This window comes from Pseudophryne corroboree, chromosome 6 (assembly GCF_028390025.1).
Source record: "Pseudophryne corroboree isolate aPseCor3 chromosome 6, aPseCor3.hap2, whole genome shotgun sequence".
Taxonomy (NCBI): domain Eukaryota; kingdom Metazoa; phylum Chordata; class Amphibia; order Anura; family Myobatrachidae; genus Pseudophryne; species Pseudophryne corroboree.
Window position 1 is genome coordinate 819,843,377 of NC_086449.1, and position 144,179 is coordinate 819,987,555.

At 50.1% G+C, this 144,179-nt stretch overlaps 2 protein-coding genes across 2 annotated transcripts; both read left to right on the forward strand.

Moving 5' to 3' along the window:
• Positions 1-21,995: 21,995 nt before the first annotated feature.
• On the forward strand, positions 21,996-84,166 carry LOC134933743 (tubby-related protein 3-like). The gene is made up of 11 exons (XM_063929163.1): positions 21,996-22,081; positions 28,193-28,244; positions 30,322-30,490; positions 31,822-32,202; positions 74,406-74,503; positions 74,581-74,778; positions 74,855-74,967; positions 75,125-75,239; positions 75,329-75,427; positions 83,226-83,397; positions 83,542-84,166. The coding sequence occupies exons 1-11, from the start codon at positions 22,062-22,064 to the stop codon at positions 83,673-83,675; spliced, it is 1,551 nt and encodes a 516-aa protein (XP_063785233.1). The 5' UTR covers positions 21,996-22,061; the 3' UTR covers positions 83,676-84,166.
• Positions 84,167-117,792: 33,626 nt separating this feature from the next.
• Positions 117,793-123,703, forward strand: CDKN1B (cyclin dependent kinase inhibitor 1B). The gene is made up of 3 exons (XM_063929164.1): positions 117,793-118,236; positions 120,505-120,631; positions 121,187-123,703. Exons 1-2 carry the CDS (start codon positions 117,879-117,881, stop codon positions 120,621-120,623), a joined length of 477 nt encoding a protein of 158 aa, XP_063785234.1. The 5' UTR covers positions 117,793-117,878; the 3' UTR covers positions 120,624-120,631; positions 121,187-123,703.
• Positions 123,704-144,179: the final 20,476 nt, after the last annotated feature.

A 144,179-nucleotide genomic window follows, 5' to 3' on the forward strand; every position in this document is an offset into this window, starting at 1 on the left:
TACACAACGTGCCCACAGGTAGCAAAGAAGTTTATACACACAATGACCACAGGTAGCAGTAGTGCTTATACACACAATGGCCCCCGGTAGCAGTGCCACTTCTACACATAATTCCCATAGGTAACAGAGGCGCTTATACACACAGTGGTCACAGGTAGCTGAGCCGCTTATACACACAATGGCCACAGGTAGCAGTGGTGCTTATACACACAATGGCCCCCGGTAGCAGTGCCACTTCTACACACAATTCCCATAGGTAACAGAGGCGCTTATACACATAGTGGCCACAGGTAGCTGAGCCGCTTATAGACACAATGGCCACAGGTAGCAGCACCACTTATACACACAGTGGCCACTTTTAGCAGCACCGCTTATACACACAATGGCCACTGGTAGCAGTGTCACTTATACACACAATGGCCACAGGTAGCAGCACCACTTATACACACAATGGCCACAGGTAGCAGTGTCACTTATACACACAATGGCCACTGGTACCAGAGCCGCGTATACACACAGTGCCCACAGGTAGCAGTGCCACTTATACATAATGGCCACAGGTAGCAGTGTCGCTTAGACACATAATGGCCACAGTATTACTTTTTTTTATTAATCCAATGGTGGGTGCTGCGGGTGGGGGAGGGGCAGGGGGTGCTGTGCTGTGGGTGGGGGGCGGATGTGGTGGATGCTGTGGGTGCCGCAGGTGGGGGTGCGGGGCTGTAGGGGGGGAGAGGTGGGTATGGGGTGCGGGGGTGCCGCGGGTGGAGGAGGGGTGGTGGGTGCAACGGGTGGGAGAGGGGCATGTGCCGCAGGTGGGGGGAGGATGTGGTGGATGTGCCGCGGGTGGGGGGCGGATGTGGTGGAGTGCCACGGGTGGGGGCGGGTGGGGTGGAGGGTGCGGGGGTGTAGTGGGGGGGGGGGAAGAGGTGGGTATGGGGGAGGTCTGGGGGTGCTGCGGGTGGGGGAGGGGGTGCTACAGGTTGGGGAGGGAGTGCAGCGGGTGGGGGAGGGGCGTGTGCTGCGAGTGGGGGGCAGATGTGGTGGATGCTGTGGGTGCCGCGGGTGGGGGAGGTGCGGGTGAGGTGGAGGGTGCGGGGGGGGGGGGGGGGGGGGGGGGAGAGGTGGGTATGTGGGTGGGGGAGGTGCAGGGGTGCCGCGGGTGGGGGAGGGTGCAGGGGTTTAGCGGGGGGAGAGGTGGGTATGGGGGTGGGGTGGGGGAGGTCAGGGGGTGCTGCGGGTGGGGGAGGGGTGGGGGTTTTGCGGGTTGTGGGTGATACGGGTGGGGGAGGGGGTGGGAGTGCGGCGGGTGGGGGAGGAGCGTGTGCCGGGGTGGGGGACAGATGTGGTGGATGCGGCGGGTGGGGGAGGGACAGGAGGTGCTTTTGGTGGGGGCGGGAGTGCTGCGGGTGGGGGAGGGGCGGGGGGTGCTGCGGGTGTGGGTGCTATGGGTGGGGGCGGATGTGGTGGATACTGTGGGTGGCGCGGGTGGGGCAGGGGCGGGTGGGGGGGGAGGGTTCGGGGGTGTAGGGGGGAGAGGTGGGTATGGGGGAGGGGCGGGGGTGCCACGGGTGGGGGAGGGGGGGCGCTGCAGTTTGTGGGTGCTACGGGTGGGGAAGGGGGCGGGAGGGAGTGCCTCGGGTGGGGGAGGGGGCGGAGGGTGCTGCAGGTGTGGGTGCTACGGGTGGGGGAGGTGCGGGAGTGCCGTGGGTGGGGGAGGTGCGGGAGTGCCGTGGGTGGGGGAGGTGCGGGAGTGCCGCGGGTGGGGGAGGGGCGGGGGGTGCTGCAGGTGTGTGTGCAACGGGTGGGGGCGGGAATGTCATGGGTGGGGGAGGGGTGGGAGTGCCGCGGGTGGGGGAGGGGTGGGGGGTGCTGCTGATGTGGGTGCTATGGTTGGGGGAGGGGGCAGGAGTGGCGCAGGTGGGGGAGGGGCGGGAGTGCCACGGGTGGGGGAAGGGCGGGGGGTGCTGCAGGTGTGGGTGCCGGGAGGAGTGGGGCGCGTGCCACGGGTGGGGGGCGGATGATGTGAAGGCTGTGGGTGCCGCGGGTGGGAGGGTGGCGGGTGCGGCAGTCAGAGTTAATCCACGTCATTCTCCTCCGGACTGTGCGGCAGCCGCAAGACTCACCGGCTGCAGTGTCACCAGGGTGCAGGGAGTGTACAGGGAGGAGGGAAAGAGGGGACTGGGCGGAGATGGGGAGGGGACTGGGTGGGGATGGGCGGACCGAGGGAGGGGACTGTTCCTGGCCTGCATCCAGCCACCCAGATCTGTGACTCCGCCCAGCGTTAGAACGCCAGGCACAGAGTCACAAGGCTATTATATAGGAGATGTAAAGTGGTACTACTGTGTGATGCAACGTGAAGAAGGGACACTATTGCATGATATAATGTGAATAAAGTTGCACTACTGTTTGGCGTGATTTGAATTGGGGTTACTATTGTGAGGCCATGCCCCTTCCCATCAAGAACACACCCTTGTTTGGGCTGTGCACCGAATGTGCACACTATTCCTATTTAAAATATAGGGGGTAAGAGCACCAAAATGAGGACTGCTATGTGTGAGGGGTGATGGTGCTGGGAAAGGGGTGCAGGGTCAGAGTTGGAACAAGTGGCGGTGCTAGGGGGCACCAGACAAAATCTTGCCTAGGGCATCATATTGGTTAGGGCCGGCTCTGACCTGATCCAGCGAGCAATAGACTGCTTTGAAGCAGGACACCCAATTTTCTTGGGATCACAGGGAACAAACAGCAAGTCAGATTTTCTGTGACGGGCTGTCTGCTTCACATAGATCTTCAAACCCCTCACAACATCCAGGGACTTTGAGGTCGCAGAACTGTCAGTAAGCACCGGAACCACAATAGGTTGGTTGATATGAAACACAGACACCACCTTAGGAAGAAATTGCTGACGCGTTCCGAGTTCAGCTCTATCTTCATGAAAAATCAAATAGGGGCTTTTGTGAGACAAAGCCCCCAGTTCCGACACACACCTTGCTGAAGCTAAGGCCAACAGTGTAATTGTCTTCCATGTAAGAAACTTTACGTCAACCTCCTGTAAAGGCTCAAATCATTCCGATTGTAGAAACTGCAACAACACGTTGAGATCTCAAGGTGCCGTGGGAGGCACAAAGGGTGGTTGGATGTGCAGAACACCCTTCAAGAACGTCTGAACCTCAGGGAGGGAAGCCAATTGTTTCTGGAAGAGAATGGATAAGGCTGAAATCTGTACTTTCAAGGAGCCCAAACGTAGGCCCACATCCACACCTGACTAGAAAAAGGAGAAAACCTTCCAATTGAAATTCCACTATAGGAAATTTCCTGTTTTCAAATCATGAGACATAGTTTTTCAAAATACGGTGGTAATGTTTAGACGTTACCCCTTTCCTGGCTTGCATCAGGGTTGGAATAACCTTGTCCGGCATCCCCTTCCTGGCTAGAATTTGATGCTCAACCTCCATGCCATCAAACATAGCCGTGTTAAGTCTTGATAGACGAATGGGCCCTGTTGTAAAAGATCCTTGCTAAGAGGCAGAGGCCATGGGTCCTCTAAAAGCATTTCCAGTAGATTCGCATACCAGGGCCTTCTTGGCCAGTCTGGAGAAATGAGAATTGCTTGAACCTTTTCCCATTTTATTCTTTTGAGAACTCTTGGGATCAATGGAAGAGGTGGAAACACGTAAACCATCTGGAAGACCCATGGAGTCACCAGAGCGTCCACAGCCACTGCTTGCGGGTCCCTAGACCTGGAACAATACCACTTGAGCTTCTTGTTGAGACGAGAGGCCATCAAGTCTATTTGTGGATTCCCCCACTGTCGTGTCATGGACTCGAACACCTGCAGCTGAAGGCCACTCACTCCTGGGTGGAGGTCGTGTCTGCTGAGGAAGTTCACGTCCCAGTTGTCTACCCCCGGAATGAAGATTGCCAACAGTGCCACCGCGTGCCTTCTGCCCAGAGGAGAATTCTCGTCACCTCTGACATTGCTGCTCTGTCGGCTTATGTACGTTACTGCTGTCACATTGTCTGACTGAGCTTGAATGGCATGATCTTGAAGAAGATGTGATGCCTGTGGAAGGGCGTTGTATATGGCCCTTAGCTCCAGAACGTTGATCGGAAGAATGGTTTCCTGACTTGACCATTTTCCTTGGAACTGTTCCCCCTGGGTGACTGCTCCCCAACCTCTGAGGCTTGCGTCTGTGGTTAGCAGAATCCAATTTTGAATCCCGAACCTTCAACCCTTGGTCAGGTGAGAAGTCTGAAGCCACCACAGAAGAGAAATCCTGGCTTTTGGCGACAGATGTATCCTCTACTGCATGTGTAGATGCAATCCGGACCATTTGTCCAACAGATCCAGCTGGAAGGGCCTTGCGTGAAACCTTGTGTACTGCAGAGCCTCGTAAGAGGCTACCACCTTTCCCAAAAGGCGAATGCATAGATGCACTGATATCCGGGCTGGTTTTAGAACATCCTGCACCCAGGGCCGGTGCAAGGTTTTTCGGCACCCTAGGCAAACATATGCCTGCTGCCCCCCCCCCCCCCCCCAAAAAAAAAACCCACACACAGCCTTTAAAAATTATATTTTAAAAAGCCACTATGTGTGACACTTTGCGGGGACCCCCAGACAGGCTACAATGTGTCTGGACACCGTAGGATAGATTACTCCTGAGTGCAGCCGAACTGACAAGGAGTCCCAGTAAAGCAAAGAATTCTGCCCATAAAAATGTATAATAGGGACCAATCCGAGGCGACTACATTGCAGGCTGCAGAAAACAGGGAACAGCAGCAGGGGAGCCGCCCGCAGTCTGCTCCGCAGTGTAGCACCAGTCCCTCACTTAGTACAACATAATCATTCCTGCAGCACGCCCCGTATGCAGTGTGTGTTCTTGTGGTGCGGGAATATGTCGGCGCGGAGCAGAAGAACTGTACAGCGCTCACACTGACAGCGCTGCAGGGATGCCGCGGCCGCCCAACTGTTATCAGCCGCCTGCCAGCGCTGTCAGTGTGAGTGTAACCCATCGGCAGCGGCTCTAATACTCTATGCACATAGAGTAAGCAGCGTGCTGCCGGCTATTGTTACATTTCTTCTGCTCCTCTCCGCGCCGACATATTCCCACCCAAGAACACACTCTGCATACATGGCGTGCTGCCAGCTAGTGGTACGTACAGTTCTTCTGCTCCTCTCCGCGTCTCCGGTAACGCTCGAAATATTCCTCCTCTTAAAGAAAAGGAGGAGCTGAGCAAGAGTAAGCGTGACCTGCCGCCCTCCAGTGGCCGCCGCCCATAGGCAGCTGCCTAAAGCTGCCTAGTGGTGGCGCCGGCTCTGCCCGCACCATTGACTGGATTATCAATAAATATGTCAAAAGAAAAGAAGGGTGCGCTATCAATAGCGACTGGTATGGGGATGGTAGGTCCCCTGGGAAAATTTTGGACAACAAGATGAAGAAAAGTTACCAGCGCTGGCTGATCATGCATATAAAATATATAAATAACAATCTGTATTCCAAAAGGCTTAATGAATAAAATACCACATTTATTTCACATGTATAGACACATAAAAGGATTAATAGGTAATAATAAGATTTTACTTACCGATAAATCTATTTCTCGTAGTCCGTAGTGGATGCTGGGACTCCGTCAGGACCATGGGGAATAGCGGCTCCGCAGGAGACAGGGCACAAAATGTAAAAGTTTGACCACTAGGTGGTGTGTACTGGCTCCTCCCCCTATGACCCTCCTCCAAGCCTCAGTTAGGATACTGTGCCCGGACGAGCGTACACAATAAGGAAGGATTTTGAATCCCGGGTAAGACTCATACCAGCCACACCAATCACACCGTACAACTTGTGATCTGAACCCAGTTAACAGTATGACAAACGTAGGAGCCTCTGAACAGACGGCTCACAACAATAACAACCCGATTTTTTTGTAACAATAACTATGTACAAGTATTGCAGACAATCCGCACTTGGGATGGGCGCCCAGCATCCACTACGGACTACGAGAAATAGATTTATCGGTAAGTAAAATCTTATTTTCTCTGACGTCCTAGTGGATGCTGGGACTCCGTCAGGACCATGGGGATTATACCAAAGCTCCCAAACGGGCGGGAGAGTGCGGATGACTCTGCAGCACCGAATGAGAGAACTCCAGGTCCTCCTTAGCCAGGGTATCAAATTTGTAGAATTTTACAAACGTGTTCTCCCCTGACCACGTAGCTGCTCGGCAGAGTTGTAATGCCGAGACCCCTCGGGCAGCCGCCCAAGATGAGCCCACCTTCCTTGTGGAATGGGCCTTGACAGATTTAGGCTGTGGCAGGCCTGCCACAGAATGTGCAAGTTGAATTGTGCTACAAATCCAACGAGCAATCGTCTGCTTAGAAGCAGGAGCACCCAGCTTGTTGGGTGCATACAGTATAAACAGCGAGTCAGATTTTCTGACTCCAGCCGTCCTTGAAATATATATTTTCAATGCTCTGACAACGTCCAGCAACTTGGAATCCTCCAAATCGCTAGTAGCCGCAGGCACCACAATAGGCTGGTTCAGGTGAAACGCTGAAACCACCTTAGGCAGAAAGTGAGGACGCGTCCGCAGTTCTGCCCTGTCCGAATGGAAAATCAGATATGGGCTTTTATACGATAAAGCCGCCAATTCTGACACTCTCCTGGCTGAAGCCAGGGCCAGTAGCATGGTTACTTTCCATGTAAGATATTTCAAATCCACCGATTTGAGTGGCTCAAACCAATGGGATTTGAGAAAATCCAAAACTACATTAAGATCCCACGGTGCCACTGGGGGCACAACCGGGGGCTGTATATGTAGTACTCCTTTTACAAAAGTCTGGACTTCAGGAACTGAAGCCAATTCTTTCTGGAAGAAAATCGACAGGGCCGAAATTTGAACCTTAATGGACCCTAATTTGAGGCCCATAGACAATCCTGTTTGCAGGAAATGTAGGAATCGACCCAGTTGAAATTCCTCCGTCGGGGCCTTCCTGGCCTCACACCACGCAACATATTTTCTCCAAATGCGGCGATAATGTTGTGCAGTCACCTCCTTCCTGGCTTTTACCAGGGTAGGGATGACCTCTTCCGGAATGCCTTTTTCCCTTAGGATTCGGCGTTCAACCGCCATGCCGTCAAACGCAGCCGCGGTAAGTCTTGGAATAGACACGGTCCCTGCTGAAGCAGGTCCCGTCTTAGAGGTAGAGGCCACGGATCTTCCGTGAGCATCTCCTGAAGTTCCGGGTACCAAGTTCTTCTTGGCCAATCCGGAGCCACGAGTATCGTTCTTACTCCCCTTTGCCGTATAATTCTCAGTACTTTTGGTATGAGAGGCAGAGGAGGAAACACATACACTGACTGGTACACCCATGGTGTTACCAGAGCGTCTACAGCTATTGCCTGAGGGTCTCTTGACCTGGCGCAATACCTGTCCAGTTTTTTGTTGAGGCGGGACGCCATCATGTCCACCATTGGTCTTTCCCAATGGACCACAATCATGTGGAAGACTTCTGGATGAAGTCCCCACTCTCCCGGGTGCAGATCGTGTCTGCTGAGGAAGTCTGCTTCCCAGTTGTCCACTCCCGGGATGAACACAGCTGACAGTGCTAACACATGATTTTCTGCCCAGCGGAGAATCCTTGCAGCTTCTGCCATTGCCCTCCTGCTTCTTGTGCCGCCCTGTCTGTTTACGTGGGCGACTGCCGTGATGTTGTCCGACTGAATCAACACCGGCTGACCCTGAAGCAGAGGTTTTGCCAGGCTTAGAGCATTGTAGATTGCTCTTAGCTCCAGTATATTTATGTGAAGAGACGTCTCCAGGCTTGACCACACGCCCTGGAAGTTTCTTCCCTGTGTGACCGCTCCCCAGCCTCTCAGGCTGGCATCCGTGGTCACTAGGACCCAGTTCTGTATGCCGAATCTGCGGCCCTCTAACAGATGAGCACTCTGCAACCACCATAGCAGAGACACTCTTGTCCTTGTGGACAATTTTATCCGCTGATGCATCTGCAGATGCGATCCGGACCATTTGTCAAATAGATCCCACTGAAAAGTTCGTGCATGGAATCTGCCGAATGGAATCGCTTCGTAAGAAGCTACCATTTTTCCCAGGACTCTTGTGCATTGATGCACAGATACTTTTCCTGGTTTTAGGAGGTTCCTGACTAGATCGGATAACTCCCTGGCTTTCTCCTCCGGAAGAAATACCTTTTTCTGAACAGTGTCCAGAATCATCCCTAGGAACAACAGACGTGTCGTCGGGATCAGTTGGGATTTTGGAAAATTCAGAATCCACCCGTGTTGTTGGAGCACTACTTGGGTTAGTGCTACTCCGACCTCCAGCTGTTCTCTGGATCTTGCCCTTATCAGGAGATCGTCCAAGTAAGGGATAATTAAGACGCCTTCTCTTTGAAGAAGGATCATCATTTCGGCCATTACCTTGGTAAAGACCCGGGGTGCCGTGGACAATCCAAACGGCAGCGTCTGAAACTGATAATGACAGTTTTGGACCACGAACCTGAGGTACCCTTGGTGTGAAGGACAAATTGGAACATGAAGGTAAGCATCCTTGATGTCCAAGGACACCATAAAATCCCCTTCTTCCAGATTCGCTATCACTGCTCTGAGTGACTCCATCTTGAACTTGAATTTTTGTATGTACAGGTTCAGAGATTTTAGATTTAGAATCGGTCTTACCGAGCCGTCCGGCTTCGGTACCACAAATAGCGTGGAGTAATACCCCTGTCCCTGTTGTAGGAGGGGTACCTTGACTATCACCTGCTGAGAATACAGCTTGTGAATGGCCTCCAATACCGTCGCCCTGTCGGAGGGAGACGTTGGCAAAGCAGACTTTAGGAAACGGCGAGGAGGGGACTTCTCGAATTCCAACCTGTAACCCTGAGATACTACCTGCAGGATCCAGGGGTCCACCTGCGAGTGAGCCCACTGTGCGCTGAAATGTTTGAGGCGACCCCCCACCGCCCCTGAGTCTGCTTGTAAGGTCCCAGCGTCATGCTGACGCCTTTGTAGAAGCCGGGAAGGGCTTCTGCTCCTGGGAAGGAGCTGCTTGTTGCAGTCTCTTACCCTTTCCTTTGCCTCGGGGCAAATAGGAATGTCCTTTTGTTCGTTTGTTCTTATAGGAACGAAAGGACTGCGGCTGAAAAGCCTGCGGCTTTTTCTGCTGGGAGGTGACCTGGGGTAAAAAGGTGGATTTTCCGGCCGTTGCCGTGGCCACCAGATCCGATAGACCGACCCCAAATAATTCCTCCCCCTTATACGGCAATACTTCCATATGTCGTTTGGAATCCGCATCACCTGACCACTGGCGCGTCCATAAACTTCTTCTGGCAGATATGGACATCGCACTTACTCTTGATGCCAGAGTGCAAATATCTCTCTGTGCATCTCGCATATAAAGAAATGCATCCTTTAACTGCTCTATAGTCAGTAAAATACTGTCCCTATCCAGGGTATCAATATTTTCAGACAGTGACTCCGACCAAGCCACGCCAGCACTGCACATCCAGGCTGAGGCGATTGCTGGTCTCAGTATAACACCCGTATGTGTGTATATACTTTTTAATGTATTCTCCAGCCTCCTATCAGCTGGATCCTTGAGGGCGGCCGTATCAGGAGACGGTAACGCCACTTGCTTTGATAAGCGTGTGAGCGCCTTATCCACCCTAGGAGGTGTTTCCCAGCGCGCCCTAACCTCTGGCGGGAAAGGGTATAATGCCAATAACTTCTTTGAAATTAGCAGTTTTCTATCTGGGGTAACCCACGCTTCATCACACACTTCATTCAGTTCCTCTGATTCAGGAAAAACTATCGGTAGTTTTTTCACACCCCACATAATACCCCTTTTTGTGGTACTTGCAGTATCAGAGATATGCAAAGCCTCCTTCATTGCCGTGATCATATAACGTGTGGCCCTACTGGAGAATACGTTTGTTTCTTCACCGTCGACACTGGATTCAGTGTCAGTGTCTGGGTCTGTGTCGACCGACTGAGGTAAAGGGCGTTTTACAGCCCCTGACGGTGTCTGAGACGCCTGGACAGGTACTAACTGGTTTGCCGGCTGTCTCATGTCGTCAACCGACTTTTGTAGCGTGCTGACACTATCCCGTAATTCCATAAACAAAGCCATCCATTCTGGTGTCGACTCCCTAGGGGGTGACATCACCATTACAGGCAATTGCTCCGCCTCCACGCCAACATCGTCCTCATACATGTCGACACACACGTACCGACACACAGCAGACACACAGGGAATGCTCTGATAGAAGACAGGACCCCACTAGCCCTTTGGGGAGACAGAGGGAGAGTTTGCCAGCACACACCCATGCGCTATAAATATATATAGGGACAACCTTAATAAGTGTGTTCCCTTTATAGCAGCTCAAATATTATAAATATCGCCAATAAGTGCCCCCCCTCTCTGTTTTTACCCTGTTTCTGTAGTGCAGTGCAGGGGAGAGTCCTGGGAGCCTTCCTCGCAGCGGAGCTGGGCAGAAAAATGGCGGTGTGCTGAGGAGAATAGGCCCCGCCCCCTTTTTGGCGGGCTTCTTCGCCCGTTTTTTTTGGAACCTGGCAGGGGTTAAATACATCCATATAGCCCCAGGGGCTATATGTGATATATTTTAGCCAGAATAGGTATATTACATTGCTGCCCAGGGCGCCCCCCCCCAGCGCCCTGCACCCTCAGTGACCGCTGGTGTGAAGTGTGCGGAGAGCAATGGCGCACAGCTGCAGTGCTGTGCGCTACCTCATGAAGTCTGAGACGTCTTCTGCCGCCGGTTTCTGGACCTCTTCTCTATTCGGCATCTGCAAGGGGGTCGGCGGCGCGGCTCCGGTGACCCATCCAGGCTGTACCTGTGATCGTCCCTCTGGAGCTAGTGTCCAGTAGCCTAAGAAGCAAATCCATCCTGCACGCAGGTGAGTTCACTTCTTCTCCCCTAAGTCCCTCGTTGCAGTGAGCCTGTTGCCAGCAGGACTCACTGAAAATAAAAAACCTAACAAACTTTTTCTAAGCAGCTCTTTAGGAGAGCCACCTAGATTGCACCCTGCTCGGACGGGCACAAAAACCTAACTGAGGCTTGGAGGAGGGTCATAGGGGGAGGAGCCAGTACACACCACCTAGTGGTCAAACTTTTAAATTTTGTGCCCTGTCTCCTGCGGAGCCACTATTCCCCATGGTCCTGACGGAGTCCCAGCATCCACTAGGACGTCAGAGAAAAATGAATAAAATATTCGGTATTATATGCCACAGAGTGTCTGAATTATTTGTATATCCACATTTGGCTGTTAGTAACACTCAAGGGGACTAAGGTCACTGGAGATGTCCATCACTAATCGGTTATTTTTGCATAAAGCCGATAATTTTGCAGATATGAGGTATTTACCAGTGATCCTGAAAGCAGATAATGTCCACCTGTTGTATAGCTGGGTCGGTTATCCTCTTTGGCATGGAGGATTGGATCCGGAAGGGTGGATGCTGCTAAGTAAATGTCCCAAATGGTGTACACCAGAGTGTCAGAAAAGCCAGTGGCAATGATGAATGTCAGGATAAACTCCTAGGAGCTCCCCTAGCTGTGACCGGCTCCTCCGGGCACATTTTCTAAACTGAGTCTGGTAGGAGAGGCATAGAGGGAGGAGCCAGTGCACACTATTGATTTGTTAAAGTGCCCAAGGCTCCTAGTGGACCCATCTATACCCCATGGTACTAATGTGGACCCCAGTATCCTCTAGGACGTAAGAGAAAAGAGTGCGCAACCCCCTTTTTAATGTATAATGCCAGTGTGGGTACACAGCGGGCACCGCAGCCCGTAGCTGGGTGATCGCTATCCCTTCATGCCGCCATTTGCACCGGGGACCCGCTAACCGGGACCCCGGCGTATTACTCACCACACCATGTCTGGTTTGGCGTCTATTAGGGGTGGCGGCATGCTGCTGGTGTGGTCACACCCTGGGGGCATGAGAAACAGCACCTCAGGAGCTCAGTATAATGTCAGCGGGGATATGAACCATTAACTCTGAGGAAGTTGGTTCGGTCCCCCCCTAAGTCCATACACCTCTTCCAACCAGTCCATCTTAGAGTAGCTGTCATTTACCGCCCCCCTGGCACTGCTTCCAAATTCATTGACAACTTTGCTTCCTGGCTTCCTCTCTTCTGACATTCCCACCATTATCCTAGGCGATTTCAACATCCCTATTGACATCCCCACACAATCCCCTGCCTCTAAACTCCTTAACCTCACCTCTTCGCTTGGTCTCTCCCAGTGGACCTCCTCACCCTCCCATGTGAATGGGAGCTCACTGGATCTGGTCTTCACTCACCGCTGTGATATTTCTGATTTTTCCAACTCCTCATTTCCCCTCTCTGACCACCACCTGCTCTCCTTTAACCTATCTCTCTCGACTTCCCCATCTCTACCTCCTAAGGCTACCATCACTAAGCGTAACATTGAAGCTATTGACACCACATTCCTTTCCTCCCTGTTTGACTCGCTTCTCTCTCCTATTCTCTCTCTCTCATGCCCTGAACAAGCCACTTCCACATACAATGCTTCCCTTACTTCTGCTCTTGACTCTGTTGTTCCACCAACCACTATTCACCCTCGCAAATTAACACCTCAACCCTGGCACACCAAATGCACCAGATATCTGCAAAAATGCTCACGTACTGCTGAGCGACACTGGAGGAAATCACGCTCTAAGGCAGACTTCCTCCATTTCAAACTTATGCTCTCATCCTTCAGTGCTGCCCTTTCTCTTGCTAAACAGTCATACTTCAAGAACCTCATCTCCTCCCAGTCTTCCAACCCCCGGTGCCTCTTTGCCACTCTCAACTCACTCCTCTGCCCACCTCCACCTCGTCTCCCTTCCTCACTCTCTGCTCTTGACTTTGCCACTTACTTCACATCCAAAATTGACTCCATACGTCAGGACATCACATCACACCAGACCATCAGTAACCAGCCTTCTCCCATCCCTTACCAACCCTCCCCATCCCTCGCACCAACTCTGTCATCTTTCTCCCATGCATCTGGAGAGGAAGTCATGGCCCTCATTCGTTCCTGTCCCCTCACCACCTCCCCACTTGACCCTATCCCCTCCCGCCTCCTCTGCTACCTCTCTTCTTCTGCTTGTTCCCATCTTTCCCACCTTCTCAATCTCTCCCTCTCATCAGGCACTGCCCTCTGCCTTCAAGCACGCACTCATCTCTCCTATTCTTAAAAAAACCTACCGTTGATCCAAACACTCTCTCCAACTACCGACCCATCTCTCTCCTCCCTTTTGCCTCCAAACTCCTTGAGCGTATTGTCTACAACCGCCTTACTTCCTTTCTTTCCTCACACTCACTGCTTGACCCATTCCAGTCTGGCTTCCGTCCTCTCCACTCCACTGAAACTGCCCTTACAAAAGTATGCAATGACCTCCATGCTGCTAAATCTAAGGGACACTACTCTCTACTTATTCTACTTGATCTCTCTGCTGCTTTTGACACTGTGGACCATCCTCTCCTACTGCAAATCCTTCACTCCATTGGTCTGCGTGACACTGCCCTCTCTTGGTTGTCGTCCTACCTTTCTGACCGTTCATTCTCTGTCTCCTCTCATGACTCCAGCTCCCCCTCACTTCCACTAACTGTAGGGGTACCCCAAGGTTCTGTCCTTGGTCCTCTTCTCTTCTCTCTCTATACGTCCTCACTAGGTAAGCTCATTAGTTCTTTTGGTTTCCAATATCATCTCTATGCTGATGACACTCAAATCTATCTTTCCTCTTCAGACCTCTCCCCTGCTCTCCTCACTCGTATCTCCAACTGTCTCTCTGCTATCTCTTCCTGGATGTCCCAGCGCTTTCTTAAACTTAACACGTCTAAGACCGAGCTGATCATCTTCCCTCCCTCCCGCATAACCTCACCTCCTACAATCTCATTATCTATTGATGGCACTACTATCTCCTCTACCTCCCAAGTGCGCTGTCTTGGAGTAATCCTTGACTTCTCCCTGTCCTTCAAACCACACATGCAGCACCTCTCACAAACCTGCCGTTTTCATCTAAAAAATATTTCCAGGATCAGACCCTTTCTGACCCAGGATGCTACTAAGACTCTTATCCACTCACTGGTCATCTCCAGACTGGACTACTGTAATCTCCTCCTGACTGGCATTCCTGACAAATACCTCTCTCCACTCCAATCTATCCTCAATGCTGCTGCCCGGCTCATTTTCCTCACCAAACGCACTACGTCCACCTCTCCTCTCTTACTAGACCTTCACTGGCTCCCCTTCCCTTTCAGAATCCATTTCAAGCTTCTCACACTTGCTTACAAAGCCTTTACCCACTCCTCTCCCATCTACATCTCTGATCTTATCTCGCTTTACACTCCCACCCGTCCTCTTCGCTCTGCTAATGCTCGCCGACTCTCCTGCCTACGGATTACTTCCTCCCACTCCTACCTCCAAGATTTTTCACGTGCTGCACCACTTCTCTGGAATTCCCTACCTCTCCCCCTCAGACTCTCCACCTCTCTACAAAACTTCAAACGGGCTCTCAAGACCCACTTCTTCACCAAACCCAGCCAAATCTCATCCTAAACCTCTGTTCCACGCTCTTTATGTACCCCATCTGTCTCACCCCTGTCTGTCTACCCCTCCCCTTTAGAATGTAAGCTCTCACGAGCAGGGCCCTCTTCCCTCATGTGCTTACCCTTTTCTTACTTTAATAATCTTCAGCTGCACCAAATCCAGCAGTCTTCTGCCACCTGATACTTATTCCAGTGTCATCTGCTGATGTAGCTATGTTTATTAACCCTGTACTTGTCCTATATTGTCGTCAACTGTAAGTTGCTGTTTTCCTGTTTGATTATTTGTTTATGTACTCTGTAATTGGGCGCTGCGGAACCCTTGTGGCGCCATATAAATAAAGGATAATAATAATAATAATAATAATAATAATAATAATAAACTGGTTGCCAACCAGTGTGCCTGAAAATAATAAACTAAAATACATTTCCGAAGAAAACTCTCTGGAGAGCAACAGAATGCACCCGACTCCTTGGGCACATTCTCTAAACTGAGTCTGGTAGGAGGGGCATAGAGGGGGAGAGCCAGCACACACTATTAATTTCTTAAAGTGCCAGGCTCCAATAGACCTGATCTATACCCCATGGTAATCCTCAATTCCCAGTATCCACTAGGGCGTTAGAGAAATAGTGGGTCCATGAGGTGGTCTTTGTCTTTCAGAAACTGGTCAAATGGCAAAACCGCATAATCCAAAAATGTCACACAGGGCCTAATTCAGACCCGATCGCTGCAACGGCAGCGATCGCAATCTGAAGCCCTTTGCCTAGTGCGCACGCACAGCGGGCGTACTGCGAGTGCGCACCCAGTGATATGCGGAAACATCTCACTGGTGCGATCAACTCTGTCTGATTGACAGGCAGAGGTGGTAGCGGGCGGGAGGGGGCGTGCCAGCGGCGTTAGAATGCCATTGGTCGGGCACGGCCAGGACAACGCAGGTGTGTCCTGACTGTTGCGGAGGCGGGCCACAGCGGCTGCATGAAGTCACGCACAGCCTATGCGACCTAGAACAGATGAACACACATGATGCACAGACACCTGGAGTAACACGCATGATGCACAGCATACACACACACCCAGAGTAACACGCATGATGCAGACACCTGGTGTAACATGCGTGATGTACAGACACCCGGAGTAACACACAATGAAGCACAGACACCCGAAGTAACACGCATGGTGTACAGACACCCGGAGTAACATGCCTGAGGTACAGACACCCGGAGTAACACGCATGTTGCCCAAACATGTGGAGTAACCCACAATAAATGCACAGATACCCGGAGTAACACGCATTATGCACAGATACCCGGAGTAACACACATGTTGCACAGACACCCGGAGTAACACGCATGATGCACAGACACCCAGAGTAACACGCATGTTGCACAGACACCCGGAGTAACACCCAATGTACAGCACACACACACTTCCGGAGTAAAACGTATGGTGCACAGACACCCGGAGTAACACGCATGATGCACAGACACTCGGAGTAACACGCATGTTGCACAGACACCCGGAGTAACACACATGATGCACAGACACCCAGAGTAACACGCATGATGCACAGACATCTAGAGTAACACGCATGATGCACGGGCCCCCTGAGTAACACTCATGTATTGATGCACGGACACCTGGAGTAACACACATGATGCACAGACACCCGGAGTAACATGCATGATGTATAGACACCCGGAGTAACATACAATGAATGTACAGACACGCAGAGTAACATGCATGATGTACAGACACCTGGAGTAACACACAATGAATGCAAAGACTCCCGAAGTAACACGCATGGTGTACAGACACCAGGAGTAACACACATGATGTACAGACACCCGGAGTAACACACATTATGAACAGACACCCGGAGTAACACACAATGTACAGCATGCACACACTTCTGGAGTAACACGCATGATGCACAGACACCTGGAGTAACACGCATGATGCACAGACACCCGGACTAACACGCGTGATGCACAGACACCCGGAGTAACACGCATCATGTACAGATATCCAGAGTAACACACAATGACTGCACAGACACCCAAAGTAACACGCATTATGCACAGACATCTGGAGTAACACACAATGTACAGCACGCACACACTTCCGAAGTAACACGCATGATGCACAGACACCCGGAGTAACACGCATGTTGCACAGACACCCGGAGTAATATGCATGTTGCACAAACACCAGGAGTAACACACAATGAATGCACAGACACCCGGAGTAACACGTATGATGCACACACACCGTGAGTAACACACAATGTACAGCATGCACACACTTAAGGATTAACACACAATTAATTCACAGCACACACATCCGGAGTAACACGCATGTTGCACAGACACCCGGCGTAACATGCATGTTTCACAGACACCCGGACTAACACGCATGATGCACAGACACCCGGAGTAACACGCATGTTGCACAGACACCCGGACTAACACGCATGTTGCACAGACACCCGGACTAACACGCATGTTGCACAGACACCCGGACTAACACGCATGATGCACAGACACCCGGACTAACACGCATTATGCACAGACACCCAGAGTAACACTCATGATGCACGGACACCCGGAGTAACACACATGATGCACAGACACACAGAGTAACATGCATAATGTATAGACACCCGGAGTAACATACAATGAATGCACAGACACGCAGAGTAACATGCATGATGCACAGACACCCGCAGTAACACGCATGATGTACAGACACCTTGAGTAACACACAATGAATGAAAAGACTCCTGAAGTAACACGCATGGTGTACAGACACCGGGAGTAACATGCATGAGGTACAGACACCCCGGGTAACACGCATGATGCACAGACACCTGGAGTAACCCACAATAAACGCACAGACACCCGAAGTAACTCGCATTATACACAGACACCCAGAGTAACACACAATGTACAGCATGCACGCACACACACACACACCTGGAGTAACACACATGATGTACAGACACCCAGAGTAACACGCATCATGTACAGATATCCAGAGTAACACACAATGTACAGCGCGCGCACACACCCAGAGTAACACAAATTGTGCACAGACACCCGGAGAAACACAAATTATGCACAGACACCCGGAGTAACACACAATGGCCCTCATTCCGAGTTGTTCGCTCGGTAAAAATCTTCGCATCGCAGCGATTTTCCGCTTAATGCGCATGCGCAATGTCCGCACTGCGACAAGTAAATTTGCTATGCACTTAGTAATTTTACTCACGGCTTTTTCATCGGTCTGGCGATCGTAATGTGATTGACAGGAAATGGGTGTTACTGGGCGGAAACAGGCCGTTTTATGGGCGTGTGGGAAAAAACGCTACCGTTTCCGGAAAAAACGCAGGAGTGGCCGGAGAAACGGAGGAGTGTCTGGGCGAACGCTGGGTGTGTTTGTGACGTCAAACCAGGAACGACAAGCACTGAACTGATCGCAGATGCCGAGTAAGTCTGAAGCTACTCAGAAACTGCTACGAGGTGTGTAATCGCAATATTGCGATTACTTCGTTCGCAATTTTAAGATGCTAAGATTCACTCCCAGTAGGCGGCGGCTTAGCGTGAGCAACTCTGCTAAAATCGCCTTGCGAGCGAACAACTCGGAATGACCTCCAATGTACAGCACGCACACACACCCAGAGTAACACAAATTATGCACAGACACCCGGAGAAACACAAATTATGCACAGACACCCGGAGTAACACTCATTATGCACAGACACCCGGAGTAACACACAATGTACAGCACGCACACACTTCCGAAGTAACACGCATGATGCACAGACACCCGGAGTAACACGCATGTTGCACAGACACCCGGAGTAACACGCAAGTTGCACAGACACCCGGAGTAACACGCATGTTGCACAGACACCCGGAGTAACATGCAAGTTGCACAGACACCCGGAGTAACACGCATGTTGCACAGACACCCGGAGTAACATGCATGTTGCACAGACACCCGGAGTAACACGCATGTTGCACAGACACCCGGAGTAACACACAATGAATGCACAGACACCCGGAGTAACACGTATGTTGCACACACACCGTGAGTAACACACAATGTACAGCATGCACACACTTAAGGATTAACACACAATGAATTCACAGCACACACATCCAGAGTAACACGTATGATGCACAGACACCTGGAGTAACACGCATGTTGCACAGACACCCGGCGTAACACGCATGTTGCACAGACACCCGGACTAACACGCATGATGCACAGACACCCGTACTAACACGCATTATGCACAGACACCCAGAGTAACACTCATGATGCACGGACACCCGGAGTAACACACATGATGCACAGACACACAGAGTAACATGCATGATGTATAGACACCTGGAGTAACATACAATGAATGCACAGACACGCAGAGTAACATGCATGATGCACAGATACCCGCAGTAACACGCATGATGTACAGACACCTTGAGTAACACACAATGAATGAAAAGACTCCTGAAGTAACACGCATGGTGTACAGACACCGGGAGTAACATGCATGAGGTACAGACACCCCGAGTAACACGCATGATGCACAGACACCTGGAGTAACCCACAATAAACGCACAGATACCCGGAGTAACACGCATTATACACAGACACCCAGAGTAACACACAATGTACAGCACGCACACACACACCTGGAGTAACACACATGATGTACAGACACCCGGAGTAACACGCATTATGAACAGACACCCGGAGTAACACACAATGTACAGCATGCACACACTTCCGGAGTAACACGCATGATGCACAGACACCTGGAGTAACGCGCATGATGCACCCAAAGTAACGCGCATGATGCACAGACACCCAAAGTAACGCGCATGATGCACAGACACCTGGAGTAGCGCGCATGATGTACAGACACCCAGAGTAACGCGCATGATGCACAGACACCCGGAATAACACGCATGATGTACAGACGCCCAGAGTAACACACAATGAGTGCACTGAAACCCAAGTTACACGCATTATGCACAGACACCTGGAGTAACACACAATGTACAGCACGCACACACACCCGGAGTAATACGCATGTTGCACAGACACCCGGAGTAACACACAATGAATGCACAGACACCCGGAGTAACACAAATTATGTATAGACACCCGGAGTCACACGCATTATGCACAGACAACCGGAGTAACACACAATGTACAGCACGCACACACTTCTGGAGTAACACGCATGATGCACAAACACGGGAGTAACACGCATGTTGCACAGACACCAGTAGTAACACGCATGTTGCACAGACACCAGGAGTAACACACAATGAATGCACAGACACCCGGAGTAACACGCATGATGCACAGACACCCGGAGTAACACGCATGTTGCACAGACACCCGGAGTAACACACAATGAATGCACACACACCATGAGTAACACACAATGTACAGCATGCACACACTTAAGGATTAACACACAATGAATTCACAGCACACACATCCGGAGTAACACGCATGATGCACAGACACCCGGAGTAACACACATGTTGCACAGACACCCGGGAGTAACACGCATGATGCACAGACACCCAGGAGTAACACGCATGATGCACAGACACCCGGAGTAACACGCATGATGTACAGACACCCAGAGTAACACACAATGAATGCACTGACACCCAAAGTAACACGCATTATGCACAGACACCTGGAGTAACACACAATGTACAGCACGCACACACACCCGGAGTAATACGCATGTTGCACAGACACCCGGAGTAACACACAATGAATGCACAGACACCCGGAGTAACACACATTATGCACAGACAACCGGAGTAACACACAATGTACAGCACGCACACACTTCCGGAGTAACATGTGTGATGCACAAACACGGGAGTAACACGCATGTTGCACAGACACCAGGAGTAACACGCATGTTGCACAGACACCAGGAGTAACACACAATGTACAGCTCGCACACACTTCTGGAGTTACACGCATGATGCACAGACACGGGAGTAACATGCATGTTGCACAGACACCAGGAGTAACACGCATGTTGCACAGACACCAGGAGTAACACACAATGAATGCACAGACACCCGGAGTAACACGCATGATGCACAGACACCCGGAGTAACACGCATGATGCACAGACACCCGGAGTAACACGCATGTTGCACAGACACCCGGAGTAACACACATGTTGCACAGACACCCGGAGTAACACGCATGTTGCACAGACACCCGGAGTAACACGCATGTTGCACAGACACCCGGAGTAACACACAATGAATGCACACACACCATGAGTAACACACAATGTACAGCATGCACACACCTAAGGATTAACACACAATGAATTCACAGCACACACATCCGGAGTAACACGCATGTTGCACAGACACCAGGAGTAACACACAATGAATGCACAGACACCCGGAGTAACACGCATGATGTACAGACACCCGGAGTAACACACATGTTGCACAGACACCCGGGAGTAACACACATGTTGCACAGACACCCGGGAGTAACACACATGTTGCACAGACACCCGGGAGTAACACGCATGATGCACAGACACCCGGAGTAACACGCATGATGCACAGACACCCGGAGTAACACACATGTTGTACAGACACCCGGAATAACACGCATGATGCACAGACACCCGGAGTAACACGCATGTTGCACAGACACCCGGAGTAACACACAATGAATGCACACACACCATGAGTAACACACAATGTACAGCATGCACACACCTAAGGATTAACACACAATGAATTCACAGCACACACATCCGGAGTAACACGCATGTTGCACAGACACCCGGAGTAACACACATGATGTACAGACACCCGGAGTAACACACATGTTGCACAGACACCCGGGAGTAACACACATGTTGCACAGACACCCGGGAGTAACACACATGTTGCACAGACACCCGGGAGTAACACGCATGATGCACAGACACCCGGAGTAACACGCATGATGCACAGACACCCGGAGTAACACACATGTTGTACAGACACCCGGAATAACACGCATGATGCACAGACACCCGGCGTAACACGCATGTTGTACAGACACCCGGAATAACACGCATAATGCACAGACACCCTTAGTAACACACGATGTACAGCATGCACACACTTAAGGATTAACGCACAATGAATTCACAGCACACACATACACACCCGGAGACGAGGCTGTCGGAGTAACACACAATATATGGAGCACGTACAGACACGAAAGATAAACATGTCCCCCTGTATGACTGTACTGACCCCGCCCCAGAACGCTCAGGGTCTCTGCAGCCAATCATCTGAGACATCTCCCAAGCACTGACCAATTGGAAGGCGGGACACTGCTGAGTGCGGTTGCCAGGAGCCGGCTGGTTGCTAAGGGACGGGGTTCTGTGTTTCTAACGGGGACTGAGGGACTGTGAGAGATGGAATCCGGCGGTGCCAGGTATCACCCGGGGCCCCACACCCTATATTACACCGGGGGCCCTCCACTCGCACTATACAGCGGCTCCACACCCTGTGTGACCCGGGGCCCTTCATCTTCCATTATATGGGGGTCCCACACCCTATCTTACACGTGGGCCTCTCACCTCATTATGCAGGGTCTCCACACCGTAAATTAGATGGAGACTCTCACTACACATAATACAGGGCCCTCACACCCTATATTATACGGGGAACCTCAACTCACATTTTATATATATATATATATGTGATACACATACGCCCCATCTCCCCCACTTTACTCTAATACAGGTACCCCATCTCCCTCACCCTGCTCTTATACACAGACACCCATCTCCCCCACTTTGCTCTAATACACACACCCCATCTCCCCCACTTTGCTCTAATACACACACCCCATCTCCCCCACTTTGCTCTAATACACACACCCCATCTCCCCCATTTTGCTCTAATACACAGACGCCCCGTCTCCCTCACCCTGCTCTAATACACAGAGGCCCCATCTCCCTCACCCTGCTCTAATACACAGGCGGCCCCATCTCCCTCACCCTGCTCTAATACACAGAGGCCCCATCTCCCTCACCCTGCTCTAATACACAGGCGGCCCCATCTCCCTCACCCTGCTCTAATACACAGAGGCCCCATCTCCCTCACCCTGCTCTAATACACAGAGGCCCCATCTCCCTCACCCTGCTCTAATACACAGACGCCCCATCTCCCTCACCCTGCTCTAATACACAGAGGCCCCATCTCCCTCACCCTGCTCTAATACACAGAGGCCCCATCTCCCTCACCCTGCTCTAATACACAGAGGCCCCATCTCCCTCACCCTGCTCTAATACACAGAGGCCCCATCTCCCTCACCCTGCTCCAATACACAGAGGCCCCATCTACCTCACCCTGCTCCAATACACAGAGGCCCCATCTACCTCACCCTGCTCCAATACACAGAGGCCCCATCTCCCTTACCCTGCTCTAATACACAGAGGCCCCATCTCCCTCACCCTGCTCTAATACACAGAGGCCCCATCTCCCTCACCCTGCTCCAATACACAGAGGCCCCATCTCCCTCACCTTGCTCTAATACACAGAGGCCCCATCTCCCTCACCCTGCTCTAATACACAGACGCCCCATCTCCCTCACCCTGCTCTAATACACAGAGGCCCCATCTCCGTCACCCTGCTCTAATACACAGAGGCCCCATCTACCTCACCCTGCTCCAATACACAGAGGCCCCATCTCCCTCACCCTGCTCCAATACACAGAGGCCCCATCTCCCTCACCCTGCTCTAATACACAGAGGCCCCATCTACCTCACCCTGCTCCAATACACAGAGGCCCCATCTCCCTCACCCTGCTCTAATACACAGAGGCCCCATCTCCCTCACCCTGCTCTAATACACAGACGCCCCATCTCCGTCACCCTGCTCTAATACACAGAGGCCCCATCTCCGTCACCCTGCTCTAATACACAGAGGCCCCATCTCCGTCACCCTGCTCTAATACACAGAGGCCCCATCTCCGTCACCCTGCTCTAATACACAGAGGCCCCATCTCCCTCACCCTGCTCTAATACACAGAGGCCCCATCTCCGTCACCCTGCTCTAATACACATAGGCCCCATCTCCCTCACCCTGCTCTAATACAGACACCCCATCTCCCTCACCCTGCTCTTATACACAGAGGCCCCATCTCCCTCACCCTGCTCTTATACACAGATGCCCCATCTCCCTCACCCTGCTCTAATACACAGAGGCCCCATCTCCCTCACCCTGCTCTAATACACAGAGGCCCCATCTCCCTCACCCTGCTCTAATACAGGTACCCCATCTCCCTCACCCTGCTCTTATACACAGAGGCCCCATCTCCCTCACCCTGCTCTTATACACAGATGCCCCATCTCCCTCACCCTGCTCTAATACACAGAGGCCCCATCTCCCTCACCCTGCTCTAATACACAGAGGCCCCATCTCCCTCACCCTGCTCTAATACAGGTACCCCATCTCCCTCACCCTGCTCTTATACACAGAGGCCCCATCTCCCTCACCCTGCTCTAATACACAGAGGCCCCATCTCCCTCACCCTGCTCTAATACACAGAGGCCCCATCTCCCTCACCCTGCTCTTATACACAGAGGCCCCATCTCCCTCACCCTGCTCTTATACACAGAGGCCCCATCTCCCCCACCCTGCTCTTATACACAGAGGCCCCATCTCCCCCACCCTGCTCTAATACACAGATGCCCCATCTCCCTCACCCTGCTCTAATACACAGATGCCCCATCTCCCTCACCCTGCTCTTATACACAGAGGCCCCATCTCCCTCACCCTGCTCTTATACACAGATGCCCCATCTCCCTCACCCTGCTCTAATACAGGTACCCCATCTCCCTCACCCTGCTCTTATACACAGACGCCCCATCTCCGTCACCCTGCTCTAATACACAGAGGCCCCATCTCCCTCACCCTGCTCTAATACACAGAGGCCCCATCTCCCTCACCCTGCTCTAATACACAGAGGCCCCATCTCCCTCACCCTGCTCTAATACACAGAGGCCCTATCTCCCTCACCCTGCTCTAATACACAGAGGCCCCATCTCCCTCACCCTGCTCTAATACACAGAGGCCCCATCTCCCTCACCCTGCTCTAATACACAGACGCCCCATCTCCCTCACCCTGCTCTAATACACAGAGGCCCCATCTCCCTCACCCTGCTCTAATACACAGAGGCCCCATCTCCCTCACCCTGCTCTAATACACAGAGGCCCCATCTCCCTCACCCTGCTCTTATACACAGAGGCCCCATCTCCCCCACCCTGCTCTTATACACAGAGGCCCCATCTCCCCCACCCTGCTCTAATACACAGATGCCCCATCTCCCTCACCCTGCTCTAATACACAGATGCCCCATCTCCCTCACCCTGCTCTTATACACAGAGGCCCCATCTCCCTCACCCTGCTCTTATACACAGAGGCCCCATCTCCCTCACCCTGCTCTTATACACAGATGCCCCATCTCCCTCACCCTGCTCTAATACAGGTACCCCATCTCCCTCACCCTGCTCTTATACACAGACGCCCCATCTCCGTCACCCTGCTCTAACACACAGAGGCCCCATCTCCGTCACCCTGCTCTAATACACAGAGGCCCCATCTCTCTCACCCTGCTCTAATACACAGAGGCCCCATCTCCCTCACCCTGCTCTAATACACAGAGGCCCCATCTCCCTCACCCTGCTCTAATACACAGACACCCATCTCCCTCACCCTGCTCTAATACACAGAGGCCCCATCTCCCTCACCCTGCTCTAATACACAGAGGCCCCATCTCCGTCACCCTGCTCTAATACACAGATGCCCCATCTCCCTCACCCTGCTCTAATACACAGATGCCCCATCTCCCTCACCCTGCTCTAATACACTGACGCCCCATCTCCCTCACCCTGCTCTAATACACTGACGCCCCATCTCCCTCACCCTGCTCTAATACACTGACGCCCCATCTCCCTCACCCTGCTCTAATACACTGACGCCCCATCTCCCTCACCCTGCTCTAATACACAGAGGCCCCATCTCCCTCACCCTGCTCTAATACAGGTACCCCATCTCCCTCACCCTGCTCTTATACACAGACACCCATCTCCCACACTTTGCTCTAATACACTGACGCCCCATCTCCCTCACCCTGCTCTAATACACTGACACCCCATCTCCCTCACCCTGCTCTAATACACAGGTAGCCCTAGCTCCATCACCCGGCTCTAATACACAGGTACCCCTAGCTCCCGCACCCTACTCTAATACACAGGTACCCCTAGCTCCCGTACCGTGCTCTAATACACAGGTACCCCTAGCTCCATCACCCGGCTCTAATACACAGGTACCCCTAGCTCCATCACCCGGATCTAATACACAGGTACCCCTAGCTCCCTCACCCTGCTCTAATACACAGGTACCCCTAGCTCCCTCACCCTGCTCTAATACACAGGTACCCCTAGCTCCCTCACCCTGCTCTAATACACGGGTACCACTAGCTCCCTCACCTTGCTCTAATACACAGGTACCCCTAGCTCCCCGCCCTGCTCTAGTACACAGATACCCCTAGCTCCCTCACCCTGCTCTAATACACAGGTACCCCTAGCTCCCTCACCCTGCTCTAATACACAGGTACCCCTAGCTCCCTCACCCTGCTCTAATACACAGGTACCCCTAGCTCCCGCACCCTGCTCTAATACACAGGTACCCCTAGCTCCCTCACCCTGCTCTAATACACAGGTACCACTAGCTCCCTCACCCTGCTCTAATACACAGGTACCACTAGCTCCCTCACCTTGCTCTAATACACAGGTACCACTAGCTCCCTCGCCTTGTTCTAATACACAGGTACCCCTAGCTCCCCGCCCTGCTCTAGTACACAGATACCCCTAGCTCCCTCACCCTGCTCTAATACAAAGGTACCCCTAGCTCCCGCACCCTGCTCTAACACACAGGAACCCATTGCTCCCTCACCTTGCTCTAATACACAGGTACCCCTAGCTCCCTCACCCTGCTCTAATACACAGGTACCCCTAGCTCCCTCACGCTGCTCTAACACACAGGAACCCATTGCTCCCTCACCTTGCTCTAATACACAGGTACCCCTAGCTCCCTCACCCTGCTCTAATACACAGGTACCCCTAGCTCCCTCACGCTGCTCTAATACACAGGTACCCCTAGCTCCCTCACGCTGCTCTAATACACAGGTACCCCTAGCTCCCTTACCCTGCTCTAATACACAGGTACCCCAGCTCCCTCACTCTGCTCACGGGCTCTGCGTTATACAGAAAATTGAATTTCACAGTTTCTCATTTTCAAGAGGTTTCCCAAAACTCAGATCCTCAGTTTGAGCTGACGTGTTCCTGACACACAGACACTGAGCTAATAGGATGACACACAGGCACTGAGCTAATAGGATGACACACAGGCACTGAGCTAATAGGATGAAACACAGGCACTGAGCTAATAGGATGACACACAGGCACTGAGCTAATAGGATGACACACAGGCACTGAGCTAATAGGATGACACAGGCACTGAGCTAATAGGATGAAACACAGGCACTGAGCTAATAGGATGACACACAGGCACTGAGCTAATAGGATGACCCACAGGCACTGAGCTAATAGGATGACCCACAGGCACTGAGCTAATAGGATGACACACAGGCACTGAGCTAATAGGATGACACACAGGCACTGAGCTAATAGGATGACCCAGGCACTGAGCTAATAGGATGACCCACAGGCACTGAGCTAATAGGATGACCCACAGGCACTGAGCTAGTAGGATGACACACAGGCACTGAGCTTATAGGATGACACACAGGCACTGAGCTAATAGGATGACACAAAGGCACTGAGCTAATAGGATGACACACAGGCACTGAGCTAATAGGATGACACACAGGCACTGAACTAATAGGATGACACACAGGCACTGAGCTAATAGGATGACACACAGGCACTGAGCTAATAGGATGACACACAGGCACTGAGCTAATAGGATGACACACAGGCACTGAGCTAATAGGATGACACACAGACACTGAGCTAATAGGATGACACACAGGCACTGAGCTAATAGGATGACACACAGGCACTGAGCTAATAGGATGACACACAGGCACTGAGCTAATAGGATGACACACAGGCACTGAGCTAATAGGATGACACACAGGCACTGAGCTAATAGGATGACACACAGGCACTGAGCTAATAGGATGACACACAGGCACTGAGCTAATAGGATGACACACAGGCACTGAGCTAATAGGATGACACACAGGCACTGAGCTAATAGGATGACACACAGACACTGAGCTAATAGGATGACACACAGACACTGAGCTAATAGGATGACACACAGGCACTGAGCTAATAGGATGACACACAGACACTGAGCTAATAGGATGACACACAGACACTGAGCTAATAGGATGACACACAGACACTGAGCTAATAGGATGACACACAGACCTATTGGAGGAGTTGTAGAATTCTGTGCCCATTCACTAGTATGTACGTTTGATCCTAGTGTCTGTTTTTGTTACAGTATCCTAGATGATGAAAATGCCAAACTGCGCCAGCTCAAGCTGTACAATCAGGTATGACTAGGGGGATGGACACGGGCCCTTTACACAGTGCGACACCTGTGTAGCTCTCTCCTGTCTCGCAGGATAGATCCGTACTCCTACAGCACAATAATACAATGTGGTCATATAATGTGTCATCACTGATACACAGAAGTTGTAATATAATGTGTATGTCTTAACTTCTTCCAGGAGGAAATCGTTATATGTTTTGTGTAGCTAAATCTTGTGGGAAAAAATAAAATAAAATCAGTTTTTGGGCTAGATGTGCGTTATGTGGATGCTGTTGAATCTGTGATTTCTCTCCCTTGTTGCATTGCTTATGACTCTGCATTGCAGTATTATAGCTCATTAGCTAATTCTGCTGTTTATAGCTTAGATAATCTGCAGTTTCCAAGCTGTTATTACCACGTGAGGATGACTGGTCTGCAAGACTCTTCGAGAGACCCAATGATCTTTAAAAACTAGAGAAAAGATCTTAATCTTAATAATACAAATCTAAAAAGGGGGAGAGTAGTCTATGGAAAGAATCCCAAGACAAAAGTGGGCGCTGATTAGTAAGAAAAAGATTTTTTAAATTATTAGAAAAAAATTAAAATAGTATAATTACTAATCTGTATGGTATTTTGATATACACGAAAAAACAGATCACCCTGTTAGCTGCCCACAATGGTGGACCTGGGTATCCACCGCACTAACAGAAACAAGAAGAAATTAATGTGGGCGCTCAAGGGAAATCGTAGTACAACGGCTGCTGGTTTTGTAAATAATCAATATCATTTATTGGTAAAACGATATATTAATATGAGCAAATAGACATTTAAATGACTGAAGTGCCATAGGTAATTCCTATACACAATTGAATAAAAAATTTAAAAATATAAACAACAAGTTACAACAATAATAATGATAGTAACTGTGTCCTGGGTCCCAGGACTTATATATGTTTAAGCTCTATCCCTAATAGTAGTTGTTAGTTCTTTTGCATGCGTAAGCCAGCTGTTAATGGCAATGAGGGTTTAGTGCTTATACAGGCTTAATGCACTTTGCGGGAAAGAAAGGCTAGAGATGAATAAAGCCTGTTGATACTTCACCAGAAAGAACTGATGGACGCAATGTTCAAATGGTGTGGCCAGCCACTTTCTCTGTGAGTGGATCCAACAAGCCACACGGAGGGAGACAGCTGCGGAAACGGCATACTCCAAATCCAGCCACACCATTTGAACATTGTGTCCATCAGTTCTTTCTGGTGAAGTATCAACAGGCTTTATTCATCTCTAGCCTTTCTTTCCCGCAAAGTGCATTAAGCCTGTATAAGCACTAAACCAGAGGTTCCCAAACTGTGTGCCGTGGCTCCCTGGGGTGCTGTGAGACACATGCAGGGGTGCCCTGGGTTGGTGGTCCAGGACCAATTCAAATTATTTGATGGTCAATGTAATAGGCGAAACCAGTGCTGGTGGCTGCCAGTCATAAAATATGTGGCCAAACAGAAGCAAATCTTGTCCCTCACCACACAACTGACCCTAAGGATGACATATAAACGCCATCTACTTAATGTAATATTTCTTTCTAAATTTCTCAATAAGAAATTTTTGGCCTAGGGGTGCCGTGAAAAAAATTCTGATGTTCTAGGGCGCCGTGATTCAAAAAAGCTTGGAAACCACTGCACTAAACCCTCATTGCCATTAACAGCTGGCTTACGCATGCAAAAGAACTAACAACTACTATTAGGGATAGTGCTTAAACATATATAAGTCCTGGGACCCAGGACACAGTTACTATCATTATTATTATTATTGTTGTAACTTGTTGTTTTATATTTTTTAATTTTTTATTCAATTGTGTATAGGAATTACCTATGGCACTTCAGTCATTTAAATGTCTATTTGCTCATATTAATATGTCTTTTTACCAATAAATGATATTGATTATTTACAAAACCAGCAGCCGTTGTACTACGATTTCCCTTGAGCGCCCACATTAATGTCTTCTTAATACAAATCTATACTGAATGCATTGCTTTACCTGATTGGCTTACTCCATTAATAACATATATGTCTATTTTTTTTCTTGCATTCCTCTTCCATGCTAGCGGGCACTCCTGGAGCAGAAGCAGAGACGGAAGAGACAGGAGCCCCAGATGGTGCAGCCAAACCATGATAACAGGCACCGGCGTGCTAAACCCAAGAAGAGTGAGGAGCAGGCTCCTCTGATGCAGTGTCCTACCCCCAGATCTGTGTGTTCAGACGTCATCCTGGACGGTTAGTGAAACACCAAGAGTGAGAACCTCATAATGAACATTGGGGCAGATGTATTAACCTGGAGAAGGCATAAGGAAGTGATAAACCAGTGATATGTGCAAGGTGATAAAGGCAGCAGCCAATCAGATCCTAACTGTTAATTTACATATTGGAGCTGATTGGCTGCTGCCTTTATCACTTTGCACATATCACTGGTTTATCACTTCCTTATGCCTTCTCCAGGTTAATACATCTGCCCCAGGGTTTCTTCACTTAGTCTGTTGTAGGAAACTGCTGGGAAGGTCACATGAAGCAAATAGGCCATTGATTGATTAGTAATACCTCGCCAGGTGTTGGTGGTAAGCATGTAAACCCCGCCTACCGAATTGACCGGTGGAGGTAGCGCCAGTCAATTCATAGAACATCTGATGAGTCAAGGTTTTGTGGCTTCTGGTCCTTATCTTACCTGACCTTAGTGTCCAATACCCACTTTTCCTCACATGCTCTCCCTTTTGTCACCCAGCCTGCACCTGACCCGTAAGTGCTTATTAAACTTGTTTTTCAACCATCGTGCAGCTTTCATTCACTGCCCTCCTGCAACCTTTACTACATATATTACTTTATATTCCTGTGTGTGAAAGGCAGGAAAAGCGAATGCTCCTCTCGCTTATAGCGCCCTGTTTCTGTCCTACATAGGCGATGGCCACTGTCCTATATTTGAGACAGCAGATTGCCTTTCAGTCTGTAACCCAAGCCGCAGGTTCTCTTAGTGCAGCTCCAAATACATTTAAAAAGGTCTTAAAGTGAACCTTTTGCCTATATTAAATGGAAGTAACCATTTTTCAAGTGGTACCAGCAGTAATGAGAACGTGAATAGGAAATGTGATGATTCAGGATACAAGCAAACTTCTGTTATGCCCACATAATTACTACCTCCAGTCTGAGTCGCCGACTGCTGCAGAGTATAGCATGTGAGCGCCTTATGCTTTAAGGAAGGGGTTAACGACTTTTGTCTCTGAGTCTTAGCAGATGTATTCTATAACTCCGGCCACACATGTGCAGACATCACCTGCAGTATCCACCAAGTAGACCGATAGTGAGTCGCCATAATTAGCATAACACCTGCGAACGGTCCAATAGAAATCCAGTTATGTTGTTACTAGGCATGTTTGGCTATCCAGGTGACTGCCGTCTCTAGGTACATAGCTAATTGGCAGCTATGTGCCTGTCCTGGATAGTGTGTTGCTGCCTCCGTCTTTTGTCTCCCATGCTGAAGTGTATTCTTTGACTCATATACAGTGTCTCTCCACTGTCCATGTTAATCTCTTGTCCCCTTCTGCTCACTACTGCAGGAATAGATGGGCCAGCCGCATTTCTGAACTCAGAGAGTCAGGACCAGGAATTCAAAGTTCACATTCTTACAGTGGGGGAAACCTGCCCTGATGACATCGAGTCAGAAGACTCCAGGCCCAACTCGACCGAAGCAAATGACAGGTCCAGATCTCATGAGGACAAGACTCACTCTGGTTCAAGGGAAGGGAAAGGCAAGTCCCCGTTACCTGAGACAAGAGCCTCGTCTGCTTCCAACGAGGTAAAAGCCCGCCGGGCATTAAAAGAGGTGAAAGCCCGTTCTGCTGTCAGTGAAACCACAGCCATTCCGGACTCTGAGGAGGAGACTCAGGCCAAACCAGATGTGTCCAAACGTGATCTCCAAGAAATGCTGCAGGAACGGGGTGAGTCACCTACCTTTCCGTGGTTGGGAGGGAATAAGAGCCACTGACACGGAAATCTGCTTTCTATACTGTTCACTCCCAGGGACTGTGGCAGCCGCTAGGGGGCAAGTAGGGAGATTGTACAAATTCTTCAGATCTTATATGTTGCATGTTTCTTCTAGAGTTAAGGGGGGTACATGTTTAGCGATAAAGTAAATGACATCGCTCATTTTGACCTGAACGACGTTGTTTACTTTATCGCTAAGTGTGTATGCCGCTGCCGACGAGCGATGTGCCGCCCTGCGGGACGTTAACGATCCTCTGTGTCGGCCGTGCATACGAAGCGGTCTTTATGAACATCTGTAGCGAACACTTGTAGCTCAGAATCGAATGTCACCCATATGGACTATCATAGTCGGTGCTGGTTGGACAGCAATGTTCTTTTCTCTTTCATCCCCTAGGGGACACTGGAGCATACTTATACATTAGGGGTGTGAAGCTTGCAACCGGAGGTGTGGCACAATCTAAAATGAGCTTTGTCTGCACAGCCGGCTCCTTCTCCTTCACATCCCTCCTCCCTCAGTTTGGAAAATTGTGCTAGGAGGGAGAAGCACAAGAAGGGAGCTCCTGCTCCATAAAGACTTTTATTTATTTATTTAAATATATTTTTCCATTAGAATGGTCCAATCCCTCCTAACTAAAGGGAGGGTGCAGGCTGTATAGGGAGAGAGAGAAGTGCCCAATCCCTCCCAAATGAAAGGAGGGTGCAGGCTTTACCAGACAAACATGCTACGTCCGCCTAGTGAAAGGGGGACAAGAGTTTTCAGAGTAGAGAGAAGAATACCTGCTAAGGGAATCTGTCTCTCTTTGAAGGGAAATCCGAAGCATCAGACTATGAGTGATAGCGCCGCATCCCCCGCCGCCCCCCCCCCCCTCTTCTCCGGCTCTGTGTCTGTTGTGTGGGCTGCGGCTGGCAGCCGCAGCGGACACAGCTCTCCCTTCCCGCTCCATGTGTTGTGTGTGTGTGTGTGTGTGTGTGAGGTCACAGCTCTCCCCTCCGCTCCTCCGGCTCCATTTGTGTGTGTGTGTGGGCTGTGGCTGGAGGCCGCAGCGGACACAGGTCTCCCCTCCGTTCCTCCGGCTCCGTGTGTGGGCTGCGGCTGGAAGCCGCAGCGTACAGCTCCCCTCTTGCCGCTCTTACTGGCCGGCCTCAGATACGTGGCGGGTCGGGAGAGACGCGGCACGGGGACCCAGCGCTAGGCAACAGGCTGCATCTATGAGGAACGGGGAGACTGAGTACTGGCGGCAGCGTAGGACCGCCTCAGTGGCGGGAGGTTGGCAATGCGGACAGGGACCCGGGTACGATCCCCACAACATTGGCATGTTTAATATTTACATAAGAAAGGGGAAGAGGGGAGGCAGTCCGGTTCCCCATTGGGGCGCTGGGAGCTGTGATACAGTGATCTCTATAAAAAAAAAAAAAAAAAAAAATTCAGTGGCGGCCATCTTTTAGATAAAAGGCGCTAAAATGCTGAGCAGGGGAAGCTATATGCCCCTTTATAGTGGAACCAGGTTCTTAACCAATTAGAACAGGGGGAGGGGTTTTAGTTGAGAATATACTCCCTCTGCTGGTTACATGTAAGTAGATCTCTGGTGCAGAGGATTTCCATGTGATTTTTAAAATCAAGCATAAGCATGCTTTATATTTTCACAGGACTTCTAATACAAAGATCTGGTGAAAATAAAGAGAACGACTAAACCCTGACCTCGGCACTGAATCACAGTGGGCGTGCGAGGGTTGCAATGAGACTATTATAAAGAATAGACGTGTATTTTGTGGGGGTACATTTTCAACAGCAAATGCACAAACCACGAACAGTCCTTCTACTTATATAATTAAATACGCATAATGCCTCCAACAGACACTGATGACAGGTCTGGCGGAGGAGGGAGGATCGGATAGTGTTACCTACTTCACCTATCTGTATCAACAGGGGATGGTCTTGTGGGTGATAGTGGAATGAGTATTTCTATTAATTATTTATTTATTTCTTGTTAGAAAGAAGATTTCCAGCTGTTTTGAGAATATTCTTCAGAGCTTCCAATAATTCTACAGCCTTCCTCCTCCTTTTCTAAATAGGTGAAAGTCCGGCTGAGTTGGTATGTGTATGTTTCTCTAAGGTAAATGGGACCGCAAGGTCTACTTTGGTTGCTCCAAGAAATGGGCACTACGGTTAACAGCCCTGGGGTGTGCCACAGTTGAGAATGAGCACACAACCAGAGGACAGAAATCCGTCAAGGTTAGGAAAACATAACCTGACATATATTTCAACGTTGAGTATGGGCTGCGAGCCCATCCGTAACTGGGGGGGAATTCATAGTTAAAATTACTCCATCCGCATGAGTATAACAAAATAGCCGAACACGGTAAAGAGACTCCTTTCTACCCATTGTTGGAGTGGTGAAAGGGGTGCGGGCTCGCGTAACGGAGGGAAAACCATTACGGGCGTAAATAATTAAAGCGGCCAGTGAATGCTTCCAAATTCCCAGATAATATTTCTCTGACGTCCTAGTGGATGCTGGGAACTCCGTAAGGACCATGGGGAATAGACGAGCTCCGCAGGAGACTGGGCACTCTAAAAGAAAGATTAGGTACTATCTGGTGTGCACTGGCTCCTCCCTCTATGCCCCTCCTCCAGACTTCAGTTAGATTTCTGTGCCCGGCCGAGCTGGATGCACACTAGGGGCTCTCCTGAGCTCCTAGAAAGAAAGTATATTTTAGGTTTTTTATTTTACAGTGAGACCTGCTGGCAACAGGCTCACTGCAGCGAGGGACTAAGGGGAGAAGAAGCGAACCTACCTAACTGGTGGTAGTTTGGGCTTCTTAGGCTACTGGACACCATTAGCTCCAGAGGGATCGACCGCAGGACCCGACCTTGGTGTTCGTTCCCAGAGCCGCGCCGCCGGCCCCCTTACAGAGCCAGAAGCAAGAAGTGTTCCGGAAAATCGGCGGCAGAAGACTTCAACAAGGTAGCGCACAGCACTGCAGCTGTGCGCCATTGCTCCTCATGCACACCTCACACTCCGGTCACTGATGGGTGCAGGGCGCTGGGGGGGGGGGGCGCCCTGAGGGCAATATAAACACCTTGGCTGGCAAAATAATCACAATATATAGCCCCAGAGGCTATATATGTGATAAATACCCCTGCCAGAATCCATAAAAAAGCGGGAGAAAAGTCAGCGAAAAAGGGGCGGAGCTATCTCCCTCAGCACACTGGCGCCATTTTATCTTCACAGTGCAGCTGGAAGACAGCTCCCCAGGCTCTCCCCTGTAGTTTTCAGGCTCAAAGGGTTAAAAAGAGAGGGGGGGCACTAAATTTAGGCGCAATATTGTATATACAAGCAGCTATTGGGGAAAATTCACTCAGTTATAGTGTTAATCCCCACATTATATAGCGCTCTGGTGTGTGCTGGCATACTCTCTCTCTGTCTCCCCAAAGGGCTTTGTGGGGTCCTGTCCTCAGTCAGAGCATTCCCTGTGTGTGTGTGCGGTGTGTCGGTACGGCTGTGTCGACATGTTTTGATGAGGAGGCTTATGTGGTGACGGAGCAGATGCCGATAAATGTGATGTCGCCCCCTGTGGGGCCGACACCAGAGTGGATGGATAGGTGGAAGGTATTAACCGACAGTGTCAACTCCTTACATAAAAGGCTGGATGACGTAACCGCTATGGGACAGCCGGCTTTTCAGCCCGCGCCTGCCCAGGCGTCTCAAAGGCCATCGGGGGCTCAAAAACGCCCGCTCCCTCAGATGGCAGAGACAGATGTCGACACGGAGTCTGACTCCAGTGTCGACGAGGTTGAGACATATACACAATCCACTAGGAACATCCGTGACTTGATCCCGGCAATAACAAATTTGTTACACATTTCTGACATTAACCCAAGTACCACTAAAAAAGGGTTTTATGTTTGGGGAGAAAGAGCAGCCAGTGTTTTGTTCCCCCATCAGATGAGTGAATGAAGTGTGTGAAAAAGCGTGGGTTCCCCCGATAAGAAACTGGTAATTTCTAAAAAGTTACTGTTGGCGTACCCTTTCCCGCCAGAGGATAAGTTACGCTGGGAGATATCCCCTAGGGTGGATAAGGCGCTCACACGTTTGTCAAAAAAGGTGGCACTGCCGTCTTAGGATACGGCCACTTTGAAGGTACCTGTTGATAAAAAGCAGGAGGCTATCCTGAAGTCTGTATTTACACACTCAGGTACTAGACTGAGACCTGCAGATATTGCTGCTGCAGCGTGGTCTGTGACCCTGTAAAACAGGGATACTAGTTTGCTAACATAAGAGCATATTAAAGACGTCGTCTTATATATGAAGGATGCACGGAGGGATATTTTACCGGCTGGCATCCAGAATTAATGTAATGTCCATTCTGTCAGGAGGGTATTAGAGACCCGACACTGGACAGGTGATGCTGACTTTAAAAGGCACATAAATCTGCCTTATAAGGGTGAGGAATTGTTTGGGGATGGTCTCTGGGACCTCGTATCCACAGCAACAGCTGGGAAGAAATTTTTTTACCTCAGGTTTCCTCACAGCCTAAGAAAGCACTGTATTATCAGGTACAGTCCTTTCGGCTTCAGAAAAGCAAGCGGGTCAAAGGCGCTTCCTTTCTGCACAGGGACGAGGGAAAAAGCTGCTCCAGTCAGCCAGTTCCCAGAATCAAAATTCTTCCCCCGCTTCCTCTGAGCCCACCGCATGACGGCGTAGCCAAGTACGGTGGGGGGCCGCCTCAAAAATTTCAGCGATCAGTGGGCTCGCTCACAGGATCCCTGGATCCTTCAAGTAGTATCTCTGGGGTACAGAGTAGTATCTCTCCCCCCCGCCGTTTTCCTCAAATCTGCCTTGCCGACAACTCCCTCGGGCAGGGAGGCTGTGCTAGAGGCAATTCACAAGCTGTATTCCCAGCAGGTGATAGTCAAGGTGCCCCTACTTCAACAAGGAGGGGGTTACTATTCCACACTGTTTGTGGTACCGAAACCGGACGGTTCGGTGAGACCCATTTTAAAAATGAAATCCTTGAACACATACATAAAAAAATTCAAGTTCAAGATGGAATCGCTCAGGGCGGTTATTGCAAGCCTGGACGAGGGGGATTACATGGTATCCCTGGACATACATGTCCCCATTTACCATCCTCACCAGGAGTACCTCAGATTTGTGGTACAGGATTGCCATTACCAATTCCAGACACTGCCGTTTGGACTGTCCACGGCACCGAGGGTGTTTACCAAGGTAATGGCAGAAATGATGATACTCCTTCAAAAAAAGGGAGTTTTAATTATCCCGTACTTGGACGTTCTCCTTATAAGGGCGAGGTCCAAGGAGCAGTTGTTGGTCGGAATAGCACTATCTCGGGAAGTGCTACAACAGCACGGATGGATTCTAAACATTCCACAGCTGGTTCCTTCCACACGCCTACTGTTCCTGGGGATGGTTCTGGACACAGAACAGAAAAAAGTGTTTCTCCCGCAGGAGAAAGCCAAGGAGCTGTCATCTCTAGTCAGAGACCTCCTGAAACCAAAACAGGTATCGGTGCATCACTGCACACGAATCTTCGGAAAAATGGTAGCTTCATACGAAGCAATTCCATTCGGCAGGTTCCATGCAAGAACCTTTCAGTGGGACCTCTTGGACAAGTGGTCGGGATCGCATCTTCAGATGCATCGGCTGATAACCCTGTCTCCAAGGACCAGGGTGTCTCTGCTGTGGTGGCTGCAGAGTGCTCTTCTTCTAGAGGGCCGCAGATTCGGCATACAGGACTGGGTCCTGGTGACCACGGATGCCAGGCTGGGGGGCAGTCACACAGGGAAGAAATTTCCAAGGACTTTGGTCAAGTCAGGAGTCGTCCCTACACATAAATATTCTGGAACTGAGGGCCATTTACAATGTCCTAAGTCAGGCAAGGCCCCTGCTTCAAAACCAGCCGGTACTGATCCAATCAGACAACATCACGGCAGTCGCCCATGTAAACCGACAGGGCGGCACAAGAAGCAGGATGGCGATGGCAGAAGCCACAAGGATTCTCCGATGGGCGGAAAATCACGTCTTAGCACTGTCAGCAGTGTACATTCCGGGAGTGGACAACTGGGAAGCAGACTTCCTCAGCAGACGCGACCTACACCCGGGAGAGTGGGGACTTCATCCAGAAGTCTTCCAACTGTTGGTAAACCGTTGGGAAAGGCCACAGGTGCACATGATGGCGTCCCGCCTCAACAAAAAGCTAAAGAGATATTGCGCCAGGTCAAGGGACCCTCAGGCGATAGCTGTGGACGCTCTAGTGACACCGTGGGTGTACCAGTCGGTTTATGTGTTCCCTCCTCTGCCTCTCATACCAAAGGTACTGAGAATAATAAGAAGGAGAGGAGTAAGAACGATACTCGTGGTTCCGGATTGGCCAAGAAGAGCTTGGTACCCAGAACTTCAAGAAATGATATCAGAGGACCCATGGCCTCTACCGCTCAGACAGGATCTGCTACAGCAGGGGCCCTGTCTGTTCCAAGACTTACCGCGGCTGCGTTTGACGGCATGGCGGTTGAATTCCGGATCCTAAAGGAAAAGTGCATTCCGGAGGAAGTCATTCCTACACTGATAAAAGCCAGGAAAGAAGTAACCGCAAACCATTATCACCGTATTTGGCGAAAATATGTTGCGTGGTGTGAGGCCAGGAAGGCCCCTACAGAGGAATTTCCGCTGGGTCGTTTTTCTGCACTTCCTACAGTCGGGAGTGACTATGGGCCTAAAATTGGGTTCCATTAAGGTCCAGATTTCGGCTCTGTCGATTTTCTTCCAGTAAGAACTGGCTTCAATACCTGAAGTTCAGACATTTGTAAAGGGAGTGCTACATATTCAGCCCCCTTTTGTGCCTCCTGTGGCACCTTGGGATCTCAACGTGGTGTTGAGTTTCCTGAAATCACATTGGTTTGAGCCACTTAAAACTGTGGATCTGAATTATCTCACGTGGAAAGTGGTCATCTTATTGGCCTTGGCTTCGGCCAGGCGTGTGTCACAATTGGCGGTTTTGTCATGTAAAAGCCCTTATCTGATTTTCCATATGGATAGGGCAGAATTGAGGACTCGTCCCCAGTTTCTCCCTAAGGTGGTATCAGCTTTTCACTTGAACCATCCTATTGTAGTGCCTGGGGCTACTAGGGACTTGGAAGATTCCAAGTTACTGGACGTAGTCAGGGCCTTGAAAATTTATGTTTCCAGGACGGCTGGAGTCAGGAAAACTGACTCGCTTTTCTCTAACGTCCTAAGTGGATGCTGGGGACTCCGTAAGGACCATGGGGAATAGCGGCTCCGCAGGAGACTGGGCACATCTAAAGAAAGCTTTAGGACTATCTGGTGTGCACTGGCTCCTCCCCCTATGACCCTCCTCCAAGCCTCAGTTAGATCTCTGTGCCCGAACGAGAAGGGTGCACACTAGGGGCTCTCCTGAGCTTCTTAGTGAAAGTTTTAGTTTAGGTTTTTTATTTTCAGTGAGACCTGCTGGCAACAGGCTCACTGCATCGAGGGACTAAGGGGAGAAGAAGCGAACTCACCTGCGTGCAGAGTGGATTGGGCTTCTTAGGCTACTGGACATTAGCTCCAGAGGGACGATCACAGGCCCAGCTTGGATGGGTCCCAGAGCCGCGCCGCCGGCCCCCTTACAGAGCCAGAAGGCAGAAGAGGTCCGGAAAATCGGCGGCAGAAGACGTCCTGTCTTCAACAAGGTAGCGCACAGCACTGCAGCTGTGCGCCATTGCTCTCAGCACACTTCACACTCCGGTCACTGAGGGTGCAGGGCGCTGGGGGGGGGCGCCCTGAGACGCAATAAAAAACACCTTGGATGGCAAAAAAATGCATCACATATAGCTCCTGGGCTATATGGATGCATTTAACCCCTGTCAGAATACATAGAAAAACGGGAGATAAGGCCGCCGATAAGGGGGCGGAGCCTATCTCCTCAGCACACTGGCGCCATTTTCCCTCACAGCTCCGTTGGAGGGAAGCTCCCTGGCTCTCCCCTGCAGTCACTACACTACAGAAAGGGTTAAAAAAGAGAGGGGGGCACTAATTAGGCGCAGTATTAACTATACAGCAGCTATAAGGGGAAAAACACTTATATAAGGTTATCCCTGTATATATATATATATATATAGCGCTCTGGTGTGTGCTGGCAAACTCTCCCTCTGTCTCCCCAAAGGGCTAGTGGGGTCCTGTCCTCTATCAGAGCATTCCCTGTGTGTGTGCTGTATGTCAGTACTTTTGTGTCGACATGTATGAGGAGAAAAATGATGTGGAGACGGAGCAGATTGCCTGTAATAGTGATGTCACCCCCTAGGGGGTCGACACCTGAGTGGATGAACTGTTGGAAGAAATTACGTGACAGTGTCAGCTCTGTATAAAAGACAGTGGTTGACATGAGACAGCCGGCTACTCGGCTTGTGCCTGTCCAGACGTCTCATAGGCCGTCAGGGGCTCTAAAGCGCCCGTTACCTCAGATGGCAGATATAGACGCCGACACGGATACTGACTCCAGTGTCGACGGTGAAGAGACAAATGTGACTTCCAGTAGGGCCACACGTTACATGATTGAGGCAATGAAAAAAATACGAGTACCACCAAAAAGGGGTATTATGTTCGGTGAGGAAAAACTACCTGTAGTTTTCCTGAATCTGAGAAATTAAATGAGGTGTGTGATGATGCGTGGGTTTCCCCCGATAACAACTGATAATTTCTAAAATGTTATTGGCATTATATCCTTTCCCGCCAGAGGTTAGGGTGCGTTGGGAAACACCCCCTAGGGTGGATAAAGCGCTCACACGCTTGTAAGGGCTCTACCCTCTCCTGAGATGGCCGCCCTTAAGGATCCTGCTGATAGAAAGCAGGAGGGTATCCTAAAATGTATTTACACACATACTGGTGTTATACTGCGACCAGCAATCGCCTCAGCCTGGATGTGCAGTGCTGGGTTGGCGTGGTCGGATTCCCTGACTGAAAATATTGATACCCTAGATAGGGACAGTATATTTTTGCCTATAGAGCATTTAAAAGATGCATTTCTATATATGCGTGATGCACAGCGGAATATTTGCCGACTGGCATCAAGTCTAAGTGCGTTGTCCATTTCTACCAGTAGAGGGTTATGGACACGTCAGTGGTCAGGTGATGCGTATTCCAAACGGCATTTGGAAGTATTGCCTTATTAAGGTTATTTGGGGTCGGTCTTTCAGACCTGGTGGCCACGGCAACAGCTGGGAAATCCACGTTTGTACCCCAGGTCGCCTCTCAACATGAGAAGACGCCGTATTATCAGGCGCAGTCTTTTCGTGGACAAGCGGGCAAAAGGTTCCTCATTTCTGCCCCGTGACAGAGGGAGAGGAAAAAGGCTGCAGAAATCAGCCAGTTCCCAGGAACAGAAACCCTCTCCCGCCTCTGCCAAGCCCTCAGTATACGCTGGGGCTTTACAAGCAGAATCAGGCACGGTGGGGGGCCCGTCTCAATGAATTTCAGCGCGCAGTGGGCTCACTCGCAAGTAGACCCCTGGATCCTTCAGGTGATATCTCAGGGGTACAAATTAGAATTCGAGACGTCTCCCCCTCGCCGTTTCCTAAAGTCGGCTTTACCGATGTCTCCTTCTGACAGGGAGACAGTTTTGGAAGCCATTCACAAGCTGTATTCCCAGCAGGTGATAATCAAGATACCCCTCCTGCAACAGGGAACGGGGTATTATTCCACACTGTTGTGGTACCGAAGCCGGACGGCTCGGTGAGACCGATTCTAAATCTAAAATCTTTGAACACTTACATACAGAGGTTCAAATTCAAGATTGAGTCACTCAGAGCAGTGATTGCGAACCTGGAAGAAGGGGACTACATGATGTCTCGGGACATCAAGGATGCTTACCTTCATGTCAAAATTTACCCTTCTCACCAAGGGTACCTCAGGTTTATGGTACAGAACTGTCACTATCAGTTCAGACGCTGCCGTATGGATGGTCCACGGCACCCCGGGTCTTTACCAAGGTAATGGCCGAAATGATGATATTCCTTCGAAGGAAGGGAATTTTAGTTATCCCTTACTTTGACAATTCCCTGATAAGGGTAAGATCCAGGGAACAGTTGGAGGTCGGTGTAGCACTATCTCAGGTAGTGTTGCGGCAGCACGATTGGATTCTCAATATTCCAAAATCGCAGCTGGTTCCGACGACTTGTCTTCTGTTCCTAGGGATGATCCTGGACACAGTCCAGAAAAAGGTGTTTCTCCCGGAGGAGAAAGCCAGGGAGTTATCCGAGCTAGTCAGGAACCTCCTAAAACCGAGCCAAGTCTCTGTGCATCAATGCACAAGGGTTCTGGGTAAAATGGTGGCTTCCTACGAAGCAATCCCATTCGGCAGATTCCACGCAAGAACTTTCCAGTAGGACCTGCTGGACAAATGGTCCGGGTCGCATCTTCAGATGCATCAGCGGATAACCCTGTCACCAAGGACAAGGGTGTCCCTCCTGTGGTGGTTGCAGAGTGCTCATCTTCTAGAGGGCCGCAGATTCGGCATTCAGGACTGGGTCCTGGTGACCACGGATGCCAGCCTGCGAGGCTGGGGAGCAGTCACACAGGGAAGGAATATCCAGGGCTTATGGTCAAGCCTGGAGACATCACTTCACATAAATATCCTGAAGCTAAGGGACATTTACAATGCTCTAAGCTTAGCAAGACCTCTGCTTCAAGGTCAGCCGGTGTTGATCCAGTCGGACAACATCACGGCAGTCACCCACGTAAACAGACAGGGTGGCACAAGAAGCAGGAGGGCAATGGCAGAAGCTGCAAGGATTCTTCGCTGGGCGGAAAATCATGTGATAGCACTGTCGGCAGTATTCATTCCGGGAGTGGACAACTCCTCAGCACGACCTCCACCCGGGAGAGTGGGGACTTCACCCAGAAGTCTTCCACATGATTGTAAACCGTTGGGAAAAACTCGACAGGTATTGCGCCAGGTCCAGGGACCCTCAGGCAATAGCTGTAGACGCTCTGGTAACGCCGTGGGTGTACCAGTCAGGGTATGTGTTCCCTCCTCTGCCTCTCATACCCAAGGTACTGAGATTGATAAGATGGAGAGGAGTAAGCACTATATTCGCGGCTCCGGATTGGCCAAGAAGGACTTGGTAACCGGAACTTCAAGAGATGCTCACGGAGGATCCGTGGCCTCTACCTCTAAGAAGGGACCTGCTCCAGCAAGGACCCTGTCTGTTCCAAGACTTACCGCGGCTGCGTTTGAAGGCATGGCGGTTGAACGCCGGATCCTGAAGGAAAAAAGGCATTCCGGATGAAGTCATCCCTATCCTGATCAAAGCCAGGAAGGATGTAACCGCAAAAACATTATCACCGCAATTGGCGAAAATATGTTGCGTGGTGCGAGGCCAGTAAGGCCCGACGGAGGAAATTCAACTGGGTCGATTCCTACATTTCCTGCAAACAGGAGTGTCTATGGGCCTGAAATGGGGGTCCATTAAGGTTCAAATTTCGGCCCTGTCAATTTTCTTCCAAAAAGAACTTGCTTCAGTCCCTGAAGTTCAGACGTTTGTAAAAGGGGTACTGCATATACAGCCTCCTTTTGTGCCTCCAGTGGCACTTTGGGATCTCAATGTCGTTTTGAGTTCCAAAAGTCACATTGGTTTGAACCACTTAAATCTGTGGAGTTAAAATATCTCACATGGAAAGTGGTCATGCTGTTGGCCCTGGCCTGGGCCAGGCGCGTGTCAGAATTGGCGGCTTTATCCTGAAAAAGCCCTTATCTGATTTTCCATTCGGACAGGGCGGAATTGAGGACTCGTCCTCAGTTTCTCCCTATGGTGGTTTCAGCGTTTCACCTGAACCAACCTATTTGTGGTGCCTGCGGCTACTAGGGACTTGGAGGACTCCAAGTTGCTAGACGTTGTCAGGGCCCTGAAAATATATGTTTCCAGGACGGCTGGAGTCAGGAAATCTGACTCGCTGTTTATCCTGTATGCACCCAACAAGCTGGGTGCTCCTGCTTCTAAGCAGACTATTGCTCGTTGGATTTGTAGTACAATTCAGCTTGCACATTCTGTGGCAGGCCTGCCACAGCCAAAAATCTGTAAATGCCCACTCCACAAGGAAGGTGGGCTCATCTTGGGCGGCTGCCCGAGGGGTCTCGGCTTTACAACTTTGCCGAGCAGCTACTTGGTCAGGAGCAAATACGTTTGTAAAATTCTACAAAATTGATATCCTGGCTGAGGAGGACCTGGAGTTCTCTCATTTGGTGCTGCAGAGTCATCCGCACTCTCCCGCCCGTTTGGGAGCTTTGGTATAATCCCCATGGTCCTTACGGAGTCCCCAGCATCCACTTAGGACGTTAGAGAAAATAAGAATTTACTTACCGATAATTCTATTTCTCATAGTCCGTAGTGGATGCTGGATGCCCATCCCAAGTGCGGATTGTCTGCAATACTGGTACATAGTTATTGTTACCAAAAAATCGGGTTATTGCTGTAGTGAGCCATCTTTTCTAGAGGCTCCTCTGTTATCATGCTGTTAACTGGGTTCAGATCACAAGTTGTACGGTGTGATTGGTGTGGCTGGTATGAGTCTTACCCGGGATTCAAAATCCTTCCTTATTGTGTACGCTCGTCCGGGCACAGTATCCTAACTGAGGCTTGGAGGAGGGTCATAGGGGGAGGAGCCAGTGCACACCAGATAGTCTTAAAGCTTTCTTTAGATGTGCCCAGTCTCCTGCGGAGCCGCTATTCCCCATGGTCCTTACGGAGTCCCCAGCATCCACTACGGACTATGAGAAATAGAATTATCGGTAAGTAAATTCTTATTTTTATCCTGTATGCACCCAAAAAACTAGGTGCTCCTGCTTCTAAGCAGACTATTGCTCGCTGGATTTGTAGCACAATTCAGCTGGCGCATTCTGCGGCTGGATTGCCGCATCCTAAATCAGTAAAAGCCCATTCCACGAGGAAAGTGGGCTCTTCTTGGGCGGCTGCCCGAGGGGTCTCGGCTTTACAATTTTGCCGAGCTGCAACTTGGTCAGGGGCAAACACGTTTGCTAAATTCTACAAATTTGATACCCTGGCTGAGGAGGACCTTGAGTTCTCTCATTCGGTGCTGCAGAGTCATCCGCACTCTCCCACCCGTTTGGGAGCTTTGGTATAATCCCCATGGTCCTTACGGAGTTCCCAGCATCCACTAGGACGTCAGAGAAAATAAGATTTTACTCACCGGTAAATCTATTTCTCGTTGTCCGTAGTGGATGCTGGGCGCCCATCCCAAGTGCGGATTGTCTGCAATACTTGTATATAGTTATTGCCTAACTAAAGGGTTACTGTGAGCCATCTGTTGAGAGGCTCAGTTATATTTCATACTGTTAACTGGGTATAGTATCACGAGTTATACGGTGTGATTGGTGTGGCTGGTATGAGTCTTACCCGGGATTCAAAATCCTTTCTTATTGTGTCAGCTCTTCCGGGCACCGTATCCTAACTGAGGTCTGGAGGAGGGGCATAGACGGAGGAGCCAGTGCACACCAGATAGTACCTAATCTTTCTTTTAGAGTGCCCAGTCTCCTGCGGAGCCAGTCTATTCCCCATGGTCCTTACGGAGTTCCCAGCATCCACTACGGACTACGAGAAATAGATTTACCGGTAAGTAAAATCTTATTTTTTGCCTTGCGGAGCATATCCGAGAGTTTACCACATGTACTTATCAGGCTACTAGGGAGGTTAACATCCCGATCTTAGGTATATCTCTCGATGGTTTCTGTGACTAACAGAATTTCGTATTCCACAAAAGGACACGAATCCCTTAACGATGGTGGGCTCACCCCTGCCTAGTCTGTTACCGGGACATTTATTTATTTATTTATTTTTCTATTGCAGTCCCACTAAAAAAGAGGGTCGTATGAAGGTAGGAATTGAAATGGAACTCCACCTTCTGGTTGCAAGATTTTCTCACACGAACCTAGGAGTTACGTGTTTCGGTAAGGAGAATGTAGTTACCGGATTGGAAGGCGATTTCCCTGGGAGGGGACGCGTTCCTTGGGCCAATGAACTTCAGACATGTGGATAAGAATCAGATCTCCTGCCTACCGGGTATCATAGAACTATACGAATAGGCAGTAGCAGTTTTTCTGGTTCATTATACAACTAGTTTGGTTCGCAGTTTCGTGCTAGGGGAGTCTCGAATAAAGGAGACTGTTCCCAATAGCCAATAATAGGTTTTTACACAAACTCACCTTGGACCTCCTTTAGGGGGTAAGGGCTGGGAAGGTCTAGGGGGACCGGGCCCGAGACTTGAGTAGAGCATTTTGTATCAACAGGGTTGCTCTCCCTATATTCAAGAGAGATTTTGACAACGACTAGGTTGTCATTCCGTTCAAGAGCGGAGGCAGTACAGCCAACATTTCGTAAATTTATATACAATGGTTGGCTGTGGCCTACCAAATACAGTGTACACCGGCAATGCGTGAACCCCCCGAGTTCGTTAGCAGCAGGGCACGCACGTATTTTTATCATCCCTACTCTCACGGGGGAAAGGGAGTCTCTTCGACTTTTGTTTGTCGTGCCCACAGACGGTCACACTGATGGGGAGTCATAGTGTCTTTGGACATGGAGTGTACTTTCCTTCATATCCCGTATTGGACTCTTCAAAGCATACTTAGGATTAGTACTGGTGAAGGAGCATTACCAGTTTGGATCTTACCATTCGATCTTTCATCAGCCCCAAGTTTGGGACTGGTAGGGGTCACGATCATACCTTATCTAGATGATCTGCTGATACAATCCAGAACACTGATCAAAAGAGGACGACTCATCATTTTCTCACTCATCATGGCTGGATTGTGATTTTCAAAAATCCAACCTAATGCCAATTAAAAGGTTTAAATCTCCAGGTCTCTTCTGAGTCACGGTACAATTGAGAGTAGTCCTACTAGACAGCAAATTCCAGGACATACAGAGGCTGGTGGCTCAGGTGCTTCAGACACAGACTATTTCTCTATCGTCCTAGTGGATGCTGGGGTTCCTGAAAGGACCATGGGGAATAGCGGCTCCGCAGGAGACAGGGCACAAAAAGTAAAGCTTTTCCAGATCAGGTGGTGTGCACTGGCTCCTCCCCCTATGACCCTCCTCCAGACTCCAGTTAGGTTTTTGTGCCCGGCCGAGAAGGGTGCAATCTAGGTGGCTCTCCTAAAGAGCTGCTTAGAAAAAGTTTAGCTTAGGTTTTTTATTTTACAGTGAGTCCTGCTGGCAACAGGATCACTGCAACGAGGGACTGAGGGGAGAAGAAGTGAACTCACCTGCGTGCAGGATGGATTGGCTTCTTGGCTACTGGACATCAGCTCCAGAGGGACGATCACAGGTACAGCCTGGATGGTCACCGGAGCCGCGCCGCCGGCCCCCTTGCAGATGCTGAAGTCAGAAGAGGTCCAAAATCGGCGGCTGAAGACTCCTGCAGTCTTCTAAAGGTAGCGCACAGCACTGCAGCTGTGCGCCATTTTCCTCTCAGCACACTTCACACGCAGTCACTGAGGGTGCAGGGCGCTGGTGGGGGGCGCCCTGGGAGGCAAATGTAACCTATATAAAGGCTAAAAATACCTCACATATAGCCCCCAGAGGCTATATGGAGATATTTAACCCCTGCCTGGATTCACAAAATAGCGGGAGACGAGCCCGCCGGAAAAGGGGCGGGGCCTATCTCCTCAGCACACGGCGCCATTTCCTCTCACAGCTCCGCTGGTCAGGACGGCTCCCAGGTCTCTCCCCTGCACTGCACTACAGAAACAGGGTAAAACAGAGAGGGGGGGCAAATTTATGGCGATATTTTTATATATATAAAGCAGCTATAAGGGAGCACTTATTATAAGGCTATCCCTGTTATATATAGCGCTTTTGGTGTGTGCTGGCAAACTCTCCCTCTGTCTCCCCAAAGGGCTAGTGGGTCCTGTCTTCGTTAGGAGCATTCCCTGTGTGTCTGCTGTGTGTCGGTACGTGTGTGTCGACATGTATGAGGACGATATTGGTGTGGAGGCGGAGCAATTGCCAAATATGAGGATGTCACCCCCTAGGGAGTCGACACCAGAATGGATGCCTTTATTTATGGAACTACGGGATAGTGTCAACACGCTAAAGCAGTCGTTTGACGACATGAGACGGCCGGACAATCAATTAGTGCCTGTCCAGGCGACTCAAACACCGTCAGGGGCTGTAAAACGCCCTTTGCCTCAGTCGGTCGACACAGACCCAGACACAGGCACTGACTCCAGTGGTGACGGTGACGAATCAACCGTATTTTCCAGTAGGGCCACACGTTATATGATTTTGGCAATGAAGGAGGCGTTACATTTAGCTGATACTACAGGTACCACTAAACAGGGTATTATGTGGGGTGTGAAAAAACTACCTATAGTTTTTCCTGAATCAGAAGAATTAAATGACGTGTGTAATGAAGCGTGGGTTGCTCCTGATAAAAAGCTGAAAATTTCAAAGAAATTATTGGCATTATACCCTTTCCCGCCAGAGGTTAGGGAGCGCTGGGAAACATCTCCTAGGGTGGACAAGGCGCTAACACGCTTATCTAAACAAGTGGCGTTACCCTCTCCTGAGACGGCCGCACTTAAAGATCCATCAGATAGGAGGATGGAAAATATCCAAAAAAGTATATACACACATGCAGGTGTTATACTACGACCAGCTATAGCGACTGCCTGGATGTGCAGTGCTGGGGTAGTTTGGTCAGAGTCCCTGATTGAAAATATTGATACCCTGGACAGGGACAATATTTTACTGTCGTTAGAACAAATAAAGGATGCATTTCTTTATATGCGTGATGCACAGAGGGATATCTGCACACTGGCATCACGGGTAAGTGCTATGTCCATTTCGGCCAGAAGAGCTTTATGGACGCGACAGTGGACAGGCGATGCGGATTCAAAACGGCATATGGAAGTTTTGCCGTATAAAGGGGAGGAGTTATTTGGAGTCGGTCTATCAGATTTGGTGGCCACGGCTACAGCCGGGAAATCCACCTTTCTACCTCAAGTCACTCCCCAACAGAAAAAGGCACCGACTTTTCAACCGCAGCCCTTTCGTTCCTTTAAAAATAAGAGAGCAAAGGGCTATTCATATCTGCCACGAGGCAGAGGTCGAGGGAAGAGACAGCAACAGGCAGCTCCTTCCCAGGAACAGAAGCCCTCCCCGGCTTCTACAAAAGCCTCAGCATGACGCTGGGGCTTCTCAAGCGGACTCGGGGACGGTGGGCGGTCGTCTCAAAAATTACAGCGCGCAGTGGGCTCACTCGCAAGTAGATCCCTGGATCCTGCAGATAATATCTCAGGGGTACAGGTTGGAATTAGAGACAGATCCACCTCGCCGTTTCCTGAAGTCTGCTTTACCAACGTCCCCCTCCGAAAGGGAGACGGTTTTGGAAGCCATTCACAAGCTGTACTCTCAGCAGGTGATAGTCAAGGTACCTCTTCTACAACAAGGGAAGGGGTATTATTCCACTCTTTTTGTGGTACCGAAGCCGGATGGCTCGGTAAGGCCTATTCTAAATCTGAAGTCCTTGAACCTGTACATAAAGAAGTTCAAGTTCAAAATGGAGTCACTCAGAGCAGTGATAGCGAACCTGGAAGAGGGGGATTTTATGGTATCCTTGGACATCAAGGATGCGTATCTCCACGTTCCAATTTACCCCTCACACCAGGGGTACCTCAGGTTCGTTGTACAAAACTGTCACTATCCGTTTCAGACGCTGCCGTTCGGATTGTCCACGGCACCTCGGGTCTTTACAAAGGTAATGGCCGAGATGATGATTCTTCTTCGAAGAAAAGGCATATTAATTATCCCATACTTGGACGATCTCCTAATAAGAGCAAGGTCCAGAGAACAGCTAGAGATGGGATTAGCACTGTCTCAAGAAGTGCTAAAACAGCACGGGTGGATTCTGAATATTCCAAAATCCCAGTTAATGCCGACAACTCGTCTGCTGTTCCTAGGGATGATTCTGGACACGGTTCAGAAAAAGGTTTTTCTCCCGGAGGAAAAAGCCAAGGAGTTATCCGAGCTTGTCAGGAACCTCCTAAAACCAGGAAAGGTGTCTGTACATCAATGCACAAGAGTCCTGGGAAAAATGGTGGCTTCTTACGAAGCAATTCCATTCGGCAGATTCCACGCAAGAATTTTCCAAAGGGATCTGTTGGACAAATGGTCAGGGTCGCATCTTCAGATGCACCTGCGGATAACCCTGTCTCCAAGGACAAGGGTGTCTCTTCTGTGGTGGTTGCAGAGTGCTCATCTATTGGAGGGCCGCAGATTCGGCATACAGGATTGGATCCTGGTGACCACGGACGCCAGCCTGAGAGGCTGGGGAGCAGTCACACAAGGAAGAAACTTCCAGGGAGTATGGACGAGCCTGGAAACGTCTCTTCACATAAACATTCTGGAACTAAGAGCAATCTACAATGCTCTAAGCCAGGCAGAACCTCTGCTTCAGGGAAAACCGGTGTTGATCCAGTCGGACAACATCACGGCAGTCGCCCATGTGAACAGACAGGGCGGCACAAGAAGCAGGAGTGCAATGGCAGAAGCTGCAAGGATTCTTCGCTGGGCAGAGAATCATGTGATAGCACTGTCAGCAGTGTTCATCCCGGGAGTGGACAACTGGGAAGCAGACACGATCTTCACCCGGGAGAGTGGGGACTTCATCCAGAAGTCTTCCACATGCTGGTAACCCGTTGGGAAAGACCAATGGTGGACATGATGGCGTCTCGCCTCAACAAAAAACTGGACAGGTATTGCGCCAGGTCAAGAGATCCGCAGGCAATAGCTGTGGACGCGCTGGTAACGCCTTGGGTGTACCAGTCGGTGTATGTGTTTCCTCCTCTGCCTCTCATACCAAAAGTATTGAGAATTATACGGCAAAGAGGCGTAAGAACGATACTAGTGGTTCCGGATTGGCCAAGAAGGACTTGGTATCCGGAACTTCAAGAGATGATCACGGAAGATCCGTGGCCTCTACCTCTAAGGAGGGACTTGCTTCAGCAGGGTCCCTGTCTGTTTCAAGACTTACCGCGGCTGCGTTTGACGGCATGGCGGTTGAACGCCGGATCCTAAAGGAAAAAGGCATGCCGGAAGAAGTCATTCCTACTTTGATTAAAGCAAGGAAGGAAGTAACCGTGCAACATTATCACCGAATTTGGCGAAAATATGTTGCGTGGTGCGAAGATCGGAGTGCTCCGACGGAGGAATTTCAACTGGGTCGATTCCTACATTTCCTGCAATCAGGATTGTCTATGGGTCTCAAATTGGGATCTATTAAGGTTCAAATTTCGGCCCTGTCGATTTTCTTTCAAAAAGAATTGGCTTCAGTCCCTGAAGTCCAGACCTTTGTTAAGGGAGTGCTGCATATACAGCCTCCTGTGGTGCATCCAGTGGCACCGTGGGATCTCAATGTGGTTTTGGACTTTCTAAAATTTCATTGGTTTGAACCACTAAAAAAGGTGGATTTGAAATATCTCACATGGAAAGTGACCATGCTTCTAGCCCTGGCTTCGGCCAGGAGAGTGTCAGAACTGGCAGCTTTATCTTACAAAAGCCCATATCTGATTTTCCATTCGGACAGGGCAGAACTGCGGACTCGTCCGCATTTTCTCCCTAAGGTGGTGTCAGCATTTCATCTGAACCAGCCTATTGTAGTGCCTGCGGCTACAAGTGACTTGGAGGACTCCAAGTTACTGGACGTTGTCAGAGCATTAAAAATATATATTGCAAGGACAGCTGGAGTCAGAAAATCTGACTCGTTGTTTATATTGTATGCACCCAACAAGATGGGTGCTCCTGCGTCTAAGCAGACGATTGCTCGTTGGATCTGTAGCACAATCCAACTTGCACATTCTGTGGCAGGCCTGCCACAGCCTAAATCTGTAAAGGCCCACTCCACAAGGAAGGTGGGCTCATCTTGGGCGGCTGCCCGAGGGGTCTCGGCATTACAACTTTGCCGAGCAGCTACGTGGTCAGGGGAGAACACGTTTGTAAAATTTTACAAATTTGATACTCTGGCTAAGGAGGACCTGGAGTTCTCTCATTCGGTGCTGCAGAGTCATCCGCACTCTCCCGCCCGTTTGGGAGCTTTGGTATAATCCCCATGGTCCTTTCAGGAACCCCAGCATCCACTAGGACGATAGAGAAAATAAGATTTTACTTACCGATAAATCTATTTCTCGGAGTCCGTAGTGGATGCTGGGCGCCCATCCCAAGTGCGGATTATCTGCAATAATTGTACATAGTTATTGTTAACAAATTCGGGTTATTGTTGAAGGAAGCCATCTTTCAGAGGCTCCGCTGTTATCATACTGTTAACTGGGTTTAGATCACAAGTTGTACGGTGTGATTGGTGTGGCTGGTATGAGTCTTACCCGGGATTCAAAATCCTCCCTTATTGTGTACGCTCGTCCGGGCACAGTACCTAACTGGAGTCTGGAGGAGGGTCATAGGGGGAGGAGCCAGTGCACACCACCTGATCTGGAAAAGCTTTACTTTTTGTGCCCTGTCTCCTGCGGAGCCGCTATTCCCCATGGTCCTTTCAGGAACCCCAGCATCCACTACGGACTCCGAGAAATAGATTTATCGGTAAGTAAAATCTTATTTTTCTCTACACCTGGGGTACAATTTCTCGGGAAGTGGGTGCTGTCTTTGGTGGCTCTGCAGTACAGCAGACTTCATTCCCAACCATTCCAGGTGAACCTCATTGCCCAGGGATTTGCACTGCTTTATCTATATCTCTGATTTTGGTTTTTACTCAAGCCCGAGCTAATATTGGTGGTTGTTACACACGAATCTCGCAGCAAATAAGAGATTCGGCATTTGGACTTGGGGGATCCTCACACCGGATACCAGTTTCAGAGGTTGGGGGTGCAGTCCTAGAGTGACGTCAGTTTCAGGGCAGGTGGACGTTACAGGAGAGCAGGCTGCCCATAAACATTCTCGAGCTGAGAGCGGTTTACAATTCGCTTCTCTTAGCCGAAGACCTAGTCATGGGTCAACGCTTAAAGATACAGTCGGACAATGTCATAACGACAGCTTACACAAACCGTCAAGGAGGAAGAAAGACCAGGATGGCGTTGCAGGAAGCCACATGGATTTTGTTGTGGGCAGAAAGGCGAAACATCATCCTCTCGGCAGTGTTCATTCCAGAGTGGAGAACTGGGAAGCAGATTATCTCAGTTGCCAGGACATGCATCCGGGAGAGTGGTGCCTACATCCACGGATTTTCAACAGGGTGGTGAGGAGATGGGGTCTACCTCAAGTCGAACTAATGGAGTCTCGGCAAAACCATCAGCTGCCCAGATATGTGTCCAGGACAAGAGATCCAGCAGCAGAAGGAGCGGACGCATTAACACTTCCATGGTGTTACAGGAGAGTTTACATTTTTCCACCTTTCCCCTTCATACCCAGAGTTCTGGAAGGTTGAAACGAGAGTGAGTGTGGGCGATTCTAATCACACCAGTTTGGCCCCGCAGGAGTTGGTACTCAGACCTACGAGGGTTGCTAGCGGAGGATCCTTGGAGGTTCCCTCAGAGAGAGGACCTGCTATCTCAGGGACCGTTCCATCACCCGGACCTGAAAAGGCTGCGTTTAACGGCGTGGCTATTGAAACCCGGATCTTAAGGAATAGAGGGATATTAATAAAGGCCATTACTACGATGATTGTCGTTAGGAAGCCGGTCACAGCCATGCACTACTACAGGATTTGGAGGAGGTACATGGACTGGTGTCATGAACGTGGGTGGAATTCGACGAACTTCCACTTATCCAGACTAATACTCTTCCTTCAGGCAGGTCTAGATGTAGGCCTGAGGCTGGGCTCTCTGAAGGTTCAAATTTCGGCTCTCTCCATCCTATTTCAACAGCGGTTAGCAAGCGGTTCAAACCTTTTTACAGGGGGTTCTGGGGATACAACCCCCTTCTCGTCCTCCTACTGCACCATGGGACTTAACTTTGGTGTTGACCTGTTTGAGACCACCATCTTTTGAGCCGTTAGCAAGAACAGACCTGAAATATCTCTCTTGGACGGTCACATTATTGCTTGCCTTGGCTTCGGCCAGGCGTTTTTCTGAGTTGGGAGCCCTATCGTGTAAGAGTCCCTTTTTTAATTTTTCATGAGGATAGGGCAGGACTCCGTACTAGAGCAGATTTCCTTCTTAAGGTTGTTTCGGGGTTTCACATAAACCAGCCAATTGTGGTTCCTTCTTTCCGAGGTCTCGCAGATGGGGACGTGTCTTTAGATGTGGTCCGAGCTTTACGGGTATACGTACAAGTTACGTCGTCCTTCAGAAGGTCGGACCATTTGTTTGTTCTTAGTGATGGGCCAAAGAGAGGTTGGCCAGCATCTAAGCTGTCTTTGTCTAGATGGATTAGACTTGACATTCGGCAAGCTTATATTTCCTGTAGAAAACGGGTTCTGGTTCAGATGGGTGTTCATACCACCCGATCAGTGGGTACCTCATGGGCGGCTGCCAGAGGTGCTTCCACTACTCAACTTTGCAGAGCGGCGACGTCGTCTTCAGCCCACACGTTCGCGAAATTTTGTAAGTTTGACACCTTCGCGTCCGAAGACTTTAAATTCGGACGTTTAAGTTTTGCAGGTCACCGACAGCACTCCCTCCCTGGGGGATAACTTTGGGACGTACTCTAATGTATAAGTATGCTCCAGTGTCCCCTAGTGGATGAAAGAGAAAAGAGGATTTTGGTACTTACCGATAAATCCATTTCTCTGAATCCTCTAGGGGACACTGGACGCCCGCCTCGGTACTGTCAACCTGCTGTGTTCAAGGTTCTTGTTCAACCAGTTCGTACAAACAGCGTTACTTTTTCGGTTAAGAAGTTTCTTGGATTCTGTTTGATATGTTGTACGGTTCGGTTCCTCGCCAGGTGCTATAGTATCATGTCCTATTCTCTCAGTCAAATTTTCCAAACTGAGGGAGGAGGGATGTGAAGGGGGAGGAGCCGGTTGTGCAGACAATGCTAATTTTAGATTGTGCCACACCTCCGGTTGCAAGCTTCACACCCCTAATGTATAAGTATGCTCCAGTGTCCCCTAGAGGATTCAGAGAAATGGATTTATCGGTAAGTACCAAAATCCTCTTTTTACTAAATATCTACAGATTAAATACTATCATACACAAAGCGCTGAGTACTTATTGAATACAATTTTACTAATGACTTACTGCGCTAATAAAAATTCAGGTGCGTAAATGAACGAGTACACACACTTCACTAGTTGATTTAAATATCTTTATAACTCTTAATCAAAAAAGCTTATATATAAATGAATTGACAAACATTTACTATCATTTAAAATTGATTAATTAACAGCATCCAATGCTCTATAAGAAAAATGAAAAACAATAGTCACGTGACGTTTGTCGTATAAATACGACACAGCAGCAAACAACAAGTGTCTTCAGTTGTATCACTGTAGCATTTTATAAAAGCAACATTGGTGGTCATTCAGAGTTGATCGCTCGCTGACGTTTTTTCGCAGCACAGCGATTAGACTAAAATCGGCATTTCTGCGCATGCGCATGGGCCGCAGTGCGCAAGCGCAAAGTAATTTCACAACAAACGAAGCAATTTTACACAGGTCAGAGCGACACTTTTCAGTCGCTCTGCTGATCGGTGAGTGATTGACAGGAAAGGGGCGTTTCTGGGAGGTTAACTGAGTTTTCCGGGAGTGTGCTAAAGAATGTAGGCGTGTCAGGTACAAACGCAGGCGTACCTGGGGAAACGGGGGAGTGGCTGGCCGAACGCAGGGCGTTTATGTGACGTCAAACCAGGAACTAAACAGTCTGCAGTGATCGCAATCTAGGAGTAGGTCTGGAGCTACTCAGAAACTGCAGGGAAATATTTAATATCAGAACTGCTAACCTTTCGGTCGCAATTCTGCTAAGCTACGATACACTCCCAGAGGGCGGCGGCTTAGCATGTGCACTGCTGCTAAAAGCAGCTAGCGAGCGAATAACTCGGAAAGAGGGCCCTTGTGTCTTTGCTAGAATCCAGTATAAGTGCAGTTTTGCTACTTTGACATTCAAAACTGCCCTTATATTGGATTCTAGAAAAGACACAATGTTGCTTTTTATAAAAATGCTACAGTGATACAATTGAAGATACTTGTTTGCTGCTGTGTCGTATTTATACGACAAATGTCACGTGACTATTGATTTTTATTTTTCTTATACAGCATCGGGTGCCGTTAATTAATCAATTTTCTATTACGTCCTAGAGGATGCTGGGGACTCCAAAAGGACCATGGGGTATAGACGGGATCCGCAGGAGCTTGGGCACACTGAAAAGACTTTGACTGGGTGAGAACTGGTTCCTCCCTCTATGCCCCTCCTACAGACCTCAGTTAGACTTTGTGCCCAGGACTGACTGGACACTCACTAGGGGAGCTCTCCTGAGTTTCTCTAGAAAAGACTTTTGTTAGGTTTTTTATTTTCAGGGAGACCTGCTGGTTACAGGTTTCCTGCAGCGAGGGAGTGAGGGGAGAGAAGTCACTTAGTTCAAGGGCTCTGCTTCTTAGGCTACTGGACACCATTAGCTCCAGAGGGTTCGATCACTTGGTGCGCCTATCTGCTTGTTCCCGGAGCCGTTACGTCACCCCCCTCACAGAAGCCAGAAGAAAGATGCCGGGTGAGTATGCAGAAGGCAGAAGACTTCAGTAACGGCAGAAGACTTCAGTAACGAGGTACAGCGCAGCGGTAGCGCTGCGCTCCATGCTCCCACACACTTCACCAACGGCACTCACAGGGTGCAGGGCGCTGGGGGGGGGGGGAGCGCCCTGGGCAGCATGTTACTGGGTCTGGGAAGCTGGCAGAAGGCTTTTCGGTGCCTCGGCACCGTTTTTACATACCCCCTCCAGCATTTTCAATGTAAAAATTTTAGCGGGCTGAAGTGCGCCGGGAAGGGGCGGGGCTTAGCCGCACAGCTCACCAGCGCCATTTTCTCTCATCCACGCCGCTGCATGAGACGCTGGCCCGGGACCTCCAAGCTCCACTACAAGTAACGGGGAGCTAATCGAGGGAGGGGGGGGGGGGGGGGGGGGGAGACGCAGTTTTTTGGTGCATAATTATTGTTCTTTTCTCTAACGTCCTAAGTGGATGCTGGGGACTCCGTAAGGACCATGGGGAATAGCGGCTCCGCAGGAGTCTGGGCACATCTAAAGAAAGCTTTAGGACTATCTGGTGTGCACTGGCTCCTCCCCCTATGACCCTCCTCCAAGCCTCAGTTAGATCTCTGTGCCCGAACGAGAAGGGTGCACACTAGGGGCTCTCCTGAGCTTCTTAGTGAAAGTTTTAGATTAGGTTTTTTATTTTCAGTGAGACCTGCTGGCAACAGGCTCACTGCATCGAGGGACTAAGGGGAGAAGAAGCGAACTCACCTGCGTGCAGAGTGGATTGGGCTTCTTAGGCTACTGGACATTAGCTCCAGAGGGACGATCACAGGCCCAGCTTGGATGGGTCCCAGAGCCGCGCCGCCGGCCCCCTTACAGAGCCAGAAGGCAGAAGAGGTCCGGAAAATCGGCGGCAGAAGACGTCCTGTCTTCAACAAGGTAGCGCACAGCACTGCAGCTGTGCGCCATTGCTCTCAGCACACTTCGGTCACTGAGGGTGCAGGGCGCTGGGGGGGGGGCGCCCTGAGACGCAATAAAAACACCTTGGATGGCAAAAAAATGCACCACATATAGCTCCTGGGCTATATGGATGCATTTAACCCCTGCCAGAATCCATAAAAAAGCAGGAGAAAAGTCAGCGAAAAAGGGGCGGAGCCTATCTCCTCAGCACACTGGCGCCATTTTCCCTCACAGCTCCGTTGGAGGGAAGCTCCCTGTCTCTCCCCTGCAGTCACTACACTACAGAAAGGGTTAAAAAAAAGAGAGGGGGGCACTAATTAGGCGCAGTATTAACTATACAGCAGCTATAAGGGGAAAAACACTTATATAAGGTTATCCCTGTATATATATATAGCGCTCTGGTGTGTGCTGGCAAACTCTCCCTCTGTCTCCCCAAAGGGCTAGTGGGGTCCTGTCCTCTATCAGAGCATTCCCTGTGTGTGTGCTGTATGTCGGTACTTTTGTGTCGACATGTATGAGGAGAAAAATGATGTGGAGACGGAGCAGATTGCCTGTAATAGTGATGTCACCCCCTAGGGGGTCGACACCTGAGTGGATGAACTGTTGGAAGGAATTACGTGACAGTGTCAGCTCTGTATAAAAGACAGTGGTTGACATGAGACAGCCGGCTACTCAGCTTGTGCCTGTCCAGACGTCTCATAGGCCGTCAGGGGCTCTAAAGCGCCCGTTACCTCAGATGGCAGATATAGACGCCGACACGGATACTGACTCCAGTGTCGACGGTGAAGAGACGAATGTGACTTCCAGTAGGGCCACACGTTACATGATTGAGGCAATGAAAAATGTTTTACACATTTCTGATAATACGAGTACCACCAAAAAAAAGGGGTATTATGTTCGGTGAGGAAAAACTACCTGTAGTTTTCCTGAATCTGAGAAATTAAATGAGGTGTGTGTGATGATGCGTGGGTTTCCCCCGATAACAACGGATAATTTCTAAAATGTTATTGGCATTATATCCTTTCCCGCCAGAGGTTAGGGTGCGTTGGAAACACCCCCTAGGGGGGATAAAGCGCTCACACGCTTGTAAGGGCTCTACCTTCGCCTGAGATGGCCGCCCTTAAGGATCCTGCTGATAGAAAGCAGGAGGGTATCCTAAAAGGTATTTACACACATACTGGTGTTATACTGCGACCAGCAATCGCCTCAGCCTGGATGTGCAGTGCTGGGTTGGCGTGGTCGGATTCCCTGACTGAAAATATTGATACCCTAGATAGGGACAGTATATTTTTGCCTATAGAGCATTTAAAAGATGCATTTTTATATATACGTGATGCACAGCGGAATATTTGCCGACTGGCATCAAGTCTAAGCGCGTTGTCCATTTCTACCAGTAGAGGGTTATGGAAACGTCAGTGGTCAGGTGATGCGTATTCCAAACGGCATTTGGAAGTATTGCTTTATTAAGGGAGGAGTTATTTGGGGTCGGTCTTTCAGACCTGGTGGCCACGGCAACAGCTGGGAATTCCACGTTTGTACCCCAGGTCGCCTCTCAACATGAGAAGACGCCGTATTATCAGGCGCAGTCTTTTCGTGGACAAGCGGGCAAAAGGTTCCTCATTTCTGCCCCGTGACAGAGGGAGAGGAAAAAGGCTGCAGAAATCAGCCAGTTCCCAGGAACAGAAACCCTCTCCCGCCTCTGCCAAGCCCTCAGTATACGCTGGGGCTTTACAAGCAGAATCAGGCACGGTGGGGGGCCCGTCTCAATGAATTTCAGCGCGCAGTGGACTCACTCGCAAGTAGACCCCTGGATCCTTCAGGTGATATCTCAGGGGTACAAATTAGAATTCGAGACGTCTCCCCCTCGCCGTTTCCTAAAGTCGGCTTTACCGATGTCTCCTTCTGACAGGGAGACAGTTTTGGAAGCCATTCACAAGCTTTATTCCCAGCAGGTGATAATCAAGATACCCCTCCTGCAACAGGGAACGGGGTATTATTCCACACTGTTGTGGTACCGAAGCCGGACGGCTCGGTGAGACCGATTCTAAATCTAAAATCTTTGAACACTTACGTACAGAGGTTCAAATTCAAGATTGAGTCACTCAGAGCAGTGATTGCGAACCTGGAAGAAGGGGACTACATGATGTCTCGGGACATCAAGGATGCTTACCTTCATGTCAAAATTTACCCTTCTCACCAAGGGTACCTCAGGTTTATGGTACAGAACTGTCACTATCAGTTCAGACGCTGCCGTATGGATGGTACACGGCACCCCAGGTCTTTACCAAGGTAATGGCCGAAATGATGATATTCCTTCGAAGGAAGTGAATTTTAGTTATCCCTTCCTTGGACAATTCCCTGATAAGGGTAAGATCCAGGGAACAGTTGGAGGTCGGTGTAGCACTATCTCAGGTAGTGTTGCGGCAGCACGATTGGATTCTCAATATTCCAAAATCGCACCTGGTTCCGACGACGTGTCTTCTGTTCCTAGGGATGATCCTGGACACAGTCCAGAAAAAGGTGTTTCTCCCGGAGGAGAAAGCCAGGGAGTTATCCGAGCTAGTCAGGAACCTCCTAAAACCGAGCCAAGTCTCAGTGCATCAATGCACAAGGGTTCTGGGTAAAATGGTGGCTTCCTACGAAGCAATCCCATTCGGCAGATTCCACGCAAGAACTTTCCAGTGGGACCTGCTGGACAAATGGTCCGGATCGCATCTTCAGATGCATCAGCGGATAACCCTGTCACAAAGGACAAGGGTGTCCCTCCTGTGGTGGTTGCAGAGTGCTCATCTTCTAGAGGGCCGCAGATTAGGCATTCAGGACTGGGTCCTGGTGACCACGGATGCCAGCCTGCGAGGCTGGGGAGCAGTCACACAGGGAAGGAATATCCAGGGCTTATGGTCAAGCCTGGAGACATCACTTCACATAAATATCCTGAAGCTAAGGGACATTTACAATGCTCTAAGCTTAGCAAGACCTCTGCTTCAAGGTCAGCCGGTGTTGATCCAGTCGGACAACATCACGGCAGTCACCCACGTAAACAGACAGGGTGGCACAAGAAGCAGGAGGGCAATGGCAGAAGCTGCAAGGATTCTTCGCTGGGCGGAAAATCATGTGATAGCACTGTCAGCAGTATTCATTCTGGGAGTGGACAACTGGGAAGCAGACTTCCTCAGCACGACCTCCACCCGGGAGAGTGGGGACTTCACCCAGAAGTCTTCCACATGATTAAAAACTCGACAGGTATTGCGCCAGGTCAAGGGACCCTCAGGCAATAAGCTGTAGACGCTCTGGTAACACCGTGGGTGTACCAGTCAGGGTATGTGTTCCCTCCTCTGCCTCTCATACCCAAGGTACTGAGATTGATAAGATGGAGAGGAGTAAGCACTATATTCGTGGTTCCGGATTGGCCAAGAAGGACTTGGTAACCGGAACTTCAAGAGATGCTCACGGAGGATCCGTGGCCTCTACCTCTAAGAAGGGACCTGCTCCAGCAAGGACCCTGTCTGTTCCGAGACTTACCGCGGCTGCGTTTGACGGCATGGCGGTTGAACGCCGGATCCTGAAGGAAAAAAGGCATTCCGGATGAAGTCATCCCTATCCTGATCAAAGCCAGGAAGGATGTAACCGCAAAAACATTATCACCGCAATTGGCGAAAATATGTTGCGTGGTGCGAGGCCAGTAAGGCCCGACGGAGGAAATTCAACTGGGTCGATTCCTACATTTCCTGCAAACAGGAGTGTCTATGGGCCTGAAATTGGGGTCCATTAAGGTTCAAATTTCGGCCCTGTCAATTTTCTTCCAAAAAGAACTAGCTTCAGTCCCTGAAGTTCAGACGTTTGTAAAAGGGGTACTGCATATACAGCCTCCTTTTGTGCCTCCAGTGGCACTTTGGGATCTCAATGTAGTTTTGGGTTCCAAAAGTCACATTGGTTTGAACCACTTAAATCTGTGGAGTTAAAATATCTCACATGGAAAGTGGTCATGCTGTTGGCCCTGGCCTGGGCCAGGCGCGTGTCAGAATTGGCGGCTTTATCCTGAAAAAGCCCTTATCTGATTTTCCATTCGGACAGGGCGGAATTGAGGACTCGTCCTCAGTTTCTCCCCAAGGTGGTTTCAGCGTCTCACCTGAACCAACCTATTGGTGGTGCCTGCGGCTACTAGGGACTTGGAGGCCTCCAAGTTGCTAGACGTTGTCAGTGCCCTGAAAATATATGTTTCCAGGACGGCTGGAGTCAGGAAATCTGACTCGCTGTTTATCCTGTGTGCACTCAACAAGCTGGGTGCTCCTGCTTCTAAGCAGACTATTGCTCGTTGGATTTGTAGTACAATTCAGCTTGCACATTCTGTGGCAGGCCTGCCACAGCCAAAAATCTGTAAATGCCCACTCCACAAGGAAGGTGGGCTCATCTTGGGCGGCTGCCCGAGGGGTCTTGGCTTTACAACTTTGCCGAGCAGCTACTTGGTCAGGAGCAAATACGTTTGTAAAATTCTACAAAATTGATATCCTGGCTGAGGAGGACCTGGAGTTCTCTCATTTGGTGCTGCAGAGTCATCCGCACTCTCCCGCCCGTTTGGGAGCTTTGGTATAATCCCCATGGTCCTTACGGAGTCCCCAGCATCCACTTAGGACGTTAGAGAAAATGAGAATTTACTTACCGATAATTCTATTTCTCATAGTCCGTAGTGGATGCTGGGCGCCCATCCCAAGTGCGGATTGTCTGCAATACTTGTACATAGTTATTGTTACAAAAATCGGGTTATTATTGTTGTGAGCCATCTTTCAGAGGCTCCTCTGTTATCATGCTGTTAACTGGGTTTAGATCACAGGTTATACGGTGTGATTGGTGTGGCTGGTATGAGTCTTACCCGGGATTCAAAATCCTTCCTTATTGTGTACGCTCGTCCGGGCACAGTACCTAACTGAGGCTTGGAGGAGGGTCATAGGGGGAGGAGCCAGTGCACACCAGATAGTCCTAAAGCTTTCTTTAGATGTGCCCAGTCTCCTGCGGAGCTGCTATTCCCCATGGTCCTTACGGAGTCCCCAGCATCCACTACGGACTATGAGAAATAGAATTATCGGTAAGTAAATTCTTATTATTAGCAGCGCTGCCAACATATATTTTTTGGTGGGATATATGGGCGCTGGGGTGTGAGCTGGAATACTCCCTCTGTGTTTCTCTATCCAGGCTTCCTTGTGGGTCTGTCCCCTAGCTGAGGCATTGTGTGGGTGTGTCGATACTCCGTGTCGGCATGTCTAAGGCTGAATGTTATTCCCCGGAGGAGGTTGCTGGGGGTGCAGATGTGGGGCTGGAATTGGCTCTGTCGGCGCAGCCGACACCTGATTTTCTCACAATGTTAAGTACACTTAATACAAATGTGGCCTCTTTGTCTAAAAGGTTGGATAAATCAGAGTCTCAGACACAGGTGTGGAGGAAATCCATGGAGGATGCTTTGTCTCAGGTGCAGACCCCATCGTGGTCGCAAAAGCGGCCGTTTACCCAAGTGGTAGATACGGATACCGACACAGATTCTGATTCCGATGTCGACTTCACTGAGGCTGCTTTACACCCGCGGTTAGTTAAGAGTATTCAGTACATGATTGTGGCTATAAAAGATGGTTTACATATTTCTGACGAACCTGCGGTGCAGGAAACAAGGATTTGTTTGTTCAAAGGGAAAAAACCTGAGGTGAAGTTTCCCCCCTCTCATGAAATGAATGCTCTTTGTGAAAAAGCTTGGGAGTCGCCGGATAAGAGGTGGCAGATTCCCAAGAGAATTTACATGGCGTATCCTTTCCCCTCTGATGACAGGGAAAAATGGGAGTCGTCTCCGAATGTCGACAAGGCTCTATCTCGTTTGTCTAAGAAGGTGGCGCTTCCGTCTCCTGACACGGCAGCTCTCAAGGATCCGGCGGATCGCAAGCTGGAGACATCTCTGAAGTCCATTTTCGCTAATACGGGTGCATTGCTCAGACCTGCTGTGGCGTCGGTATGGGTGAGTAGTGCTATTGCTAAATGGGCTGAGAATTTAGCTGCTGATATGGATGCTCTTGATAAAGATAATGTTCTTTTGACTCTTGGTTATATCAAGGACGCTGCAGATTACCTGAAGGATGCGGCGAGGGATGTTGGTCTCTTGGGATCAAGAGCCAATGCCATGGCGATCTCGGCCAGGAGGGCGCTGTGGATCCATCAATGGAATGCTGATGCCGACTCCAAGAGAGCTATGGAAGCTTTACCCTTCAAAGGTAATGTCTTGTTTGGTGACGGCTTGGCTGACCTGGTGTCTACCGCGACTGCGGGTAAGTCGTCTTTTCTTCCTTATGTTCCCACACAACAGAAAAAGACACCACATCAGCAGATGCAGTCCTTTCGTCCAAATAAATACAGGCGTGGAAAAGGTTCGTCTTTCCTCGCTTCAAAGGGTAGAGGGAAGGGGAAGAAAGTCGCCTGCCGTGTCGGGCGCCCAGGACCAAAAGTCCTCCCCTGCCTCTACCAAGTCCACCGCATGACGCTGGGGCTTCCCTGGGGGAGTCCGGACCGATGGGGGGCCGGCTGCGAATCTTCAGTCAGGTCTGGGTTCAATCAGGCCTGGATTCTTGGGTCCTAGAGATAGTATCTCAGGGATACAAACTGGTGTTTCGGGAGGTGCCCCCTCACCGGTTTTTCATTTCGGCCTTACCAGTGTCTCTTCCAGACAGGGAGGGGGTGCTGGCAGCGATACAAAAATTGTGTCAACAGAGGGTCATTGTTCCCGTTCCCCCGTCCCAACGGGGGGAGGGGTTCTACTCGAGCCTCTTTGTTGTACCGAAACCGGACGGTTCGATCAGACCGATTCTGAACCTAAAATCCCTCAATCCATACTTGAAAGTTTTCAAGTTCAAGATGGAATCTCTTCGAGCTGTGATTTCCAGCCTGGAAGGGGGGGATTTTATGGCGTCAGTCGACATAAAAGATGCCTACTTACACGTCCCGATATATCCTTCGCATCAGGCCTTCCTCAGGTTTGCGATACAGGATTCTCATTACCAATTTCAGACGTTGCCGTTTGGGCTTTCCACGGCCCCGAGGATTTTCACCAAGGTCATGGCAGAAATGATGGTTCTCCTTCGCAAACAAGGGGTTACAATTATCCCGTACTTGGACGATCTCCTGATAAAGGCGAGGTCCAAGGAACGGTTGCTGAGAAATGTGAATTTGTCTCTGTCGGTTCTGCGACAACACGGTTGGGTGCTAAATTTGCCAAAATCTCAGTTGATTCCGACCACTCGGCTGCCCTATCTGGGCATGATTCTGGACACGGAGTTACGGAGAGTGTTTCTTCCGGAAGAAAAAGCTCTGGAACTGCAGACGATGGTCAGGGAGCTTCTGAGGCAGACAAGTGTGTCGATTCATCACTGTACTCGGGTTCTGGGGAAAATGGTTGCGGCGTACAAAGCCATTCCGTTTGGCAGGTTTCATGCCCGGGTGTTTCAGTGGGACCTGCTGAGCAAATGGTCTGGGTCTCACCTGCACATGCACCGGAAAATAAGTCTATCTCCCGGGGCCAGGATTTCTCTCCTGTGGTGGCTACAAAGTTCTCACCTCCTAGGAGGGCGCCGGTTCGGTATCCAGGACTGGGTACTACTGACAACAGATGCAAGTCTCCGGGGCTGGGGCGCAGTCACCCAAGGAAGAAATTTCCAGGGGAAATGGTCGCTCCAGGAAGCTTGTCTACACATAAATGTTCTCGAGTTAAGAGCCATTTACAACGGCCTGCTACAAGCAAGAAGCCTTCTTCAGGGTCGACCTGTCCTGATACAGTCGGACAACATAACAGCGGTGGCGCATATAAACCGTCAAGGCGGAACAAGGAGCAGGGCGGCTATGGTGGAGGCCACAAGAATCTTTCGCTGGGCGGAACAACATGTGAGCGCCCTGTCAGCAGTATTCCTTCCGGGAGTGGACAACTGGGAAGCAGACTTCCTCAGCAGACACGATCTCCATCCGGGAGAGTGGGCTCTTCACCAAGAGGTATTTGCAGAAGTGACGAAGCGTTGGGGAATTCCGCTGATCGACATGATGGCGTCTCGCCTCAACAAGAAGCTTCCGAGGTATTGTTCCAGGTCAAGGGACCCCCAAGCCAGTGCAGTGGACGCCCTGGTGACTCCGTGGGTGTTTCAGTCGGTGTATGTGTTCCCTCCACTTCCTCTCATTCCAAAGGTACTGGGAATCATTCGACGAGCAAGGGTTCAGGCGATTCTCGTCATTCCAGATTGGCCAAGAAGGGTCTGGTATCCGGATCTTCAGGAATTACTTGTGGAAGATCCTTGGCCGCTTCCTCTAAGAGAGGACCTGTTATTGCAGGGACCATGCGTGTTTCCAGACTTACCGCGGCTGCGTTTGACGGCATGGAAGTTGAGCGCCAAATCTTAGCTCGAAAAGGTATTCCCGGGGAGGTCATTCCCACTCTCCTTAAGGCTAGGAAGGAGGTTACAACGAAACATTATCACCGTATTTGGAGAAAGTATGTTTCGTGGTGTGAGACTAAAACGGCTCCTGCGGAAGAATTTCACTTGGGTCGGTTTCTCCATTTTTTTCAGGCAGGCGTCGATGCAGGCCTGAAATTAGGTTCCATCAAAGTGCAGATTTCGGCTTTATCTATTTTCTTTCAAAAGGAATTGGCCGTCCTCCCAGAGGTTCAGACTTTTGTGAAAGGAGTGATGCATATCCATCCTCCGTTTGTGCCCCCTGTGGCGCCGTGGGATCTTGAGGTGGTCTTGCAGTTTCTTATGTCTTCCTGGTTTGAACCTTTGCGTAAGGTTGAGTTGAAATTTCTCACTTGGAAGGTGGTCATGCTGTTGGCTCTGGCGTCTGCCAGGCGAGTGTCAGAGTTGGCGGCCTTATTTCATAAGAGTCCATACTTGATCTTCCATTCGGATAGAGCGGAATTGAGGACTCGTCAACAATTTCTGCCGAAGGTGGTTTCTTCGTTTCACATTAACCAACCTATTGTGGTACCTGTGGCTACGGATGCTGTGGCGGTTTCAAAGTCTCTGGATGTTGTGAGAGCTTTGAAAATCTACGTCGCCAGAACAGCTGTTGCCAGGAAGACAGAGGCGCTGTTTGTCCTGTATGCTTCCAACAAGATTGGTCATCCTGCTTCGAAACAGACTATTGCACGCTGGATTTGTAGTACGATTCAGCAAGCTCATTCTTCGGCTGGGCTACCGGTGCCGAAGTCAGTAAAGGCCAATTCTACCAGGAAAGTGGGCTCATCTTGGGCGGCTGCCCGAGGGGTCTCAGCACTTCAGCTTTGCCGAGCAGCTACGTGGTCGGGTTCAAACACCTTTGCTAAGTTTTACAAGTTTGATACCCTAGCTGAGGAGGACCTCATGTTTGCTCAATCGGTGCTGCAGAGTCGTCCGCACTCTCCCGCCCGTGTTGGAGCTTTGGTATAGACCCCATGGTCCTTTTGGAGTCCCCAGCATCCTCTAGGAAGTAAGAGAAAATAGGATTTTAGTACTTACCGGTAAATCCTTTTCTCCCTAGTCCGTAGAGGATGCTGGGCGCCCATCCCAGTGGGGACTGTTACTTGCAGTGTATTCTTGCTGGTTAAATTAGTTAAATTATTACACACGGGTTGTGTATTTGTTGGTTTCAGCTTGTTGCTGTTGTTAATTCATACTGTTATCTGGTTTACTGTTACTCCAGTTGTACGGTATGTTTGTGGTGTGGGCTGGTATGTTTCTAGCCCTTAGTTTAAACAAAAATCCTTTCCTCGAAATGTCCGTCTTTCCTGGGCACAGTTCCTATAACTGAGGTCTGGGGGAGGGGCATAGAGGGAGGAGCCAGTTCACACCCAGTCAAAGTCTTTTCAGTGTGCCTAAGCTCCTGCAGATCCCGTCTATACCCCATGGTCCTTTTGGAGTCCCCAGCATCCTCTACGGACTAGGAGAAAAGGATTTACCGGTAGCTACTAAAATCCTATTTCTCTAACGTCCTAAGTGGATGCTGGGGACTCCGTAAGGACCATGGGGAATAGCGGCTCCGCAGGAGACTGGGCACATCTAAAGAAAGCTTTAGGACTATCTGGTGTGCACTGGCTCCTCCCCCTATGACCCTCCTCCAAGCCTCAGTTAGATTTCTGTGCCCGAACGAGAAGGGTGCACACTAGGGGCTCTCCTGAGCTTCTTAGTGAAAGTTTTAGTGTAGGTTTGTTATTTTCAGTGAGACCTGCTGGCAACAGGCTCACTGCATCGAGGGACTAAGGGGAGAAAAAGCGAACTCACCTGCGTGCAGAGTGGATTGGGCTTCTTGGCTACTGGACATTAGCTCCAGAGGGACGATCACAGGCCCAGCCTGGATGGGTCCCGGAGCCGCGCCGCCGGCCCCCTTACAGAGCCAGAAGAGCGAAGAGGTCCGGAAAAATCGGCGGCAGAAGACATTCCTGTCTTCAATAAGGTAGCGCACAGCACTGCAGCTGTGCGCCATTGCTCTCAGCACACTTCATACTCCGGTCACTGAGGGTGCAGGGCGCTGGGGGGGGGCGCCCTGAGACGCAATAAAACATGATAAAAATACCTTACATGGCAAAAAATACATCACATATAGCTCCTGGGCTATATGGATGCATTTAACCCCTGCCAGAATATACAGAAAAACGGGAGATAAGGCCGCCGAAAAGGGGGCGGAGCCTATCTCCTCAGCACACTGGCGCCATTTTCCCTCACAGCTCAGTTGGAGGGAAGCTCCCTGGCTCTTCCCTGCAGTCACTACACTACAGAAAGGGTTAAAAAAAGAGAGGGGGGCACTAATTAGGCGCAGTATTAAAACATACAGCAGCTTTAAGGGGAAAAACACTTATATAAGGTTATCCCTGTATATATATATAGCGCTCTGGTGTGTGCTGGCATACTCTCCCTCTGTCTCCCCAAAGGGCTAGTGGGGTCCTGTCCTCTATCAGAGCATTCCCTGTGTGTGTGCTGTGTGTCGGTACGTTTGTGTCGACATGTATGAGGAGAAAAATGATGTGGAGACGGAGCAGAGTGTCTGTAACAGTGATGTCACCACCTAGGGGGTCGACACCTGAGAGGATGTACTGTTGAAAATTACGTGACAGTGTCAGCTCTGTATAAAAAAACAGTGGTTGACATGAGACAGCCGGCTACTCAGCTTGTGCCTGTCCAGACGTCTCATAGGCCGTCAGGGGCTCTAAAGCGCCCGTTACCTCAGATGGCAGATACAGACGCCGACACGGATACTGACTCCTGTGTCGACGGTGAAGAGACAACCGTGATTTCCAGTAGGGCCACACGTTACATGATTGAGACAATGGAAAATGTTTTATACATTTCTGATAATACGAGTACCACCAAAAAGGGGTATTATGTTCGGTGAGGGAAAAACTACCTGTAGTTTTCCTGAATCTGAGAAATAAAATGAGGTGTGTGATGATGCGTGGGTTTCCCCCCGATAACAATTGATAATTTCTTAAAAAGTATTGGCTGTATACCCTTTCCCGCCAGAGGTTAGGGTGCGTTGGGAAACACCCCCTAGGGGGGATAAGGCGCTCACACGCTTGTAAGAACAAGGGCTCTACCCTCTCATGAGATGGCCGCCCTTAAGGATCCTGCTGATAGAAAGCAGGAGGGTATCCAAAAATGTATTCACACACATACTGGTGTTATACTGCGACCAGCAATCGCCTCAGCCTGGAGGTGCAGTGCTGGGTTGGCATGGTCGGATTCCCTGACTGGAAATATTGATATCCTAGATAAGGATAGTATATTATTGCCTATAGAGCATTTAAAAGATGCATTTCTATATATGCATGATGCACAGCGGAATATTTGCCGACTGGCATCAAGTATAAGTGCGTTGTCCAATTCTACCAGTAAAATGGTCAGGTGATGCGGATTCCAAACGGCATTTGGAAGTATTGCCTTTGAAAGGGGACATTTGGGGTCGGTCTTTTAGACCTGGTGGCCACGGCAACAACTGGGAAATCCACGTTTGTATCCCAGGTCGCCTCTCAAAATAAGACGCCGTATTATCAGGCGCAGTCCTTTGTTGGCAAGCGGACAAAAGGTTCCTCTTTTCTGCTCGTGACAGAGGGAGAGGAAAAAGGCTGAAGAGATTACCCAGTTCCCAGGAACAGAAATCCTTTCCCGCCTCTGCAAAAGCCCTCGGTATGACGCTAGGGCCTTACAAGCTCAGGCACGGTGGGGGCCCGTTCTCAATGAATTTCAGTGCGCAGTGGGCTCACTCGCAAGTAGACCCCTGGATCCTTCAGGTAATATCTCAAGGGTACATATTGAAATTCGAGACGTCTCCCCCTCGCCGTTTCCAAAAGTCGGCTTTACCGACGTCTCCCTCTGACAGGGAGGCAGTTTTGGAAGCCATTCACAAGCTGTATTCCCAGCAGGTGATAATCAAGGTACCCCTCCTGCAACAGGGAACGGGGTATTATTCCACACTATTGTGGTACCGAAGCCAGACGGCCCGGTGAGACCGATTCTAAATCTAAAATCTAAAATCTTTGAACACTTACATACAGAGGTTCAAATTCAAGATTGAGTCACTCAGAGCAGTGATTGCGAACCTGGAAGAAGGGGACTACATGATGTCTCGGGACATCAAGGATGCTTACCTTCATGTCAAAATTTACCCTTCTCACCAAGGGTACCTCAGGTTATGGTACAGAACTGTCACTATCAGTTCAGACGCTGCCGTAGGGATGGTCCACGGCACCCCGGGTCTTTACCAAGGTAATGGCCGAAATGATATCCCTTCGAAGGAAGGGAATTTTAGTTATCCCTTACTTGGACGATTCCCTGATAAGGGTAAGATCCAGGGAACAGTTGGAAGTCGGTGTAGCACTATCTCAGGTAGTGTTGCGGCAGCACGATTGGATTCTCAATATTCCAAAATCGCAGCTGGTTCCGACGACTTGTCTTCTGTTTCCTAGGGATGTTCCTGGACACAGTCCAGAAAAAAGTTGTTTCTCCCGGAAGAGAAAGCCAGGGAGTTATCCGAGCTAGTCAGGAACCTCCTAAAACCGAACCAAGTCTCAGTGCATCAATGCACAAGGGTTCTGGGTAAAAATGGTGGCTTCCTACGAAGCAATCCCATTCGTTAGATTCCACGCAAGAACTTTCCAGTGGAACCTACTGGACAAATGGTCCGGGTCGCATTTTCAGATGCATCAGCGGATAACCCTGTCACCAAGGACAAGGGTATCCATCATGTGGTGGTTGCAGAGTGCTCATCTTCTAGAGGGCCGCAGATTCGGCATTCAGGACTGGGTCCTGGTGACCACGGATGCCAGCCTGCGAGGCTGGGGAGCAGTCACACAGGGAAGGAATATCCAGGGCTTAGGGTCAAGCCTGGATACATCACTTCACATAAATATCCTGAAGCTAAGGGCCATTTACAATGCTCTAAGCTTAGCAAGACCTCTGCTTCAAGGTCAGCCGGTGTTGATCCAGTCGGACAACATCATGGCAGTCACCCACGTAAACAGACAGGGTGGCACAAGAAGCAGGAGGGCAATGGCAGAAGCTGCAGGGATTCTTCGCTGGGCGGAAAATCATGTGATAGCACTGTCAACAGTATTCATTCCGGGAGTGGACAACTGGGAAGCAGACTTCCTCAGCACGACCTCCACCCGGGAGAGTGGGGACTTCACCCAGAAGTCGTCCACATGATTAAAAAACTCGACAGGTATTGCGCCAGGTCAAGAGACCCTCAGGCAATAGTTGTAGACGCTCTGGTAACACCGTGGGTGCACCAGTCAGTGTATGTGTTCCCTCCTCTGCCTCTCATACCCAAGGTACTGAGATTGATAAGATGGAGAGGAGAAAGCACTATATTCGTGGCTCCGGATTGGCCAAGAAGGACTTGGTAACCGGAACTTCAAGAGATGCTCACGGAGGATCCGTGGCCTCTACCTCTAAGAAGGGACCTGCTCCAGCAAGGACCCTGTCTGTTCCGAGACTTACCGCGGCTGCGTTTGACGGCATGGCGGTTGAACGCCGGATCCTGAAGGAAAAAAGGCATTCCGGATGAAGTCATCCCTATCCTGATCAAAGCCAGGAAGGATGTAACCGCAAAAACATTATCACCGCAATTGGCGAAAATATGTTGCGTGGTGCGAGGCCAGTAAGGCCCGACGGAGGAAATTCAACTGGGTCGATTCCTACATTTCCTGCAAACAGGAGTGTCTATGGGCCTGAAATTGGGGTCCATTAAGGTTCAAATTTTCGGCCCTGTCAATTTTCTTCCAAAAAGAACTAGCTTCAGTCCCTGAAGTTCAGACGTTTGTAAAAGGGGTACTGCATATACAGCCTCCTTTTGTGCCTCCAGTGGCACTTTGGGATCTCAATGTAGTTTTGGGTTCCAAAAGTCACATTGGTTTGAACCACTTAAATCTGTGGAGTTAAAATATCTCACATGGAAAGTGGTCATGCTGTTGGCCCTGGCCTGGGCCAGGCGCGTGTCAGAATTGGCGGCTTTATCCTGAAAAAGCCCTTATCTGATTTTCCATTCGGACAGGACGGAATTGAGGACTCGTCCTCAGTTTCTCCCCAAGGTGGTTTCAGCGTCTCACTTGAACCAGCCTATTGGTGGTGCCTGCGGCTACTAGGGACTTGGAGGCCTCCAAGTTGCTAGACGTTGTCAGTGCCCTGAAAATATATGTTTCCAGGACGGCTGGAGTCAGGAAATCTGACTCGCTGTTTATCCTGTGTGCACCCAACAAGCTGGGTGCTCCTGCTTCTAAGCAGACTATTGCTTGTTGGATTTGTAGTACAATTCAGCTTGCACATTCTGTGGCAGGCCTGCCACAGCCAAAAATCTGTAAATGCCCACTCCACAAGGAAGGTGGGCTCATCTTGGGCGGCTGCCCGAGGGGTCTCGGCTTTACAACTTTGCAGAGCAGCTACTTGGTCAGGAGCAAATACGTTTGTAAAATTCTACAAAATTGATATCCTGGCTGAGGAGGACCTGGAGTTCTCTCATTTGGTGCTGCAGAGTCATCCGCACTCTCCCGCCCGTTTGGGAGCTTTGGTATAATCCCCATGGTCCTTACGGAGTCCCCAGCATCCACTTAGGACGTTAGAGAAAATAAGAATTTACTTACCGATAATTCTATTTCTCATAGTCCGTAGTGGATGCTGGGTGCCCATCCCAAGTGCGGATTGTCTGCAATACTTGTACATAGTTATTGTTACAAAAATCGGGTTATTATTGTTGTGAGCCATCTTTCAGAGGCTCCTCTGTTATCATGCTGTTAACTGGGTTCAGATCACAGGTTATACGGTGTGATTGGTGTGGCTGGTATGAGTCTTACCCGGGATTCAAAATCCTTCCTTATTGTGTACGCTCGTCCGGGCACAGTATCCTAACTGAGGCTTGGAGGAGGGTCATAGGGGGAGGAGCCAGTGCACACCAGTTAGTCCTAAAGCTTTCTTTAGATGTGCCCAGTCTCCTGCGGAGCCGCTATTCCCCATGGTCCTTACGGAGTCCCCAGCATCCACTACGGACTATGAGAAATAGAATTATCGGTAAGTAAATTCTTATTTTTAAATATTGAATGTTTGTCAAATCATTTATATATAAGCTTTTTTGATTAAGAGTTATAAAGATATTTAAATCAACTAGTGAAGTGTGTGTACTCGTTCATTTATGCACCTGAATTTTTATTAGCGCAGTAAGTCATTAGTAAAATTGGGTTTTTCCTCTAGTATAGGTGACTTAAGTTGCCATTACTATTAGCTGTGTGTACACAGACACAACTGGACCTAACTGCTGCTCGGTATATGTACTAAAATATTGGCACTCTAATTACATGTACTTGAGTGTATGTACACATAAATTCATTAGCGCCTGGAAGAGTTGTGTGAGGTTTACAGTGGTTATAAGATCTTTGCTGAAAGCAAGATATCAGAAATTGCTCAGGAAGTATTTCATAGTGTTCATATAGGGATTTAGTTATGTAACCGGCGGTCATAATACCTCCACCTGCATCCCGAACACTGATAATCTCGACAGTCCGCATGCGTACTAAAAGGGACTATTGGCCATGACACCCATAGGGGGAGATTCAATTCTTTTAAATATCAGTTGGGTGTCTGTTTTTTCCTATCTAATAGACAGGAAAAAACAGACACCCAACCGACTTTTCAAACATTTGAATTCCCCCCCATAGAGTGGGAATAGAACCCGTGGCGAGCGCAGTTTGCCGCCGAGCCCACAAGGGGCTTAGTTGCGCTGTGTCATCGGACGCCGGTGACACAGCCCCAACCCTTCGTGTATATAAGAATCTCTGACATAGACCAGAAGGAATCACTCTTGATGAATTACTAAGCGCAGGACTTTCCCGAAGCTACCTCACAGGGTGAATGTATGACATCATTATTTATAACTGATGACATTACATCTTCTTATTCATTCTTAGCTTTGTTTCAGGGTGTATGATTGGTTGTGCGCCTTAGAGGAGTTTAGCAGTTGGATGTTCCTTATGTAAATTACGTTTCTGTTCCTAACAGGTATATCGGATAGCCTAAACTTTGATGAAGAGTCTTCTGATGAGGTAGAGTCCGGAAGCCCCCGGCCTGGATCTTCCTCCAGCAAGAAATCCCTCACCGTAAGTTGTTTCTTTATCCCGAGCAGCTGTTAGACTTCTGCTTCCGCATGCACTAACCGGCACTGTGTCCTTCCCAGGACTCTGCCTCTGCAGAGACATTGCCTGCTGTACCTTCTGGGGATGTAGGGGATGTGGGAGACCTGAAGGAGTTTGCCCTGCATCCCGCCCCTCGCGGTGTTACCATAAGGTGCCGAATCAGCCGTGACAAAAAGGGGATGGACCGTGGTCTATACCCAACCTACTATATGCACATGGAAAGGGATGACAGCCGCAAGGTTAGTTGGGAGACATGGAAGACTAGACGGGAAGAGTAGTATTCGGGCGTATGACTTATCTCCCCCTCTCTTTCAGGTTTTCCTCCTTGCCGGTAGAAAAAGGAAAAAAAGCAAAACGTCCAATTACCTGATTTCCGTTGACCCCACCGACATGTCGCGGGAAGGGGGCAGTTTTGTAGGCAAACTCCGGTGTGTATGGGAACTGTTTTATTTTGTATTCTATGTCTTTTAATACTGATGACCACACAAGCTGTCCTGTCCTTTCCCACCTGCTGCTCAGACACTTTTTACGTTGTGCCTAACTGTTTTTATTTATTTTTCCCTTTTGTTGCTCTCAATCTGCTAGATCCAACCTGATGGGGACTAAGTTTACCGTGTACGACAGTGGTGAGAACCCGTCTAAGGCTCTGGGACTGACGGAGAGCACTGCGGCGCGGCAGGAGCTGGCAGCTGTTTGTTATGTAAGGGCTGGATTCTTCATCGTCACGTCAGTCCTCTGTCTGCAGACTTGACCTGTAATCTATCCCCTCTCTCCTCTGGTACCCACCAGGAGACCAACGTCTTAGGCTTTAAGGGACCTAGGAAGATGTCCGTGTTAATCCCTGGAATGAACATCAATCATGAACGCATCCCATTCCAGCCTCTAAATGTGAGTTGCACAGCGGCCTCTTCCCACAGTGTGGATACGGCTCGCGCTATGTCACCGCGTGTAAAAGAAGAAGCAGAGATTAGCTAGGGGCCAGAGTGGTGTGATGCGAAGGTGTGTGGGGGTTTATAATTGCACATAGTTCGCAATATTGGACCCACACTATTCTACATAGGTGTATTTCAAATACCTCTGCTCATAATTAAAGTTGGGCGCATCTTTTCGCAACAGACAAATTAGACCTTGTAGGGCTTGTACCTACTTTGCGTGTTGCCATAAACCAGGGGTGGGGAACCTTTTTTCTACCAAGGGCCATTTGGATATTTGTAAAATCCTTCGGGGGCCATAAAAAAATTATCAACTTAAAAATTACCCTGCCCCCAGTAGTTATGCCCCTTAGCGGAACTGAGTGCACGCGCCAAAAAATGGGTGTGGCCAATTAAAATGGGACGTGATACACATATGCCCCCAATAGTGCAGTGCCAGATACACAAATGCCCCCACAGTGCCAGATACACAAATGCCCCCACAGTGCCAGATACACAAATGACCCCGCAGTGCCAGATACACATTGCTCCATACATGCCGCCCCCCACCCCACTGTGCTGCTCACCGCTGCTGCTGTGTGTCAGGGGAGGAGAGCGCAGCATGCGCCTCTCCTGCCCCTTAGTGCTCAGTCCAGTGGCGTGTCTCAGCTGTCAGGGGCCAGGCAGGGAGGAGAGCGCAGCTATGTCGGGCGGCGGCTTGTAGGACCTCAAACCAACTGCCGGTTCATGAGCAAATCAGAGCTCACGGACCGGCAGCGGCAGCTCCTGATTGGCTGCTGGTCCGCGAGCTCTGATTGGCTCACGAACCGGCAGCTGGTTTGAGATTCTACCTGTTGCTGCTGCCGGACAAAGCTGTGCTCTCCTTTCTGCCCTGACAGCTGAGACACACCGCCAGTGGACTGAGAGGCGGCGTGTCTCGCCGACACACATTAGTGGGTGGGCCAGAACAAACGGCTTTGCAGGCCTTATAGGGCCCGCGGGCCGGAGGTTCCCCACCCCTGCCATAAACTATAGCTGTGAATGACATTTCCTAGGGAGCTGTAAACCTCAATATGTACACTTGCGCCTTCATTCCTTTTGTTCTACACTCGCTAACACACACACACACACACACACACACCCTTCCCCCAATCTTCCTCTGAAAGTGCAGTGTTCTGTATCGGCAGACCAGATATTGGCGCACTGGTGAAAAGGCGATATTTTAGGTATTTACCGCTCATATATGTGCCAGGTTCCCCAGAGCAGGTGGACTACAACATTTGAAGATCCGCTCATGAAGGACACCATAAAATCTGTCGGGCAGACCACTTGTGATGTCTCTTTTAGTAAGAAGGAGATTTTAAACCACTACACAGAAAGTGCTGTACTCCCGCATGTCTCAGTCCTGCGTATCCGGGTATAAATCCCTCCCGTCTCCATGGTTGCGGCTGCGTTGGAGATTTCACTCACATATGTCAAACTGATTTAAAGAAGACCACTGACAAGTGCAGTTCTTGTCCTCTCGAGGCTGCAGCTTTGATTAATGTAAAATTATCAGCTCTTAACAAACATGTTAACAGGTTCGTTCATTGTTGCATGGTGACCAGAAGTTGTATCGCCTTCAAATAGAGACGGCTTTCTATATGCTGGAATTCTGTAGTAATTCTGCCTTCTGGTGAAATCTGTGGCCATTTCTAAATGTAGATGGCTTCCTTACAATATGGCAATCCAGCATCCTCTCGTTATGGCTTGGCAAAAGCTTTTCTCTGACGTCCTAGTGGATGCTGGGAACTCCGTAAGGACCATGGGGAATAGCGGCTCCGCAGGAGACAGGGCACATCTAAAGAAAGCTTTAGGATCACCTGGTGTGCACTGGCTCCTCCCCCTATGACCCTCCTCCAAGCCTCAGTTAGATTTTCTGTGCCCGACGAGAAGGGTGCACACTAGGGGCTCTCCTGAGCTCTTTGTGAAAGTTTTAGTTTAGGTTTATTATTTTCAGTGAGACCTGCTGGCAACAGGCTCACTGCATCGAGGGACTAAGGGGAGAAGAAGCGAACTCACCTGCGTGCAGAGTGGATTGGGCTTCTTAGGCTACTGGACATTAGCTCCAGAGGGACGATCACAGGTTCAGCCTGGATGGGTCACCGGAGCCGCGCCGCCGGCCCCCTTACAGAGCCAGAAGAGCGAAGAGGTCCGGAAAAATCGGCGGCAGAAGACTTTCCTGTCTTCAGATAAAGGTAGGCGCACAGCACCGCAGCTGTGCGCCATTGCTCTCAGCACACTTCACACTCCGGTCACTGAGGGTGCAGGGCGCTGGGGGGGCAGCGCCCTGAGACGCAATAAATCGATAGAAAACCTTTTATGGCTAAAATAAATGCATCACATATAACTCCTGGGCTATATGGATGCATTTAACCCCTGCAAAAACATACAAGAAAACGGATGATAAGGACGCCGAGAAAGGGGCGGAGCCTATCTCCTCAGCACACTGGCGCCATTTTCCCTCACAGCTCAGTTGGAGGGAAGCTCCCTGGCTCTCCCCTGCAGTCACTACACTACAGAAAGGGGTTAAAAAAGAGAGGGGGGCACAAATTAGGCGCAGTATAAACAATACAGCAGCTATAAAGGGAAAAACACTTATATAAGGTTATCCCTGTATATATATAGCGCTCTGGTGTGTGCTGGCAAACTCTCCCTCTGTCTCCCCAAAGGGCTAGTGGGGTCCTGTCCTCTATCAGAGCATTCCCTGTGTGTGTGCTGTGTGTCGGTACGTTTGTGTCGACATGTATGAGGAGAAAAATGATGTGGAGACGGAGTAGAGTGTCTGTAATAGTGTTGTCACCCCCTGGGGGGTCGACACCTGAGTGGATGTACTGTTGAAATTGCGTGACAGTGTCAGCTTTGTATAAAAGACAGTGGTTGACATGAGACAGCCGGCTACTCAGCTTGTGCATGTCCAGACGTCTCATACAGGGGCTCTAAAGCGCCCGTTACCTCAGATACAGACGCCGACACGGATACTGACTCCTGTGTCGACGGTGAAGAGACAACCGTGATTTCCAATAGGGCCACACGTTGCATGATTTAGGCAATGGAAAAAGTTTACACTCTTCTGATAATATAAATACCACCAAAAAAAGGGGTATTATGTTTGGTGAGGAAAAACTTCCTGTAGTTTTCCTGAATCTGAGAAATAAAATGAGGTGTGTGATGATGCGTGGGTTTCCCCCCGATAACAATTGATAATTTCTAAAAAGTTATTGGCAGTATACCTTTTCCCGCCAGAGGTTAGGGTGCGTTGGGAAACACAAGACAAGGCGCTCACACGCTTGTAAGAACAAGGGCTCTACCCTCTCTGGAGATGGCCGCCCTTAGCGATCCTGCTGATAGAAAGCAGGAGGGTATCCTAAAATGTATTTACACACATACTGGTGTTATACTGCGACCAGCAATCGCCTCAGCCTGGATGTGCAGTGCTGGGTTGGCGTGGTCGGATTCCCTGACTGGAAATTTGATATCCTAGATAAGGACAGTATATTATTGCCTATAGAGCAATTAAAAGATGCATTTCTATATATGCATGATGCACAGCGGAATATTTGCCGACTGGCATCAAGTATAAGTGCGTTGTCCAATTATACCAGTAAAGTGGTCAGGTGATGCGGATTCCAAACGGCATTTGGAAGTATTGCCTTAACAAAAAAGGGGATGTACCCCAGGTCGCCTCTCAAAATAAGACGCAGTATTATCAGGCGCAGTCCTGGTTGGCAAGCGGACAAAAGGGTTCCTCTTTTCTGCTCGTGACAGAGGGAGAGGAAAATGGCTGCAGAGATCAGCCAGTTCCAAGGAACAGAAACTCTTTTCCGCCTCTGCCAAGCCCTCAGTATGACGCTAGGGCTTTACAAGTTCAGGCACGGTGGGGTCCCGTTCTCAATGAATTTCAGTGCGCAGTGGGCTCACTCGCAAGTAGACCCCTGGATCCTTCAGGTAATATTTCAGGGGTACAAATTGGAATTCGAGACGTATTCCCCTCGCCGTTTCCAAAGGTCTGTTTTACCGACGTCTCCCGCTGACAGGGAGGCAGTTTTGGAAACCATTCACAAGCTGTATTCCCAGCAGGTGATAATCAAGATACCCCTCCTGCAACAGGGAACGGGGTATTATTCCACACTATTGTGGTACCGAAGCCAGACGGCTCGGTGAGACCGATTCTAAAATCTAAAATTTTTGAACACTTGCATACAGAGGTTCAAACTCAAAATTGAGTCACTCAGAGCAGTGATTGCAAACCTGGAAGAAGGGGACTACATGATGTCTCGGGACATCAAGGATGCTTACCTTCATGTCAAAATTTACCCTTCTCACCAAGGGTATTTCAGGTTATGGTACAGAACTGTCACTATCAGTTCGGACGCTGCCGTAGGGATGGTCCACGGCACCCCGGGTCTTTACCAAGGTAATGGCCGAAATGATATCCCTTCGAAGGAAGAAAATTTTAGTTATCCCTTACTTGGACGATTCCCTGATAAGGGTAAGATCCAGGGAACACTTGGAAGTCGGTGTAGCACTATCTCAGGTAGTGTTGCGGCAGCACGATTGGATTCTCAATATTCCAAAATCGCAGCTGGTTCCGACGACTTGTCTTCTGTTCCTAGGGATGATCCTGGACACAGTCCAGAAAGAAGGTGTTTCTCCCAGAGGAGAAAGCCAGGGAGTTATCCGAGTTAGTCAGGAACCTCCTAAAACCGAACCAAGTCTCAGTGCATCAATGCACAAGGGTTCTGGGTAAAAATGGTGGCTTCCTACGAAGCAATCCCATTCGGCAGATTCCACGCAAGACTTTCCAGTGGAACCTACTGGACAATTGGTCCGGGTCGCATCTTCAGATGCTTCAGCGGATAACCCTGTCACCGGGGACAAGGGTATCCCTCCTGTGGTGGTTGCAGAGTGCTCATCTTCTAGAGGGCCGCAGATTCGGCATTCGGGACTGGGTCCTGGTGGCCACGGATGCCAGCCTGCGAGGCTGGGGAGCAGTCACACAGGGAAGGAATTTCCAGGGCTTATGGTCAAGCCTGGAGACATCTCTTCATATAAACATTCTGGAACTAAGGGCCATTTACAATGCCCTAAGTCAAGCGAAACCCCTGCTTCAGGGTCAGGCGGTATTGATCCAATCGGACAACATCACGTCAGTCGCCCACGTAAACAGACAGGGCGGCACGGGAAGCAGGGGGGCAATGGCAGAAGCTGCAAGGATTCTTCGCTGGGCGGAAGATCATGTGATAGCACTGTCAGCAGTGTTCATTCCGGGAGTGGACAACTGGGAAGCAGACTTCCTCAGCAGACACGATCTACACCCGGGAGAGTGGGGACTTCATCCAGAAGTCTTCCACATGATTGTGAACCGTTGGGAAAAACCAAAGGTGGATATGATGGCGTCCCGCCTCAACAAAAAACTGGACAGGTATTGCGCCAGGTCAAGAGACCCTCAGGCAATAGCTGTGGACGCTCTGGTAACACCGTGGGTGTTCCAGTCAGTGTATGTGTTCCCTCCTCTGCCTCTCATACCAAAAGTACTGAGAATTATACGGCAAAGGGGAGTAAGAACGATACTCGTGGCTCTGGATTGGCCAAGAAGAACTTGGTATCCGGAACTTCAAGAGATGCTCACGGACGAACCGTGGCCTCTACCTCTAAGAAAGGACCTGCTCCAGCAGGGGCCTTGTTTGTTCCAAGACTTACCGCGGCTGCGTTTGACGGCTTGGTGGTTGAACGCCGGATCCTGAAGGAAAAAGGCATTCCAGATGAAGTCATCCCTACCCTGCTCAAGGCCAGGAAGGACGTAACCGCAAAACATTATCACCGCATTTGGCGAAAATATGTTGCGTGGTGGGAGGCCAAGAAGGCCCCTACAGAGGAATTTCAACTGGGTCGTTTCCTCCATTTCCTGCAAACAGGACTGTCTATGGGCCTAAAATTAGGGTCCATTAAGGTTCAATTTTCGGCCCTGTCGATTTTCTTCCAAAAGGAACTGGCTTCAGTGCCTGAAGTTCAGACATTTGTAAAAGGGGTACTGCATATACAGCCTCCTTTTGTGCCTCCAGTGGCACCTTGGGATCTCAAGGTTGTGTTGAGTTTCCTAAAGTCACATTGGTTTGAACCACTCACCACTGTGGACTTAAAATATCTCACATGGAAGGTGACGATGCTGTTAGCCCTGGCTTCAGCCAGGCGTGTGTCAGAATTGGCGGCTTTATCATATAAAAGCCCTTATTTAATATTTCATTCTGACAGGGCAGAATTGAGGACTTGTCCTCAATTTCTACCTAAGGTGGTTTCTGCATTTCACATGAAGCAACCTATTGTGGTACCTGCGGCTACTAAGGACTTGGAGGATTCCAAGTTGCTTGACGTGGTCAGGGCCCTGTAAATATATGTTTCCAGGACGGCTGGAGTCAGAAAATCTGACTCGCTGTTTATCCAACAAACTGGGTGCTCCTGCTTCTAAGCAGACGATTGCTCGTTGGATTTGTAGTACAATTCAGCTTGCACATTCTGTGGCAGGCCTGCCACAGCCAAAAATCTTAAAATGCCCACTCCACAAGGAAGGTGGGCTCATCTTGGGCAGCTGCCCGAGGGGTCTCGGCTTTACAACTTTGCCGAGCAGTTACTTGGTCAGGAGCAAATACGTTTGTAAAATTCTACAAATTTGATACCCTGGCTGAGGAGGACCTGGAGTTCTCTCATTCGGTGCTGCAGAGTCATCCGCACTCTCCCGCCCGTTTGGGAGCTTTGGTATAATCCCCATGGTCCTTACGGAGTTCCCAGCATCCACTAGGACGTCAGAGAAAATAAGAATTTACTTACCGATAATTCTATTTCTCGTAGTCCGTAGTGGATGCTGGGCGCCCATCCCAAGTGCGGATTGTCTGCAATACTGGTACATAATTATTGTTACCAAAAAATTCGGGTTATTGTTGTAGTGAGCCATCTTTTATAGAGGCTTCTCTATTATCATGCTGTTAACTGGGTTCAGATCACAAGTTGTACAGTGTGATTGGTGTGGCTGGTATGAGTCTTACCCGGGATTCAAAATCCTTCCTTATTGTGTACGCTCGTCCGGGCACAGTATCCTAACTGAGGCTTGGAGGAGGGTCATAGGGGGAGGAGCCAGTGCACACCAGGTGATCCTAAAGCTTTCTTTAGATGTGCCCTGTCTCCTGCGGAGCCGCTATTCCCCATGGTCCTTACGGAGTTCCCAGCATCCACTACGGACTACGAGAAATAGAATTATCGGTAAGTAAATTCTTATTATTTACCTTTTTGTTTGCTATAACTGTAGCATTACAGGGGCAAATGCAGGATTTACAAGGGGGGGTTCTATTTAGATGGATGCATTGATAGATCAATAGACCCCCCCCCCCCCCCTCCCCCTCCCCTCTTGCATATATGTATATATCCTATGTAAATAGTCAAGGGGGCGGTGCCATAATGACACCTGCAAATCACGGCATTATGCCATGAGGTGATGGGGCTCCAGTTTGGTTGGTTGGCAGTTACTCATAAACCCCCCCTATGTGCACCACTGCTGTATGCACCTTTTTTTTTTTGTAATCTTGGTTTGTCTTTCTACATTGTAATTCCGTCCTTTCTGGTTCCTTCAAATGTCCAAACTTTATTTGTTTAGCTGTTTGATTAATTAATTTTTGTTTAAAATAAACAATAGGGAGCGCTTTGCATTATAACTTAATACTTAAGCTTCCTATTTGTGTCAGGAATCGGAGGGCCTCCTGTCCAGGTGGCAGAGCAAGTGTATGGAAAACATAATTGAGCTACACAACAAGGCCCCGGTGTGGAACGATGACACGCAGTCCTACGTACTGAACTTTCACGGCCGCGTCACCCACGCCTCAGTGAAGAACTTTCAGATTGTGCATGACAATGACCGTGAGTCTCGCTGCTGCCTGTCCTGGTTTATCCGTCTGGTTTCTGTTTCTCTTCTCCTGTTTGACTCTCCTGCTCTCTGCTTTCTGTGTGTGTGTCTCCACCGCCGCACGTATCTGACTATGACCCTTTCCTCTTTGTCCCCAGTGGAGTACATCGTCATGCAGTTTGGCCGAGTCGCCGAGGACCTCTTCACGTTGGACTACAGTTACCCATTGTGCGCTCTGCAGGCTTTCTCAGTGGCCCTCTCCAGCTTTGACAGCAAGCTGGCGTGTGAGTGAGAGAAGCCCTGTACCTCCTAGATATATATAGATATGATATAAGACTAGCACCCCTGCTTGCTTCTCTCTTCCTCCCTCTACCAGCGCACGGAGGCTGCGCCTGACCCAGGAGCCATGTGTGTGTCAGACCACATCTAGGACCTAATGCTCAGCGTCTGTGAAGGACAAGAAACCACCGTGCCTTTATTCACACCAAATATGCCTCATGCGGGAGGCCGACCTGCTGCTTTCTGTACAGTGTCCACAGTCCCTGCTCTGCGTGTACAGTCTGCTTCCATTATTACTGCTGTGCATGGTACGTTCCTGCCCAGCTGCTGCTTTGTTTGGCTTTGTGTCTTTTTATATTGCATACAGCACTGTGTATTTGCCCTGTGCCGGCTTGCTGCTGCCTTGTTATATTACATACAGTGCTGTGTACCGGAGCCCTCTGCCCGCTGCTGCCTTGTTATATTACATACAGCGCTGTGTACCGGAGCCCTCTGCCCGCTGCTGCCTTGTTATATTACATACAGCGCTGTGTACCGGAGCCCTCTGCCCGCTGCTGCCTTGTTATATTACATACAGTGCTGTGTACCGGAGCCCTCTGCCCGATGCTGCCTTGTTATATTACATACAGTGCTGTGTACCGGAGCCCTCTGCCCGCTGCTGCCTTGTTATATTGCATACAGTGCTGTGTACCGGAGCCCTCTGCCTGCTGCTGCCTTGTTATATTGCATACAGCGCTGTGTACGGGAGCCCTCTGCCTGCTGCTGCCTTGTTATATTGCATACAGCGCTGTGTACGGGAGCCCTCTGCCCGCTGCTGCCTTGTTATATTACATACAGCGCTGTGTACGGGAACCCTCTGCCTGCTGCTGCCTTGTTATATTGCATACAGCGCTGTGTACGGGAACCCTCTGCCCGCTGCTGCCTTGTTATATTACATACAGTGCTGTGTACCGGAGCCCTCTGCCCGCTGCTGCCTTGTTATATTGCATACAGTGCTGTGTACCGGAGCCCTCTGCCCGCTGCTGCCTTGTTATATTACATACAGCGCTGTGTACCGGAGCCCTCTGCCTGCTGCTGCCTTGTTATATTGCATACAGTGCTGTGTACCGGAGCCCTCTGCCCGCTGCTGCCTTGTTATATTACATACAGCGCTGTGTACCGGAGCCCTCTGCCCGCTGCTGCCTTGTTATATTGCATACAGCGCTGTGTACCGGAGCCCTCTGCCCGCTGCTGCCTTGTTATATTGCATACAGCGCTGTGTACCGGAGCCCTCTGCCCGCTGCTGCCTTGTTATATTACATACAGCGCTGTGTACCGGAGCCCTCTGCCCGCTGCTGCCTTGTTATATTACATACAGCGCTGTGTACCGGAGCCCTCTGCCCGCTGCTGCCTTGTTATATTGCATACAGCGCTGTGTACCGGAGCCCTCTGCCCGCTGCTGCCTTGTTATATTGCATACAGCGCTGTGTACGGGAGCCCTCTGCCCGCTGCTGCCTTGTTATATTACATACAGTGCTGTGTACCGGAGCCCTCTGCCCGCTGCTGCCTTGTTATATTGCATACAGCGCTGTGTACCGGAGCCCTCTGCCCGCTGCTGCCTTGTTATATTGCATACAGCGCTGTGTACCGGAGCCCTCTGCCCGCTGCTGCCTTGTTATATTGCATACAGCGCTGTGTACCGGAGCCCTCTGCCCGCTGCTGCCTTGTTATATTGCATACAGTGCTGTGTACCGGAGCCCTCTGCCTGCTGCTGCCTTGTTATATTACATACAGCGCTGTGTACCGGAGCCCTCTGCCCGCTGCTGCCTTGTTATATTACATACAGCGCTGTGTAACGGAGCCCTCTGCCCGCTGCTGCCTTGTTATATTACATACAGTGCTGTGTACCGGAGCCCTCTGCCTGCTGCTGCCTTGTTATATTACATACAGTGCTGTGTACCGGAGCCCTCTGCCTGCTGCTGCCTTGTTATATTACATACAGTGCTGTGTACCGGAGCCCTCTGCCCGCTGCTGCCTTGTTATATTACATACAGCGCTGTGTACCGGAGCCCTCTGCCCGCTGCTGCCTTGTTATATTACATACAGTGCTGTGTACTGGAGCCCTCTGCCCGCTGCTGCCTTGTTATATTACATACAGCGCTGTGTACCGGAGCCCTCTGCCTGCTGCTGCCTTGTTATATTACATACAGCGCTGTGTACCGGAGCCCTCTGCCCGCTGCTGCCTTGTTATATTACATACAGCGCTGTGTAACGGAGCCCTCTGCCCGCTGCTGCCTTGTTATATTACATACAGCACTGTGTACCGGAGCCCTCTGCCCGCTGCTGCCTTGTTATATTACATACAGTGCTGTGTACCGGAGCCCTCTGCCCGCTGCTGCCTTGTTATATTACATACAGCGCTGTGTACCGGAGCCCTCTGCCCGCTGCTGCCTTGTTATATTACATACAGCGCTGTGTACCGGAGCCCTCTGCCCGCTGCTGCCTTGTTATATTACATACAGTGCTGTGTACCGGAGCCCTCTGCCCGCTGCTGCCTTGTTATATTGCATACAGCGCTGTGTACCGGAGCCCTCTGCCCGCTGCTGCCTTGTTATATTGCATACAGTGCTGTGTACCGGAGCCCTCTGCCCGCTGCTGCCTTGTTATATTGCATACAGCGCTGTGTACCGGAGCCCTCTGCCCGCTGCTGCCTTGTTATATTGCATACAGCGCTGTGTACCGGAGCCCTCTGCCCGCTGCTGCCTTGTTATATTGCATACAGCGCTGTGTACCGGAGCCCTCTGCCCGCTGCTGCCTTGTTATATTACATACAGCGCTGTGTACCGGAGCCCTCTGCCCGCTGCTGCCTTGTTATATTACATACAGCGCTGTGTACCGGAGCCCTCTGCCCGCTGCTGCCTTGTTATATTACATACAGCGCTGTGTACCGGAGCCCTCTGCCCGCTGCTGCCTTGTTATATTACATACAGTGCTGTGTAACGGAGCCCTCTGCCCGCTGCTGCCTTGTTATATTACATACAGCGCTGTGTACCGGAGCCCTCTGCCCGCTGCTGCCTTGTTATATTACATACAGCGCTGTGTACGGGAACCCTCTGCCCGCTGCTGCCTTGTTATATTACATACAGCGCTGTGTACGGGAACCCTCTGCCCGCTGCTGCCTTGTTATATTACATACAGCGCTGTGTACCGGAGCCCTCTGCCCGCTGCTGCCTTGTTATATTACATACAGTGCTGTGTACCGGAGCCCTCTGCCTGCTGCTGCCTTGTTATATTACATACAGTGCTGTGTACCGGAGCCCTCTGCCCGCTGCTGCCTTGTTATATTACATACAGTGCTGTGTAACGGAGCCCTCTGCCCGCTGCTGCCTTGTTATATTACATACAGCGCTGTGTACCGGAGCCCTCTGCCCGCTGCTGCCTTGTTATATTACATACAGCGCTGTGTACCGGAGCCCTCTGCCCGCTGCTGCCTTGTTATATTACATACAGTGCTGTGTAACGGAGCCCTCTGCCTGCTGCTGCCTTGTTATATTACATACAGTGCTGTGTACCGGAGCCCTCTGCCCGCTGCTGCCTTGTTATATTGCATACAGCGCTGTGTACCGGAGCCCTCTGCCCGCTGCTGCCTTGTTATATTGCATACAGTGCTGTGTACCGGAGCCCTCTGCCCGCTGCTGCCTTGTTATATTACATACAGCGCTGTGTACGGGAACCCTCTGCCCGCTGCTGCCTTGTTATATTACATACAGCGCTGTGTACCGGAGCCCTCTGCCTGCTGCTGCCTTGTTATATTACATACAGCGCTGTGTACCGGAGCCCTCTGCCCGCTGCTGCCTTGTTATATTACATACAGTGCTGTGTAACGGAGCCCTCTGCCCGCTGCTGCCTTGTTATATTACATACAGCGCTGTGTACCGGAGCCCTCTGCCCGCTGCTGCCTTGTTATATTACATACAGCGCTGTGTACCGGAGCCCTCTGCCCGCTGCTGCCTTGTTATATTACATACAGCGCTGTGTACGGGAGCCCTCTGCCCGCTGCTGCCTTGTTATATTGCATACAGTGCTGTGTACCGGAGCCCTCTGCCCGCTGCTGCCTTGTTATATTGCATACAGCGCTGTGTACCGGAGCCCTCTGCCCGCTGCTGCCTTGTTATATTGCATACAGTGCTGTGTACCGGAGCCCTCTGCCCGCTGCTGCCTTGTTATATTGCATACAGTGCTGTGTACCGGAGCCCTCTGCCCGCTGCTGCCTTGTTATATTGCATACAGCGCTGTGTACGGGAACCCTCTGCCCGCTGCTGCCTTGTTATATTACATACAGCGCTGTGTACCGGAGCCCTCTGCCCGCTGCTGCCTTGTTATATTACATACAGCGCTGTGTACCGGAGCCCTCTGCCCGCTGCTGCCTTGTTATATTACATACAGCGCTGTGTACCGGAGCCCTCTGCCTGCTGCTGCCTTGTTATATTACATACAGTGCTGTGTACGGGAGCCCTCTGCCCGCTGCTGCCTTGTTATATTACATACAGCGCTGTGTACCGGAGCCCTCTGCCTGCTGCTGCCTTGTTATATTGCATACAGCGCTGTGTACGGGAGCCCTCTGCCCGCTGCTGCCTTGTTATATTACATACAGCGCTGTGTACTGGAGCCCTCTGCCTGCTGCTGCCTTGTTATATTGCATACAGCGCTGTGTACCGGAGCCCTCTGCCCGCTGCTGCCTTGTTATATTGCATACAGCGCTGTGTACGGGAACCCTCTGCCCGCTGCTGCCTTGTTATATTACATACAGCGCTGTGTACCGGAGCCCTCTGCCCGCTGCTGCCTTGTTATATTACATACAGCGCTGTGTACCGGAGCCCTCTGCCCGCTGCTGCCTTGTTATATTACATACAGCGCTGTGTACCGGAGCCCTCTGCCTGCTGCTGCCTTGTTATATTACATACAGTGCTGTGTACGGGAGCCCTCTGCCCGCTGCTGCCTTGTTATATTACATACAGCGCTGTGTACCGGAGCCCTCTGCCCGCTGCTGCCTTGTTATATTGCATACAGCGCTGTGTACGGGAACCCTCTGCCCGCTGCTGCCTTGTTATATTACATACAGCGCTGTGTACCGGAGCCCTCTGCCCGCTGCTGCCTTGTTATATTGCATACAGTGCTGTGTACCGGAGCACTCTGCCCGCTGCTGCCTTGTTATATTACATACAGCGCTGTGTACCGGAGCCCTCTGCCCGCTGCTGCCTTGTTATATTACATACAGCGCTGTGTACCGGAGCCCTCTGCCCGCTGCTGCCTTGTTATATTGCATACAGTGCTGTGTACCGGAGCACTCTGCCCGCTGCTGCCTTGTTATATTACATACAGCGCTGTGTACCGGAGCCCTCTGCCCGCTGCTGCCTTGTTATATTGCATACAGCGCTGTGTACCGGAGCCCTCTGCCCGCTGCTGCCTTGTTATATTACATACAGCGCTGTGTACCGGAGCCCTCTGCCCGCTGCTGCCTTGTTATATTACATACAGCGCTGTGTACCGGAGCCCTCTGCCCGCTGCTGCCTTGTTATATTACATACAGCGCTGTGTACCGGAGCCCTCTGCCCGCTGCTGCCTTGTTATATTGCATACAGCGCTGTGTACCGGAGCTCTCTGCCCGCTGCTGCCTTGTTATATTACATACAGTGCTGTGTACTGGAGCCCTCTGCCTGCTGCTGCCTTGTTATATTACATACAGCGCTGTGTACCGGAGCTCTCTGCCCGCTGCTGCCTTGTTATATTACATACAGCGCTGTGTACGGGAGCCCTCTGCCCGCTGCTGCCTTGTTATATTACATACAGCGCTGTGTACGGGAGCCCTCTGCCCGCTGCTGCCTTGTTATATTACATACAGCGCTGTGTACCGGAGCCCTCTGCCTGCTGCTGCCTTGTTATATTACATACAGCGCTGTGTACCGGAGCTCTCTGCCCGCTGCTGCCTTGTTATATTACATACAGCGCTGTGTACCGGAGCCCTCTGCCCGCTGCTGCCTTGTTATATTACATACAGCGCTGTGTACCGGAGCCCTCTGCTGCCTTGTTATATTACATACAGCGCTGTGTACGGGAGCCCTCTGCCTGCTGCTGCCTTGTTATATTACATACAGCGCTGTGTACGGGAGCCCTCTGCCCGCTGCTGCCTTGTTATATTACATACAGCGCTGTGTACCGGAGCCCTCTGCCCGCTGCTGCCTTGTTATATTGCATACAGTGCTGTGTACCGGAGCCCTCTGCCCGCTGCTGCCTTGTTATATTGCATACAGCGCTGTGTACCGGAGCCCTCTGCCCGCTGCTGCCTTGTTATATTACATACAGCGCTGTGTACCGGAACCCTCTGCCCGCTGCTGCCTTGTTATATTGCATACAGTGCTGTGTACCGGAGCCCTCTGCCCGCTGCTGCCTTGTTATATTACATACAGCGCTGTGTACTGGAGCCCTCTGCCCGCTGCTGCCTTGTTATATTACATACAGCGCTGTGTACGGGAACCCTCTGCCTGCCGCTGCCTTGTTATATTGCATACAGTGCTGTGTACCGGAGCCCTCTGCCCGCTGCTGCCTTGTTATATTACATACAGCGCTGTGTAACGGAGCCCTCTGCCCGCTGCTGCCTTGTTATATTACATACAGCGCTGTGTAACGGAGCCCTCTGCCCGCTGCTGCCTTGTTATATTACATACAGCGCTGTGTACCGGAGCCCTCTGCCTGCTGCTGCCTTGTTATATTACATACAGTGCTGTGTACCGGAGCCCTCTGCCCGCTGCTGCCTTGTTATATTACATACAGCGCTGTGTACCGGAGCCCTCTGCCCGCTGCTGCCTTGTTATATTACATACAGCGCTGTGTACCGGAGCCCTCTGCCCGCTGCTGCCTTGTTATATTACATACAGCGCTGTGTACCGGAGCCCTCTGCCCGCTGCTGCCTTGTTATATTACATACAGCGCTGTGTACCGGAGCCCTCTGCCCGCTGCTGCCTTGTTATATTACATACAGCGCTGTGTAACGGAGCCCTCTGCCCGCTGCTGCCTTGTTATATTACATACAGCGCTGTGTACGGGAGCCCTCTGCCCGCTGCTGCCTTGTTATATTGCATACAGTGCTGTGTACCGGAGCCCTCTGCCCGCTGCTGCCTTGTTATATTACATACAGCGCTGTGTACGGGAGCCCTCTGCCCGCTGCTGCCTTGTTATATTACATACAGTGCTGTGTACGGGAACCCTCTGCCCGCTGCTGCCTTGTTATATTGCATACAGTGCTGTGTACCGGAGCCCTCTGCCCGCTGCTGCCTTGTTATATTACATACAGCGCTGTGTACGGGAGCCCTCTGCCCGCTGCTGCCTTGTTATATTACATACAGCGCTGTGTACCGGAGCTCTCTGCCCGCTGCTGCCTTGTTATATTACATACAGCGCTGTGTACGGGAGCCCTCTGCCTGCTGCTGCCTTGTTATATTACATACAGCGCTGTGTACGGGAGCCCTCTGCCCGCTGCTGCCTTGTTATATTACATACAGTGCTGTGTACGGGAACCCTCTGCCCGCTGCTGCCTTGTTATATTGCATACAGTGCTGTGTACCGGAGCCCTCTGCCCGCTGCTGCCTTGTTATATTACATACAGCGCTGTGTACGGGAGCCCTCTGCCCGCTGCTGCCTTGTTATATTACATACAGCGCTGTGTACCGGAGCCCTCTGCCCGCTGCTGCCTTGTTATATTACATACAGCGCTGTGTACGGGAACCCTCTGCCCGCTGCTGCCTTGTTATATTGCATACAGCGCTGTGTACGGGAACCCTCTGCCTGCCGCTGCCTTGTTATATTGCATACAGCGCTGTGTACCGGAGCCCTCTGCCCGCTGCTGCCTTGTTATATTACATACAGCGCTGTGTAACGGAGCCCTCTGCCCGCTGCTGCCTTGTTATATTACATACAGTGCTGTGTACCGGAGCCCTCTGCCTGCTGCTGCCTTGTTATATTACATACAGCGCTGTGTACCGGAGCCCTCTGCCTGCTGCTGCCTTGTTATATTGCATACAGCGCTGTGTACCGGAGCCCTCTGCCCGCTGCTGCCTTGTTATATTACATACAGCGCTGTGTACCGGAGCCCTCTGCCCGCTGCTGCCTTGTTATATTACATACAGCGCTGTGTAACGGAGCCCTCTGCCCGCTGCTGCCTTGTTATATTACATACAGCGCTGTGTAACGGAGCCCTCTGCCCGCTGCTGCCTTGTTATATTACATACAGCGCTGTGTAACGGAGCCCTCTGCCCGCTGCTGCCTTGTTATATTGCATACAGTGCTGTGTACCGGAGCCCTCTGCCCGCTGCTGCCTTGTTATATTGCATACAGTGCTGTGTACCGGAGCCCTCTGCCCGCTGCTGCCTTGTTATATTGCATACAGCGCTGTGTACGGGAACCCTCTGCCTGCTGCTGCCTTGTTATATTACATACAGCGCTGTGTACCGGAGCCCTCTGCCCGCTGCTGCCTTGTTATATTACATACAGCGCTGTGTACCGGAGCCCTCTGCCCGCTGCTGCCTTGTTATATTACATACAGCGCTGTGTACCGGAGCCCTCTGCCTGCTGCTGCCTTGTTATATTACATACAGTGCTGTGTACGGGAGCCCTCTGCCCGCTGCTGCCTTGTTATATTACATACAGCGCTGTGTACCGGAGCCCTCTGCCTGCTGCTGCCTTGTTATATTGCATACAGCGCTGTGTACGGGAGCCCTCTGCCCGCTGCTGCCTTGTTATATTACATACAGCGCTGTGTACTGGAGCCCTCTGCCTGCTGCTGCCTTGTTATATTGCATACAGCGCTGTGTACCGGAGCCCTCTGCCCGCTGCTGCCTTGTTATATTGCATACAGCGCTGTGTACGGGAACCCTCTGCCCGCTGCTGCCTTGTTATATTACATACAGCGCTGTGTACCGGAGCCCTCTGCCCGCTGCTGCCTTGTTATATTACATACAGCGCTGTGTACCGGAGCCCTCTGCCCGCTGCTGCCTTGTTATATTACATACAGCGCTGTGTACCGGAGCCCTCTGCCTGCTGCTGCCTTGTTATATTACATACAGTGCTGTGTACGGGAGCCCTCTGCCCGCTGCTGCCTTGTTATATTACATACAGCGCTGTGTACCGGAGCCCTCTGCCCGCTGCTGCCTTGTTATATTACATACAGCGCTGTGTAACGGAGCCCTCTGCCCGCTGCTGCCTTGTTATATTACATACAGTGCTGTGTACCGGAGCCCTCTGCCCGCTGCTGCCTTGTTATATTGCATACAGTGCTGTGTACCGGAGCCCTCTGCCCGCTGCTGCCTTGTTATATTGCATACAGCGCTGTGTACGGGAACCCTCTGCCTGCTGCTGCCTTGTTATATTACATACAGTGCTGTGTACCGGAGCCCTCTGCCCGCTGCTGCCTTGTTATATTGCATACAGCGCTGTGTACGGGAACCCTCTGCCTGCCGCTGCCTTGTTATATTACATACAGCGCTGTGTAACGGAGCCCTCTGCCCGCTGCTGCCTTGTTATATTGCATACAGTGCTGTGTACCGGAGCCCTCTGCCCGCTGCTGCCTTGTTATATTACATACAGCGCTGTGTACCGGAGCCCTCTGCCTGCTGCTGCCTTGTTATATTGCATACAGCGCTGTGTACCGGAGCCCTCTGCCCGCTGCTGCCTTGTTATATTGCATACAGCGCTGTGTACGGGAACCCTCTGCCCGCTGCTGCCTTGTTATATTACATACAGCGCTGTGTACTGGAACCCTCTGCCCGCTGCTGCCTTGTTATATTACATACAGCGCTGTGTACCGGAGCTCTCTGCCCGCTGCTGCCTTGTTATATTGCATACAGCGCTGTGTACCGGAGCCCTCTGCCCGCTGCTGCCTTGTTATATTGCATACAGCGCTGTGTACCGGAGCCCTCTGCCCGCTGCTGCCTTGTTATATTACATACAGTGCTGTGTACCGGAGCCCTCTGCCCGCTGCTGCCTTGTTATATTGCATACAGCGCTGTGTACCGGAGCCCTCTGCCCGCTGCTGCCTTGTTATATTACATACAGCGCTGTGTACCGGAGCTCTCTGCCCGCTGCTGCCTTGTTATATTACATACAGCGCTGTGTACCGGAGCCCTCTGCCCGCTGCTGCCTTGTTATATTACATACAGCGCTGTGTAACGGAGCCCTCTGCCCGCTGCTGCCTTGTTATATTACATACAGTGCTGTGTACCGGAGCCCTCTGCCCGCTGCTGCCTTGTTATATTACATACAGCGCTGTGTAACGGAGCCCTCTGCCCGCTGCTGCCTTGTTATATTACATACAGCGCTGTGTACCGGAGCTCTCTGCCCGCTGCTGCCTTGTTATATTACATACAGCGCTGTGTACCGGAGCCCTCTGCCTGCTGCTGCCTTGTTATATTACATACAGTGCTGTGTACGGGAGCTCTCTGCCCGCTGCTGCCTTGTTATATTACATACAGTGCTGTGTACGGGAGCCCTCTGCCTGCTGCTGCCTTGTTATATTACATACAGCACTGTGTACGGGAGCCCTCTGCCTGCTGCTGCCTTGTTATATTACATACAGCGCTGTGTACGGGAGCCCTCTGCCTGCTGCTGCCTTGTTATATTACATACAGCGCTGTGTACGGGAGCCCTCTGCCTGCTGCTGCCTTGTTGTATTACATACAGTGCTGTGTACGGGAACCCTCTGCCCGCTGCTGCCTTGTTATATTACATACAGCGCTGTGTACCGGAGCCCTCTGCCCGCTGCTGCCTTGTTATATTACATACAGCGCTGTGTAACGGAGCCCTCTGCCCGCTGCTGCCTTGTTATATTACATACAGCGCTGTGTACGGGAGCCCTCTGCCCGCTGCTGCCTTGTTATATTACATACAGCGCTGTGTACGGGAACCCTCTGCCCGCTGCTGCCTTGTTATATTACATACAGCGCTGTGTACCGGAGCCCTCTGCCTGCTGCTGCCTTGTTATATTACATACAGCACTGTGTACTGGAGCCCTCTGCCTGCTGCTGCCTTGTTATATTACATACAGCACTGTGTACGGGAGCCCTCTGCCTGCTGCTGCCTTGTTATATTACATACAGCACTGTGTACGGGAGCCCTCTGCCTGCTGCTGCCTTGTTATATTACATACAGTGCTGTGTACTGGAGCCCTCTGCCCGCTGCTACATTGTTATATTACATACAGTGCTGTGTACGGGAGCCCTCTGCCTGCTGCTACATTGTTATATTACATACAGTGCTGTGTACGGGAGCCCTCTGCCCGCTGCTGCCTTGTTATATTACATACAGCGCTGTGTACCGGAGCCCTCTGCCTGCTGCTGCCTTGTTATATTACATACAGTGCTGTGTACGGGAGCTCTCTGCCCGCTGCTGCCTTGTTATATTACATACAGTGCTGTGTACGGGAGCCCTCTGCCCGCTGCTGCCTTGTTATATTACATACAGCGCTGTGTACGGGAACCCTCTGCCTGCTGCTGCCTTGTTATATTGCATACAGCGCTGTGTACGGGAACCCTCTGCCCGCTGCTGCCTTGTTATATTACATACAGCGCTGTGTACCGGAGCCCTCTGCCTGCTGCTGCCTTGTTATATTACATACAGCGCTGTGTACCGGAGCCCTCTGCCCGCTGCTGCCTTGTTATATTACATACAGCGCTGTGTACGGGAACCCTCTGCCCGCTGCTGCCTTGTTATATTACATACAGCGCTGTGTACTGGAGCCCTCTGCCCGCTGCTGCCTTGTTATATTACATACAGCACTGTGTACGGGAGCCCTCTGCCCGCTGCTGCCTTGTTATATTACATACAGCGCTGTGTACTGGAGCCCTCTGCCCGCTGCTGCCTTGTTATATTACATACAGCGCTGTGTAACGGAGCCCTCTGCCCGCTGCTGCCTTGTTATATTACATACAGCGCTGTGTACGGGAGCCCTCTGCCCGCTGCTGCCTTGTTATATTACATACAGTGCTGTGTACGGGAGCCCTCTGCCTGCTGCTACATTGTTATATTACATACAGTGCTGTGTACGGGAGCCCTCTGCCTGCTGCTACATTGTTATATTACATACAGCGCTGTGTACCGGAGCCCTCTGCCCGCTGCTGCCTTGTTATATTACATACAGTGCTGTGTACGGGAGCCCTCTGCCCGCTGCTGCCTTGTTATATTACATACAGTGCTGTGTACCGGAGCCCTCTGCCTGCTGCTGCCTTGTTATATTACATACAGCGCTGTGTACCGGAGCCCTCTGCCCGCTGCTGCCTTGTTATATTACATACAGTGCTGTGTACCGGAGCCCTCTGCCCGCTGCTGCCTTGTTATATTGCATACAGCGCTGTGTACCGGAGCCCTCTGCCCGCTGCTGCCTTGTTATATTGCATACAGCGCTGTGTACCGGAGCCCTCTGCCCGCTGCTGCCTTGTTATATTGCATACAGCGCTGTGTACCGGAGCCCTCTGCCTGCCGCTGCCTTGTTATATTACATACAGCGCTGTGTACTGGAGCCCTCTGCCCGCTGCTGCCTTGTTATATTACATACAGCGCTGTGTACGGGAACCCTCTGCCCGCTGCTGCCTTGTTATATTACATACAGTGCTGTGTACGGGAGCCCTCTGCCCGCTGCTGCCTTGTTATATTACATACAGCGCTGTGTACCGGAGCCCTCTGCCCGCTGCTGCCTTGTTATATTACATACAGCGCTGTGTACGGGAACCCTCTGCCCGCTGCTGCCTTGTTATATTACATACAGTGCTGTGTACGGGAGCCCTCTGCCCGCTGCTGCCTTGTTATATTACATACAGCGCTGTGTACCGGAGCCCTCTGCCCGCTGCTGCCTTGTTATATTGCATACAGCGCTGTGTACCGGAGCCCTCTGCCCGCTGCTGCCTTGTTATATTGCATACAGCGCTGTGTACCGGAGCCCTCTGCCCGCTGCTGCCTTGTTATATTGCATACAGCGCTGTGTACCGGAGCCCTCTGCCCGCTGCTGCCTTGTTATATTACATACAGCGCTGTGTACCGGAGCCCTCTGCCCGCTGCTGCCTTGTTATATTACATACAGCGCTGTGTACCGGAGCCCTCTGCCTGCTGCTGCCTTGTTATATTACATACAGCGCTGTGTACCGGAGCCCTCTGCCCGCTGCTGCCTTGTTATATTGCATACAGCGCTGTGTACCGGAGCCCTCTGCCTGCTGCTGCCTTGTTATATTACATACAGCGCTGTGTACGGGAACCCTCTGCCCGCTGCTGCCTTGTTATATTACATACAGCGCTGTGTACGGGAGCCCTCTGCCTGCTGCTGCCTTGTTATATTACATACAGCGCTGTGTACCGGAGCCCTCTGCCCGCTGCTGCCTTGTTATATTACATACAGCGCTGTGTACGGGAGCCCTCTGCCCGCTGCTGCCTTGTTATATTACATACAGCGCTGTGTACGGGAGCCCTCTGCCCGCTGCTGCCTTGTTATATTACATACAGCGCTGTGTACGGGAACCCTCTGCCTGCTGCTGCCTTGTTATATTACATACAGCGCTGTGTACCGGAGCCCTCTGCCCGCTGCTGCCTTGTTATATTACATACAGCGCTGTGTACCGGAGCCCTCTGCCCGCTGCTGCCTTGTTATATTACATACAGCGCTGTGTACCGGAGCCCTCTGCCTGCTGCTGCCTTGTTATATTACATACAGCGCTGTGTACCGGAGCCCTCTGCCTGCTGCTGCCTTGTTATATTACATACAGCGCTGTGTACCGGAGCCCTCTGCCCGCTGCTGCCTTGTTATATTACATACAGCGCTGTGTACCGGAGCTCTCTGCCCGCTGCTGCCTTGTTATATTACATACAGCGCTGTGTACCGGAGCTCTCTGCCCGCTGCTGCCTTGTTATATTACATACAGCGCTGTGTACCGGAGCCCTCTGCCTGCTGCTGCCTTGTTATATTACATACAGCGCTGTGTACCGGAGCCCTCTGCCCGCTGCTGCCTTGTTATATTACATACAGCGCTGTGTACCGGAGCTCTCTGCCCGCTGCTGCCTTGTTATATTACATACAGCGCTGTGTACCGGAGCCCTCTGCCCGCTGCTACATTGTTATATTACATACAGCGCTGTGTACCGGAGCTCTCTGCCTGCTGCTGCCTTGTTATATTACATACAGTGCTGTGTACGGGAGCCCTCTGCCCGCTGCTGCCTTGTTATATTACATACAGTGCTGTGTACGGGAGCCCTCTGCCCGCTGCTGCCTTGTTATATTACATACAGTGCTGTGTACGGGAGCCCTCTGCCCGCTGCTGCCTTGTTATATTACATACAGCGCTGTGTACCGGAACCCTCTGCCCGCTGCTGCCTTGTTATATTACATACAGCGCTGTGTACCGGAGCCCTCTGCCTGCTGCTGCCTTGTTATATTACATACAGCGCTGTGTACTGGAGCCCTCTGCCCGCTGCTGCCTTGTTATATTACATACAGCGCTGTGTACCGGAACCCTCTGCCTGCCGCTGCCTTGTTATATTACATACAGCGCTGTGTACCGGAGCCCTCTGCCCGCTGCTGCCTTGTTATATTACATACAGCGCTGTGTACCGGAGCCCTCTGCCCGCTGCTGCCTTGTTATATTACATACAGTGCTGTGTACTGGAGCCCTCTGCCTGCTGCTGCCTTGTTATATTACATACAGCGCTGTGTACTGGAGCCCTCTGCCTGCTGCTGCCTTGTTATATTACATACAGCGCTGTGTACCGGAGCCCTCTGCCCGCTGCTGCCTTGTTATATTACATACAGCGCTGTGTACGGGAACCCTCTGCCCGCTGCTGCCTTGTTATATTACATACAGCGCTGTGTACCGGAGCCCTCTGCCTGCCGCTGCCTTGTTATATTACATACAGTGCTGTGTACCGGAGCCCTCTGCCCGCTGCTGCCTTGTTATATTACATACAGCGCTGTGTACCGGAGCCCTCTGCCCGCTGCTGCCTTGTTATATTACATACAGTGCTGTGTACCGGAGCTCTCTGCCCGCTGCTGCCTTGTTATATTACATACAGCGCTGTGTACCGGAGCCCTCTGCCCGCTGCTGCCTTGTTATATTACATACAGCGCTGTGTACGGGAGCCCTCTGCCCGCTGCTGCCTTGTTATATTACATACAGCGCTGTGTACCGGAGCCCTCTGCCCGCTGCTGCCTTGTTATATTACATACAGCGCTGTGTACCGGAGCCCTCTGCCCGCTGCTGCCTTGTTATATTACATACAGCGCTGTGTACCGGAGCCCTCTGCCCGCTGCTGCCTTGTTATATTACATACAGCGCTGTGTACCGGAGCCCTCTGCCCGCTGCTGCCTTGTTATATTACATACAGCGCTGTGTACCGGAGCCCTCTGCCCGCTGCTGCCTTGTTATATTACATACAGCGCTGTGTACTGGAGCCCTCTGCCCGCTGCTGCCTTGTTATATTACATACAGCGCTGTGTACGGGAGCCCTCTGCCCGCTGCTGCCTTGTTATATTACATACAGCGCTGTGTACGGGAACCCTCTGCCTGCTGCTGCCTTGTTATATTACATACAGTGCTGTGTACCGGAGCCCTCTGCCCGCTGCTGCCTTGTTATATTACATACAGCGCTGTGTACCGGAGCCCTCTGCCTGCCGCTGCCTTGTTATATTACATACAGCGCTGTGTACTGGAGCCCTCTGCCTGCTGCTGCCTTGTTATATTACATACAGCGCTGTGTACTGGAGCCCTCTGCCCGCTGCTGCCTTGTTATATTACATACAGTGCCAGGTACTGGAGCCCCATCCACCAGTGCTGCCTTATATTGGCCATGTAGAAGGGGCTGTGTGTGTGTTCGCCCTGTTCCAGGCTGTTGGCTCACGGCATAATCAGGCCTCCTAGATATACACACTATGCTGTATATGAGGGTTATTGTGTTTGCTATATCTGCTCTGTATCCTCCTCGTGTCCCTGCTGCAGTGTATGTGTTGCGCTAGTCTTCTCATCCGTTCTGTGGAACTGATTCCGTTGTGCAGCTCTATAACGTTGCATCTCTTGTATGCAACACTGCATTTCTCTGTGATCTGTCCTCGGTGCGCAACCAGAGGCAACAAGCAACTGTGTCTTATACGGTTAACTAATGGGAACATGACCTCAAATTCCCAAACGCCCCACTTCCAATATTTATCATATTGGTGAATGGGATCAATACACAGGAGGAGTAGACTTTAGTGTATATGAAATTGTACATCCGACCTAAACCTTATTCAGAGATGGAGGCAGTCAGATCTGCGTTCATCTTCTCACGTGCTGGGGGCCACCCAACATGTGTGAGACCACCTCCCGATCGCATCTGAACTAAGGTCGACCCCCTGGCGCTATCAGGTGGTCTGCAGCCATTTTTTTTTTTTTTTTAACGAATCGGCTGCGTGACATCACGCCACCCTGAAAACTGTCCCAGCCCACCCCCATTCGGAAAGCACCCCCCCCCCCCCCCCACGTCGCGACGACACCCCCCCCTGACAACCACCGCTGTCAATCGCACTGCGGCTGCATCCTTCCTGGATGCGGCCGCAATGTGTTAGGTCGTGCACATGCACAACGCCCAGTGCACGTGCACAGATCACCTGGATGCGGCCACTGCATGCAAACGCACGGCTGCGTCCAGGTCTCAATACCCTCCCTAATCCATCGTGTTGATGAGTGTGTCCGAAAAGACTGTTACACGTGTCGGGTGCTATGGAGCCTTTGTGGCGCCTTAAAAATGAATGATGATGATGATCAGCCTGCCTCTACTTCTATGAGAATAAGGCATTCCGCTAATGCCTCTGCAGCTTGAGATTAATACCGGGTACATGTACAGTGTGTACGGTCAGCATTAGCCATAAAATGTGGCGCAACGTTAATAAATATGAGTTATTGATTTCTTGTCTCTAGATATTATACTGATCATTTTAAATCCCTTTGGTAATTTTGACACGGCGACATGAAAGGAGGAGTATGTAATGTTACTATAGTCTAATACTCCCTTTCTGCGGCAGTAGATGCGTCTGCATCCACCTGTAAATTAGGCCATAATGTTATTATGAACAAATGTGTAGCTTATAATAGTAGACTTCCTGCAGAGCTTCCCTTACATTTAGTAACAGCGGTAGCCTGTATAGTGAGGAGTCGTACGGCTAGCAGCAAGGGACAATTCTGTCCGTTCCTTCTCATTTTACACATTTCTGTCTCTAGCATTACTTTATAACTGGAATCTGCTTAAAAATAAACGTACAAATGGCGTTATTGCAGGGATATGGCCGCCGATGGAGTCGGCAAGGCCTGTTATCCGTCAAGGGATATTAATGGGGCAGATGTATTAAGCCTGGAGAAGTGATAAAGCAGTGATAAGTGCAAGGTGATAACGCACCAGCCAATCAGCTCCAGTATGTAAATTGACAGTTGGGAGCTGATTGGCTGGCGCGTTATCACCTTGCACTTTTCACTGCTTTATCATTTCTCCAGGCTTAATACATCTGTCCCAGTGAACTGTATCTCCCAACATTCGGCAGAGTGGGAGATCGGGACAGAATAAGCCCACTCACTGATCCACTTAAGCCCACACCCATATTTTGTGTAGCCCTCACCTCTTCTTCTATTCTACTGAATATTTGAGGTGTTTTACAAAGACCAAAAATCCTACTTTCTAAGATTTATATTTTATCTACCTTTTAAAATTATTACAGGATCTCTCTGGTGGCGCCAATGAGCGCTGCGTTTCCCAGCAGAGCTGGTGGTCTTATTGGAAAGTCTCTTTTATAACGAAAGTATTAGTGTACAGAGTGTAATCTGCAGCTCTTCAGCTGCTGTGGAACTGCTGGGACTTGTAGTTCTACACCAGACGGAAAGTCATACGGCTTGCTCGTCTTTGCAGTAGAGGGTAAATAGTTTTTATTTTTATTAAGAGTGCGGCCCCCCAGATAAGGCCTTGGAGGGCCATATTCTTGTCTACAATCCGAAGTGACTGATAATTATGTATTTTTCTATAAGGATTAAATAAATGTTGTTGTTATGAGGTCTCGCCTTAATGGAAACCGCGATGCGCTCCGGTCATTTTAAAAAGGGAAAATCTGTAGTAATCAGATCTGACAAGGCACTTTAATAGAGGACCCTTTGTGTATCATTGTGCTACATTGAAAATCACATTTTTATATTGTGTACTTTGTATTTTGGCAATAAAATCATTATTTTATGCTCCCAAACAAAAACAGTCTGTTTTATTACACACACATATATATATATTACTAGCGTTTGCCTGCAGCTTCACTCGCGTGGATGTCTGTTATTGCTCAGTAGACCTAATGTTACATTGGGGGTCATTCCGAGTTGATCGCTCGCTAGCTGTTTTTAGCAGCCGTGCAAACGCTATGCCGCCGCCCACTGGGAGTGTATTTTAGCTTAGCAGAAGTGCGAACGGTTGTATCGCAGAGCGGCGGCTACAAACATTTTTTGTGTAGTTTCAGAGTAGCTCAAAACCTACTCAGCGCTTGCGATCACTTCAGACTGTTCAGTTCCGGATTTGACGTCACAAACTCGCCCTGCGTTCGCCCAGCCACGCCTGCGTTTTTCCTGGCGCGCCTGCGTTTTTCCGCACACTCCCTGAAAACGGTCAGTTGACACCCAGAAACGCCCACTTCCTGTCAATCACTCTGCGGCAGCCATTGCGACTGAAATGCATCGCTAGACCCTGTGCAAAACTGCATCGTTCGTTGTGCCCATACGTCGCGCGTGCGCATTGCGCCGCATACGCATGCGCAGAACTGCTGTTTTTTAGGCTGATCGCTGCGCTGCAAACAAATGCTGCTAGCTATCAACTCGGAATGACCCCCATAGACAGTCGTCAAGCGTCTGGTTTTTTCCTTTATTGCTCCTCTCCCTGATGTCACATTGAGGTCATACATACCTCAGCTTCTAGGTCACTAAAGCCCCATACACACTAGATGAGAAAGTGAAAGATCTCGCTCAGAATGGCCAATCTGAGCGGGATCTTTTACAATCTCGTCCAGTGTGTACACTTAATGTCGTTAACGATGCGAGCTCCCACGCATCGTTAACGGCCCCCTCCCTCGTCTAAACATGTACAGACAAGGGAGGTCCACGTTATCGACAGCTGCAGCATGGCCGTCATCCCCCCCCCCCCTTCCCCCGGGATCGCACCCTGTATGCACTTGCCTACGCCGGGTCTCCGCTGCCGCCAATATTGGCGTCGGCGGGGATCGTCTAGTGTGTACTGGGCTTTCGATATACATTGGTGATAACGCCATCCAAACACATCCAGTGGTTTTTATGTGATGCCGGAACGAACAGACAGACAAAAATTCTGTCAGTATATTTCTCAAAAAATTGCCGTGTACAGACGCAATCCTTCCAGTTGTATTATTATATGTGTAGATACTGTATGGTTATTACTATAGATGGTCTACAGCAGTTATTCCCAAACTCAGGGCCGGACACACAAGTGGGCGCAGTTGAGAGAACCTAGTTAGGAGCGATAATCGGAAAACTGCGCATGCGCAGCCCAGAGGAAATCCTTACTGCGTTCCCGCGGAAATCAGTGCGATGGTGCATGCATTCACTTCCAACATCGCTATTACTTGAGACTGCTTCTGTGATCCCTGGGCGGATCAGGGTGGACACTGGGAGGTGACCCCACATCTTTGCAAAAAAGGAGGTGTTATGGGAGTGTCGTGTTTCAGCCTGTGGCATCTCCAAGTTACATGGGAGACTTTGCACCTGGCAGGGGCTTTGGAGTCGATGTTGTGACCGATGGTGGATTAATCGGATCACCCATCGCTCATATGCAAAGTGAATGGTGCAGGGCTTGCTTAGCACTTGAGCATCTGTGAGAAATCGCAGCCGCACATGATGGGGGTCATTCCGAGTTGTTCGCTCGCAAGCTGCTTTTAGCAGCTTTGCACACGCTAAGCCGCCGCCTACTGGGAGTGAATCTTAGCATAGTAAAATTGCGAACGAAAGATTCGCAATATTGCGAAAAGACTTCTCTGTGCAGTTTCTGAGTAGCTCGAGACTTACTCTGCCAGTGCTTGTCGTTCCTGGTTTGACGTCACAAACACACCCAGCGTTCGCCCAGACACTCCCCTGTTTCTTCAGCCACTCCCGCGTTTTTCCCAGAAACGGCAGCGTTTTTTCACACACTCCCATAAAACGGCCAGTTTCCGCCCAGAAACACCCACTTCCTGTCAATCACATTACGATCACCAGAACGAAGAAAAAATAAGAATTTACTTACCGATAATTCTATTTCTCGTAGTCCGTAGTGGATGCTGGGAACTCCGTAAGGACCATGGGGATTAGCAGCTCCGCAGGAGACTGGGCACAAAAGTAAAAGCTTTAGGACTACCTGGTGTGCACTGGCTCCTCCCCCTATGACCCTCCTCCAAGCCTCAGTTAGGATACTGTGCCCGGACGAGCGTACACAATAAGGAAGGATTTTGAATCCCGGGTAAGACTCATACCAGCCACACCAATCACACTGTACAACCTGTGATCTGAACCCAGTTAACAGCATGATAACAGAGGAGCCTCTGAAAAGATGGCTCACAACAATAATAACCCGATTTTTGTAACAATAACTATGTACAAGTATTGCAGACAATCCGCACTTGGGATGGGCGCCCAGCATCCACTACGGACTACGAGAAATAGAATTATCGGTAAGTAAATTCTTATTTTCTCTGACGTCCTAGTGGATGCTGGGAACTCCGTAAGGACCATGGGGATTATACCAAAGCTCCCAAACGGGCGGGAGAGTGCGGATGACTCTGCAGCACCGAATGAGAGAACTCCAGGTCCTCCTCAGCCAGGGTATCAAATTTGTAGAATTTAGCAAACGTGTTTGCCCCTGACCAAGTAGCTGCTCGGCAAAGTTGTAAAGCCGAGACCCCACGGGCAGCCGCCCAAGATGAGCCCACCTTCCTTGTGGAATGGGCTTTTACAGATTTTGGCTGTGGCAGGCCTGCCACAGAATGTGCAAGTTGAATTGTACTACAAATCCAACGAGCAATAGTCTGCTTAGAAGCAGGAGCACCCAGCTTGTTGGGTGCATACAGGATAAACAGCGAGTCAGATTTCCTGACTCCAGCCGTCCTGGAAACATATATTTTCAGGGCCCTGACTACGTCCAGCAACTTGGAGTCCTCCAAGTCCCTAGTAGCCGCAGGTACCACAATAGGCTGGTTCAAGTGAAACGCTGAAACCACCTTAGGGAGAAATTGAGGACGAGTCCTCAATTCTGCCCTGTCCGCATGAAAAATTAGGTAAGGGCTTTTATAGGATAAAGCCGCCAATTCTGAGACACGCCTGGCTGAAGCCAGGGCTAACAGCATTACCACTTTCCATGTGAGATATTTTAAGTCCACAGTGGAGAGTGGTTCAAACCAATGTGATTTTAGGAACCCCAAAACTACATTGAGATCCCAAGGTGCCACTGGAGGCACAAAAGGAGGCTGTATATGCAGTACCCCCTTGACAAACGTCTGAACTTCAGGAACTGAAGCCAGTTCTTTTTGGAAGAAAATAGACAGGGCCGAAATTTGAACCTTAATGGACCCTAATTTTAGGCCCATAGACAGTCCTGTTTGCAGGAAATTCAGGAAACGACCCAGTTGAAATTCCTCTGTAGGGGCTTTCCTGGCCTCGCACCACGCAACATATTTACGCCAAATACGGTGATAATGTTGTACGGTTACATCCTTCCTGGCTTTGATCAGGGTAGGGATGACTTCATCCGGAATGCCTTTTTCCTTCAGGATCCGGCGTTCAACCGCCATGCCGTCAAACGCAGCCGCGGTAAGTCTTGGAACAGACAGGGTCGCTGCTGGAGCAGGTCCTTTCTTAGAGGTAGAGGCCACGGGTCCTCTGTGAGCATCTCTTGAAGTTCCGGGTACCAAGTCCTTCTTGGCCAATCCGGAGCCACGAGTATAGTCCTTACTCCTCTCCTCCTTATGATTCTCAGTACCTTGGGTATGAGAGGCAGAGGAGGGAACACATACACTGACTGGTACACCCACGGTGTTACCAGAGCGTCCACAGCTATTGCCTGAGGGTCCCTTGACCTGGCGCAATACCTGTCTAGTTTTTTGTTGAGGCGGGACGCCATCATGTCCACCTTTGGTTTTTCCCATGGGTTCACAATCATGTGGAAGACTTCTGGGTGAAGTCCCCACTCCCCCGGGTGGAGGTCGTGTCTGCTGAGGAAGTCTGCTTCCCAGTTGTCCACTCCCGGAATGAACACTGCTGACAGTGCTATCACATGATTTTCCGCCCAGCGAAGAATCCTTGCAACTTCTGTCATTGCCCTCCTGCTTCTTGTGCCGCCCTGTCTGTTTACGTGGGCGACTGCCGTGATGTTGTCCGACTGGATCAGCACCGGCTGACCTTGAAGCAGAGGTTTTGCTAGGCTTAGAGCATTGTAGATGGCCCTTAGCTCCAGGATATTTATGTGAAGTGATGTCTCCAGGTTTGACCACAAACCCTGGAAATTTCTTCCCTGTGTGACTGCTCCCCAGCCTCTCAGGCTGGCATCCGTGGTCACCAGGACCCAGTCCTGAATGCCGAATCTGCGGCCCTCTAGAAGATGAGCACTCTGCAACCACCACAGGAGAGACACCCTTGTCCTTGGTGACAAGATTATCCGCTGATGCATCTGAAGATGCGACCCGGACCATTTGTCTAGCAGATCCCACTGGAAGGTTCTTGCGTGGAATCTGCCGAATGGGATTGCTTCGTAAGAAGCCACCATCTTTCCCAGGACCCTTGTGCATTGATGCACTGAGACTTGGCCTGGCTTTAGGAGATTTCTGACTAGTTCGGATAACTCCCTGGCTTTCTCCTCCGGGAGAAACACCTTTTTCTGGACTGTGTCCAGGATCATCCCTAGGAATAGAAGTCGTGTCGTCGGGATCAGCTGCGATTTTGGAATATTGAGAATCCAACCGTGCTGGCGCAGCACTATCTGAGATAGTGCTACTCCGACTTCCAACTGTTCCCTGGATCTTGCCCTTATCAGGAGATCGTCCAAGTAAGGGATAACTAAAACTCCCTTCCTTCAAAGGAGTATCATCATTTCGGCCATTACCTTGGTAAAGACCCGGGGTGCCGTGGACAATCCAAACGGCAGCGTCTGAAACTGATAGTGACAGTTCTGTACCACAAACCTGAGGTACCCTTGGTGAGAAGGGTAAATTGGGACATGTAGGTAAGCATCCTTGATGTCCAGAGACACCATATAGTCCCCTTCTTCCAGGTTTGCAATCACTGCTCTGAGTGACTCCATCTTGAATTTGAACCTTTGTATGTAAGTGTTCAAGGATTTTAGGTTTAAAATTGGTCTCACCGAGCCGTCCGGCTTCGGTACCACAAATAGTGTGGAATAGTACCCCTTTCCCTATTGTAGGAGGGGTACCTTGATTATCACCTGCTGGGAATACAGCTTGTGAATGGCTTCCAATACTGCCTCCCTGTCTGAGGGAGACGTCGGTAAAGCAGACTTTAGAAAACGGCGAGGGGGAGACGTCTCGAATTCCAATTTGTACCCCTGAGATACCACCTGAAGGATCCAGGGGTCCACTTGCGAGTGAGCCCACTGCGCACTGAACTTCTTGAGACGGGCCCCCACCGTGCTTGAGACCGCTTGTAAAGCCCCAGCGTCATGCTGAGGACTTTGCGGAGGCGGGAGAGGGCTTTTGTTCCTGGGAACTGGCTGTTTGTTGCAGCCTTTTTCCTCTCCCTCTGCCACGGGGCAGAAATGAGGCGCCTTTTGCCCGCTTGCCCTTATGGGGCCGAAAGGACTGCGCCTGATAATATGGCGTCTTCTTAGGTTGAGAAGCTACCTGGGGTAAAAATGTGGATTTTCCAGCAGTTGCCGTGGCTACCAGGTCAGATAGACCTACCCCAAATAACTCCTCCCCCTTATAAGGCAATACTTCCATGTGCCTTTTAGAATCCGCATCACCTGACCACTGCCGCGTCCATAAACCTCTTCTTGCAGAAATGGACAGCGCGCTAACTCTTGATGCCAGTCGGCAAATATCCCTCTGTGCATCACGCATATAGAAATGCATCCTTCAAATGCTCTATAGTCAGTAATATACTGTCCCTATCTAGGGTATCAATATTTTCAGTCAGGGAATCCGACCACGCCAGGCCCGCACTGCACATCCAGGCTGAGGCGATAGCTGGTCGCAGTATAACACCCGTGTGAGAGTATATACATTTTAGGATATTCTCCAGTTTTCTATCGGCAGGTTCCTTTAGGGCGGCCGTATCAGGAGAGGGTAGTGCTACCTGTTTAGACAAGCGTGTCAGCGCTTTATCCACCCTAGGGGGTGTTTTCCAACGTGCCCTATCCTCTGGCGGGAAAGGGTACGATGCCAATAACCTTTTAGGAATTATTAGTTTTTTATCGGGGGAAACCCACGCCTCATCACACACTTCATTTAATTCCTCGGATACAGGAAAAACTACAGGCAGTTTTTTCTCACCAAACATAATACCCTTTTTAGTGGTACTTGCATTATCAGATATATGCAATACATTTTTTATTGCTTCAATCATGTAACGTGTGGCCCTAGTGGAAGTCACGTTTGTCTCCTCATCATCGACACTGGAGTCAGAATCCGTGTCTGTGTCTGCCATTTGAGGTAACGGGCGTTATAAAGCCCCTGATGGCGTTTGAGACCCCTGGACAGGCACAAGCTGAGTAGCCGGCTGTCTCATGTCGTCAACTGTCTGTCGTAAGGAGCTGACACTGTCACGCAATTCCTTCCACAAGCTCATCCACTCAGGTGTCGACTCCCTAGGGGGTGACAACTGTATAATAGGCAATTGCTCCGCCTCCATCTCATTTTCCTCCTCAAACATGTCGACACAATCGTACCGACACACCGCACACACACAGGGAATGCTCTGATAGAGGACAGGACCCCACTAGCCCTTTGGGGAGACAGAGGGAGAGTATGCCAGCACACACCAGAGCGCTATATATATATATATATATATACAGGAATACCACTATAAAATGTGCTTTTCCCTTTATAGCTGCTGTTAGTATAAAACTGCGCCAAATTAGTGCCCCCCCTCTCTTTTTTACCCTTTTCTGTAGTGCAGGACTGCAGGGGAGAGTCAGGGAGACGTCCTTCCAGCGGAGCTGTGATGGAAAATGGCGCCCGTGTGCTGAGGAGATAGGCTCCGCCCCCTTCTCGGCGGCCTTTTCTCCCGCTTTTTAGGTGAGTTCTGGCAGGGGTTAAAATACACCCATATAGCCCTGGGGGTTATATTTGGTGTATTTATGCCAGCCAAGGTGTTTTACATTGCTGCTCAGGGCGTCCCCCCCTAGCGCCCTGCACCCTCAGTGACCGGAGTGTGAAGTGTGCCTGAGTAACAATGGCGCACAGCTGCAGTGCTGTGCGCTACCTTGTTGAAGACTGATGTCTTCTGCCGCCGATTTTTCTGGACCTTTTCTCTATCGTCCTAGTGGATGCTGGGGTTCCTGAAAGGACCATGGGGAATAGCGGCTCCGCAGGAGACAGGGCACAAAAAGTAAAGCTTTAGGATCAGGTGGTGTGCACTGGCTCCTCCCCCTATGACCCTCCTCCAAGCCTCAGTTAGATTTTTGTGCCCGGCCGAGAAGGGTGCAATCTAGGTGGCTCTCCTAAAGAGCTGCTTAGAAAAGTTTAGCTTAGGTTTTTTATTTTACAGTGAGTCCTGCTGGCAACAGGATCACTGCAACGAGGGACTTAGGGGAGAAGAAGTGAACTCACCTGCGTGCAGGATGGATTGGCTTCTTTGGCTACTGGACATTAGCTCCAGAGGGACGATCACAGGTACAGCCTGGATGGTCACCGGAGCCTCGCCGCCGGCCCCCTTGCAGATGCTGAAACAAGAAGAAGGTCCAGAATCGGCGGCATGAAGACTCCTCAGTCTTCTTAAGGTAGCGCACAGCACTGCAGCTGTGCGCCATTTCCTCTCAGCACACTTCACACGGCAGTCACTGAGGGTGCAGGGCGCTGGGAGGGGGGCGCCCTGGGAGGCAATGAAAACCTATTTTTGGCTAAAAATACCTCACATATAGCCTCCGGGGGCTATATGGAGATATTTAACCCCTGCCAGAATCCGTTAAGAGCGGGAGACGAGGCCGCCGAAAAAGGGGCGGGGCCTATCTCCTCAGCACACAGCGCCATTTTCCCTCACAGAAAGGCTGGAGGGAAGGCTCCCAGGCTCTCCCCTGCACTGCACTACAGAAACAGGGTTAAAACAGAGAGGGGGGGCACTAATTTGGCGTTAGAAATATATAAAAAAGATGCTATAAGGGAAAACACTTATATAAGGTTGTCCCTATATAATTATAGCGTTTTTGGTGTGTGCTGGCAAACTCTCCCTCTGTCTCTCCAAAGGGCTAGTAGGTCCTGTCCTCTATCAGAGCATTCCCTGTGTGTGTGCTGTGTGTCGGTACGTGTGTGTCGACATGTATGAGGACGATGTTGGTGAGGAGGCGGAGCAATTGCCTGTAATGGTGATGTCACTCTCTAGGGCATAGGTCTTCAACCTGTGGCCCTCCAGCTGCTGCGGAACTACACATCCCAGCATGCCCTGCCTCAGTTTTACCATGCCTTAATAGCAAAACTGTGGCAGGGCATGGTGGGATGTGTAGTTCCGCAGCAGCTGGAGGGCCACAGGTTGAAGACCCATGCTCTAGGGAGTCGACACCGGAATGGATGGCTTATTTAGGGAATTACGTGATAATGTCAACACGCGCCAAGGTCGGTTGACGACATGAGACGGCCGACAAACAATTAGTACCGGTCCAGACGTCTCAAAAACACCGTCAGGGGTTTTAAAACGCCCGTTTACTTTAGTCGGTCGACACAGACACAGACAGGGACACTGAATCCAGTGTCGACGGTGAATAAACAAACGTATTCCTTATTAGGGCCACACGTTAAGGGCAATGAAGGAGGTGTTACATATTTCTGATACTACAAGTACCACAAAAGAGGGTATTATGTGGGATGTGAAAAAACTACCGTAGTTTTTCCTGAATCAGATAAATTAAATGAAGTGTGTGATGATGCGTGGGTTCCCCCCGATAGAAAATATGGGCGGTATACCCTTTCCCGCCAGAAGTTAGGGCGCGTTGGGAAACACCCCTTAGGGTGGATAAGGCGCTCACACGCTTATCAGAACAAGTGGCGGTACCGTCTATAGATAGGGCCGTCCTCAAGGAGCCAGCTCACAGGAGGCTGGAAAATATCATAAAAAGTATATACACACATACTGCTGTTATACTGCGACCAGCGATCGCCTCAGCCTGGATGTGCAGAGCTGGGGTGGCTTGGTCGGATTCCCTGACTAAAAATATTGATACCCTTGACAGGGACAGTATTTTATTGACTATAGAGCATTTAAGGATGCATTTCTATATATGCGAGATGCACAGAGGGATATTTGCACTCTGGCATCAAGAGTAAGTGCGATGTCCATATCTGCCAGAAGATGTTTATGTACACGACAGTGGTCAGGTGATGCAGATTCCAAACGGCACAAAGGTGTATTGCCGTATAAAGGAAGAGGAGTTATTTGGGGTCGGTCCATCGGACCTGGTGGCCACGGCAACTGCTGGAAAATCCACCGTTTTTACCCTAAGTCACATCTCTGCAGAAAAAGACACCGTCTTTTCAGCTTCAGTCCTTTCGTCCCTATAAGAGTCATATCTGCCCAGGGATAGAGGAAAGGGAAGAAGACTGCAGCAGGCAGCCCATTCCCAGGAACAGAAGCGTTCCACCGCTTCTGACAAGCTCTCAGCATGACGCTGAGACCGTACAGGACCCCTGGATCCTACAAGTAGTATCCCAGGGGTACAGATTGGAATGTCGAGACGTTTCCCCTTCGCAGGCTCCTGAAGTCTGCTTTACCAAGGTCTCCCTCCGACAAGGAGGCAGTATGGGAAACAATTCACGAGCTGTATTCCCAGCAGGTGATAATTAAATTACCCCTCCTACAACAAGAAAAGGGGTATTATTCCACACTACTGTATATTGTGGTACTGAAGCCAGAAGGCTAGGTGAGACCTATTCTAAATCTAAAAAAATTTGAACACTTACAAAGGTTCAAATCAAGATGGAGTCACTCAGAGCAGTGATAACGAACCGGGAAGAAGGGGACTATATGGTGTCCCGAGACATCAGGGATGCTTACCTCCATGTCCCAAATTTGCCCTTATCACTAAGGGTACCTCAGGTTCGTGGTACAGAACTGTCACTATCAGTTTCAGACGCTGCCGTTTGGATTGTCTACGGCACCCCGGGTCTTTACCAAGGTAATGGCCGAAATGATGGTTCTTCTTCGAAGAAAAGGCGTCTTAATTATCCCTTACTTGGACGATCTCCTGATAAGGGCAAAGTCCAGGGAACAGTTGGAGGTCGGAGTAGCACTATCTCGGATACTGTTACAACAGCAGGGGTGGATTCTAAATATTCCAAAATCGCAGCTGATCCCGACAACAAGTCTCCTGTGCTTAGGGATGATTCTGGACACAGTCCAGAAAAAGGTGTTTCTCCCGGAAGAGAAAGCCAGGGAGTTATCCGAGCTAGTCAGGAACCTCCTAAAATCAGTGCATCATTGCACAAGGGCCATGGTAAAAAAATGGTGACTTCCTTCGAAGCAATTCCAGTCGGCAGATTTCATGCAAGAACTTTTCAGTGGGATCTGCTGGACAAATGGTCCGGATCGCATCTTCAGATGCATCAGCGGATAACCCTATATCCAAGGACAAGGGTGTCTCTCCTGTGGTGGTTACAGAGTGCTCATCTTCTAGAGGGCCGCAGATTCGGCATTCAGTTTTGGATGTTGGTGACCACGGAGGCCAGCCCGAGAGGCTGGGGAGCAGTCACACAAGGAAAAAATTTCCAGGGAGTGTGATCAAGTCTGGAGATTTTTCTCCACATAAATATACTGGAGCTAAGGGCAATTTACAATGCTCTAAGCTTAGCAAGACCTCTGCTTCAAGGTAAGCCGGTATTGATCCAGTGGGATAAAACATCACGGCAGTCGCCCACGTAAATAGACAGGGCGGCACAAGAAGCAGGAGGGCAGTGGCAAAAACTGCAAGGACTTTTCGCTGGGCGGAAAATCATGTGATAGCACTGTCAGCAGTGTTTCATTCCGGGAATGGAAACTGGGAAGCAGACTTCCTCAGTAGGCACGACCTCCACCCGGCAGAGTGGGAACTTCATGGGGAAGTTTTCCACATGATTGTAAACCGTTGGGAATTACCAAAGGTGGACATGATGGCGTCCCGTCTGAACAAAAAACGGGACAGGTATTGCGCCAGGTTAAGAGACCCTCAGGCAATAGCTGTGGACGTTCTGGTAACACCGTGGGTGTACCAGTCGGTGTATGTGTTCCATCCTCTGCTTTTCATACCTAAGGTACTGAGAATTATAAGACGTAGAGGAGTAAGAACTATACTCATGGCTCCGGATTGGCCAAGAAGGACTTGGTACCCGGAACTTCAAGAGATGCTCACAGAGGACTTATGGCCTCTGCCGCTAAGAAGGGACTTGTTTCAGCAAGTACCATGTCTGTTCCAAGACTTACCGCGGCTGCGTTTGACGGCATGGCGGTGGAACGCCGGATCCTAAGGGAAAAGGCATTCAGGAAGAGGTCATTCCTACCCTGGTCAAAGCCAGAAAGGAGGTGACCGCACAACATTATCACCACATGTGGCGAAAATATGTTACGTGGTGTGAGGCCAGGAAGGCCCCACGAAGAAATTTCAACTCGGTCGATTCCTGCATTTCCTGCAAACAGGAGTGTCTATGGGCCTCAAATTGGGGTCCATTAAGGTTCAAATTTCGGCCCTGTCGATTTTTCTTCCAGAAAGAATTGGCTTCAGTTCCTGAAGTCCAGAAGTTTGTCAAGGGAGTATTGCATATACAACCCCCTTTTGTGCCTCCAGTGGCACTGTGGGATCTCAACGTAGTTCTGGGATTCCTCAAAACACATTGGTTTAAAACCAGTCAAATCTGTGGATTTGAAGCATCTCACATGAAAAGTGAACATGCTCTTGGACCTGGCCTGGACCAGGCGAGTGTCAAATTGGTGGTTTTTTTCTCAAAAAAGCCCATATCTGTTTGTCCATTCGGACAGGGCAGAGCTGCGGACTCGTCCCCAGTTCTCTCCCTAAGGTGGTGTCAGTGTTTCACCTGAACCAGCTTATTGTGGTGTCTTGCGCCTACTAGGGACTTGGAGGCCTCCAAGTTGCTAGATGTGGTCAGGGCCCTGAAAATATAGGTTCCAGGACGGCTGGAGTCAGGAAAACTGACTTGCTGTTATCCTGTATGCACCCAACAAACTGGGTGCTCTTGCTTCTAAGCAGACTTTTGCTAGTTGGATGTGTAATACAATTCAGCTTGCACATTCTGTGGCAGGCCTGCCACAGCCAAAATATGTAAATGCCCATTCCACAAGGAAGGTGGGCTCATCTTGGGCGGCTGCCCGAGGGGTCTCGGCTTTACAACTTTGCCGAGCGGCTATTTAGTCAGGGGCAAACACGTTTGTAAAATCCTACAAATTTGATACCCTGGCTGAGGAGGACCTGGAGTTCTCTCATTCGGTGCTGCAGAGTCATCCGCACTCTCCCGCCCGTTTGGGAGCTTTGGTATAATCCCCATGGTCCTTTCAGGAACCCCAGCATCCACTAGGACGATAGAGAAAATAAGAATTTACTTACCGATAATTCTATTTCTCGGAGTCCGTAGTGGATGCTGGGCGCCCATCCCAAGTGCGGATTATCTGCATTACTTGTACATAGTTACAAAAATCGGGTTATTATTTGTTGTGAGCCATCTTTTCAGAGGCTCCGCTGTTATCATACTGTTAACTGGGTTCAGATCACAGGTTGTACAGTGTGATTGGTGTGGCTGGTATGAGTCTTACCCGGGATTCATAAATCCTTCCTTATTGTGTACGCTCGTCCGGGCACAGTATCCTAACTGAGGCTTGGAGGAGGGTCATAGGGGGAGGAGCCAGTGCACACCACCTGATCCTAAAGCTTTACTTTTTGTGCCCTGTCTCCTGCGGAGCCGCTATTCCCCATGGTCCTTTCAGGAACCCCAGCATCCACTACGGACTCCGAGAAATAGAATTATCGGTAAGTAAATTCTTATTTTCTTGCTTCTGGCTCTGTAAGGGGGCCGGCGGCGCGGCTCCGGGACCGAGCTCCGAGGCTGGGCCTGTGTTCGGTCCCTCTGGAGCTAATGGTGTCCAGTAGCCTAAGAAGCCCAATCCACTCTGCACGCAGGTGAGTTCGCTTCTTCTCCCCTTAGTCCCTCGATGCAGTGAGCCTGTTGCCAGCAGGTCTCACTGAAAATAAAAAACCTAAAACTAAACTTTTCACTAAGAAGCTCAGGAGAGCCCCTAGTGTGCACCCTTCTCGGCCGGGCACAAAAATCTAACTGAGGCTTGGAGGAGGGTCATAGGGGGAGGAGCCAGTGCACACCAGGTAGTCCTAAAGCTTTTACTTTTGTGCCCAGTCTCCTGCGGAGCCGCTAATCCCCATGGTCCTTACGGAGTTCCCAGCATCCACTAGGACGTCAGAGAAAACCTCGTAATGCCGTGAGTAAAATACCTAACTGCATAGCAAATTTACTTGGCGCAGTCGCACTGCGGACATTGCGCATGCGCATTAGCGACTAATCGCTCCGTTGCGGGGAAAAAAATAATGAGCGAACAACTCGGAATGACCCCCGATATGCGTACACCCGTTTAGTTCCGCAGAGACCCAGTGCATGGCATGTTTTCCAGATATCCTTATGCAAACGTGATGCTTTAATCAGTCATTCAGTACTGGGTATTTTATAAAGGAAACTTGAAGATGTTATATGTCATTGTGTATATGTATTTAAGATACAAGTGACATGTATGTATCATTTTATCATACACAGAGTTCTGGGATTGACGGTGACACTTATTTCATTCCCTATTTACTGCACAGATGCAAGCGTTCTGACCGATTTCATTGTGTGGTCACTAGAGGTCTTATAGGCCCTACACACTGGCCGATTTTTGGAAAGATATGAACGATCTCGTTCATAAATGAACGAGAACTCGTTCATATCTTTCAGTGTGGAGGCTCCAGCGATGAACGATGCGGGGCCCCGCGCTCGTTCATCGCTGGTCTCCCGTCGGCTGTGCATGCAGGCCAATATGGACGATCTCGTCCATATTTGCCTGCACTTCAATGCAGCCGCGTGACGGGGGGAGTGAAGAAACTTCACTCCCCCCGTCACTGCCCCCCCGCTCGTCGGCCGTATCCGCCGTCAGGCAGCTCGGCGGCGGATCGGCTAGTGTATAGGGCCCCTTATTCCTTTCGTGTCTACGGCTGGGATTTCATAATATGCAGCTCTGCAACATCAACCTGACAATCCCATAAGAGCGGGGGCTGGGATAAAGATTGTTCCAGATAACGAGACGCAACACGATCATTTCTATATCCACGCTCCATACTACAGACAAAGCAATCGCTATTACAGCGCCTACGGAAGATGGCCGCGAGCATCTCCGTCCTCGCACGTTTAGCTGTACGGCGGATTACACCAGAGAAGGGCTTTGTGGTGGAATTTACATAGCACCGCAGACGGGCGTCCGACGCAGAATCGGCCGCGTTGTGTGACCAGATAGGGGCCCAGGAAGTTTCTGAGCACACATGTCTCGGGCCTCTAGGCTCATAGTCCCCAGGCAGCCAGATCTGCGTTCCTCTCTACACATGCTGGGAGCCGCCCAGCACAGGGCGAGGCCGCCTCCCAATGCTTGCGAACACATCAGAACTAAGCATGACTCCTGGCAGCCGACATTTTTTTTATCTGATCGGTTGCGAGTGACGTCACACAGCCGCCCTGCAAACACTGCTGACCCGCCCCCATTTTCCTAGCACTGCCCCCGCAACACTCGCCGCTGTCAGTCACTTTGCGGTCGCATCTATCGGGGACACAACAGCAATATGTATGGCCGGGCAACCGCCGTTGCAGCCGGGTCTGAATGACCCCCTATGTACTAAGCCCTGGAGATAAACTACCAGCCAATCAGCTCCTAACTGTCATGTCACAGGCTGTGTTTGATAAATAACAGAAGCGGGTTGGTTGGTACTTTACCTCTCTCCACCTTCTCTCTCTCTCCAAGGCTTAGTACATAGGGGCCATATTATTAGAAACATATGGGGCAGATTTAACAAGTGATACTCGTTACGAATGATAAATGGGGCTCCAACCAATCAGCTCCTAACTGTCACTTTTCAAACACATGACAGGAGCTGATTGGCTGGGGCACCATTTATCATTTGTAACCAGTGATACCATCGGCCGACTTGGCCCCTACAGGAGGGAATGGTTTTGAGGAATGTTCCGCCTTTGCGACCGTAACCAGCGCTAGTGACGCACGTACAGGCGGGTTACCGGCAGTGCTCGCTGGGACCGGGTAATACGGCCACTATGGGTACACGTTTGAATAGTGTAAATGAGTAAAACCCATGTTGTGCATAGGGGGCCCGCACTGTACAGAGGCCAGCCTGACCCCATGGGCCCCTGGGTCAGATAATGGTTTGGGCCCCTTACAGTAATCCGGGGCCTCCGGGCACCCTGGGCCCTAGACCTGAGCCTAGGCTGACCCCATGTTCTTGCTCTAGCCCCACAGGGCACTGGCCAGGGAGGTGCCCCAACCATTGCAGTGGGTCCTGCCAGTGATTCTGCTGAGACTTGTAGTTCCACAACAGCTACAGTGCCATAGGGTGTCGTGGGACTTGTAGTTCTACAACAGCCGGCATGCCTAAATGCCATCCACCCATCATGCCATGTAGTGTTCCCTGCAGTGTACACCCGGACTGTCAGCTCTGCGGCCCAGGGTGACACAATCCAGGTGTACACCCGCAGGACAGGGCACATCTAGGTCCCCGCACGTACGTATCGGGTGTTTGGGGTCACCTCGCATCTCCCCCGTTCCACCTTAACCGGGAGGGTCCCGCCGGCAGCCAATCACCGGCAGGGGGCGTTTAAATCCACCCGACGGGCGCTGGCTCACCCACCGCCATATTGGGCAGCGCAGAGAGCCGGTGACCCGCTGAGCCCGAGCTGCTGAGCCCCATGTCGGGCGTGCGCCTGTCCCCGGGCTCCCCGGGCGTGGAGCGGGTGTCCCGGGCGCCGGGCTCCCCGCGCCCCCCCGCCCGCCGCTGCCTGTTCGGGCCGGTGGATCACGAGCGGCTGTCCCGGGAGCTGGCCCGGTGCCGGGGGGCGCTGGAGGACGAGCAGCGGGAGAGGTGGAACTTCGACTTCTACAACGAGCGCCCGCTGGAGGGGCCCCTGAGCTGGGAGCTGGCGGGGCCCGACACACCCGACTTCTACCGCCGGGGGCCACACCTGAGGCTCCGCGGAGCCCGGCCCGGCCCACAGGAGGAGACGGAGCCGGCCCGGGGGAGGAGGAGCGGCGGGGAGCCGGCAGCGGGTGAGCAGCACGGAGGAAGGGCGCAAGTACGCCCCGCGGGGGGCGGGGACTGGTCGGTGTGTGGGGTCACCACCAGTGTACATGTCACATGGGGTCACCAGTCACCCGACCTGCTCCCCACATACCTGTGTCATATGTCACCGGGTGTCACATCCTTGTGTGTGTGTGTGTGTGTGTGTGTGTGTGTGTGTGTGTGTGTGTCAAATTGTATCATCCTAGTGTGTGTGTGTGTGTGTCTGTCACATTGTATCATCCTAGTGTGTGTGTGTGTGTGTGTGTGTGTGTGTGTGTGTGTCTGTCACATTGTATCATCCTAGTGTGTGTGTGTGTGTGTGTGTCACATTGTATCATCATAGTGTGTGTTACATTGTCTGTGTCACATTGTATCATCCTAGTGTGTCACATTGTATCTGTGTGTGTCACATTGTATCATCATTGTGTGTGTGTGTGTGTGTGTGTGTGTGTGTGTGTGTGTGTGTCACATTGTATCATCCTAGGGTGACACATTGTGTGTGTGTGTGTGTGTGTGTGTTTGTCTCATTATAGCATCCTAGTGTGTGTGTGTGTGTGTGTGTGTGTGTGTGTGTCACAGTGTATCATAGTGTATGTATGTGTCACATTGTTTCATAGTGTATTATATCCTAACATGGTGTCTGAGTGTTACATTGAATAATAATAGTGTTACATTGCATCATTGTGTGTGCATATCTTGTCTGGTAGTGTGTTACACTGTGTGTGGTGGCATTAATGGGGACCTTACATTGTATATCATTATGATACATTATATAAATTATCATAGTGTAGTGAGGGTTGTATTGTATATTAGCGTATGTGCGTGTCACATTGTATCTTAGATCAGCCCTGCATTGTTACTGACTGGTGTGTGTGTTACACAGTGTATCTGTGTCACTTTGTGTTTGAGTGTCTGTAATGAGGTTACCTTGTGTGATGGTGTTTTTATGTGTGTGTTAATATACATGATATATCTGTCATTAATATTGGTGTTCTTGTGTTACATGACACCTGACTGTATAGTGTGTGTGTGTGTGTGTGTGTGTGTGCGCGCGTGCCTGATGTGTTTATATAGTGGCTTTGCTTTAAATTGTATCTATTTATCCATTTATTTATGTGTATATTATATATTTATGTGTTTGGATTGTGGGGGGAAGCCCACACAAGCACAGGGAGAACATACAAACTCCACACAGCCATGGTGGGACTCAAACTCATGACCTCAGTGCTGTGAGGCAGTAATGCTAACCATTACACCATCCGTGCTGCCCCGTATTATAGTGCGTGTTGCATCGTACATTTCATATATGTGTATATATATATATATATATAAGTGAGTTTGTGAGACATTGTATTTGATTGATGTGTATTACACAGTAGATTATTTTCAGTGTTTTGTGTTATACGATATTTACACTGTACCTGTCGTGCTTTGTACATTTATCTGTTGTGTACCTCAGTGTTTTGTGTTACATTCTGCCCACATTTGTCAGATTGTGTCTGTGTTGTATTTGTAGCGTGTTGTGTTGCTTTGTATCTGATTGGCACGTGTGTTACATGTCATCTGGCTGCAACATCTTACCTGGTCTCTCAGTGTGTTTGTGCTACATTGTATCTGAGTGTGTGTGTGTGTGTGTGTGTGTGTGTGTGTGTGTGTGTCTGATTTCATGTGTTACAGTACAACACACAAAATCAGATACAATGGGGTAAATTTGCTAAGATAGGAGTTCTATTTAAGATGGGATGTTGCCCATAGCAACCAAAATCAGATTTTACTTCTCATTTATCTAGCACCTTCTAGAAGATACCTTGAATCTCATTGGTTGCTACAGGCAACATCCCATCTTAAATAGAATTCCCATCTTAATAAATTTACCCCAATGTATCTATCATGCGTGTTTGTATGTGACTTGCATGTATTCTGCGCATTCTACATTTCCCAGCATGCCCTGCTAATCAGCCGCAACAGCTGCATAGCCACAGTTTGCAATATGGTTGGCATAGCGAGGGGGAACTACAAGTGCCAGCTTGCTAGTCCTAACGAGCCAAATGAGAGATGAAGTGGAGACGTTGCCCGTGGCAACCCATCAGGGTCTGTCATTTCATAGCATGTGCTAGATTAATGACAGAAGCTGATTGGGCAATTTTTATCTCTCCAAGGCTTGAGACATCTGCCCCAAAGAGAGAACCTGTTTGTCTCCTCAGCCGTCTCCTTCATGTCCCCTCCTGTGTAACCTGTATGACCTTTCCCCTCAGCCGACGCTCCCACGTCCAACATGAAGAGATCCCACAGGAGGGATGGTGGAGAATCGGAAGAGGGCAGCTTGACGCCCCCACCGGAGCAAACGCCCAAGAAGAGCCGCCCCAGCACGTAGAGGAACGGGTATGTAGGTCTGTGCTGGGGACTCTGTCACTCCTATGTAGGTAGTGTCCTCTCATCCTCACCCGCTTTGTCTATTGCAACCATACCCTGACTCTGGGCATTTCCCACACACCTCCCCTCATATTGAAAGCTGATTGTTCCTGTGCTTTCTGGGGGTGGTGTGAGTATCTATGTATCCACGTTCCTCAGGCTCTGACCACGCTGCTCCTAAATTCATCGCATTGTAGCCATAAGACCGTTATACAAACATAGTGCGACTCTCCGCTGTAAACAACACATAGCGGAAGTCGGGGTGGGGGCTCGGGTCAGGATGTGGTCTGCTGGTAGAACGTGCTTGTGACGTGGGCAGGTATTTGAAAACATATGCAAATAGATGACAATACAATGGTTTATAGTGTGTGTATGTGTGTATGTATGTATATATAATATATGTTATTCACAATGTCTCATGAATCCTTCTCTTTCTCTTCTCTCTTCTCTTCTCTCTTTCTCTTCTCTTCTCTCTCTTCTCTTTTTCTTTCTCTTTTTCTCTCTCTCCGTTTCTCTCCTCCACAGGATCCAGGCTCGCCTTCCCCCAGTGTTGGCTGACTCCTGCCCACTCAGCCCGCGGACTCTGTCACTGGTGGGAGACTCCTGCAAGCACTGATACAGAGTAACACTACACAGCCTGGGCATGACATGTAGCATTGTGCATCTGGCACCTTCAGCTTCTCTCACCACCCGTCTCCTTCCCCTCGCCCCTTGTGTAGCACATAAAATGTTTTAGAGAGGGGTGGGGCGTGGGACGGGTGTCACACTGATTGGAGTGAAGAGAATTATCGGGGCTTAAATGGAAGATCGTCTGACGGATCTTTTTAAATTCTTCAGCACAGTCTGGCCTGTAACACACTGGGAATGGTGTACGAGCTGTCGCAGAGGAGAAAGGTGGTGTTTCCCATAGCAACCTGCAACATTTTTTTTGTTTTGCGCATTTATAAAGTAAAATCAGACACGGGTTTATTTACTAAGCGTAGGGTTCTAAAGCCTGGCGCTTCCCACTGTGTTTGTGCCGGTAATTAAAGCATTGCCATTTTACATTTTGGCCATAAACACGACTGAATGCGCCAGGTTTTAGAACCCTGTGCTTGGTAAATAAACCACCCGGCATCTATGTGTGTTGCCACCTCTTTTTCCTTTTTACCAGCTTATCCGTCAGTCTTCCTGACGCGTTTCAGGCTTCAAGCAAACTGTATCAGTTGTAAGCATTTTCCGTTGCTGTTGCTGAACTACAACTGACAGAATCTCCTCCTAAAGATCATGTGATTAGGGTTCAGTAATAACTACAGTGGGTTTGTGGCACATTAGGGAATCCTAAGTATTACATTTTTATTTTTCTGTTTGAATTCCACCAGCCGTTTAATAAATGAATGGCTGCCTAAACTGCGTGAAGGCTACAGGTGCCCCTCAATTAAAACATTTTTTTTCATTTTATTACCTCCACCTGACCAGTGGGTGACAAACATCTGTTCCCAAGGCATGCAGTTACTGATAGCAGCCAGGCTAATGTGGGTGCAGGTGGTTAGGTGGTAGGTTTTCCTTACATGGCGCGTTTCACCAATATCTTTGAGTGAATGCAGATTTTTGCAGGTCCCAATTTAAGAACCTTTGGGGAACCACCTTCCACTGTGCCAGTTAGTAAGTACTCAATATCACAACAGTCATGATCCAAGAACAATAGGATCTGACTGGCTGTCTATGGAAAAGTGAGGGTTAAAGCAGGAAATCAAAAGTAGGTGTTGCCTGAATTAATTTAATTGCATTTAGTGCCGCTGCTCCCAAAAGGTCTTCTCTCATTTCCTGGCGACCGTTTCATCACTCGGAAAGTATTGTTAAAACTCTCTCTTGCTGGCTGTAGCACTGTATGGCCTCACTTTGGCTTTAGTTGCTCCGTTGATGCAAATGCACAGCACCACCTACAGGCTGTGCCAGGTACTGCACCAGATTTACTCCTACACCCAGCAAAATATAGTTTCTTCAATAACAGTCTGTGGATGGAGCCGTAAGCATTACCCACCCCACCCTAACAGTGTGTTCAGGTCGTACTCGTGCTGAAAGATGGCTCCACAGTATTTTTTTTGTTTTGTTTTTTAAACAATTTTTTTATTACAGTTTTTCTTTTTTTTTTATGCTTGTACATATAAATATATCTATTTTTTAATTTGTGATAGGGTTTGAAAAAAAAAATTAATCTGATCTTGAACATTGGCTTCAGCTGTGTGACGACAACATTCGGGTTGTACGCTTTCTCTTCATCCCACCAACACATTTCCGTTATTAAATTGGGGAAACCAGTATCTTGGAACAGTACTACTTTTCCCCCCCATCCTCGCCAGAGACAGTGGGGGGGTGGGGGGGTGGGGTTAATCATGTTAAATCATATTCACACTCGGCTTAGGGTATTTTCCGGGTGCACAGCCCACCCTACAATCACAGGAAGACGGGGAGGCGGAATATTTCTCCAGTACTGCACTTCCTGGGCGCTGGAACCAGCAGCGTTCAGCAATAGTACTGTCTCATCACCTGCCCCGCGGTGCGTTGTCTTTGTATGTAGCATACTCTATGGTGACCAATTTTGAGATGTGTGTGAATTGCTGTGTAAAGACACTGAAACATTGTACTAACTTATTTATGTTTTAAAAGAGAAAAAAAGAAAAAAGAAGTTTTGTTTAATCTAAAAATTTAATTTTTAAATTTCTGTTTTTTTTTTTTTTTTTCAAGAAGCCAAAGCGGCAAATTTTGTGTATCTGTAAATGCTGTTTATATATACGTATATATTTTTTTTTTTCTTTTGTTTTGCTGAAGTGTAGCAGGGTTGTTGTTTTTTTTGTGTTTTTTTTACAATTTTTGTTTTTTTCTCGGTATAATTTGGCTGTAGAAAAGATTGCAGACTGAGCCAGATGACTTATAAGAAAAAAAAAATATAGTTTTGTTTTTGTTTTGTTTTTTTGTAAAAGTTTGAAAAGAAAAAAAAAAGTTTGATTTGCTGTACCAACCTCATGCAATCTGAAAATAAAACAAAAAAATAATATTAAATTCCTGCACAAAAACAGTAAATGTTTTCTCTATCGCTAACGACACCTTAGACCTCTGTTTACCCAAGGGGGGATGTACTGTAGGCAGGATCCCGGCAGTCACCATGGGTTTAGGCACTAGGGGGGGGGGGGGGGGGGGTTGGGGTCCGGCTGCGGGAGGTAGCGGTTAGGGTCCGGCTGCTGGAGGGGTGGGTTAGGGTAACAATAGGCACCAAAATGTTGGGCTCTTTACCATATTAGTACCACTGCTACGATTGTGACAGACTTAATACCATAGCCAACTAAGAGCAGTCTCCAGGACTGCCATCAGAAATTGTGGGGCCCGGGACTGACCAAATAGACAGCCCCCCCCCCCCAAAAAAAAAAGAGTAGATTCTGCCACACTGCTCCACCCCAGGAAAGGCTTGTTTTAAGTCCTCCATGTGCCCATTGTTAATGTGCAGCCTATGCAGCTCTCCCGGTATTGGCGGCAGGAGCCAGGGGTGGGCCCCCTCTCTATACGGGTCCGGGACTCCAGTCCCCGCAGTACCCCCCTGGTGGCAGTCTCAGAAATACTTAGGGCCCGGAACAGCTTAGGTGGGTGTGCGCTCCTTCTGCGGGACTTAGGAGTAACGAGTAGGTGGGCACCATACCATGCGTAGGGAGGGTAGTGTGGGCAGAGCAGTGGCGTTTAATAAATGACCCACGCTGCATCACTCTAGAGATTTTGATTCTGATTTTCTTTATTTTTTACCTCCATTTTTGCCTCCCCAGTAAACTGAGGTTGGGCCAACTTTACTTCCATCAAGTGTGTTTTCCAAATGTCTGGTTATCTCGCCCATTCATAGCTGTGCGCTAATGCTGCCGCAGATGAGATTGTTGACTTGGACGATGTGGGAAAATATAGTGCGACAACTCCTGGGATTTGTATAGAGACGCTCACCGGAGCCTTCGTAGCTGCCCGCAACGGCGCACACATCGCAGCATCGACGCAGACCCGGGAAGAATTGATTCCCTGGGTGATTCTATGGTTACCCAGAATGGCACCCAGACGCCGGGGATGTTCTTCCTGCGTACAGGATCGCAGACGACAGCTGATACACACCCGGAAAACACCCAAGTTTTAGCCGCCCCTCTCCGTTACCTCCCACAAAACGTCCGCACCCTGTCGATCATTTGCAAATGAATCCTTACTGTGAGTGTAATCGCAAATAAATTGCTGCGCGAGCGCATTGCGGCACAGATGCATGCGCAGTATATTGATAATGGTTCAGTTGTGAAAACACCAGCATAGTGTAGAACTGTGACTCGGGCCCATAGTGACTAATATAAGCCAATGTCGCCAGCAGCGGTGGTCACTCCTCACGCGCTGGGCCTGATTATGAGACTTGTCCAGTTCGGATGAAATTCTGTACACCGGCCGCAGACGGACGCCTAATGCCAGTTTTGCTCTGCAGCAGCCCCGTGTGCTCTAGAGCAGCCACCGTCATTACCTGCAAGACATACAACTGCAATAGACGTCCACTTGGCATATGCAGGGCCCAGTACCCAGTATATGGCGTCACTCTGACTTTATGCCCGCAAGACATGCGTAAGTCCAGCTGACACCCAGTTACACCTGTTTTATGCACGAGAAGAATCAATGTATAATATGTGCATGTTCCCTGCGGGCTTCTAGTTGCAATAGCTAGCTAGAAGCTGCCGCCATTCAGTCTTGCATTTGACTCAGGATCGTGCCCACTATAGCTGCCACCTGCTAGCTCCTCTGTTGCCCAATTTGTCTCTGCGCTGGGAGCTGGGCAATGTCCTGAGCGAGTGGAGAGTGTGACGGAAGAAGCAACAAGACAGTGGAAAGCGCAGCAGGTATGGAGGTAGTGGCGGGGTTGGGGAGAGTGTGACATTATCAACAATGGTGGGAAGTTAGAAGGAGGGTCTGACATTGGAAGATGAGCTTTGGGAGATGGTGGGACCTCCAAGCGGAGATGGTGGAGATTCCCCTGTGTCAGCGTCACACCGGGTAAATGAGAAGGAGAGAGCGGTTGGGAGGAGTGAATGTCATCCGGATCGAGGGGGCAGCACAAGAGGAAATCCTTGAGGAATCCCAATAGATAGTGGAAGTAGGAAGGGAAGACTTGGGGCGCAGGTTTGGCTTCAGGGTTTTAAGGTGTCGCTGCACACGGGGCAGAGTTTACATCCTGGACAGGGGGAAACGAGCAGTCCTATATATACACAATGTATACGTGGGCTGTAATGTAATCTAAGGGTATGAAAAGGGAAGGGCCGGGACACCTAAAACTAGAGTAAGGCTGGGTTCACACTGGCGATATATTGTTCGTTCGTTCGATGGACAAACAATATATCAATAGTGGATCGATGGTTAAACAACGTCATTCACAGACCTATATCGGGTTGGCCATGCAGCACAGCCCATGGCGATAAATCGGTAAGTCTGGCTGTGTGCGCGGCCGACCCGCTGACCATGAGATAGGTGTGGTGGCAGAAGCCATTGGATATGATGTCACAAATGGGGGGGGGCATATTCAAATGACTGAGGGAATATTATACATCCCAACATTTGTGGCAGGACCGCAGCAGCATGAGGAGGTGTGGCCACATGTCACAGGATCGCGCTCCGTGCTTGGACCACCCTCCCTCATTCTGAAGATGGTGCACCTGCTCACTGCTGCACTGCTGTGAGTGGGCCTCATCCCCAACTGCCTGGCCAAACTCAACGGCTCTGTATTACCGAGCTATATAATATATATAAAATTCCTGTACTCTCCACTGTGCTACTCGCCGCTCCTCTGCATGTTAGGATCGACTGACCCATGTACTACTTCCGATCACACGTATCCCTTCTCCACTTCGGCCTTCAAAGTTCTCGTTTGAATATTTGCTACTGTCACCAGGTTGTGCAAATGCTTCTCTAACTGAGCAGGGTGAGGGGGTCATTCCGAGTTGATCGCTAGCTGCCGTTCGCAGTACAGCGATCAGGCTAAAAAGCGATCAGGCAATTCTGCACATGCGTATGCACCGCAATGCGCGGGCGCGTCGTACGGGTACAATGAGCATCGTGGGTTTGCACAAAGTCTAACGAAGATTCCAGTCGCACGGCCGAACGCAGGAAGATTGACATGAATTGGGTGTTTCTGGGTGTCAACTGACCGTTTTCAAGGAGTGCTTAGAAAAATGCAGGCGTGGCTGGGCGAACGCTGGGCGGGTGTGTGACGTCAAAACCTGTCCCTCCGTCGTTAGAATCAACGCACACGAAGAGTAACTACAGGGCTGGTCTTGTTTTGCACAAAATGATTTTGCAGGCGCTCTGCTGCATAGGCGTTCGCACTCCTGCAAAGCGAAAATACACTCCCCAGTGGGCGGCGACAATGCGTTTGCACGGCTGCTAAAAACTGCTAGCGAGCGATCAACTCGGAATGACCCCCAGAGAGTGGGTGACAGATTTGCAGACTTGCTGCTCAGAGACGCGCCCTGGGGATTGGTTATTTCCTCTGCATCGAGCAGGGCCAGTGATACACAAACAGCTGAGATCCCATTGGGACACTGTCCTAAAATTAAAGAGAGGGCCTTTAGCTGCCTGTAGTGGAAGCAGAGGTCCTTCTTTATATTTGTTACAGTAGTGCTGCAGTGGAAATTCAAGATAACATTGAACAACATCCACAATGTCTGTAGCATCTGTGGATATGACGGTAAATGTGTATTTATTAAAAGAGACATTATTAACCCCAGTTGTTCCCCTCGTAACCGTGTGTGTGTCAATGTAGTATAATACGAGATATCTGCCATCATGTTTGAGCTTCTGAATTCTATATTTCCAGTGGCAGCATGTTTCTAATGTATATGTGAGTCAGGCGTGCCTTGCAGTGCGGGAGCTGACAGTAGGGACCCACTGGGGACCGTGCGTGATCTGACGGCCTGTGCACAATCTTGTGTTACACACTGTGTGGGGATTTCTTTGCAGTCCAGTTTTTCCTCTCTGTGATCTGGTTGTTTTTCAACATATCTCTTTTTTTTTTCTTTCCTTCACTCTAGCTGGCAGGATTGACATGAGCGTGAGCCAATCAGAATGAGTGTTGGGGGAGTGGCTTGAAGGCATAGGTGAAGTGTAGCGAAGGAGGGACAACCAGTTAAGGTGGAAAATATAAATTTTATCCAGTTTTTATCATGGATCACGTAGACGGTTCTGAGTCTCTGACTGTTACGCTGCTACGTTATTAATGCTGCCAGATATTACTGGTCCGCGGACGTGTCGGGGTTTGCTTTGTTTTTTAAAGATTTGTTGTTACGGTATTTTGTTGTGTTGTTGTGCCGTATTATAATGTTGTATTGTGTGAGTGTAGCTTTTGTATGCTGTATGTGTGATGAAATGTGCAGTGCTGCCGCTGCTGCTTGTGTCTGGTTGTCGTTCTCTTTTTAAATGACTATTATTTGGAATATAAGACGTGAGACTGATATATACATGCGTTGGTATCGGGGTCCCGGCAGTTGGGATGCCGGCTGTCAAAATACCGACAGCGGAATCCCAAAGTATAAAATACCGACAGGTGAATTTAGCTAGCTAACCCTGATCCCTATCTCCCCGTACCCTAACCCGCCTAACCCTCGCATCCTAAACCTAACCCCCCCCCCCGCAGCCTAACCATCCCCCACAGTGCCTAACCCTAACCCTCCCTCTCCTGCAAGCTAACCCTAACCCTCCCCCGCATCCTAACCCTCCCCCGCAGCCTAAACCAAAATCCCCCCTACCCCGCATCCTAACCCTCCCGTGCAGCCTAAACCAAAATCCCCCCCTCCCCCGCATCCTAACCCTTCCCCGCAGCCTAAACCAAAATCCCCCCCCTCCCCCGCATCCTAACCCTCCCGTGCAGCCTAAACCAAAATCCCCTCCTCCCCCGCATCCTAACCCTTCCCCGCAGCCTAAACCAAAATCCCCCCTCCCCCGCATCCTAACCCTCCCGTGCAGCCTAAACCAAAATCCCCTCCTCCCCCACATCCAGAGCCGGCCCTAACCAATATGATGCCCTAGGCAAGATTTTTGCTGGTGCCCCCTAGCACCGCCGCTAGTTCTGCAGGAGATGCCTGGCATGAGTCAGCTGGCAGCTCTGCTAATGTCAGGCGCCTTTTGTTTATAAAAATGCATCTTATTTGCATTACTATGTGGCTAGGATGCACGAGCAGCTTCTGCTGATTAAAATGATATGCAGCATGCCTATATCCTGTGTGTGACTGCGGCTATATCTGCATATGAAATGCTACATTACAGTGATTTCCAGGACTACACTGCAACGTAGCATTTTGTATGCAAATACAGCCGCAGTCACACACAGAATATAGGCATGCTGCATATCATTTTAATCCGCAGAAGCTGCTGGTGCCCCTAAGCACACCAAATGCCCTAGGCAATTGCCTAGTTTGCCTATGCCTAAGGCCGGCTCTGCCCACATCCTAACCCTTCCCCGCAGCCTAAACCAAAACCAGATTCTACAATTGCGGAGTAGAGGAGGAGCAGGAGATTCTGTGGGATGTTAAACTTCTTAAGTTGCCTTAGGAAGAACCGCCTCTGCTGTGCCTTTCTGAGGGTGGCATTTGCATTTGGTTCCCCACTTGAGGTCTCTGGAGATCGTAGTCCCCAGGAACTTGACAGAGTCCACTAGCGGCACTGCACTATCGGCTATGATTAGTGGGGGTGCTTCAGCTGGATTCTTCCTAAAGTCTACTACCATCTCAACGGTTTTAAGAAAAGGTCGACATGACTTTTCTCTAACGTCCTAGAGGATGCTGGGGACTCCGTAAGGACCATGGGGATAGACGGGCTCCGCAGGAGACATGGGCACTTTAAGAAAGAATTTAGTTCTGGGTGTGCACTGGCTCCTCCCTCTATGCCCCTCCTCCAGACCTCAGTTTGATACTGTGCCCAGTGGAGACTGGGTGCTTTTCAGGAGCTCTCCTGAGCTTGCTGAGAGAAAGTATTTTGTTAGGTTTTTTATTTTCAGGGAGCTCTGCTGGCAACAGACTCCCTGCATCGTGGGACTGAGGGGAGACAAGCAGCCCCACTCTCTGAGTGCTAGGTCCTGCTTCTTAGGCTACTGGACACCATTAGCTCCAGAGGGATTGGTACGCAGGATCTCACCCTAGCAGTCCGTCCCGGAGCCGCGCCGTCGTCCCCCTCGCAGAGCCGGAAGATAGAAGCCGGGTGAGTATGAGAAGAAAAGAAGACTTCAGAGGCGGCAAAAGACTTCATGATCTTCACTGAGGTAACGCACAGCACTGCAGCTGTGCGCCATTGCTCCCACACACCTCACATACTCCGGTCACTGTAAGGGTGCAGGGGAGGCGCCCTGGGCAGCAATTTGGACCTCTTTTTGGCAAAAGTGTAACATATATACAGCTGGGCACTGTATATATGTGTGAGCCCCCGCCAAATTTACAGTTTAAGCGGGACAGAAGCCCGCCGCCGAGGGGGCGGGGCTTCTCCCTCAGCACTCACCAGCGCCATTTTTTTTTCTCCACAGCACCGCTGAGAGGAAGCTCCCCGGACTCTCCCCTGCTTACGGTAGAAGAGGGTTGAAAAAGAGAGGGGGGGCACATAATTCGGCGCAAAAAGTACATACAGCAGCTACTGGGTTAACATTAAGTTACTGTGTTATTCCTGGGTTATATAGCGCTGGGGTGTGTGCTGGCATACTCTCTCTCTGTCTCTCCAAAGGGCCTGGTGGGGGAACTGTCTTCAGAAAGAGCATTCCCTGTGTGTGTGGTGTGTCGGTACGCTGGGTGTCGACATGTCTGAGGAAGAAGGCTATGTTGGGGAGGAGCGGGAGCAAATGAATGTGGTGTCTCCGCCGACACCTGACTGGATGGATATGTGGAAGATTTTAAATGCTAGTGTAAACTCATTGCATAAAAGATTAGACAAGGCAGAAGCCTTGGGACAGTCAGGGTCTCAACCCAGGCCTGATCCTATGTCGCAGGGACCGTCAGGGTCTCATAAGCGTCCACTATCCCAAATTGTTGACACAGATACTGACACGGGGTCGATTACGATGATGCAAAGTTACAACCAAAACTGGCTAAAACCATTCGATATATGATTATAGCAATAAAGGATGTTTTGCACATCACAGAGGAACCCCCTGTCCCTGACACGAGGGTGCATATGTATAAGGGAAAGAAGCCTGAGGTAACCTTTCCCCCCTCACACGAGCTGAACGAGTTATGTGAAAAGGCTTGGGAATCTCCAGATAAAAGACTGCAGATTTCCAAACGGATTCTTATGGCGTATCCTTTCCGACCAACGGATAGGTTACGATGGGAATCCTCCCCTAGGGTGGACAAAGCATTAACACGCTTATCCAAGAAGGTAGCCCTACCGTCCCAGGATACGGCTACCCTCAAAGATGCTGCTGACCGCAAACAAGAGGTTACCCTGAAGTCCATTTTCTCTGACGTCCTAGTGGATGCTGGGAACTCTGTAAGGACCATGGGGAATAGCGGCTCCGCAGGAGACTGGGCACAACTAAGAAAGATTTAGGACTACCTGGTGTGCACTGGCTCCTCCCTCTATGCCCCTCCTCCAGACCTCAGTTAGAATTTTGTGCCCGGCCGAGCTGGATGCACACTAGGGGCTCTCCTGAGCTCTTAGAAAAGAAAGTATAATTAGGTTTTTTATTTTCAGTGAGATCTGCTGGCAACAGACTCACTGCTACGAGGGACTGAGGGGAGAAGAAGCAAACCTACCTGCTTGCAGCTAGCTTGTGCTTCTTAGGCTACTGGACACCATTAGCTCCAGAGGGATCGAACACAGGCCCAGCCTCGGTCGTCCGGTCCCGGAGCCGCGCCGCCATCCCCCTTGCAGAGCCAGAAGCAAGAAGAACGTCCAGGAAATCGGCGGCTGAAGACTCCGGTCTTCATTAAGGTAGCGCACAGCACTGCAGCTGTGCGCCATTGCTCCCCATGCACACCACACACTCCGGTCACTGATGGGTGCAGGGCGCTGGGGGGGGGGGGGGGGCGCCCTGGGCTGCAATAAGAGTACCTTAGCTGGCAAATAAACACATAATATAGTCAGTAAGACTATATATGTGTAAAATCCCCTGCCACAAATATCCTGAAAAAAGCGGGAGAAGTCCGCCGTGAAGGGGGCGGGGCTATCTCCCTCAGCACACTGGCGCCATTTCCTCTCACAGCTCCGCTGGAAGGACGCTCCCAAGGCTCTCCCCTGCAGTTTCCAGGCTCAATAGGGTAAAAAAGAGAGGGGGGGGGGGGCACTAAATTTAGGCGCAAACTGTGTATTATAGCAGCTATAGGGGAAAAATCACTGTGTGTAGTGTAAATCCCTGCATTATATAGCGCTCTGGTGTGTGCTGGCATACTCTCTCTGTCTCCCCAAAGGACTTTGTGGGGTCCTGTCCTCAGTCAGAGTATTCCCTGTGTGTGTGCGGTGTGTCGGTACGGCTGTGTCGACATGTTTGATGAGGAGGCTTATGTGGAGGCGGAGCAGGTGCCGATAAATGTGATGTCACCCCCTGCGGGGTCGACACCTGAATGGATGGACATGTGGAAGGAATTACGCGACAGTGTCAACTCCTTACATAAAAGGTTTGACGACATAACAGATGTGGGACAGCCGGCTTCACCGTGCCTGCCCAGGCGTCTCAAAAGCCATCAGGGGCTCTAAAACGCCCACTACCTCAGATGGCAGACACAGATGTCGACACGGATACTGACTCCAGTGTCGACGACAATGAGACTAGTGTACATTCCAATAGAGCCACTCGTTATATGATTACGGCAATGAAAAATGTGTTGCACATTTCTGATATTACCCCAGGTACCACAAAAAAGGGTATTATGTTTGGGGAGAAAAAGCTACCAGTGGTTTTTCCCCCATCTGATGAATTAAATGAAGTGTGTGAAGAAGCGTGGGCTTCCCCCGATAAGAAACTGGTAATTTCTAAAAAGTTACTACTGGCGTACCCTTTCCCGCCAGAGGACAGGTCATGTTGGGAGACATCCCCTAGGGTGGATAAAGCGCTCACACGTCTGTCAAAAAAGGTGGCACTACCGTCTCCGGACACGGCCGCCCTAAAGGAGCCTGCGGATAGAAAGCAGGAGGCTATCCTGAAGTCTGTATATACACACTCAGGAATTATACTGAGACTGGCTATTGCTTCAGCATGGATGTGCAGTGCTGCAGCTGCGTGGTCAGATTCCCTGTCGGAAAACATTGATACCCTAGACAGGGACACTATATTGCTAACCGTAGAGCATATTAAAGACGCTGTCTTATACATGAGAGATGCACAGAGGGATATTTGCCGGCTGGCATCTAAAATAAACGCAATGTCCATTTCTGCCAGGAGAGGATTGTGGACTCGGCAGTGGACAGGAGATGCAGATTCTAAAAGGCACATGGAAGTTTTCCCTTACAAGGGTGAGGAGTTGTTTGGGGATGGTCTCTCGGACCTCGTTTCCACGGCGACAGCTGGGAAGTCAGCATTTTTACCCCATGTTCCCTCACAGCCAAAGAAAGCACCGTATTATCAGGTACAGTCCTTTCGGCCCCAGAAAGGCAAGCGGGTTAGAGGCGCGTCCTTTCTGCCCAGAGGTAGAGGGAAAAAGCTGCAACATACAGCCAGTTTCCAGGAACAAAAGTCCTCCCCCGCTTCCTCTAAGTCCACCGCATGACGCTGGGGCTCCACAGGCGGAGCCAGGTACGGTGGGGGCCCGTCTCAAGAACTTCAGCGACCAGTGGGCTCGCTCACGGGTGGATCCCTGGATTCTACAAGTAGTATCTCAGGGGTACAAGCTGGAATTCGAGACGTCTCCCCCTCGCCGTTTCCTCAAATCTGCCTTGCCGACAGCTCCCCCGGACAGGGAGGCAGTGCTGGAGGCGATTCACAAGCTATATTCTCAGCAGGTGATAATCAAGGTACCCCTCCTTCAACAAGGACGGGGTTACTATTCCACAATGTTTGTGGTACCGAAACCGGACGGTTTGGTGAGACCCATTTTAAATGTAAAATCCTTGAACACTTATATAAGAAGGTTCAAGTTCAAGATGGAATCGCTCAGGGCGGTGATTGCAAGCCTGGACGAGGGGGATTACCTGGTATCACTGGACATCAAGGATGCTTACCTGCATGTCCCCATTTACCCTCCTCACCAGGAGTACCTCAGATTTGTGGTACAGGACTGTCATTACCAATTCCAGACGTTGCCGTTTGGTCTGTCCACGGCACCGAGGGTATTTACCCAGGTAATGGCCGAAATGATGATACTCCTTCGGAAAAAGGGAGTTTTAATTATCCCGTACTTGGACGATCCCCTTATAAAGGCGAGGTCCAGGGAACAGTTGTTGATCGGAGTAGCACTAGCTCGGGAAGTGCTACAACAGCACGGCTGGATCCTGAATATTCCAAAGTCGCAGCTGGTTCCTACAACGCGTCTGCTGTTCCTGGGGATGGTTCTGGACACAGAACAGAAAAAGGTGTTTCTCCCGGAGGAGAAGGCCAAGGAGTTGTCATCTCTAGTCAGAGACCTCCTAAAACCAAAACAGGTGTCGGTGCACCACTGCACGCGAGTCCTGGGAAAGATGGTGGCTTCTTACGAAGCGATTCCATTCGGAAGGTTCCATGCAAGGATCTTTCAGTGGGATCTGTTGGACAAGTGGTCCGGATCGCATCTTCAGATGCATCGGCTGATAACCCTGTCTCCAAGGACCAGGGTGTCGCTGTTGTGGTGGCTGCAGAGTGCTCATCTTCTAGAGGGCCGCAGATTCGGCATACAGGACTGGGTCCTGGTGACCACGGATGCCAGCCTTCGAGGTTGGGGGGCAGTCACACAGGGAAGAAACTTCCAAGGACTATGGACAAGTCAGGAGACTTCCCTACACATAAATATTCTGGAACTAAGGGCCATTTACAATGCCCTAAGTCAGGCAAGACCCCTGCTTCAACACCAGCCGGTGCTGATCCAGTCAGACAACATCACGGCGGTCGCCCATGTAAACCGTCAGGGCGGCACAAGAAGCAGGATGACGATGGCAGAAGCCACAAGGATTCTCCGATGGGCGGAAAATCATGTGTTAGCACTGTCAGCAGTGTTCATTCCGGGAGTGGACAACTGGGAAGCAGACTTCCTCAGCAGGCACGACCTCTACCCGGGAGAGTGGGGACTTCATCCAGAAGTCTTCCAAATGGTTGTACACCGGTGGGAAAGGCCACAGGTGGACATGATGGCGTCCCGCCTCAACAAAAAGCTAAAAAGATATTGCGCCAGGTCAAGGGACCCTCAGGCGATAGCTGTGGACGCTCTAGTGACACCGTGGGTGTACCAGTCGGTTTATGTGTTCCCTTCTCTGCCTCTCATACCCAAGGTACTGAGAATAATAAGAAGGAGAGGAGTAAGAACTATACTTGTGGTTCCGGATTGGCCAAGAAGAGCTTGGTACCCAGAACTTCAAGAAATGATCTCAGAGGACCCATGGCCTCTGCCGCTCAGACAGGACCTGCTGCAGCAGGGACCCTGTCTGTTCCAAGACTTACCGCGACTGCGTTTGACGGCATGGCGGTTGAACGCCGGATCCTGAAGGAAAAGGGCATTCCGGAGGAAGTCATCCCTACGCTGATTAAAGCTAGGAAGGAAGTGACCGCAAACCATTATCACCGCATATGGCGAAAATATGTTGCGTGGTGTGAGGCCAGAAGGGCCCCAACGGAGGAATTTCAGCTGGGTCGATTTCTGCACTTCCTACAGTCAGGGGTGACTATGGGCCTCAAATTAGGTTCCATTAAGGTCCAGATTTCGGCTCTGTCAATTTTCTTCCAAAAAGAACTGGCTTCACTGCCTGAAGTTCAGACGTTTGTTAAAGGAGTGCTGCATATTCAGCCCCCTTTTGTGCCTCCAGTGGCACCTTGGGATCTCAACGTGGTGTTGGATTTCCTTAAGTCACATTGGTTTGAGCCACTTAAAACCGTGGAACTAAAATATCTCACGTGGAAAGTGGTCATGCTGTTGGCCTTGGCTTCGGCCAGGCGTGTGTCAGAATTGGAGGCTTTGTCATGTAAAAGCCCTTATCTGATTTTCCATATGGATAGGGCGGAATTGAGGACTCGTCCCCAATTTCTTCCTAAGGTGGTATCAGCTTTTCATTTGAACCAACCTATTGTGGTGCCTGCGGCTACTAAGGACTTGGAGGATTCCAAGTTGTTGGACGTAGTCAGGGCCCTGAAAATCTATGTTTCCAGGACGGCTGGAGTCAGGAAAACTGACTCGCTATTTATCCTGTATGCGCCAACAAGCTGGGTGCTCCTGCTTCAAAGCAGTCTATTGCTCGCTGGATCTGTAGTACGATTCAACTTGCGCATTCTGCGGCTGGACTGCCGCATCCTAAATCTGTAAAAGCCCATTCCACGAGGAAAGTGGGCTCTTCTTGGGCGGCTGCCCGAGGGGTCTCGGCTTTACAACTTTACCGAGCGGCTACTTGGTCAGGTTCAAACACGTTTGCCAAATTTTACAAGTTTGATACCCTGGCTAAGGAGGACCTTGAGTTTGCTTATTCGGTGCTGCAGAGTCATCCGCACTCTCCCGCCCGTTTGGGAGCTTTGGTACAATCCCCATGGTTCTTACGGAGTTCCCAGCATCCACTAGGACGTCAGAGAAAATAAGAATTTACTCACCGGTAATTCTATTTCTCGTAGTCCGTAGTGGATGCTGGGCGCCCATCCCAAGTGCGGATTGTCTGCAATACTTGTATATAGTTATTGCCTAACTAAAGGGTTATTGTTTGGAGCCATCTGTTAAGAGGCTCAGTTGTTATTCATACTGTTAACTGGGTATAGTATCACGAGTTGTACGGTGTGATTGGTGTGGCTGGTATGAGTCTTACCCGGGATTCAAAATCCTTTCCTTATTGTGTCAGCTCTTCCGGGCACAGTTTCCTAACTGAGGTCTGGAGGAGGGGCATAGAGGGAGGAGCCAGTGCACACCAGGTAGTTCTAAATCTTTCTTAGTTGTGCCCAGTCTCCTGCGGAGCCGCTATTCCCCATGGTCCTTACGGAGTTCCCAGCATCCACTACGGACTACGAGAACTAGAATTACCGGTGAGTAAATTCTTATTTATACACATTCAGGTACCTTACTAAGACCGGCAATTGCGTCGGCCTGGGTGTGTAGTGCTGAAGCGCCATGGACGGATACCTTATCTGAGGAGATTGATACCCTAGATAAGGATACTATTTTATTGACCCTGGGGCATATTAAAGATGCTGTCCTATATATGAGAGATGCTCAAAGAGACAGTCTACTGGGTTCTAGAATAAACGCTATGTCGATTTCTGCCAGAAGAGTCCTATGGACACGGCAATGGACAGGAGATGCCGACTCAAAAAGGCATATGGAGGTTTTACCTGACAGGGGTGAGGAATTGTTCGGGGAAGGTCTCTCGGACCTAGTCTCCACAGCTACAGCTGGAAAATCAAAATTTTTGCCTTATATTACCTCACAGCCTAAGAGAGCACCGCATTATCAAATGCAGTCCTTTCGTTCACAAAGAAACAAGAAAGTGCGAGGTGCGTCCTTTCTTGCCAGAGGTAGGGGCAGAGGAAAGAAGCTGCACAACACAGCTAGTTCCCAGGAACAGACGTCCTCCCCGGCCTCTACAAAATCCACCGCATGACGCTGGGGCTCCACTGGCGGAGTCCTGCCCAGTGGGGGCACGTCTTCGGATTTTCAGCCACATATGGGTTCACTCCCAGGTGGATCCCTGGGCAATAGAAATTGTTTCTCAGGGTTACAAGCTGGAATTCGAAGAGATGCCTCCTCGCCGATTTTTCAAATCGGCCCTACCAGCTTCTCCCCAAGAGAGGGAGATAGTGTTAAATGCAATACAAAAATTGTATCTTCAACAGGTGGTGGTCAAGGTTCCCCTCCTTCAACAAGGAAAGGGTTATTACTCGACCATGTTTGTAGTCCCGAAACCGGACGGTTCGGTCAGACCCATATTAAATTTAAAATCCCTGAACCCATACTTGAAAAGGTTCAAGTTCAAGATGGAATCGCTAAGAGCGGTCATCGCAAGCCTGGAAGGGGGGGATTTTATGGTGTCCCTGGACATAAAGGATGCATACCTTCATGTCCCCATTTATCCACCTCATCAGGCGTACCTCAGATTTGCAGTACAGGATTGTCATTACCAATTTCAGACGTTGCCGTTTGGTCTCTCCACGGCCCCGAGAATTTTCACCAAGGTAATGGCGGAAATGATGGTGCTCCTGCGGAAGCAAGATGTCACAATTATCCCGTGCTTGGACGATCTCCTTATAAAAGCGAGAGCAAGAGAGCAGTTGCTGAACAGCGTATCACTTTCACTGGAAGTGCTACAGCAGCACGGCTGGATTCTCAATATACCAAAGTCGCAGTTGGTTCCTACGACTCGTCTGCCTTTCTTGGGCATGATTCTGGACACTGACCAGAAGAGGGTTTATCTCCCGATAGAAAAAGCCCAGGAACTCATGACTCTGGTCAGGAACCTATTGAAACCAAAACAGGTGTCTGTGCATCACTGCACTCGAGTCCTGGGAAAGATGGTGGCATCATACGAGGCCATTCCCTTCGGCAGGTTCCATGCGAGGACTTTCCAATGGGACCTACTGGCCAAGTGGTCCGGGGTCACATCTACAGATGCATCGTTTGATCTCCCTGTCCCCCAGGGCCAGGGTGTCACTCCTGTGGTGGCTGCAGAGTGCTCACCTTCTCGAGGGCAGCAGATTCGGCATTCAGGACTGGATCCTGGTGACCACGGACGCAAGCCTCCGAGGTTGGGGAGCAGTCACACAGGGAAGAAGTTTCCAAGGTCTTTGGTCAAGTCAAGAGACTTGTCTTCACATCAACATCCTGGAGCTAAGGGCCATATACAACGCCCTGCGTCAAGCGGAGACCTTACTTCGCGACCAACCGGTTCTGATCCAGTCAGACAACATCACCGCAGTGGCTCATGTAAACTGCCAAGGCGGCACAAGGAGCAGAGTGGCGATGGCGGAAACCACCAGAATTCTTTGCTGGGCGGAGAATCATGTAAGCGCACTGTCAGCAGTGTTCATTCCGGGAGTGGACAACTGGGAAGCAGACTTCCTCAGCAGACATGACCTACACCCGGGAGAGTGGGGACTTCATCAGGAAGTCTTCACACAGATTACAAGTCGGTGGGGACGGCCACAGGTGGACATGATGGCGTCCCGACTCAACAAAAAGCTACAGCGGTATTGCGCCAGGTTAAGAGATCCTCAGGCTAGTTGTAGACGCCCTAGTGACACCGTGGGTGTTCCAGTCAGTCTATGTATTTCCTTCTCTTCCTCTCATACCCAAGGTGTTGATGATGATAAGAAGAAAAGGAGTGAGAACAATCCTCATTGTTCCAGATTGGCCACGAAGGACCTGGTATCCAGATCTGCAGGAAATGCTCACAGAAGATCCGTGGCCTCTTCCTCTAAGACAGGACCTGTTGCAGCAGGGGCCCTGTCTGTTCCAAGACTTACCGCGGCTGCGTTTGACGGCATGGCGGTTGAACGCCGGATCCTAGCAGATAAAGGCATTCCAGTTGAGGTTATCCCTACGCTGATAAAGGCTAGGAAGGACGTAATGTCAAAACATTATCACCGTATATGGCGAAAATATGTTTCTTGGTGTGAGGCCAGGAATGCTCCTACGGAAGAATTCCACCTGGGCCGTTTCCTTCACTTCCTACAAACTGGGGTGAATTTGGGCCTAAAATTAGGCTCCATTAAGGTCCAGATTTCGGCCCTATCCATTTTCTTTCAAAAAGAATTGGCTTCTCTCCCAGAAGTTCAGACTTTTGTGAAGGGAGTACGGCATATTCAGCCTCCTTTTGTACCTCCAGTGGCGCCTTGGGACCTTAACGTGGTGTTAAGTTTCCTAAAGTCACACTGGTTTGAAGTTTGAACCACTTAAAACGGTGGAGTTGCAATATCTCACGTGGACGGTGGTCATGGTATTAGCCTTGGCTTCGGCTAGGCGAGTGTCAGAATTGGCGGCTTTGTCACATAAAAGGCCCTATCTGGTTTTCCATATGGATAGAGCGGAATTGCGGACCCGTCCTCAATTTCTGCCAAAAGTGGTATCATCTTTTCATATGAACCAACCTATTGTGGTGTCTGTGGCTACACGTGACTTGGAGGATTCCGAGTTACTTGATGTAGTCAGGGCTTTGAAAATTTACGTGGCCAGAACGGCTAGAGTCAGGAAAACTGAAGCGCTGTTTGTCCTGTATGCATCCAACAAGATTGGTGCCCCTGCTTCAAAGCACACTATTGCTCGCTGGATTTGTAACACAATTCAGCAAGCGTATTCTACGGCTGGATTGCCGTTACCAAAATCGGTTAAGGCCCATTCCACTAGGAAGGTGGGCTCTTCTTGGGCGGCTGCCCAAGGGGTCTCGGCACTACAGCTGTGTCGAGCTGCTACTTGGTCGGGGTTCAAACACCTTTGCAAAATTCTATAAGTTTGATACCCTGGCTGAGGAGGACCTCATGTTTGCTCAATCGGTGCTGCAGAGTCATCCGCACTCTCCCGCCCGTTTGGGAGCTTTGGTATAATCCCCATGGTCCTTACGGAGTCCCCAGCATCCTCTAGGACGTTAGAGAAAATAAGGTTTTAAACCTACCGGTAAATCTTTTTCTCGTAGTCCGTAGAGGTTGCTGGGCGCCCGTCCCAAGTGCGGACTACTTCTGCAATACTTGTATATAGTTATTGCTTCAATAAGGGTTATGTTATAGTTGCATCGGTCCTGTACTGATGCTATGTTGTTGTTCATACTATTAACTGGGTAGTTTATCACAAGTTATACGGTGTGATTGGTGTGGCTGGTATGAATCTTGCCCTGGATTAACAAAATCCTTTCCTCGTACTGTCCGTCTCCTCTGGGCACAGTTTCTCTAACTGAGGTCTGGAGGAGGGGCATAGAGGGAGGAGCCAGTGCACACCCAGAACTAAATTCTTTCTTAAAGTGCCCATGTCTCCTGCGGAGCCCGTCTATCCCCATGGTCTTTACGGAGTCCCCAGCATCCTCTACGGACTACGAGAAAAAGATTTACCGGTAGGTTTAAAATCGTATTTATTTTTTTTTAAATACATTTTTAACTTTTTCATACTTTACCATCCACGTGGACTATGATTGGGAACGGTAACCAGGCCCGCAGTTCGCTCGCCATGCAAGGGGACGCGGTACACTAATTGGGGTTCCTGGTCATGTTACGGAAAAAATGACACCGAAAACAGTTAACAAATCCATGTCGACCTTTTCATGTGTCGACTATTAGTCCATGTCTGTGTCGACCAATAGTGGTCGACCTACTGAATGTTGACCTTAACATGGTCGACCATTCATACCAGAACCTGATAAGAGCCTGTCCCGGCGAACAGGAAGACGTCAAGTAAAGAGATCCTCCCTGCAGCCACATTAGCCTCATGACATTAGCCCATGCAGGGAAGATCTGCAAAGCTTCACTATGAGAATCTTGTTAAATACCGTCCCCATAGAAATCTATGAGGGTGTCTGGGGCTGGCGGGCGGAAGTCACTCCGAGTTCTCCTGCTTTCCTAAATGGTTCATTTTTGGGATACCTAATGCTTTAACATGTGGAAAGGAAACAGCAGTTATTGTAAGGGCAGAATTGAATAATAACTAGGGACCAGCAGCGAGTTCCACTCTGCTGCGCTTTCTACAGCCGCGACTGACCCAGGCCCAGAGATGACGCTGCAGACTGTGATTTGGTCCAATCTATCAAGCTGTGAAAACAAGGATACACCACTTAGTGCCTGGCAGGGATGTGAGCCATCTTGTCCAAATAGGGCAGCGAGCTGTAGGCGGTGTGGGCGCAGCCTCAGAGTGACAGGAGCCTCTCACACACAGTGACTGTGCGGCGTAAGTCTGCGTCCGCTCTTCCAGGTCCAGCTCTGTTGCAGGCAGTTACGGGACATGGCAGCAGCTCTACTGGGCAGGATTGCCGTGCCCTGCGCCAGACCTTATGGTGGGGTGTGATGGCCGCATGGTGCCTGCTGCGCGGTGTTCCGGTCTGGATACTGGGGAGTGCAGCGCAGGTGACTCTCTCCCCGGGGTACGAGTGGATTGGTGAGGGGGTACAGGGCTTTGGGATAGGGTGGAGGAGCTGGGAATGCAGCATGGAGTCATTGTGGAGAGACAGACTGTGGGGTGTGTGGGGAAGGAAGGAGTTATATACAAATTTGTGTGTGCGTGTGTGCGTGCGTGTGTGTATAAATAAATATTTATTTTTTTATTAACAATTTCTTGTATTGTGCAGCAAATTCCATTACGCTTTATTTATATATATATATATTATACAGATGGGTCCATGTTTATCTTGACCTTTAATACTATTAACTGAGACTGGGCAATTGGACTTAATCCCCTGCTGTAATGACTTTGGGGGTCATTCCGAGTTGATCGCTAGCTGCTTTTTGTTCGCTGTGCAGCGATGAGGCACAAAAACGGCACTTCTGTGCATGCGGCGCAATGCGCACGCGCGTCGTACTATTACAACGGCTGATGTAGTTTCACACAAGGTCTAGCAAAGCTTTTCAGTCGCACTGCTGGCCGCAGAGTGATTGACATGAGGTGGGCGTTTCTGGGTGTCAACTGACCGTTTTCAGGGAGTATTCAAAAGAACGCAGGCGTGCCAGGAAAAACTCAGGTGTGGCTGGGCGAACGCAGGGCGTGTTTGTGACTTCAAAACAGGAACTGAACAGTCTGAAGTCATCACAAGCGCTGAGTAGGTTTTGAGCTACTCTAAAACTGCACAAAAAACCTTTGTAGCCGCTCTGCGAACCTTTCGTTCGCACTTCTGCTAAGCTAAAATACACTCCCGGTGAGCGGCGGTATAGCGTTTGCACGGCTGCTAAAAACAGCTAGCGAGCGAACAACTTGGAATGACCCCCTTTATCCCCTGCTGTATTGTTCTCTGTATTGTATTGCAGCTGAGATGAAGGGTTTATGTTAATAAACCATGTTGTGCCTAGACGCAGCAAACTAGCCAAGATAACCGTGGACCCATTCTGTATATATCTGAGGGGACCCCCGAGATATCACTGTACCGGGCCCCAAGGTCTCTGTTGCCGCCCCTTGCCAGCAAGAGAGTTTTGTTAAATTGCTCTGATAAATCGGAGCTAAACAAAGCGTTATAGATTGTTATTTATCAGAGAAAAACAGTGATCAGTAATAGATGTGCACCTTAATAAGATAACTAAAAGCCATCGGTAATTATTACACTAAACCCAATCCTCCTTTCAGCTGCATCGTTTTGCCATTTCTGTGTACTTGGAAAGCTGTTGCTCTCTACCTGTTGCAGTATTTTTGTCAAAGCCCAGCACACGTTCTGAATCACACGCAGTATGGGTAAACAGCAGCCTCTTGGTACATCCAGTTTACCATACTGTATTACTTCTGTCAGTCTGTATAAAGTCCCCATTTATCATGTCAATAAAATATATGATTTTTATGTGGAGTTTTCAACTTCATGTTTTTGTGGGGGGAAAAGTGGGGACACTGACAAGACCCTTTTAAAGGCACAGAGGTTTATTTTTGTACTTTAAACGTAAGCCCCCGTGGCATGTCTAAGCCGGACTTAAAGAGTTAAAGTCTTACTCCACTTCCAACAAGAAGCGCACTGTTCTGGACCGGCAGACAAAAATCTATTTACATCTTGCGTCCGATAGCACCTGTTTCCCTGGAAGCAAAAAGTTCTCCCCTCTATCCCCCAACACGGACACAAGGCTCCTTAGTATAGAAATGTGATACAAAACGTTTTCCTCCCCCCCCCCCCTCCCCTCCCAGCTCTGCCCTGGAGACCACGCCAAGCGCCTGCTTTCACAAACCCCTCCCCTTTTCTTAAACAATCTTTTTAATATTTTTTTTTTAAAGACTCTTTGTGGCGCAGAATGTATTATTATATGTATCATTATAACACAGGCTGTTGGGTTTTGTGCTACTGGAGTCAATTTGTAGCAGAGATTTTATTTTGTTTGGGGGCCGGTGTACGATCAGCTGTGAAGACAAAGCGATTGGATGGCAAACTTCGCCTCCATGTTGTTTCTCAGCCGCGTATGTACAGAACAGGGCACCGTATGGTCTATAGAGAGATACGCTTTGCTGGTCAGATGCTTTTTACAAAAATAAAAAGTTTATGCAAAAAGATTTCAGGAGGAAGGGGGGCTAGCTACACCCTTGCACTGAGTATGTGTTTAAGGCAGGGGTGAGGAACTTTTGGCCCTCCAGCTATTGTTGAACCACACATACCAGCATGCCCTGCTAGAGTTTTCCTATTTGATCATGCTAAAACTTTTGCAGGGCATGCTGGGATGTGTAGTTCAAGAACAGCTGGAGGGCCACAGGTTCCCCACCCCTGGTTTAAGGCAATGGGGGTCATTCCGAGTTGATCGCTCGCTAGCAGTTTT

Bases quoted from the DNA above. Each gene is read 5' to 3' on its own strand.
- LOC134933743 (XM_063929163.1), top strand. From the start codon at position 22,062: ATGGAATCCGGCGGTGCCAG. The intron at 74,968-75,124 runs GTGTGTATGGGA...TCAATCTGCTAG, and splicing joins AGTTTTGTAGGCAAACTCCG to ATCCAACCTGATGGGGACTA. The intron at 75,240-75,328 runs GTAAGGGCTGGA...GGTACCCACCAG, and splicing joins AGCTGGCAGCTGTTTGTTAT to GAGACCAACGTCTTAGGCTT.
- CDKN1B (XM_063929164.1), top strand. From the start codon at position 117,879: ATGTCGGGCGTGCGCCTGTCCCCGGGCTCCCCGGGCGTGGAGCGGGTG. The intron at 118,237-120,504 runs GTGAGCAGCACG...CTTTCCCCTCAG, and splicing joins CGGCGGGGAGCCGGCAGCGG to CCGACGCTCCCACGTCCAAC.